At 38.5% G+C, this 101,606-nt stretch overlaps 9 protein-coding genes across 15 annotated transcripts; 5 read left to right on the top strand and 4 right to left on the bottom strand.

Moving 5' to 3' along the window:
* Positions 1-916: 916 nt before the first annotated feature.
* Positions 917-21,615, bottom strand: scara3 (scavenger receptor class A, member 3). 3 transcript variants are annotated; one of them, XM_088403148.1, is made up of 13 exons: positions 21,478-21,615; positions 16,488-16,653; positions 8,771-8,806; positions 8,619-8,663; positions 7,722-7,841; positions 6,438-6,518; positions 6,252-6,361; positions 5,931-6,175; positions 4,700-4,919; positions 4,437-4,525; positions 3,649-3,841; positions 3,394-3,571; positions 917-3,319 (listed from the first exon to the last, which is right to left on the bottom strand). In XM_088403148.1, exons 2-13 carry the CDS (start codon positions 16,492-16,494, stop codon positions 2,847-2,849), a joined length of 1,797 nt encoding a protein of 598 aa, XP_088259274.1. In that variant the 5' UTR covers positions 16,495-16,653; positions 21,478-21,615; the 3' UTR covers positions 917-2,846. The 3 variants fall into 3 exon arrangements, with proteins under 3 accessions (XP_088259274.1, XP_088259275.1, XP_088259277.1); XM_088403149.1 differs by having other exon boundaries at positions 16,488-16,650; XM_088403151.1 differs by lacking the exons at positions 8,771-8,806; positions 16,488-16,653; positions 21,478-21,615 and having other exon boundaries at positions 7,722-7,894; positions 8,619-8,648.
* On the top strand, positions 21,519-30,294 carry clu (clusterin). Of its 2 annotated transcripts, XM_088403152.1 has the most exons (10): positions 21,519-21,676; positions 25,489-25,652; positions 25,746-25,894; positions 25,999-26,169; positions 26,592-26,762; positions 27,283-27,493; positions 27,619-27,759; positions 28,363-28,589; positions 29,078-29,265; positions 29,809-30,294. In XM_088403152.1, exons 2-10 carry the CDS (start codon positions 25,538-25,540, stop codon positions 29,819-29,821), a joined length of 1,386 nt encoding a protein of 461 aa, XP_088259278.1. In that variant the 5' UTR covers positions 21,519-21,676; positions 25,489-25,537; the 3' UTR covers positions 29,822-30,294. The 2 variants fall into 2 exon arrangements, with proteins under 2 accessions (XP_088259278.1, XP_088259279.1); XM_088403153.1 differs by lacking the exon at positions 29,809-30,294 and having other exon boundaries at positions 29,078-29,269.
* A 179-nt stretch (positions 30,295-30,473) lies between these two features.
* On the bottom strand, positions 30,474-43,445 carry reps1 (RALBP1 associated Eps domain containing 1). 3 transcript variants are annotated; one of them, XM_088403935.1, is made up of 19 exons: positions 42,616-43,445; positions 40,652-40,775; positions 39,989-40,218; positions 39,712-39,874; positions 39,287-39,417; positions 39,050-39,221; positions 38,904-38,967; positions 38,551-38,705; positions 38,042-38,163; positions 36,662-36,742; positions 36,022-36,109; positions 35,638-35,739; positions 35,063-35,123; positions 34,662-34,860; positions 34,395-34,589; positions 33,734-33,823; positions 33,402-33,556; positions 33,202-33,307; positions 30,474-32,429 (listed from the first exon to the last, which is right to left on the bottom strand). In XM_088403935.1, exons 1-19 carry the CDS (start codon positions 42,766-42,768, stop codon positions 32,361-32,363), a joined length of 2,460 nt encoding a protein of 819 aa, XP_088260061.1. In that variant the 5' UTR covers positions 42,769-43,445; the 3' UTR covers positions 30,474-32,360. The 3 variants fall into 3 exon arrangements, with proteins under 3 accessions (XP_088260061.1, XP_088260060.1, XP_088260062.1); XM_088403934.1 differs by having other exon boundaries at positions 39,712-39,877; positions 42,616-43,444; XM_088403936.1 differs by lacking the exon at positions 36,662-36,742 and having other exon boundaries at positions 39,712-39,877.
* Positions 43,446-43,925: 480 nt separating this feature from the next.
* Positions 43,926-46,799, top strand: abracl (ABRA C-terminal like). Its single transcript, XM_088404146.1, has 3 exons — positions 43,926-44,125; positions 44,701-44,766; positions 44,898-46,799. The coding sequence occupies exons 2-3, from the start codon at positions 44,706-44,708 to the stop codon at positions 45,080-45,082; spliced, it is 246 nt and encodes an 81-aa protein (XP_088260272.1). The 5' UTR covers positions 43,926-44,125; positions 44,701-44,705; the 3' UTR covers positions 45,083-46,799.
* An 833-nt stretch (positions 46,800-47,632) lies between these two features.
* Positions 47,633-53,505, top strand: heca (HECA ribonucleoprotein granule regulator). Of its 2 annotated transcripts, none has more exons than XM_088404150.1 (5): positions 47,633-48,045; positions 48,961-49,957; positions 50,510-50,676; positions 52,135-52,289; positions 53,053-53,505. In XM_088404150.1, exons 1-5 carry the CDS (start codon positions 47,898-47,900, stop codon positions 53,215-53,217), a joined length of 1,632 nt encoding a protein of 543 aa, XP_088260276.1. In that variant the 5' UTR covers positions 47,633-47,897; the 3' UTR covers positions 53,218-53,505. The 2 variants fall into 2 exon arrangements, with proteins under 2 accessions (XP_088260276.1, XP_088260274.1); XM_088404148.1 differs by having other exon boundaries at positions 47,633-48,117.
* A 48-nt stretch (positions 53,506-53,553) lies between these two features.
* On the bottom strand, positions 53,554-55,741 carry mtif3 (mitochondrial translational initiation factor 3). The gene is made up of 4 exons (XM_088404151.1): positions 55,680-55,741; positions 54,763-55,222; positions 54,462-54,613; positions 53,554-54,372 (listed from the first exon to the last, which is right to left on the bottom strand). Exons 2-4 carry the CDS (start codon positions 55,217-55,219, stop codon positions 54,127-54,129), a joined length of 855 nt encoding a protein of 284 aa, XP_088260277.1. The 5' UTR covers positions 55,220-55,222; positions 55,680-55,741; the 3' UTR covers positions 53,554-54,126.
* A 279-nt stretch (positions 55,742-56,020) lies between these two features.
* knstrn (kinetochore localized astrin (SPAG5) binding protein) lies at positions 56,021-57,869 on the bottom strand. Its single transcript, XM_088403728.1, has 9 exons — positions 57,809-57,869; positions 57,446-57,479; positions 57,222-57,351; positions 57,112-57,141; positions 56,926-57,025; positions 56,707-56,821; positions 56,570-56,631; positions 56,402-56,476; positions 56,021-56,285 (listed from the first exon to the last, which is right to left on the bottom strand). Exons 2-9 carry the CDS (start codon positions 57,462-57,464, stop codon positions 56,157-56,159), a joined length of 660 nt encoding a protein of 219 aa, XP_088259854.1. The 5' UTR covers positions 57,465-57,479; positions 57,809-57,869; the 3' UTR covers positions 56,021-56,156.
* Positions 57,870-58,124: 255 nt separating this feature from the next.
* knl1 (kinetochore scaffold 1) lies at positions 58,125-70,096 on the top strand. The gene is given in 32 exon segments (XM_088403434.1): positions 58,125-58,252; positions 59,611-59,652; positions 59,740-59,779; positions 60,024-60,083; positions 60,157-60,239; positions 60,319-60,383; positions 60,476-60,491; positions 60,572-60,615; positions 60,706-60,758; positions 60,866-61,574; positions 61,682-61,697; positions 61,851-61,891; positions 61,988-62,031; positions 62,365-62,902; positions 62,979-63,016; positions 63,187-65,571; positions 65,653-65,785; positions 65,853-65,908; positions 66,005-66,103; positions 66,170-66,285; positions 66,383-66,473; positions 66,772-66,888; positions 66,973-67,057; positions 67,333-67,392; positions 67,479-67,518; positions 67,632-67,736; positions 67,839-67,930; positions 68,366-68,431; positions 68,564-68,673; positions 68,775-68,896; positions 68,979-69,104; positions 69,352-70,096. Coding segments are annotated over 31 exon segments (5,676 nt in total). The 5' UTR covers positions 58,125-58,252; positions 59,611-59,623; the 3' UTR covers positions 69,449-70,096.
* A 6,834-nt stretch (positions 70,097-76,930) lies between these two features.
* On the top strand, positions 76,931-96,180 carry nudt14 (nudix (nucleoside diphosphate linked moiety X)-type motif 14). Its single transcript, XM_088404029.1, has 5 exons — positions 76,931-77,070; positions 84,735-84,778; positions 88,372-88,436; positions 88,906-89,206; positions 91,668-96,180. The coding sequence occupies exons 1-5, from the start codon at positions 76,990-76,992 to the stop codon at positions 91,915-91,917; spliced, it is 741 nt and encodes a 246-aa protein (XP_088260155.1). The 5' UTR covers positions 76,931-76,989; the 3' UTR covers positions 91,918-96,180.
* The last annotated feature ends 5,426 nt before the right edge of the window (positions 96,181-101,606 follow it).

The raw sequence follows: 101,606 nt of genomic DNA, 5'->3' as shown, positions 1-101,606 counted from the left end.
GGGAAAAAAGATCATGCAAACAAGGATGCGGCAAAGCCTCAGAGCAGGTGATTTTAGGCAACCTATTTTTTAAATCGACAACCCAACTTGGTCAACTTATTCTCCCAGTCTCAAACTTGACAAAATAAAAGTACATAAAGTTTTGCAAAGGAGTAACTATAAAAGAATTTAGCAATAAATTGCTACACATTCCAATTAATTTCCTCTTAATTTGAAAAGAAAACTGGACTGTTCCCGTCACAGCATTAGGACAACCACACAAAAATCAGACCTTGACTTTGATCAAAACACAATATTAATGAGTGCGAGGAGTTCAGGGAGTAGGATTATCGGACTTTAACCTCTTGCAACATGATAATGCTCAAATGTAGCCGCCAATATTAGAAGATTGGAGGGAAAATGAAAACAAGAAGAGATTCCTGCCAACGTAAACACTCGGGAGGTTTCCCTCTCCATCCCTCCCATATTTCTTAAGTGAACCTCAATTTGATTGTGGCTGCCTGACAGTCTGAAATATGAACTGTTGCACATTACGCTAAGTGATTCAAAAGCTACAAAATCCCTGCAGTGGTTTGGGACAATTGGGGGAAAGTATAAAATATGATGAAAAAAAGAAAATTGCTATAATTTGTCGACGCAGATATCAGCATGAGATTTAGAGAATAATAAACGCCTGCCATATAGTCCATCTTAAATGTTGCTGTAGTCTACAATACACTGCATTATGTAATGTGTGCATTTTTTGGCAGGGGTGCAGCGCAATTCTCGACAATGTCTTTAAGTCAGTGGCCGAAAACCTCAAAAATGCGAGAGGAGGTCGGAACATGTGTTTTGTGTTAATAATAAAGCCGCTCCCTTTCCTTCAGAGGGCAACAATAACAATGTTCGCCAAGTTGGATACAAGCAAGACCACCGATTAAATGTCTATTTTTATTGGTCAACGCAAACCAGTTGCATTTCATGTCAACATTCCCCTTTATGAAAAATAGTAGGATTCTTTATTTGTATTTTTATTTTGGGGGTATAAAAGATTTTGATATCACAGCAGAAGTACAAACTTGGGAATACACAATGCACTTTTTTGTCCACAGTTGACAAAGCCTTCAGACCTTCCCGTTAAAAAACAAAACAAAAAAAAAAAAACAATGGCGTACTCTTCTACAGCGTTTGTGGTGAGAGGTTAGCTGATTCGCCTTTAGCATAAAAGCCAAAAGCAAGAATGTTGGCTCACATTACTTTGTACAAGGTAAAAAAATGTGGCAAGTCATTGTGGCATTTACTCTTGTTTTTCACTATCACTTAAAATTAAACATAAAAATGACCACCCCAAAAAAATGCCCAACATTAAAACTCCAGTATTCTAAACTGCTTTTTGCCATTGGAGCCTTCAAAATAATGATCCAATTTGATTTCTATTTTCCTCAATCATCTGTTGCAAAAACAGCAGACGCAAAGTTCATCTTCAGAGTACCTGCTCCGAAAAGCCAAAAAATGGCAAATTTGTCAGCTTCCTTTGATAGAACCTTTAAAGTGCCATCGTTTAAAGAAAAGTGTCAGCATATCGATAAGAGACGTTAACCTAGACTCATTTTTTTGACTGTGGGGATGCGGTAATAAAGTATTTTTATTATTGATATATCCTAAAGAAAATTCTAATGAATTATCACGTAGTCCGATAAAAATAAAAAATTGAGTTTTTTGCTTGGTTGTTCATTTTGAGCACAAAATTCCAAATAATACATTTCCATTTATATTTTACACTATATTAAACCAATTATAAATGGAAAAGTAGAAATTTAAACTATTGCACCATACTACTGTGCTCCGCCCCCTCCAAATCTCTCCTTCCAAATTTTGGTCCACAAGACAAATTTGCCAGCTGGGACAGCATTTGAGTCTGCATGATTTGTTTAAAAAGTGATCAGTAGGAACAGGAACTGTCAGGATGGCAGCATCGAAGTGCGCAGAGTCTATCGCGCCATCGCTCGAGTGCTGCTAGCTAGCGGCTAATGTATGCTCGGCAATGCTAAAACGGTGCGTGAGAAACTGGTAAACACTAGAAACAGGAATCTATGTCAATGTTAGTGAGATTAAGTTGTTTGTAAGCACCCTGAATTATCAATTTAACATGAAAGCAAAAATAGAAAGACTAGTCAAACTAACGCCGTGACACACTGCCAGGAACAACTTCAAAATAAAAGCATTCAAACGAAGGTTGTTTTTTTTTTAAGCTGGCCATTTTTCACCGTTTTCATGCAATATTCACAAATATACAGGTATCCCGGGCAAGAAAAAATGCCAATTATTTTTTAAACTGAGGTACTCAAATTACTCGGGAATCGTTTCACAATGAATTCTCCGTCTTCGTGGCATCAACAATTTTTAAATACATTCACGTTCAGTAACATTTGATTATCGCGTTTACTTGTGTGTTGTACCCTGAAAATAAAAATCATACCTGTAACAACCTATATAACAGAATAAAGCAATTTGTTCGATGAAGTTCAGTCAGTAGATACTTCTTTCTACCATTGCGGGGACTATTCATCCTCATCATCTTCAAGGTTCCTGTTTCGACTCATTCACTGCCATTGACGAGTATATTCGTCGGATACGTTTTTCAAAGGGGATGGGTGGGAAGCATTTGACTCTAAATTTCAACCCTGGACACAACTTTACTGGTGTCCATCCATTGATGTCCCAGTTTTGATGTGATATCTTCACAGGTTTGTGAGTTCACTATTGATAATGTCCAAATGCTCCAAAATGGCTGGCAGTAATATCAGGTGTTTTTGATTTGGTTGGTCCTCTTGGCTCTACTGAGTCCAAGTCCAAATCCAAGCATCTTACAGTCTTTTGGCTCCAGTGGAACGTTGGCTTCTCCGCTGATGGGAATGTTGAACTCCAGGAGGCCCAGGGGTTCCTGGTGGTCCAGGGGGCCCAATTGGTCCTGGTTTCCCTTTGGGCCCCGGTGGTCCAATTATACCCGGCAGTCCTGTTTGGCCCTGGATCCCAGATGGACCTCTTGGTCCTGGGACCCCAGTTTTACCAATTGGACCCATATCACCTTTCTGGCCCTTTTCACCACGCGGTCCTGGTTGACCAAGTCCCCCCTTGGGTCCTGTGTTACCTATGGCCCCTCTACTACCACTAGGGCCAGATTGACCAGGTGGACCTCTAGGCCCAGACGAGCCCTTTTCACCTTGCGATCCACGGCTTCCTATTGGGCCTCGATCACCTTTCCCACCGGTCAGTCCGAGAGGTCCTTTTGACCCAATCTCTCCACGGTTACCTTTGGGACCAGGTGGTCCTGGAGCACCTATTGGTGGACGGATGAATACATGAAGGTGTAGCAGATAAAAAACATTTTTCATGCGTAGCTCAAGCTCCTACCTCTTAATATGGTGAAATTCTTGATAAGTTGCGTATGGTGGGTGTCCACCAACTTCATCTCCTCCATCACCATGGACAGGTTCCTGACATCCACGTCCAATCGCACGTTTAACAACATGTTCTCCTGCCTCAGCGTGTCCGCGGAATTAAGAAGCAACAACACACTGCTGTTTAAGTTCTGCAAAGGGTAAAGAAAAAAAATGTTATTTGTCTAGACCATCAGAAAACATTTTGGTGGTTTTGTGTGGGCACAACCTGCATATCTTCCATTTGTCTGCTCAGGCGGCCCTGGCAGGTGGAGCTCTCGATGTTGATGTACTTGTACATGCTCTGGACATGACTGACGGTGGCATTGATGCTGGACGAAATGGTTTCTATCTCCATCTCGATGGAATTCAGACGCCCGTCCAAGGCAGAGAAACGTTCTCCGGTCCGGTTTTCATAGTACCTAATGATAATTAGGAGGTGAGGCTTCTACTGCACTGCTGCAAAATATTAAAGCATCATGGTAGCATTTTGGGATGCAAAATGTTTTGTTTTGGGTTTTTTTTTTTTACGTGGGGTTGGATTTACAACAAGACACATATCAAAATGAATCCATGATTTTGGACAAGATTCACAATCAGGGGAAATCGGCCATCTCGGCTTAAAAGGATGGTGAATATTTACATGTAGATATGCTTCATATGTTATTATTATATGACATGTGAGACTTTTTTTCAGCCAAGTGCCCTCCAACCAGCACAAAGCATTTTTGGATGAAAAAAAATAAAAAAATGAAACAGGGTGCTGTGCCTTCTGGATGTCTGATTTATTAAACTTTGGAACTATGTTTTTTAATGCTATCTATAGATGGAATTTATTCAGTAACTCCATAAGATACATCTTGTACAATTTGTTCGATTTATTATTGCATTATTGTTTTTATTTATGGCTTGTCTACCTGAAGATTGGTTGACTATGACAATGGGTATCTGTATACCCATAACTATAATTGGTCCCTCCCATGCTAAATGGGGATTTAACCGTAGTACCAAACATACTTGGAATGGTAGTGCAGGTCGTGCATGTTTTCCTCGTGTTCGTCCATAAAAGTTGTGACATTATCAAGTTGCACCTGCAGGTTCATTACCTGGAAAAAAACAATGCAAAATCTTAGACATTCCCATTACATTTCTATATTTGTCAAAAAGACTCAGTACCTGAGTCCTTCTGCAGCTATTTTTAATTATGTACCACAAAATGGCAGGAAATTAAATAAAGACAGAGGATCTTATTTCTAATTATTAGATTCAGGAACAATCACCTGCTGACTGAGCTCGTAGTACATCTCTGACGAAATGGAGATCCTTTGGTGGTCCGCGATGATGCTGTTTTGTAGGGACCGTAAAAGTTGGGTGTTGCTGCTGGAATTGGATTTAATCTTGCCCAGAACCTGACTGTAGTTCTGCCAGTCGTTTGTCAACTTCTGGAGGACCAGAGTCTCCTCATCGGACTTTTTCTGCAGGGCATCAATCCACAAAGTACTAGAAAGGATAGACAACATAGACAAATGATTTCCTGCAATGGCGACAGCTCAGATATAAGCAGGAAATGCATCTTGATTTTGTACACAGTGAAAGAATCAAAAGAACATATGGATGACAAACTCCATCAATGGTAGCTTTAGTCTAGAAATGCTGTTATGGTTGATTGAGGTTTGGCTCCAAACCAAATTATTTCCATATGTGGGTCTTCAAAAGTGAGCCCGTGCTGACTCATAGGCTACCAAATGGCAAAATGCACCTCAAAAAGTACACACAATGGGTCTTAGGTTTGACATACCGATTTGTTCATCAGATTTTGGAACACCATAAATGATTAAAAAAAAAGTCATAACTACAGTAAATATTTGCATGGTATATTTTTCTTTTCAAATGAAGAGCAAATTAATTGGAACACAAAGCAAGTCGTGTTTATTCTTAATTACAATATGTCACTAATGGTGTGCCGTCAGGGCCTTCAGAAAATTCTCTGCAGGCTCAAACACTACAAGAAGCACAGACGTATATTTTTAACTTACATGAAATTATTTTCATTTGACATTTGTCTCAATTTCATGGCTTATGTTTTGGCATCAAAGTTTGATTTATCGTGCATTAGACCACGATTGACTGCTTTGCGGTATTTTGTTCTACCCACAGGTCGTCTCACATCAAAACCCAAGCATTCAAAGGCGACACTAGGGAGCTGAAATTTCACCCACATATTGACAACATGTCACGACCAATTAATCGTCACACTACCATCCCTTGAATAAAATACTGTGAGAATGATATGGAAGAGATTGACCCCAAAATGGTCAAAATACTGCAAAAGGGGTAAAAATTCACTTTCAAGGTGTATTGGCTAATTTTCAAGAAAAACTGGACTTTATGAGGCAAGGTCAACCAACACTGTTGCTGGCTGACATATATACATAAACCAAAGACTCGTAACCTGTAAACATGAGCAAGATCTTGGACCAGTTTCAGTAGGTCGGGCAGGATTTTACTCACCTAAGCGCCACCGTGGTGTTGATTTGCTGAGCAGTAGCTTTGACGTCATACTGATCGTCCGTCAGAGTTTTCATCCTCTCTTCCGTTTCCTCCAGCACGCCCTTCCAGCCCTCCACTTGATCTTGGTAGCCCACCAGCAACTGATTGAGAAACTTGATGGACATGACGTGGTTCTGCATATCTGTGCTTAGCTGTTTGCTGGTGGCGGTTAACTTAGTTTGGGTCTGAGAGGTTTGATCCAGAACCTGAGCGGAAAGCAACCGTGAAGCCTTTTAGATGATTATGAATTTGGATTCGATTTACAAAGTGGTCCTAACATACCTGCTCCTGCCCCAGTAACATTTTTTGGATGTCCTCAAACTCCTGCTTGAGCCGACTTATCTCCTCACTGTAAAGGGTCACATCCAGACAGCCTGAGCAGTTACTGATCTCTGAAATATCAACATATAGAAGGTGAGAAGGTCTGGAAAACAAGTGCGTATGATGGACACATTGGAGATACATTACCATCTAGGACTTTTTGAGCACTGCTGATCTTCTTTTCATGCACTAATTCTTCTTCAGAAAGATAGTCAACCTTCCTAAACACTGGAGAAAAGAATGCAATATTAAAATATAACAGGGATGTCATGAACAAGATCATGTGATCGGAATGCGAACCAGACCACCGCGTTTTCAGCTGATCAAAATCGGGGCTAAAACGATTGGAGTTTGGAATATTTAGTTTTATTATTTTAGATGTTTTTTTTTCCATTTTTAGAACCTTCAAATCTGCATCATAGCCGCAAACAATTGAAGTAAACAAACCCGATGGGAGAACATTGAAAGCAGGGGTGTTCAAACTTTTTCCCCTGAGTGCAGCATGGAGAAAAACAAAAAAAATGTGAGGGCCATTCATATGTTTTTTTGTTTTTGTTTTTTTTTTAACTCAAACTTATGGACTATTGTAAAACGTAAGCATTCTAATAAGCAAGTTTAGTGGGGCAAAAAGATTTGCTATGGCTCACTACATTAGCATCTTTTTTGCAATCGTCTTGGCGCTTCGCATTTATGCGGTAGGCTAAACTTCATGAATGTCAATGGCTGAATTAAGAAGCGAGACGCCATTTTTTGAGATCTCAAGTAGCAGTCGTAAATGTCAACTTGCAAAGAATGATTTACCATTCTCCAACGCAGCCAAATAACTGATGAGAGAAGGTTTACGCAGCTGCTCAATTCCTCAACCCCCCCCCCCCACGAACGTCCCCAAAGAGCGCGATCATGTGTTTGGTGAACGGTGCGTATTTTCAAACATTTTCCGCATCATAACCGCTTACTCGGGGGAGTAATGCACCTCGGCGCAGTCAAATAAACGTATCCACATGTGTCGCGCGCACCACCTGCTACGACAGATTGCCGACTCAGCAACCGTACGGGTTTTTCAACGAAAAGATATCACACAAACTGCTGTATTGTATTTGTGGCCTAACGGTACAACTAGTTTTGCGTCAGATGATGTATTTGGATTTTCTGTCAGCACCGAGCTATTCTTTCCGCTCTGAGATGTGACCGATAATAAATTCTTCAGATTTACCGCGCTCTGAGCTAATAAATGGCAACGCTGATGTGTAAAACATCTGTTGGCACGCCGCGGCTGTCAGGTAAAAACACGGCGCACATTTGTTTGATCTGTGGGAGTTTAAGAAGCTCTCACAAGCCGTCGCGTTAAATCGCTTTCATCTGCGCTCAATGGATGCATCATTTCGGATCATAAGATTATTGCGGTGAATGAAATAATAAATCATAACTCACCAAGTGATGCTAGCACTACGACAGTGATGATCAGGAATGCAACTAATGCGTAAAGGATTTTGACAGCCAGTTGGAGGGATTGGCTCTGCTGGCACCTCACGCAACCTCCTCTCGTGCGACCTGGATATGTCATCATGGATCATGCAAGAATTTCAGGGCTTTGCTTGCTTCATCTAATGAAGAAAAAACTGTCTAAAAACATCTGGGGCAAAAATAATCCACTTGAGCCCTCCAAAAAACGGGTTATTCAGTTTTGACCCAAATTTAGAGAGTATTACAAATTGGGTAAAAAAAATATATAAAAGCACAAAATTGGATTTAACTGCTAAGGTTGACTCATTCACTGCCATTGACGACAAAAGACGTCAAACATCCATTTTCACAGTTGTAGCAGTGAATGAGGTAATTATTTGCCCTGTCATGATATGTTGCTAGCATAAACTAAAAGAAAAAAAGCATAATTTGCAGAAATCTGCCGTGTCATGGAGGAATATCTAACTCATTCACTGCTATTGACGACTATAGACGTCAAAGATAATGTTCACAGGGCAGGCAGTGAATGAGTTCATTATATGACCCACAATTGATTTCAAAGAGCAGCACAGTTTGGATTAAAAAAAAAACAGCTGTATGTATTAGTTTTACATGATGATCATAAAGTAGGAATGAGATAATTTAGTTCAAACTAGGGATGCAATTTTTTAGTATTCGGATCTTTTTTAGAGAATTTGATTCCAATATATTTTAGGGAGATGGAAAAAAAAAAAAAAAAAAAAAAAAAAAAATATATATATATATATATATATATATATATATATATATATATATATATATATATATATATATATATATAATTTTCTCAAACTGTTTGAATGCACGTGTGTGTATGGCCTTCACCTCTGAATGGTGGTATATCTTCTTCTTCGCCATTGAGCTCCTCTTCTGCAAAACGTGATTAAAAAACAACATATGATTTTGCTCATTAATCACAGCTGAGCAGTCTCAAATGGACAGTATGCGGCAATAAATGACAAAAAGGAAAAGATTACCTTTAAAAAGCTGGTTCTCATATCCTCCGTAACTGTCTGTCAAGGAAAGAAAGACATAAAAAAGAGGTAAGAAACCCACAAAATCTTCTCATTTCTCCTGCTCCACATGAAGACCCCTAAGGGTGCTCGAGCACCTGCCCATTTGTCCTGGATAAAAAACCCATTTGTTTATATTTCTTCATCAATATTTAAAAATAATCCAAAATATTCTTTCTGTCATCAATACCCGACTCAATATGTTTTGCTGGGTAAATGGATAATTAGGATCACCGTGTAAATTATTTGAGAAATAGATGCTGTTTTTGGGCTCAATTTATTGCATTAGCGTCATACCTTCAACAGCAACATGGCTGTACAGAACATGCAACGATTTTTTTTTTTTTTATGCTGACTCACAACCTCATGCCGATGTAAACAAGAATGAGCTCCACCACAGGATCAAATGAACCACACAGTGGTCGTAAAAAATCTTGGTACCCGAACGTCCTGTTTTAATAACAGCATGGAACAGCACACACTAATATAACTCACAGACTGGTGCATGTGGACATGATGTCAGGTAATGAAACCGCACAGACCTGCAAGGAAACCTTAAGAACTTTCCAGAAGACCGGCAGGCTGCTGAGAAACGTGTTATTCTGCTAAATTATGATTATGTAATGATTAAAGTCACATTACAAGCTAGAAGCCAAAGCAGACACTTTTTCATGGAAAATTATTAATATTACACCAAAAATACTTGACGGGGCGCTATGAGTGAAGAAAACTAATTTAGATGCAGCTCAACTATGTATTTATATTTTATGGTTTTTCTGTTTATAAGAGCTAAACACAATTAATAATGATAGCATTGATGCTAGTGCTAACACAATATGAGAAATGTGCTGGTTGGTCCATCAGTATTATCGAGCACTTAAATCTGGTCAACCTGAATATTTTTTTTACAATATGTTGGATGGAGCCCAACACTTTTGTCACTTTTGTTATAATTCAAGATTTATAGAATAAAAAAAAAAGATTTTAATGTCTCCACTTCACGTTCTGTATTGAAGACCGGAGATTATCAAGATGATTCTTTGCACATTGATAAATAGCCAATCAAATCATTTTGAATCAAAATCCAATTCTAAATCAGAATCGTAGAAGCAAAAATCTGAATCGAATCGTGAGACAAAAATTCTCACCCCTTCAAATCATGTACAAATTCCGATCAGTAAATCTAACTTCTGACGTAGGTTTTACACTATGACCTTCATTCACTGTGAGAACGTTTACTTGTGGCCGCAGTGGAAAGTGCGGTTATTGTAGATCTGGGCAAGTACGACATGCTAGAAAAAGAGATCGTTCCAACCAAAAATTGTCATGATAAAAAACGATAACGATAATAACACCGAAAAAGAAGAGGATAACAGGAAACCCTTGAGAGGTAGCCCAAAACTATTACTGATTGGCGCTCATCAAAACTTTTAAATGTCGATCGTCAACGTCAAAACGTGAACCCGTTACTTGAGCGTTTTTGTTAGCCATTTTGGTTTGAACCAACGCCAGCATTTATTGATTGTGGTTTTTTGGACTTTCCCTGCAAATTGAAAGAATCAGCACATTGTTTATAATTTAAAGTGTATCCACCCTCAAATATTTGTCTGCTTTTCAAGCCCTCTCACCCGCCATCACACCAGCCCTTTCTTTTTTGCTCATGTTTTCATTTCTCCCCGCGGAAAAAAAAAATCCTCCCATCGGACCTGTTAGTGAGGAAGCGGACGGGTCCAACACACACAGAGCAATGCGAAGTCACACCTAAACAGCTAAGTCACGGCCAAGCCATGTGGAACCACTAAAAATATATTCAGCGCTTTTTGAACAGACGGCCATTTGCAGGGAATTGTCGTATCGATGACATAAGCGGATTCGATATGAACTGTCACCCCTCTATTTTTTTTAAATTATGGAACATGTAAGTCAAAAGTAATAAGTCCCATAAAGGATAGCTTAGAGAAGATATATATATTTTTTTTTTTGGACAAAATTCGTGTCATATTTCAGCATGGTGGGTAGGACTGTAGACCTAAACGCAAGGGGACAACAAGGAATGGATAGCAACGACAAAAACGATGACCCGACAAGAACTGAAAGGAAACAGGAAACTAAATGCGCTGAAAACTCACGAGACAACAAGGAACACCTGGGCAGGACACAATTGGAGCAGGGAACGGATTGGTTAACAGGGAAAGGTGGACGAAATCACTCTAAACAAGGCACTGACACAAAGGGGAAAAAAAACACAAATAACTCAGTACAACACAAAACAAACACATAAACCAAACACACAAAAACTAACAGAAACCCAAGACAGGAAAGGAACGAAAACCACTAACAACCTCCCAAAAACCAGGCAGTCAGGTGGCTGTTAGCAGCCAGTGTGCTAGTCGCAGCTAACAAGTTGATCGTGTTTCCTGAGATTGTTTTCAATAAAAGAAGCAAGCAGACTGAATCAGCATCCGAGTTCATCCTTGTTCATACACAAGATTAATACAGTAGCTTTCAAGAGGAAAGTGATTTTAAAGTAGAGCAGGTCAGCAGAGGGGGGCAACTTTTATTTCTTTTTTTTTTTTGCTAAACCAATATTCATCAGAGCCCCGCCACCATTCCATCGTCTATGGTCCATCATTTTTTCAAGCCATACAAATTGTAATCGTCGTTTGTCAGTCTGTGTATTTTTGCCCAACCTTCCGCCATCACGAGAAGGTGACATTTTTTTTTTTCTGGTTCTTCATTCGTCAGGCGCTGGTCTACTTCTGTCGGCACTCATACTAATTCTTTATTCCATTTTATCATTTACACTTAAAGTTAACACCATGTCTGTGGTTCTACGATTATGCTGCAAATGAAACACAACACAGTAATATAAATATAAAACACAAAAACAAGGGTTTTAATCCTAGGCTATAATGCAGGGGAGGAGAGCGCAATTAGCAATCATGTCCACTGGATGACATTGTCATGCTTTACATGACTCTAATGGAGGATGTCGGTTTTCATTTATAACTGCCTGCCCTACAACTATAGAAGACGGTTTCATTAACATTTGACTAAATTTGTCCAAATTTCATCAGTTACATACACTACAACTGAAACAAAATATTGCTGAGGTCGAATTTACAAAAAAACGTCTTTCGTTGATGACGTCATTTGTCGGCAAAACGGCGACAGACTGACGGACAGTCCGTCAGTGCTGACAAAGTGCCCACCTCTGGAGGTTAGAGACTGTGAGGCTGCCACAAGGTTTGAGCTAACGGCCCTCGCATGTTGACCAAGAATGAAGCCCATAGATGACCAAACAGGATAACTATGAGGTAAGATTCTCCTCAAACGCTCCCTTGCACGCTCAAAAGCGCCACGAGTAATGGCCTCGCCAATGCCCTCACTGCTTTTCCTAACCTACCCACCTGTGTGCCATCAATTTTGTCAACCTCATATATGTCACATTATGTAACAAATGCACTTCTGCGCAGAGCAGACGTTAGGTCCAGACCATGAGTGGAAACCTGGATGGAGCGCAAAACAAGTGCACAATTTAGCCTTGAAAAGGCTAACGTGTAAAGGCTGGAAAATGTCTCTTCCTCAATGTAATAAATTGAAACATTTCCTATTCTGACTCAATACAGATGCAGGATCCAGCATAAACCAGATGAACTCGATGAGAGTCAAACAGTGCAAGAAACAAACCTCATCAAAGCAAGAGGAGCTCACATCTCTGCTCTGAACAAGACCACTAAAGTGAAAATTATTCTCATCTCAACCATAAGGAGACCAAAAACGGCTATTTGAAATACGTGATGTACTGAATGGTTCTTGTTCTTAGTTTGGGATTAAGTATGAATTTAAAACGATACTTATTTTGTGTTTGGTTCAATTTATAAGGTGTAAAAACATAAAGAAAAACAGCCAGGTGACCCTGCAGTTTGCATGTTGTTCCCATGCCTGCAAAACATACATGGTATGTGTATTGGACACTCTAAATTGCAATTAGGAGTGATTGTGTGTGTGCGTGGTTGTTTTTCCTTGTGCATCCTGCAATTGGCGAGCAACCAATCCAGAGTGTCCCCACTTATTGTAAATAAACAGCTGGGATAGGCACCAGCATGCCAGCAACCCTAGTGAGGAGAAGCGGCTATGGGAAATGGATGGATGAAAATTCATGTAGTATAATTTTTTTATAAATAAATAAAATCACGATTTATTTTCCTGCTTGACAAGGGAAGAAAAATTGCTGCAAAAATAGCAAGGTAAACCTGCAATAGAAAAAGATATGATCATTATTATTATATGATTATTCTGGGGTTCTTTTCTCATCACTCCCGCCCATCGTCCACGCAGACCCTCTCCCACTCGGCGCCCCCTCCGTCCCCAGCCCCTGGAGGAATGTATGAGGCAGCATATTTTGCTCCGGCTGAACCGGGCTGGACTCAGCCCTCAGAAAGACTCTGGAAAACCACATCAACATAACTGCTGTAATCTTTGGCTGAGCAACACACTATAAATGCGCTTTGGAGTTCATTGTGGCTCCAGACCACTTTACCACCTTTCCCAGAATGCTCAGGGCCAAGGGAACAAGATGGGTGCCATTACTATTTATTGGCAATGTCAAATCCAAACACAATCTGAGTTCATGTGAAACGGGTTATAATCAGGCTGTGATTACCCGAAGCACCGGACCTCCGAAATAGCAGACCGAAGGAGAGGTCAATTACACTCAGGTATTCGGATGGTATATACTCCCGCCTAGATGTTTACGCTGGTCGAGCACGTATAAAAAATCCTAGAAGGGATGGGACAAACAGAGCGGTTGGGTTGTTATGGTTACGAGAATAACAGGAACTGGAAACAAACACCTGGGAGGTCAAGGTCAAAGGAAGTTGGGAAAAAGGTGAGGGTTTATTTGAGGATGTTCAAAGGCCAGCGCTTGATGCAAACCATCTGTGTCAATGGAAAGAAAGATTATATAGTGCTGTATATGTATTCAGACTCAAAAGTGCTTTGTCAGGTTTACTGGAGTTTACATTTTGAGTTTAAATAAACATTTGTTGCAGTTATGAAGTGTTTCAAACACAAAGTCTGACTCCAGAAGAGTGGTTGGGATGACTCTTTTTTTTTTTTTTTTTATGTTGTTGTTGCCAATCATCCCATCATTTTTAAAGCTAAGCCTTCACATTTTAGTTTTCTTCCAGCTCTAATCGCACGGATAAACATATTTTTGCGGTTTTCTCTAAAACTTGTGGGGTGAGGATAAAGTAGAAGCAGTCAGTAACATTTCCCTGCTCCTGTGGATGTCAAGCATCTTTGACTCCTGCAAAAGACACTTAAAAAAATCTAGGTTGGTGTATTAATTATTATTATTAGTAGTAGTAGTAGTAGTAGTAGTAGGAATATCAATAACATACTATTTTATTTTAGATTATGATATTATACCATATATAGGGTCATTTTGTTAAAAAAAACACACACACACACACACACACACACATTTGGGTTAAATAAATTACCCAGAAGATGTGTTTTTGGTCCCTTTTTTGATCCATGTTGGGTTATTATTATTAGTAGTAGTAGTATTGTTATTATTATTAGTTGTAGTAGTAGTAGTAGTAGTAGTAGTATTACTACTATATATATATACCTGCTATATATATATATATATATATATATATATATATATATATATATATATATATATATATATATATATATATATATGTATTTATATAGGTCATTTTGTTCAAAACAATCCCCAAATTTGGGTTGAAAAAATTACCCAGAATATGTGTTGGTCCCTTTTGGGTTTTGTTTTGTTTTTTTATATAGTGTAAGGTTCTCACCACAGTTTTGAGCTAATGTGTCATATACAAAATATATTTAGTATTTCTGAATACTAAATACATTTTTATCATTACAAAAACAGCTGCTGGGTTTTATTCTGCAATGCCTTAAATTGAGCTACATTACGTTCTTCTGCCTTTTTTTTTTTTTTGCTTTGGTAAACAGGCTTACATCATTTCAAGCTGCTGAGCCACATGCGGTATTCCCTCCCACTTCCTCATCCCAACTGTATCCTTCTAGTCTCTATCGGGCTTTCAGTCAAACCTTTGTGGCTCAGCACAAAGCCGGTGTGGGAAACATGTAATGCTCCTGCCCTCCTCTAAGCCCCCCCTTGGCAAACGTTGCCTTCATACCATGTTGCTTCAAACCTTATGTTCCCTTGCTCTCTTGAAGAGGAGGCAACATGTGTGGAAATTTGGCCAAGGGCGCACAACGCTTTTGTTGAAGTCATGGACATCTAATATGCATGCACATGCATGGAGATTTAAAAAGCTGACAGATTGTAGTTTCCCCACCCAAGATCAACAAGCTAGTGCTTTCTCAGGTTTGGAGATGTGAAGCATATGTGCTGCTTTTTACAGGTGCATGACCGCATGTTATAATGGCCGCCACCACGCTTGGATAGTCAGCAATTCATTTTCTCCACCGCTTTTCATTGGGCGCGCAATTGGTAACGTAACATTGCCAACGATAATAACAAATCTTTTACATTATTTCACAGCCAACCATCGATCAGCTTGATTAACTGTGGTTTGATTAGGCATTTCACATCAAAGGGAAAGCAATGGAAGAAAACACTAGGGAGCTGAAATTTCACCCAGATGGTTCAACATTGCACAACTACTTATCGCATTTTCAGAAGTGTGCCAGCCACTGTATTAGCTAAAATGCTACGAGAACAATGTGGGGAAAAAAATTGTCTAAAAATAGTCAATACTGCACAGCGTAAGAATAACTTAATTATGGGTCAACAAAGGACAGAGGCAATTTGACCTATATTTCAAGATTACCTCAAAAAGAGAATGTTCATCTTGGATTGGCTCCCAGCCAATGGCAGGACACTTATAATATGCGGCAGATTACTCGACAAATAACCAGTAATCAAGTGAATCAATAATTATTTAGGGTAATCAATTATTCGTTTAGAAAACAAGAATTATTCAAATGCTTAGAGTCTCAGCCACTACACTAGAAAAATTCTCAGAAAATTTTAGTCAGATAAAAATGCAAACTTACTATCATTGTATAGAATCAAAATAAGACATTTGTAAACATGCAAACTATAATATTATACATAAATATACAGAATGTATCATGTTATATTCTATATATATATATATATATATATATATATATATATATATATATATATATATATATATATATATATATATATATATATATATATATATATATGCCCCCTGGTGCCTAGTAAAAATATAACTGCAGATGTAGCGCATTGAATTATAAGGCACAGGGGCTCAAATCATGAGCAAAAAGTTGCAGCATGTCATCCGAAATGTTCGAATCAAGCCAATAAAAACATTCAATTTGAATAGCTAAACCACTTAAAATCAAATATATCCCAACTCAAGAACCTGTGATTTACAGGTCTCCCTCACCATTGTGAGGTCAAGGGTTCAATTCCACGCTCTGGCATTCCTGTTTGGAGCATGCACTTTTTCATGTTTGAGAAAATCCGAGTACCCCCAAAAAACTCATGCAAACACACAAAGAAGACGCAAATTCTATACTGCGGAGCTGTGTTTCAAACCCAGAACTTCACAACATTAGAAATGTGTTCAATTGAAAAAAAGAAGGTGCCCCTTCGGGTCACGTTTACCTTTCATGATTTGTCACTTGGTCGCGGTTGTAGTGAAGGTGATGCCGCCGCCTCCTCCGCCGGTTTCCACAGCACCACAGGTGAAGCCAAAGCAGTCAGCAGGATGACGCATCCACATTCATTTTCCCCAAAATAAGTAGAAGTCCAAAAGCTCCTCGGTGTTCTGCTGGAGTTTTTAAAAACGTGCGAAAAAGTTAATTCATTGGCATTTTAAAATAGGCAAAACCTATTAGATGAGTTCTCATCCCTGTCCCATCCAGAGCCTGAGGAAACTAAAGTCTCTGCAGAATGAGTCCATGGGCAACTTTCGGAGGGGAGGAAGCAAGGGAGAAGAAAAAATGAGAGGGTGAGAGAGGGAAACAAAGAAACTGGAAAAATGAGGGAGGGTCTGGAAGTGGGATGAAAAAAAAAGAGAAGGCAAGGCGAGGGGTAAAAAAGGGGAGGGGCCACGTGTTTTGTGGCCGAGTTAATGACTAACAAATGTTTGGACATGACAGGAATGAGCACCTTGAATACATGAGGCTTTGGAAAGTACGACCAGAAAATACCATGAAGGGAACACCTGCACATACCAAAATCATCATTCCAATCTACCGCTATTCTCGTTTTACAGTGCCGTCCCAAAAACCGACCCACACCGTAACAATACCAAACCCATATTTTTTGTTATGATGCTGTAAGACGTTTTGTTTCTAATTTAATGTCCCAAAAATGATATTTCTGTTTTTGAGGATAGGATTTGTTAGTTAGCACAGTTTATGATCCCGGGTCAAATTGACCCAGGATGTTATTAACTATTCCAGTGAAACAAAAGCAACATACGGGTAGAAGTGTTGCCTTTGTTACTTTGTGAATGAGTTTCCAAACAAAAGTTGAGTTTTTGACACTTTTCGATAACTGCACATGTCCTCGGGTCAAATTGACCCAGGATATTATTACTGTTCCAGAGAAACAAATTTAACATATGACTCTAAATTAAGTGTTATCTTTGTGATGTACTTTGTGAGTGGGTTTCCACTCAAAAGTTTAGTTTTTTTTACATTTTCCAATACATGCACATGCCCTCGGGTCAAATTGACCCAGGATATAATTCATGTTCCAGAAAAATAAAAGTATCATACTTGTATAAATGAAGTGTTGCCTTCGTTATTTTGTGAGTGGGTTTCAAAAATTTGAGTTTTTGACACTTCATACACCTCCGGGTCATATTGACCCAGAGACATTACTGCTGTTTTTGAGGAATTAGCATAAATCACTGCTTAAAACAGCTAGAGATAGGCGAAAGAATTACTGAAAAAAATAGAAATAAAATGTACAACATTCACAACATGCAATTTTATCTAATATTTTAGATTGAATCTTGCAACCGTACATACAGCCTTGTTCAAACACATTTTTTTTTAATCGTGCAATATATTTTTACTTACCTTTTCAATCACACTACTTTTTTAAGTAGCAACAGCGCAATTACACTTTGCATTCAATTCTTTTTTTGGAATAAAACCACTGCATTGTTTGTCATGAATACTTGTTGGGTTTTATTGTGGTAATACTGTGGCGGTAATTGATGTAAACAAACAAAAATAAAAATACTGTACTTGTTTAGGTGTCCAGGTATCCAGACAAAACCACCAAAATCAAAGAACGCTTCAGAAAGTGAGCTTGCAAAGTGTATCACGTATATCAAAACAAAGCTGCAGTTAAGATCAACTAAGGCAATAACAATTCAAGAGAGCACTTTAAAGAAGCAAAATATTTATACCCTGAAGGACATTTTTTGCAGTTATTGCAGCCAATAGTTTTTCAGTCTAACGTCCTTTTAGGGTGACGTCTACATCCCCGCGTTGCTTCGAGGGCCACATGCTCTATTATGCAAACCAGAAATGTATCCAATGACAAACATCTCTCAGCTGTCCTTTGATCATGAAGAATTATATCGTGCCTCGTTTCTAAACCGGCCCGCATTCCGGCGCAAACACGCTCACGCATGTCAACCGACACAAAGCTGCGGCTAAATTGATGCCAGAATCATCCAGATTTCCATCTGGGGCCAATCAGAGGTGACTCAGTCAATATCATCCACAGGGCCCATTAAGCCTGGTGATAATTGCGCCGTGTAGGAAAGGTGACTCATTAAGATGTTCTCTTTGCATATGTGTTGAAATGCATACCATCAGTTAAGCTAGTCCTCATCAACAACCATGGAGACTGTTTCAGTTCGGCGGTCGGCCAATCGGACTAACATCCATATTTGAGTCCCTTTCGAGCAGTGGTTTGAAAATGGGGGTACCCTTGGGAGTATGTGAATGTGTTTCCGCAGGTATTGGCAAATCTAATGTGACGTGACAGGACCAGTAGAGCTTTCTTTTCAAATTAAGAGCAAATTCATTGGAACATCAAGCAAGCGCTTACATTTTGTTATAATGATTCCCTTGCAAAACATTGTATGTTTTTGTTTGGTTCATTTTCATATGGATGCATATTGTCAGTGAATATTCATGATCTAGCTTTTCAAAGAGAAAATATTTTGTGCACCTCACTTGCCGGGGTGACTATAAATAAGATCATTATCTGAAAAAATATGAATATATACAGAAGATATAATACAGTATAAAATGTAACTTTTTGCAGGGTTCATACAAGTTACAGCTTATTTTGAATCTGAAAAAAATAGCTTAAAGTGCATCAATGTGTCTGACAAATATAAAATGTCAGTCAGATAGCTCATGTAACATTTGTTTTATTGCTGAATCATGCGTTGAAAAATTGCATCAAGGGCATACGACGTTTTGAAAATGACTCAATGAGTTGCTGTATGTTCCAATAAATTTGCTCTCAATTTGAAAAGAAAAATGTAGCGTTTCTGCCAAGGCATTTTAAAAATCTCGCAAAGTGTCTTCACGTACCCCATTTGAAATGTGCCGTTTTAGAATACTGACCAATGACTTATTGATGACTAAAAGGCATAACGTTTCTGATTGCACAAAACCACAGCCTCTGTGAACCATCTGTTCAACTTCACATACCAAAAAAAAAAAAAATGGAGCAAAACAACTTTAAGCAGAGGGTCACGCAACAGATTTTCAGTTTGGTCACACTGGATCTGTGGATGGTACGCCATCGACACCAACAAACGCAAAGGCCAGATGTGCTTAAGCTTCGACGCCACTTCTAACTCTCGCCAATAAAGGCACATATGCATGTGGTTGAAAGACTGCCGGCAGATATTAAAGTTGCCTTTTGTCTCAGGTCAGCAATGGAGACACGACACTCTTAGGAAAGAACATTGCGAGCACAGGGAAAGACAGTTTAAAAGCTGCAAATTGGCATACATCATGTTTACATGTACAAACATCTTAACAGTATCACAACTTCACGCTAACCACACCAATCGGATTATTTTCTACAATACTAGCAAGTACACAAATAATGTTTATCTTGTATATTTAGGTCATTTATGAATTACTTCAGTCAATTAACACCTGCTTGTTATATTGCGAACATTTTTACTCCATTAAAAAAAAGAAAAACTCTCATGACCTTGAGCATCTGTCCTTACAAAAATGGATCAAATATCGGCCTTGACTGCAAATGTTTGCTGTATATTTTAAGAATCAACATTTTAGGTATGTCGCGTATGTACTGTATGTAGTGAAGTTCACGAGCTGCGAGAGTTGAGAGTTGCTGCCACCTTGTGTTGAATACGCGAATAACACAAACCCTAAAAATATCTACTGTAGTCCACAAACGCGTTAGATTTGTATGTCTAAGTGCAAGTGTGTCGAGGCATTATTTCCTGCAACACTACACATTATTTCATTTTCTTCACAACTACCGAAGTGACTGGTAGCATGAATTGTTTGAAAAAAAAACGGATTTAAAAAATGTAAATAACGTAAATGTAAATAACGTCCACTTTCAACTGTTGTGTTAAAACCTGAGATGATTATTTGCGTTAACTTGAGCTGTTGAGATAAAAAGTGAAAATTCTTGCGTCTGTCTTTAGATGAACCCATTTCAATGCTTTGGCAAAAATATTTAAATACACTGGCTACTTTATTTGATTATAAGCCGTTTCTTTAATTTGGTGTGCAGACTGCTGCATCGCGTACGTCTTGATTTTTCTATACAAATCATCGGTCGACGATGATTCGGTTGTTTTCGTCGACAAACGATTGCGGCTTGTTGTTTTTCATGCAGCACGTTTTAGGAAACGAGCGGGTTAGATTATTAAATGTTGAGTCATCGTCGTCATCAACCGCACGAATCCAATGTTTGTGCAGTTTCTATCTTTAGCTGCCAGTAAATTACGACATTTCTGGAAAAGTCCTCAGATCTTGGACGTAAAGTACACAGACAAACAACAGGAAATTGTCTTCCGATTTTCAAAATAATGAGATATTTATCCGGCAACGAAAACGTTTTATAAACTTGTTCTCTGTCATTTAGTTTAGTAATTAATTTACATAACGACATTTTACATACGTACGTCCCTCCATTTTTTTAATATGTACTAAATGTCAAGATTCCTTTCATTGCTTATTTCTGACATTAATTCAGGTTATTTTTCTAAATATCTTAGTTAAAATGTATCTATTGACTATTTTAATCATTTATATTACTGAACTATTGTTTTGGCTTAGTGTTACTTATTTTTAACTGATTTACTTTAATAGAAACATAATAGATCTGAAGTCTCCAAGCTAACAGCCGGGGGGGAATTTGCAGCCCGTGTGATATATTGTAAATGCATTTTGACATGCCATATGATAATAATAATAATAATAATAATAATAATAATAATAGAAACGTTTAATGGCAGTGTTAAAGTAGCACTTAAAAAAATCTCTATAGACGATGTGTAATTGCTTGCTTGAAAGTTTTTTTTAACGATCTTTAGTAAGTTAAGGTGAAAACAAAACAAAACAAAACAAAAAAAACGAAACATGTAGTCCTTTTCTGTACAATGACATCCCCATGTACTACCTACCGTGAATATACTTTGATTTTGAAGGAAATTGCCGGAAACGTCTTTCACTATCACGGTTAGCAGTACAATAGCAGCCCGATGAGTCACGTGTCAGCATGTCCCGCTTTTCTGCTGCTGCTGCTGTATAAATAAGAGCAGCAATGATGCAGAATCGGCTCCAGACGTCCTGAACCCTGAGGACACACTCACACACACACAGGTGAGTTACAGGTGCCTTTATTTTGCACAGCCTGCAGCAGAACAACTACAGAAGTAAACATTTTATCGATTTGCACGTGAATATGAGCGCAGCATCAAAATTGTTATTTTCAACTCCCACTAGTTGCGGTAATTCGTAGTTGCCGCATTTGTTAAACGTGGGTGTTTCATAAAGGTTAGGATTTGTATTCTTTTAAAATGCTGATAGATGTACAATATGCAGAATTGTAGAACGCATGGTGGAACAGATGGCTTGTTTGTTTTGCTTACTCATGGGCGTGACCTCCATCTCGGGATCAGAACAAGTGGATTAAAGTTGTTGGAATTTTACTGAAATACTAGATTTTCGGTATTGCTATAGAGTATGGGCCGATCCAAGAGTTAAGACATATAAACCGTACTTTTTATTAATAAAGTATGTGTGTAATGTGTTTAAAAGATATTTGAATTGATGATAGATAAACTGATGGATAGTGAGACGATTGGGCAAATGGGTGTTTAATTTAAGAACATGACGCACCAAGTGCAAGTCCTTTGGGTGCATAAAGCTGCAGGGGTGTAAAAAGTAGGACATCGTGCACTATTTCATTTGCAAGGCGAATTCAAAGAACAAGAAGAGGTGATTTTTTTTTTTCTATTTGGAAAAAAAAGAATGACAAGTTTAAAAAAACAGCTTTGGAAAACCTCCAAATAATAAATAATAATCAATCATAATAACGTGATATTAAATACACTGCAAACCAAAATACCACAATGTAGTCAAAACCCAATCTCCCCCATATCGGAATGGATCGAACCCAACTATTTTTGCCACTTAGTATCGTCTGTCAATCACTTGAAAACTTACGGTAATTTAAAATTAAGCTAATTGTATCTTTTTGAGAGAAAAATACGTTCTATGATCCCCAAGATTAGCACTTTATGTTGATAATATTTTTCTGTGCACAAATCTTTATTTATTATTATTATTTTTTTTAACAGTCAAGAGAGCTCATCATAAAAACAGAGTTCCAATTTTAATAATGTTTGTGCCGGTTAGCGGAATACCTGGCTGAAAATATGTACTGTATGATTTATGAGAACCACTTGATGAAGCTTATAACATTACAATATCTCCATATTTACATGTTTTTTTATGAAAGACTCACCAAAGAATAACCCAGCAAATATAGTTTGGGGCTATATGATGAAACCAGAGCATATGAAGAAAAAGGAAAACAACGATTTCAAATGATATTTTAGGCTGATGGAAAAGTGTTGTTTTTTTGGTGTGCTGCCAATTTTGGCGCATTTTACAAAGCTGAGCCAACTTTAAGGCCTTTATCTGGATTTACGCATTGCATTCTTTGAGTTGTATAACCACCGTCACTGTAAGCAGACTTTTTTTTTAAATCAAATGGCTCAGCGTCGGAACTGTGATTCATCCCTTTTTTTTGCCTTTGTCAACTGTCTCTGTTTAACTCTCCCACACTTTGGCCCCTCACTGCCCTTTTAGGGTCACCCCGCCTGGATGATTTTTACCTCATTAGCACTGCCTAAAGGGTAGCAGTCCTTCCTTGCAGTAATGAAGCATGTGGTTTAATTGTGAATAGGAGACAAACCGCATTGTCCAGCTCCTGTGCCAACACAGAAATGGAAATTAGTCTTTCTGATGTCCAGAACCTGCCAAGGGTGCACAAACTTTGTGAAATGCTAAAACATTGACAGTAGGGCTGGGGATAAAAAGTCAACCAATTCGGGTAAGTCTAGACTAAAAATATTAATCTCGAAGGTTTGCTGGAATTGTGATATCATTTTCTACAAGGACTGTTCTTGCAGCCGTATGCAGTTTTTCACTGAGGGTGTTTTTAAATGTGAGAAATCTTAAAAAAAAAAAAAAGTAATTCGTTTCCGAGAAAAGTATAAACTGTGTGGTAAAAATAATAGAAAAAAAATGTAAAAATTGAATGAAAAACTACTGCAAAGGGGAAACATACATTGTAATTAAAAAACACGAATAAAAAAACATGATGAATAAAAAAACACTTATAACAAACAAAAACTGTAAGAGCAAAAACCTTACGATCAACAAAAAGTATTTAATAAAAAACACATACTGTGAAGGAAATAAATATATATAATAAATGGAAAAACATGTACTTAAAAAAAAAAAAATCAACCACTACTCTGATTTCATTAACTGCGGGTATTTTTTGGAACGTAACTGCTGTAAAAAAATGAGCAAACACTATCACAAGTTTGGGATCATTTCTACTTGAAAAGAAAAAAGACAAAAACAAGAGAATATTCAATTATTGCCAAGTCCAAAAAAAAGTATCACATATGCAAAGACCATCTCGACATACGACACTGTTTTTTTTTTTCCGCCTAGTGGCCAAACGGCCGATGCTATATGTGTGCTAACATACATCCAACATTATTTTACACAGTCTATTTATATTTTAATGTGATTACCTTGCTGCACACAAGGACAGTTTATCAAACGAACTGTCACTCAAACCCCACACACCCTAGTTTTCAAATAAATCCAATGGTGGACAAAAGAGACCGTGTCCACTTCAGGATGTCTCTCTGGTGTGAAAAGCCACTTGAGTATGTGTGTGTTTGGAGAAAAATGAGAATAAAGGGTCAGCAGAGCAGACCAGTTGGACGTCAGCAAAAACGGGTAAATAGAGAAGGAGCTTGCCGTTCATGTTATGCAACGTTCAGCGGAAAGTCGCACTTGATGAAAGTCGCACAAAACAAATGATCCAAGGTCAGCGTGTGTGTGTGTGTGTGTGTGTGTGTGTGTGTGTGTGTGTGTGGGCGGGCACATGATGTCCTGGTGATACGGTTACATTCATTCACACCACACACACTCTTTGTGATGAATGTGCAATACATCTCTGCAGGGGTCACCAGCTTTGGAAGACGATAACAGAAACCATCAGATTTATTTTCAAATTCAAGATTTTATCCATTTTTGTAAAGCTTTTCCTAACAAACGCATATTGTTAATTTAGTTACTTTTTAAGTTATAAGCTTTTAATTTAAAAGCCCTTCAGCTGAGATCGACTTCAAAATAAGCCTTTTTTTTTTAATAATATATGAACACGAACACCTTGGTGTGCTTTTATTTTGAAGTCGTTCCAGGCAGCGTAACAGTTTGACGAGGATGCGCTGAGATTGAAATTCATCAGTGGCTGGAGCGACGTCATAGCATAAATTAGCCGCTAGCTAGTAGGAATGACTCTGCAGGCTTTCATGCTGACAGCATGACAGTTGCTGTTCATACTGATCACTTTTTAACAAACCTTGCTTACTCAAATCAGAATTTTTTTAACACTTGATATTCGATTACAATTTTCTGTGTTATCCAAACACCAAAAATAAATATCATTCATCAGTTGACAGGGGCGCGTCCTTGAATGGAAAAAAATTGTGGGATTTCTCTGCCAAATTCATAATCCACAAATGAGATATTAATCATAGTGCTTTTTTTTAACTAGTGGGGGCGCATAGAAATCATTAATACATTTTTCACTTTCCTTTCATTTTAAAGCCACGTGAGGCAAATTCAGTTTGTGAGTCGAAAACATCCTTATCAAAGATATGTGTTTGCATAACAGGCCTTGGGATTTTGGGCTTACTCTCAAGGGCAGAATGCAGGACAGTATGTGCCTCCCCTTGAATACCTCATTACTGGAATAATATGAATAATATCAGACAGGAAATAAATACAATGAAGGTAATTAAAAGTAGTTTCTTAATCTGTCTACTGTCTACAATGCAACGATTTGACCCCCCCCCCCCCCCCCTTTTTTTTTTTAACAGCACGAGCATTTCTCATTATCACCTGCTGGCCCTTTAAGAGTCAGAGAGGATGTTAATGATGATGATGATGAAGATGAAGAAGGGGTCCAAGTTGGTGGCTGTGGTGGCTTTTTTTTTGGCCTCCACCAACTGCATGCTCCCTCCTACCAGTGAAAATCTCAAACGTAAGATCTCTCGGCCACATGTAAAATTTTGTGTACTTTTTGCATACATAAATCCAATGCATACACTCAAATGCTATTTTTTTTTTTCTGCAGAGATTTCACTCGAAGGCGAAAAGTACCTGAATGTGCAGATTGAGAACGCCATCAACGGAGTCAAGGAGATGAAGGACATGATGCAGAAATCGTCAGAAGACCACAAGAAGGTTTTGGATGAGCTGGAGAAGACCAAACAGAAAAAAGAGGTACAGACAATCCTGTTACCCCGTTCTGTTCCATTGACGGCTTTTTTTTTTTTTTTTAACTGAGCTGGCAGTGAAGGAGTTATTCAATATTTGGGTTGTTTCAGGAGGCCATATTAGCAGCTCAGGAGATGGAGACCAAGCTGCAGGAGCAAGAGGAGGTCTGTAATGAGACAATGAAGGCCCTATGGGAGGAATGTAAGCCATGTCTGAAAAAAACCTGCGTCAAGTACTATTCCCGCACATGCAGCAGTGGGTCCGGGATGGTGGGCCGCCAGGTGAGACCTTACAGTAAGGGTGTCAAACTCATTTTAGTATTGAATGAACATATTCAATAATCTTTTTTTCCATTTGTTCATAAAACACAGTTTGCATAGAACGTATAAGAAGCTGAGTTAAACATGAATAAAATAAATAAACATAATGAAACAACCATTGGAAGGAAAATGCCTCTGTAAAAATATGTGGCTGTAGAACTACTGTTCAAGGAGTACAGTGAAGTGCAAACAAAATTGAACTGAATAAAATGATGCTGTAGTATTTCATTTTGGAAATACAGAATATCTGGCAATGGTCCAGATGTCCGCCTTACCCGAGAGATATGTTTGACATCGCTGCTTTTCAGTATTATTGTCCAAATAAGTGTTTCTCACAGGATTAATCATCAGAATGTGTCATGACTGTCTCACCTTCATTTTAGTTGGAGGGCCTGCTGAACCGAACTTCTCCCTTTTCTATTTGGATCAACGGGGAGCGGATCGACACCCTGGAACAGGAAGGACAACGGCAGAACAAAGAGTTCAGGGAGTTGGAAGACAAATACTCCGAAATGGCTGACGGAGTGGACGGCATATTTTCAGACAGTATGAAGGTATCATTGTTTACATTTAGATTAATTACAAATAAATAACCAACTATGGATTATTATGGAGTTAAATACAGTAGATAAAAATACAAAAACATTTGCATTTCCTAACCTTACTAATAATTATGTATTATTGATATATATATATATATATATATATATATATATATATATATATATATTTTTTTTTTTTTTTTTTTAATTATTTTAAGCAGATTCGTCCATCCCTCATTTGTTTTTCAAATTTTTGGTTTAGCTTGATGGGAAAAAAGGTAGAGAAATTGTGGAGGAAAACAAAACTCCCTTGCATATAAATAACCCTTGTGCAATATTTTGACCATTTTGGGGTCATTTTCTTCCACATCACTCTTGCAGTACTTTAATCAAGGGACGGCACATTCCTGGTAGTGTGATAACGATGTCATCGTGCCATGTTGAACTTTTGATATGTCAAAATGTGGGTGAAATTTCAGCTACCTAGTAGATGTAAAAGGTCTGATGTAAAGATCAATGTTTTTTTTTCTAGGTGGCTGATCACGTGCACTACAGCCCGCCCGTTTTCGCCATTCCCAATTTCTTCCCGTCTCGCTGGCGTCGAAGCATTCACTCGCTATTCCACGAGCCTTTCCCCAGTTTCCAAGGTCTGTTCTCCAACATGATGGGCATCGGCAGGAGGAACCCCTTTGACTCTTTTGGTTCAATGATGGACTTTGACACGGACGCTCCAACTAATGAGGGTGCGCACAAAAAACGTCGATAAGTTCAAAAGATGAACGGAAACTCAATTTTTTTGATGGCGATTGTTTTATATGTGTATAAGCACCGACTGAAAACGTCGCTCCGGTTTTGCACATACTCACAGACGGCAGCGTGAACGAGGACGTGGTCATCACCAAACCTTACGGGGACGGCAGCATGACGTGCAGGGAGATCCGCCGCAACTCGGCCGGCTGCCTCAAGTTCCGCGATGAGTGTCAGAAGTGCAAAGAGATTGAACATGTCGGTAAGTCCGATCTCGATGACTATTAAGCTTGATGAAAAATGTGCAAATCTGTAAAAACACAGTGGAATATTAGACCAAAGTATTGAATACATTTTACATACAATAGTGCATTGTTTTCTGCAATATGTATATTGGTAGACATGGATATTTTCTGTTGGAGTTGTTTGTGAGGAGACAACATGTCTCCTGAAGCTGTAAGAAGAAAGCAGGCACAGCGACCTGACCACAGGGCGGAACGGTATGGGGTCGGTTGTTATGTTGCTGGGAAAGTAGTTAGCAGTGATGCATGGACTGATGGTGTAAGGATGTGCACTCACATCCCCCAATATCACAAGCTGATTTTCAGGTTGCATCCATATGGTTTTTTAACTAGAGCCAATCCTAATTAATTACTTTTCTTCTGTCCATTCTCCTCGTGAGTAAAAAGAGTTCAAGACTCTTGTCTTCCTTCCTTGTGTTTTGCTTATTAAATGTTCTGGGTTAACTGAACCTGACATACATATCATTGGCGTTTTACATGTAATACATAGTAGTAGTTTAAAAAAAATCATCAATCTTTTGCCGAGTTCTAAACTGATTACAGTTTGTCCATTTCCTTTACAGATTGTTCTGGAAAGAAACCCCTGGAAGGTCCCCTGAAGGAGGAACTGGAGAGGGCCCTGGCCATAGCCGAGCGCTTCACCCAGCACTACAACGCTCTCCTGAAGCGCTTCGAGGAGCACATGTTCAACACATCCACCGTCATGGACCTTTTCAACAGGCAGTTTGGATGGGTGTCTTCTCTGGCCAACAACACCAACTCCAAGGATGATTTCTTCAAAGTAGAGACGGTGCATACACACTTTGCACTATGTTAAAGTTCATAGTGCTTGACCCCTGCCAAGCTGCCCATTAATGCTGAAAATCTGCATAATTATTGACACCAATTAAAATGTATTGGGGGGAAACAAATGCTATTTTATTCATTAAATACTCTACTGTTAAATAATCAGCCGATTAATTGGAATGTCAAGCTCTCGAATTGTCATGCTAAGCTGTCTTCCTAGTTTCTATCCAAGTCTAGTTTCTGTGTCTAGTTTCCGAGTCTAGTTCCAGAGCCTAGATTCCGAGTTTACTTTTCTGGTTGGGTGTGTTCAGTCTAGTTTCCAAGTCTGGCTTTTAGATTCTAAATTCCAAGTCTAGTTCCAGAGCCTAGTTTCTGATTGTAAGTTCCCAGTCTGATTTGTTGAGTCTAGTTTCCAAGCACACTTTAAATCCATATCGGCCTATAATATAGTTGAGATTTACTATAGTTTTTTGTTTTTTTTTGTTATTACAGGTGGTCACCAGGGATCCAGTGCAGAGGCCCGGTGAGGATGCCGAGCAGCCGGACACCAAGGTCTCCGTCAAACTCTTCAAATCGCCGCCCATGGATTTAAATGTGCCAGGTGACATTCCCTGGAATGACCCCAAGTTCCCTGAGGTTGTGGCCCAAGAGGCATTGGACCACTACAAGGATATCACTGTGTGAGTGGCCTGCATTTGCTGTCAAAGCCTTCCTATTAATACTAAAAGTGTTAGTTAAATTTCTCTGTTAACTCAGTTCTATTTAAGGAAATCTGCCAAAAAAAAAAAGAAACATTTGGGCACTTTGCAGTCAGATTTGGTACTTTTGTTCAACAGTTGTATTTTACATGCAAATATATTTAAACAAAAAAAATGATTTAAAAAAGAGTTAAGTTCTAAAGTTATCAATTTGTACATATTTAACTTAATTGATTGTTAGATGATAAGTACCATACTAATTGATTACTTAGGTAATAAGTACAATTATTTTAAGTACTTACGTATTTAAGTGATTGATTAATTGACCCTATTAGACCCTCCTTTAGCCACATAAAATATTTTAAGAAAAACGAATGTCCTGTTCCATGTCAGATATAAACCCAGATTCAAGGATATGTGACAAAACCAAAACAACACATGTAACAGTTAATTTGAGGATAAAACACACCAAATAGTTTTTCTGTTCAAAAATCTGAATGAAGAGACATCTTTTTGTTTTTCCAGGGTTGCCAAATAGAGAATTTGTGCGAACACCTGAAACACACTGCAGCGACTCACTGATTCCTCTACGACTCCACTCAAGTCCTGCTTCAGCAAAGTGACAGTTTAACCCTTGTAAGGTGTATTTAGATCTCCTTGTCCTGCTGGAAGAGAACATAGTCAGTAGATGATAGTCTCTAGAAAGGTTCTTTGTTTGCATGGGCGAGCTGTCAACAACCTTAAATCTGCCTGACTTTCAAGAGTTAATCTTAGTTTGTTCTCAGTACCTCGCAATACCTGCAGATTGATTCTTTACAGCAAATTGGTAAAATACACTTGTCCAAGATTTCAGAGACATTGAGGCTAAGGTTGTTGTGCAGTTATTGTGCTGAGTTTGATGGTTATGGAACCATTAAACCTTGTGGATTGCACCCACGGGTAGTCCCTTAAAGCAAAATGTTAGCAATATTAAAGCAGTGCATAGAGAAAAATAAAACCTTCTCAAATCAATGTTTCTGTCTCTGTTCTCTTTGTTTAGTTTCGACTGTTGAAAAACTGCAAATTTCCCCAACAGCTCGTACAGCAAATGAATACGGTTGGTTTGACCGGATGCATGGTGTCATTTTAACTATGACATGTAACCATCTGTGTGACAAAGAGGCCACGCAGTCAAGAGAGCTGAGACCACATTTTAAAATATTGTGCCATTTTTATTTTTGTGTAAAAATCACACAGCTGCTAGTCGACTCTGCAGAGATACAGTACATCCATGCAGTTTAAACATCTAGGTTCCCACAGCCAAAGAAGAGAAGGAATTAAATAGAATATTATTCGCTGTTAGTCAGCAATTAATGCAAATGTACATACACATGTCGAAAAATGATGTGTCATACACAATGTACAACACAGAGCTGAGAGCAAATAGCATTCAAAATCCCACCAAAGATTTCGCTTCTGTCCAGATTGCCATTTGGGACGACTATTTGTCTGGCAAGCGCTGATCCGTCCCCTGATGGGTTGTTTTTTTTTTTTAAATGATATTCGTTCCAGGTGTGGCAACACTTTCACACATACAGACAACGTACGGACCCAGAAAAAAAAAAAAAAACATAAAAAAAACACCCACACACAAACAAAAAGGCGAGCCTTGATGCAACAAAGTGATCAGTCAGTCACCATGGAAACCTAAACTCCAGGCAGGGGGAGTTAAGAGTAAGGCCTTAGTCACAGCAAAAATAAAACATAAGATCCCATCAAAGAGGAGGCTATTAGGGGATGGCACCGACCTTACTTTTATCCAGGCGACCCCATGAGCGGTTTGGGTGACCTTTTCCTTCTTGTGTTACTTCTGACAAACTAGCAGTTTAGAAAAAAAAAAAAATAACAACAAAGGAGGCCATGAAAGAGGAGGAGGAGGTTTTAAGTTCAAAGTGCAGTTGGATCATTCAGATGGTGGCAACTGGTCTCTAGTCTTGCTAATAATATTTTTTAATACAGATTTAGGCTGAAAGTGCAAAACACTGATGCGGAATTGCTTCCCTCTTGGAGCAGTTACAGTAGATTGTGTTCTGGAACGTCCTAGATACAAAGTCACAGTTGCTACTTATTAGACGCTCAAACAGCTGTGGAAATGTATCGCCCGAACTTGCATAGTGCCGACGTTAGCCGGCCATTGATTGGAAATATCAACTTTGGACCTGCGCCGAAAAGGAAATGATGGGAAAAGTCGTCATCCCCGAGTCCTTCATACATGCCACCTCTTGTCGCTGGAATTCACTTCAATGCTGCCTTTACGTAAAAGGAGACTGGAATATTGAGCTGCGATCAAAAGGGGCTTGAGTGAGAGAGAGAGAGAGAGAGAGAGAGAAAAAAAATGTTGATCCCAAAATGATGAAAAATATACCAAATAGGTGAGACAGCAGTGATAGTTCAGTCATTTGGCATAAATTGGAACCCATTCAAACAAACGCGCACAAACTCTCCTTTCCCAGATGCCACGCCAAACAAGTCAAAGAAATGTAGCTTTTCAATGACTCCTTAATGGCAGCTAACATTTGTGAGGTTCAACTGATTGTGATCGTAGTCGGTTTGAAAATATTGAATACCTCTTTTCAATATTTTGTCTTTACGCGAGTTTGGTGCAGAACTCCCTTGAAAGATTTGGCTAAAGAACTCGTGAAACTGTAGATTGATGTGTTGACAACACTGCTACACAAAAACACACATCCCAATCGCGCGCACATTCATTCGCCAGCAGTTATCTTGTCAGACAGAACTTGTAGCTGCAGGCAAATGTCCAACACTGCTTCCCCACTAAGCTGTCGGCCATGGATTCATCTCTCTTTAGAGATAATTGAAAAGTGCCACATCAATGAATATGTCTCTCTATGTGGCCCTCGTGGTCACGCTGTCCCGCCTTGCTCCGCTGTACACTTGATAACCAAGTGCGGACTTAAACGAGGTGCACGCTGCAGATGGGAGGGAGGAAGAGGTAAGTAAGGGGCGGGGGGGGGCCGGCATCCCACCGAGGGCGTGGCCGTGCTTTGGAGAAACTACAACTACCCCGATGGTGTTGGTTAAAGATGGGAAAAAGGTCTGAGCTGCTCCAGTTGCACTTCCAAAGATATCCTCTCTTCAAGCAGGTCCTGGGAGAAATGACAGGGTAACACAGACTTGAATTTGACTTCAAACGAGAACAATTCATGGCGTTTCATGGTATCGCCAGAAATTTTATTCTTATGGTAACGCAGAAATAATATGTCAATTACTTAGTAATTGATTGCTTAAGTACTTTAGTACTTAGATTGCTGTAGTGCCTAAAATAATTTGAATACTTAAATCATTTAGTACAAGCTATTTTCAGACCCACAATTAGCCAAATATTTGAAAAAATATATCTGCTACTGAATGTATGTAGTCTATTGCTTTAGTTTTTCAGAGCCTATACAATTGCTACAGTACTTAAATGCACAAAGTAATATATTTATTAGTATTTACTTAAGGACTTACCTTAGTATTTAATTACCTAAGGTAATCAATTACTTTAGTACTAGCCATTTTAAAATATTTTTTTAGATAAACTCTTGAAGAACTGAGTCAATACTATGTATCTGCTATCTAACAGGAGCACATTTAATTGTTCAACCTGTCGCAATACATCGCTGCAACAGGCAATGACGATCCATTTATTTGCAGAAAAATAGTAATTATCGAACCAATTAAATAAAATCATACAATCTCCCACAGCACACACACACAACCCCTTGTTAAATTAATGCGCTGTGGCAGTGTGGATTGGAATCATAGGCTTAGTTTGGGTGTCATGTGCTATTTAGTTCTATTCATATTCTACATTAAATTATGAAATTAATTCACTAAATACAAAACTGTGTGTTCTTGTATGTGTGTGAGATATACCTTCAGTTGTTGTTGCAGTTCACTATTTAGTCTTGCCAACACCGTGTTTGTTTCCTTGTTTCTTCTGATTGATGCTTGTATTGCCTTTTTGTCCTTACCTACTGACCTGTCAACGAATCACACAGAAAAATGCATTCTTGATATAACTGGTGACCAAGATACAGCTTACCACTAATGTACTACAGGAAAACTTTTCAAACCTAGGGATTGAGGGCTGAGGAGCCAAGGCAGCAGCTATGATGTTCGATTTTTGTGGGCCGTGCTGCTCGTCCTCAGGCCGAAGCTCATCCTCAGATTTCAACCTGCGACGAATAGGCTTAGGAGGAGGAGCTAAAGGGCCAGATGAACCCTTAGTCTGGAAGGACAAAGGCAAAAAAAAAAAAAAAAAGGAAAAGATGAGGTTTTGTCTTTGGCAATAAACCATAAGTGTAGTTTTGTATAATTTAACATTGCTTCTTTGTGTAATTACTGTAAAATGCAGTATAATTATGCTGGATGTAAGATGTCATAAGAAAAGATGGTGGTGAATTACAGAGTTAACAGTGGTGGTAGATCTTTCATCAGCCTGGCCGTCACTCTTGACTGTTCTCAAGGGGCCGGCTCCTTCTGTTGACTTGTCGCCCTGCGGTAACACACACATAAAAATGTTCTGGTCACACAAAATAAACAGATTATGGACAAATGACTTTTTAATTGGATGTATAAACGTTTTCTGTAGTACCTGCCCAACCAAGTATGAAGTCAAGCAATCAGCATAATTCTGAAAATGTGTTCTGTGAGCATATCAGTGGTAGTTTATAGGTTTTATGTGTTAAGAATTTGACTCATCATGCCAGTCACACATTGATATTGCCATACTTGACCTGTGGTGAGCAAATATGGGGGAATACATACAAAACAGTGTAAGCTGTGTTTAAATGTGTTGTATGTATACATTTTCTTCACAAACTGACCTATGTATCCACTATATGTGACATTTTGGTGCACTGCTTCAATAAAGTTTGGGAAACACTAATCACAGTACATGTTAAAACTGTTTTAATTTGTGATTAAAATACCCAATGTTGTCTTAACACTTCCTTATCTCATTCACTGCCATTGTCGGCAATAGACTTCAAAAAACAATTTTTACTAGACAGCTTTAAAAGACAAGCAGTAAATGAGTTACATCAGTTGAACAAGCGCATACACACCTGTCCAGGATCACTGTGCTTGTCGACCTCTGGCAAGCTGGATGGTTGCTCAGATGCAGCAAAGGCCTGAAAATGACTGAAGTCTGCAAAATTTGGTTGCTGTGGGATCTGCTGAGGCGACGTAGCGGTGAGCGCACCCCCCGCTCCTGCCGCGCCCTCGGCCTCGGTGCGTTGTCCCGCGTGCGGTACTGATGACTTTGGAGAGGAGATAAGCAAAGAGTGAGTGTGCTTCTGGATAAGCCCAAATGTTGCTTTTTTCCGTCTAACCTGTGTAGGAAGGGGTCGAGGCGGTACTGCGGGAGGGAAAGCTATGGTAGCGGGTTGCTGCTGTCCCGTGGCTGAGGTGGCCGCAAAGTTGCGATTCATGTCCAACGATGAAGAGCGGGAGTGTGATGCGTGAGGGCGAGGTGGAGGAGGTGGGGGAGCCACCACTTTTAAAGCTTCTGGAGATGCACCCGACTGGGACCTGGACACAGACGAAAATATTTACTTTTATGACCTTGCTAGTGCAAAGGCATATTGTAGATAAGTGAAATACACTACCCATTTTCCATATAGAGCTGTTATTAAAAAGACCCACTAGATTTTTTTTCTGAACTTTGTATACAATTTTGATTGGTTCAGTTCAAAGTGTAGATAAGACCACACTTTGAAGTATAATCCATCACCTTTGTCTTGCAACTGGCTCCTGGTCAGAGGTGAAGGAGTCAGAACTGCTGTAACCATCACCTGCATGAAAGGAAAATTTAAAAAAGAAAAAAAAAACATGGTCACCAATACTAACAACATAAATGTGACATTTTGGGCTGCCAAAGTTGCCTGTTCTATTATTTATTTATTTTTTCTTTGATTAGGAAACACTAAACCTCAGTGGAAGAAGATTAGGACCAGTAAAGTGGAGAAACTAAAAGTTGGCATTGTCTCACTTATCTCTTCCAGACTTTATTATTCTCACTTTGCAGTTAGAATTCAGAGACTGAAGCCATAATACTCAGTTTGTTCCTAGGATTCAATAAATAGAATAAAGTGAGAATTATGAGAATAAAGTCAGAAATCTGAAGATAAATGTGACCAGCAACCTTTTTTATCCTCCACTGGTCCTCATTATCTTCCATAACTTGCAATCCTAACAGAAGGGAGACAGTTGTATCCCATTTCAACATGCCACACATTTGATTGTTTTGTGTTCAATTTCAAGATTCTATCATACAATGTCAAAGTGTCCCACCGGCTATATACTGACCTGTGGCATTTGCCGGTACAAACTTCATGGTGGCGGGTAGTTTGACTTCTTCAGACACTTCTGGTGGTTTGGCCAGTAGTGGACTAGTAGGATGGTTGTGATCTAAACAGGTGGAATTATGGGGTGGAGGCAAACAAATTAAGTTTAATTAAGGTTACTTCAATTCAATTGAGATATCTTCTGAGGTCATTGGTTACACGCTTCTCATTGCAAACTCATTTTAAAACACAACCTCCACGGATCTATGTCTATCTGAACTGACTCAATGTGCTATCAAGACTGGACAAAGATAATAACAATGTCGCATCTTCCCATTAGTTAAATTGATACTGCGATTTATCTTGTACAATTGTAAAGCAGCAGGCACTCTCAAAATACTCTCACCGCTGCCAGTCCTCTTCAGCTCCATCTCCTGCATGTGGATCTTACTGGGGGTCATCCGGATGGGAACGGGGTGGACAATGGCTGTGTCCTATAAAGCAGACAAAAGTGGGGCAAATTTATTATAGAAGAGCTTTGCTTGTTACGTTCTCATCATTCCATCAGTTAAGGAGAGACTATGTTTTTGTGTCTTTGTTATTGGGTTTATGCAACACTTGTAAGGCACCTTATGCAAATCTAGATTTTTATACTGAAAAAAAAATCATTCAATTATGAATGATGGTGTCCAGTTCTTGCAGATCTAAAAATCTGTGCTCAACATTTTTTAACCTGACTTCAAACATCAAAGTTGAACAAAAATGGATAGTTTTTTTCTCACCAGATTATCCGATCTTTTTTATGTCTCTCAGACAAAAAACTCTCAGTAAAAAGTATGCAAATAATAATCTCTAAGGCATGTCAAAAGAGCTGAGGAAGAGACCCAATAAAAGCTAATATAAAAACGCAGATAGATTTGAAAGAAAATCATGCCCAAATAGTGAAAGAGAGAAGAACAAACAGAATTGGTAATTCAGATCATTTCAGAATGGGTTAATGTCTGTCCATTAATGGTGAAATCATGCATGCTAAGTGATCGACTTACAGGGTCAGCTGGTGCAATGTTAGAGTCAAATTGGGTCAGAGTTTGTGAGCTGGAGGAGCGCTCGCTAAATGTCTCCCATTGCTGCAAGGAGACAGACGGACAGTGAGAAGATGAAAAACAAGTCAGCAAGACAGCCAGTGCAGTGACATCACACGTTCATATCATCAGTCTGAGGCACTGGTGGGTCATCATCAGCCATCCAGAGATGAAGTGAGATCATCAGCAGGCAAAGCGACTACATTATCTGGTGACATCACTGAATTTGGGGTCTCACAAAAGTAAAATTGGTGATATTTGACATTCAGTCTCAATTAAAATTGTTAAAGCAAACCTTAGCAAGCTAGACAAATGTGACAAACTCTGGCTAAAAGGTCCACATAAAGCCAAATAAAGTTTTATATTGACGACAAAAACAGATCAGGCAGTCAAAAACAGTGATATTGAAATTTCTCCTAAAACACTTCTGAAGGTGTCTATTTTCATTTTCCAGCAGCCAAAAAATTTGACATTGTTGTTTAAGTATATGAAAATAAGGAATAAACAAATATTGTATATCAACAAATGCATGTTTTTAGTCTTACTTGTAGCTAGCGCATCTCAAGGAACCTACCTGGACTTTCTCACCGCTAATGTTTAATGATTTACAAAACTGCAAATACCAACTAACAAAAGTTGAAAACAAACCATAATGTGACGCTCCAGCATAAAAAAAATCAAACGGAAGATTGACGTACATGCTGCTGTGACGACAATGTTGTCGTCAAGGAATCCGATGAATGTTAGTAATCAATCCAATCAAGCATCCATTAATCAAACCGCTTATCCGATTATATAGATAATAGTCAATTTAAGGATGCGCAGGAACACATGCACACACACAATAGCAATAATGAAATAAGCAAACTTTTGCAACTAATATCACAGGAGACGAAACGTAAACTTAATGAGATCATTTAAGCTGTTTTGGTGTTGAGACCCAAAATCACAATTTTTGCCTTTTTATCTGTTAAGAGATCAACCTTTCTCAGCTTTTAAAAGATTAAAATCTCAACTGATTTCCTACCATGCTATTGGAACTTACTTTTGAGAGGTCGATACTTTTTTCCCGTTATCAGTTGCCACAGCTCTTATACGCCAAAATTCTAAACGGATTTATCTCAAACATAAAGATTTCAACCTTGAAACATTCAAACACATTTAGCTGTCACATCAAATGTTGAGGTTAATTTAAAGGAGATTAATTGTAGAATTAGAATAAATGAATTATCCCAAATGTCATTCTTTTACCCATGAGGATCCTTTTGCCAGAGCCAGTCACAAATTAAAAAATGTAATGTACTTGTGAGAGTAATAATGTGTGTTATGTGAGTGTGCGGAAACCTCATTGCTCTGGTTCATCTCTGGCCAAGCCTGGTTGAGCGAGGGCATGGAGGGCGATTTATTGGGTGTCACTTCAGCAGGGGAGGCCGAGAACCCGACATCAGCTGCTGGCTCTGGGACTTCTGCGAATCATAAACATATATATACAAAAAATATATATATTTTTTTTTTTTAATTGAACAAACGTCAGGATTCCATCACTTGAGTTAAATAAAAGAGAAAAAACATATTTAGAACTATACAACGAGCATTTGTGTTTTTCTATTAATTTACCCGTTTTTCATGACTTGTCATAACTAAGATCACAGGCGAAGCCTTCACATCAGTCTGTTCTGACATTTGCATTTGAAACAATTTTGATGTTGACTGCATATAAAATGTGAATACAACTGAATTGATAGCACACTTATACGTTAATGCACAGCACAAAGTAAATGTCCTTGATATACTGAGGTTCAGCATCAGGAGATGAAATTAGAGAACAGATAAAATGGTGTGAAGCTTCCAACCTGCTGAGTCATCCAGGTCAATCAGCTTTGGCATTAAGCTCTCAGGCAGCTTCTCGGGGAGGTCGTAGCCATTCTTCCTGGCTACCACCAAGTGAAATGCAGCACAGAATTCATCCAAGGTTAGTGCACCATCTTTGTCGAAGTCTGAAAGCTCCCTAAAGACACACACCAATGCCATGTGGTAAATATTTTCTTCTAGTGAAGAAAAAAAGTAAATCTAAATTGTGCCATTCCACATGATTAAGTTTGCCCGATGGACATAAAAATCCATCTGTCATCGAAGCTACCATTACTCAGTCAGGAATAAAGAGAATATTTGATGGCCTACTAATAGTGAAAAGCTGCTGACTCACCAAATATGTGACAACTCTAAAATGGGCAATTTTGACTTGGTGAAGAACTCTTTTGCAGCTGAACCTGTGAAGTACAGAAAGAGACGGGAAATGGCTCAGTCAGCACCATTTTTACTTAAAGTTTTGTATGTTTTCTTTTTTGATACCTGGGATGAAACCAGTAAGGTCTGGTTGAATGGTTTTGAACTGGTTGATATAATACTGTCTCTGTTCATCCGTAATCTTCCAGGGATCGTCATAGCCGCTGGACTGTCGTTGAATTTCATTGGTCGACGCTGTTGCTGCTGAGGCCATCGTTGTTCGTGTCGTTGTGCTTTCCTAAAGAAGGGATCATGTGACATGGATTTGTTACTCAAATTAGACTTATAATAATGTTTTCTTACCTGTACGGATGAGGGGTGCGCGCCGGGGACTGTGCTTGCTGGCGGCGTGTCAGCTGTGAAACTGACCCAACTTTCCTGACCTGGAAGAGGGGGCGAGTGTGATGACCACAATCCATCACCAGCCATAGAAGCTGAAAAACAGAAAGAGATCATCAAAATTGTAAAAAAAATACATCGTCAACAATAAAGCGAGCCCCGAGCGGCCGTTAGTAGAATACAGTGGTTTGCTAAATTGTGTTACTGTGACTACTTTTCAAAACTTTGTATTTTGTTATTGGTGACAAAATGTTCTCTTTGAATGGCTGGAAATAAAAGGTACTTGGGTGAAATGATTCACAAATGGCAAATAATTGAAAGAAGGATGAGAACCACTGCCATACATTAAATAGTTTTTCTCATAAACGAAGTAATCATGTTTAAATTACCAGTTTGTTGTTCCCGGAACTGCGTCCACACGACTCCGGTCGGCGCCACCACCGGTTGTCTGTCTGTGTTTCCGCCACTGAGCTGCCGTTTGTGTTTCCTCCAAGAAGGTGGGGAGGTGGGTGGGGACTGATGAGGGGAGACCACAGGCGAAGTTGGTTCTGCCTGCTGAGAGACAGAAGCCATTTTAAAACAAGACATTTTCATGAAAAAAAAAAAAAAAATATATATATATATATATATATATTTTTTTTTTTTTTGACTGCCAAATCTACACACCTGTGTTTCTATGCTAGGCGCTGTGGACTGAACTGCCTCGTGGACAGGATGGGCACTAGCTGAGGAGGGGACTTTCTTGTTTTGGTGACCCCTGCCTGGTGGTCTTGGTATTAACGCGGTGGCAGAGGCGGGGTACAACCCTTGACTGTCCGGGTCCTGGTAAAGCGCCACATGTCTCGCCTCCGCTTCATTCTTCCCCACCACAAATCTGGGCAGTGGCAGGTCCTTGACTGCAAACACAGTAATTAATTTTGAATAATGTCCAACAATGGAGCATTAAGATGGTTTTACCATGGGAAAGTATAGTGTCTAGGTTTCCTTATTACGTTTTTGAAATGATTCCTGGATAGTCATGTCGCAACATTTCCAGCCAAGTGCTGGCTTATTTTTTCCATCCAGCTTTTTACATCAGACACATGCTGGTCATTTAGGGCTAATGACTGCTTCAACTGCCTGTCTGAATAATGTTATTCCCTTTTGGAGAGGAATACACATACAGTGGTGCCTTCACTTCAAAGTAGCTCAACTCAGCTTATTTTTTCCATCTAAAGTTGCAAAGAGCACTAAAATACAGTGAAATTCACAGCAATCAACGAACAGATAGTAGAGAACTAAAAGATTTGACTTTAAGTACTGCTTTAGAGCTCAGTTCCAAGGACTCACCTGAGTTGAGGCTTTCCACTCGAAGAGGCAGACCCGACTGGGCGATGGCAATGAGCTTTAGGGCGATGTAGAACTGGCTTCGCCCAAAATGACCCAGCCGAGTGGCTCCACACAACTCTGTGATCTGGACATATGCAAACAAGATGAGAGAACAGCACCGAACATAATTGATGCAACATCATAAATTACCAGACACACAGAAAACAAGTGAGCACAGATGAGATGTTTTGTTTCATCAACTAAACTTAAAGTACAAATTGCAGACACTAAATACCCAAGTAAAGATCTCTCACATTAGGTACACTGCACAATACAATTATGATCCAAACTGCGACAAAAACAGTGGACCTCACAAAGAGTCAATCGAGTGCACATCCAAACTCAAATAATCTGGCCAACAAATAGAATTTCATAAAAAAAAGACTCCCCAAATGTTCGACCTTCCACAGTTTACTTTTTCTTGTGTGTACAAGCACTACAAGTCATTTGACTCAGTCTGGTCAAACAACACTGGCTCTGTCTCTCACAAGCCAGCAGTGTTCGGTGTACATTTGAAAGAAAAGGACTACAATGCTGCTTCCTTTTTTTTCCCACCACACATCTCCCCTCTTTGACCCTAAAAAGGATGCTGAGTCACCGCCAAGGGGTGGGAAGTCATGAGAATTAACTGCTTTAACACACACGCATGTGTGATGTGACCACCATTTAAGGGGGAAGAGATATTTTTAATTGACGCAATGTGTAATTAGCAACTGGTAATGATGATGCCACATGTTGCCTGTTTTATTGAGCGGGGGGGGGGGGGGGGGGGGGGGGGGGTTGTAGTGGCAGCAGTTGCCTGGAGAAAAAAAATCTTTCACAGGGGAAGTAAAATTAAAGATAATAAACTGACAAGGGCACTGACTACTAGCAATCATTTGTGGAAAAAACTATTAATCGATTCAAATTTGAAAGTAGCTTTTTGCCTGACAGTGGCAATATGTAGTTATGTAATATTATAATATAAATCATTTACAACTTGTGATTACTTAAATATTGATGAATAAATGTCACAAGACGTTGTTAGCTGTGACACGAAAGCAGGGGACTGTACAAGGTTTAGTCAACATAGTAATTCCATAGGTTTCCAAGGTACACATTTGAGTTTATATATGCTTAGATTGTTTTGTTGGCATTCCTCAAATGCACCTAGTGCATTGTCAAAAGTAGAATAGAAATAAATTATTTTGCATTTCTCTCGCATAACAACACGGCAGTATTCTGTAACCTCTATCTCCAATCGCTATCGTTAAGTGACATTAATAACTTCAAAATTGGATTTTGCAGTTTGCTGTCACCTGAAAATAGCATTGTGTTCAGGTAACGAGACGACCAATACCGGCTCATTTGTTTACTGGGTTTGGTCATGTGACGTTCACAAGTTGAGCTGAGATTGGTCATTACCTGAGCTTTGAGCACGTGATGTGATTTGCACTCACAACAAATGGAAAGACGTGTTTTTTTAAGTTAATGATACTTACAACATAATTTTAATTATAGAGAAAAAATGGTTTACTGCTGAAAATGGAATAAACTATTGTTTTCCCTTACTATGAAACGTTTGTTTGTGGAAAAGGGAGTACAGGAAAGAGGGGGGAAAGTTTTGATACAATTGGAGAACAAAAACAGGAGTACTAATAAGTTCGTGTAAGTACATGATATGCATTTGTGCCACTCCGTTACAAAGTGAAAATGTGCACCATGGCGCATGTTTTGGAGCTCGGCTGAGCAGAGAAGCTAACGTTAGCAAGAAGAAGGTGTGTCTCGTACAGCGCAGTGCTGCTAACTCTGACGGCTAACCTTAGCTTTCCCTGACAGCTCAAGCGCTCAAGTTTACCGATCATGCAAAATAGTGCTTTGCGTGCACGTTTACGAGTGGAGAGAACAAGTATTAAAACACGCGGACTTTTACATTAATATCTTACCTGTATGACAACTTCGCTGGGGAGCTGGGCCGCCCGGAAAAGGTCAAGAACTCTCCCGTAGGAAGCCACTTTTTTAGTGTTGTCCGTGTCGCAGTAAACGAACAAATCCGAGTAATATTTCTGCTCGACATCACTCAGCGTTAGACTTTCCATCGTACAGCAAATGCCACTTTAAAAGCAGTCTAACGGGCTGTCGACTAGCCCCCGAGCCAGCAGCTGGGGCAGGATCCGAAAATGGGCGATACTTCAGGATCGCAACTTAGCTAGCTTTGGAGCTAGCGTTAAAGATTAGCACTAATTATGTTCTCAAGTCGCAATGACAAACTGGCAACCCGCGACGCTCCTCTTTCTATTGTCGCTAAAAAAAATAGTTGTCGCTCACGATATACGATCACCATTTAACGAGGAGCGGCGAATGCTTTAATACAGTTATTCACTTAGTTAACTTGTTGGGCCAGCCAAGCAAGGGAGCCAACAGCTGGCTAGCGGCTACGTTCAATCTAACTCAGCGGCACTAGTAACGGCGAGCTAAGCAGCCGAGTCGATTCAAAGTATCTCACGTCAAAAGACGCCGTCTTTCGTCCGCTACAAGGAAGGGGTTCGTGCGTTTAGTTTCGTCAAGAGTTCTAATCCTCAACGGGCCCGCTCGAAATAAAGTTTCGGGTTCTTTGGGTTCCTTCCTCCAGTGACCATAGCCGCCATTCCTACTAGCGCTGTCAATTCACTCTGTTGAATCAGCACTTCCGGTTTAGTCATTTGAAAATAAAACGGGCACTTAAAGAATGAAAGTCATATTAATCGTGTTCAGCCATTTTCAGCAGTAATGTTAATATTTGGTCGTTGCTTGATTTGATAGCTAAATTATTTTCAATTTATAACGAATACATTACTTGCTTCGTCTGACACATGTGCTGAAGGCTGTGGAAGTTTCTAATCACAGCTCACCTGTTTTGTGGGTTTGATCATGTGATTTTCGTAACCTGAGCCAATGGTTGATTGATACCTGAGCACATGTGATGTCATTTTTAGTCGACAACAAGGGTGAAAAGGGAGAAAACTTTTACAGGTCTTCATTGAAGACAATAACATTTAGCTATGAAATGAACTACAGTATAGACAAATAATTTACTTTTTACTACTGAGAGGAGCTACATACGTTTAGTATTCTTTTTATGTCTCACACAGCAAATTTTTTGAACGCATCACGAGGTGTGACGCTTTAGTCAGATGAGTTTGAAGACTTCAGGAAATTATGCAATCTATGGCATGGCAGATTCATGGCTGTTTAAACAAAAAAAAATCTCGAACAAAATGTACCTTTTGAAAAATTAAAGCAATATAATTACTGTATAATCCAGTAAACTAATAATTGATTTTTATATCAGTGTGAATTTTTAATCAGGCGTCTATTCTGTTGTTCAAAGTAAAACAAAAAATTACGACGTCCTCAAACGTAGCGTTGTACGTACCGGTACCGCATTGTGAATAGGCGACAGTCCCACAAATACGGGTAAGAAAATTAAAAGTTGTTATTTAAATATCACATGAAATCTTATGATATATTAGTTCACTTGTTTAAAATCTATTTGGGCACTGCACATTTCATCCGTTATGACAATCTGAACTGCATCCTCCGAGTTTTGGTCGATTTACACGGTTACTACAACCAATCCTTCAGCCTTCAAATCAAAGATCGCCTCTTTGCAGTCCTAAACATTTTCTAGTTTTGGCTCATCAACATTTACATTGTAAGGAGACGTGACGAATAAATAGATTCGACAATCTTTGATAAATGCTAGCCGGCAGCGCCGATCATCCACTTCCGCATTAACTGCTATCCGCCCTCTTCGTGTTGTAGCTTGTTGGCGTGCTGCCGCTTTGATTATTGTGTTTGAATGCATCGTATGCACATTACATGAGCATTCCTTTGATAGCGACAAAAAACGAATTCAACGTTTAGTTTGCTTTTTGTTGAATTGAACAAAGTAAAACACAAAGACACATGCTGAAAAGTGTGTGCGGTTTTCTATTGAAGAATCCCATCAACATATTTCTCTTATGTTTATTTAATACCCTTTTTTGCAGGAACAATGAACGTCTCTCATGAAGTAAATTTACTGGTGGGGGAGATTGAACGACTTGGCAGCAAAAGTGAGTTCATGTTCCTATTGTGCATTGTTGCATTATGGATGTTGTTGTCTTTTATCTTACCAGTCCATTTTGAAGTTAGTTCATTCATCAATTTGTGATTTGAATCCATAAACTCTCTAAATTTATCCCAGATGCCGATGGTCAAACAAGTGTAAAGTTTGGCGTGCTTTTCAACGACGACCGCTGTGCCAACATCTTTGAGGCTTTGGTGGGCACCCTGAGGGCTGCTAAGAGGAAGAAAATTATCTCGTTTGATGGCGAGTTGCTTCTGCAGGGCGTCCATGATGACGTTGACATTATCCTGCTCCAAAAATGAGATTGCTGTAGCCCATAGCAACTGCAGGTGGAAGTGTTTTTGGTGTCCTTTCCAAGTACTGAGCTTCTGCTGTATCAATGAGCATTTTTTTTTCTTTGTTAGATTTTAGTTATCTTCCAGGATGTGCAACTCTCAAGAACATAGTGCAAACACTGATCTGTGTACCTAACAAAACAAGTGTTGGGGAACCTTTTTTTTCCAGGGATATTTATCAACTACGAAAGACATATGTTTTGAAGACCTATGATTCCTCGACAAAGCACACTGACTTGATAGAAAGTTCATAGAATCTCACGTGTAGTTATGTAGTTATTTGGAAATTTTAGCTGAACTTTAATCATAAAAGTAACATAGCCTAAGATGTTGAAAAGGTAGAATGGAACGATAGTGTTTAACATATCTGACTATTAGAAAAGCTTTTTGGTTAACCACTGTCTAAACAGCTGACTTTATTTCCCGCTGATGTTTGTTAGTAGATGTTTTTTTTTTTTTTCCAACAATGCTCAGGGTAAATTCCATCACTATACAGCAATGTGTATTTTGAAGACGTCACCAAGCCCATGGTGTGACACTTAACGTGAAGTTGCAGGCAAATTCATGCTGTGAGCTGACCCTAAATAATATTTCACTTTAAATGCATTTCATTTGACACAACTTTATTGTATGTCGGTGATTTGAGCAAAGTGTTTTTGACAAATCATCCCTAGTGAACACTTTTTTTTTTTAAAGGTGTGCAAGGGTAGATTAAACAATTAAATATTTAGATAAATCACACAAAATTTAGCTATGGTATGTTGGCTAACAACAATGCATTACATTAGTCCATTTTGCTACCTCTCAACTTTTATATTCATACATGATTAATTCAAGACAAGAAATTTCTCAACACAAGTGCATTTCTGAAAGACATTTATACCTTTTTGTATTCTTTTCCATGTGGATCGCATCCCATCTGTTTGTACAGAATCTTTTCTTGCCAAGCAAACTCCCCAAATATTGTCCATATAATGGACCAAGTGTTTACATTGGACATGTGTTTGTAGTGCAATTGTTTAATAACTACAGGGTGCCAAAAAAAAAAAAAAATACCAGTTTGTACTTTTTCTCAGGACCAAATCAACTCGACCAAATATTCTTGGTCAATGAATGAACTAGTAATAGTTTTGATTGTCTATTTACCACTGTTAGTTGTGTATTGTAGGTCCAATGACACTTTCAGATCAGGCACAGACATATCAAAATTCTTATTATATATAATCAACTGCACGGTTTTGACCATGCTAATTGTGTGCTAAATCAATTATTGTTGGCCATGCACTGTGCATTTGTAATTATTATGGGAGATGCAAACAGTGAGGTGCCTGGTCTGCAATTTAACAAGTACTGCTGTCATATCAACCAGGTGTTTTTTTTTCTTTTTTTAACAATATGCCTTGTAATCAATTATCGCTTCGATAATAACATTGGGAACAAAACGATCAGCTTGGTAATTGAGATTCTATTAGGTCTGGAAACACTGGTCAACTCAAATGTAAATGGCATGTGAACATACCTAGAAGAGACAAGAGCACTTGCCAGAGGAGTACCATTACCTCAAGTTGTTTGTATGATCTGTGTCTGTGAAATAATTCACAGCTCATGTAAGGCCTGTTAGCGCTCGTGTCTTTTGTAATGACAACCCATGCCACATTCCAATAAAAAGCCATTTTCCACTTGACACTGCTTTGCCAAAGGTTTTGTTTAAAGATGTTTGGGGTTCCAATTTTGAATCTGACCTTTTTCTAAATGTCACATGAGTTCCCCTCATGTTCTGCCTTACTTTCGCATTCAGAAATCTCAACATGTCTGACAGGTTGATTGAATCTTTAATACGTTATGATTAGTGTTTTCTGTGAACACCCAAAATGCCTCCACTTATTTTACAAGAGAAAAAACATAACATTGATTTATTTGATCACCTATATGTGCGTGTATATATAGAGAGAGAGCGAAAGAGAGAGAGATGGATTGGCTTTAAAAACGTGTTTAATTTCCAGTCATTTATTAAAACACAGTGGCATAGCAGAATACATTTTTTTAATGATTTGGTTGCTGGTTTGATGAATGATATCACAAAATCTGCCATAAATGATGAACATTGTTATCTAAAGTCTTAATGATTCAACACAATAATAGTCTGGTTTTATACAGGAATAAAGAAATTTGATTTGGTACAGAACTAAAATGTGAGAATATTTCCAGGCAAATGTACGTCTGTTAGTTGTAAATGAATGGTCCTTACCAAAAATAATCGATCACTAATTGGGTAATTGATTAGTAGTCGATTGTGTGCACCTCTTAACCCTTTGTTTTCACCCTTATAATAATGTTCTTGGTTTGTTAATCATGATCAATGCATTTTCAAAGACGGATATTGTACTGAGGTTCGGGTACATGGGTTCGGAGCGTTTCAAAATAAATTAGTATTCAGGATTCCTAGGATACATGAACGCAACAAATGCCGTCGGCCAATGCCGGGGGTCCAGTGACGTCACGAGTGGAAGAAGACGATAGAGCAGGAATGAAAACAAGAGAGGGGCACGCCTTCTCTCTGAAAGGTTATTGCAGCTTAATAAGTGCTGCTGTCAGAGCTGCAAGAGAAACTAAATAACACCCAACTACTCCTACTCCGACAACACGTCTGTGATTCACTACATATCGAGAGTACCCCTGCAAAAATGGAGTCCACTGAAATCCCAGACTACGTTAACACTAGCCGTTGATGAAAGCGATCGAACACAACACTTGACTCACGAATCGCGTGAGAGAAAAAAAAATGCCCAACCAGAAGAACAACAAGGGGAAGAAGAGCAAACGCACCAACAGTAGCGGAGATGAACAAGAAAATGGAGCCTGTGCGGCCGCAACAGGAGGCGCGGCCGCGGTTGCTGCTGCAGCTGCACCCGGGAGCGAGCGTTCGAGTGGTAAGAGAGGAAAAGGGACGCGAGCGTACATGAACAAGTTTGGTGATGCTACCTTCCTGCGCTGCTTGTGCGGTTAGGTGACATACTTGATCTCGTGTGACATGCCTGCGCAGCGATGTTGCAAACGGCCGTGCTAAGTGTCTTTTTAATGATTTGCACGTAGATCGTCTGCAAAAGTAGGCTCGATGATAATTGGGGGCCTTGTGTGATTTTTAGATCCTTCGTATTTTGTCTGACCCAGAAACTTGTTTACATCGATTTTATTTGATTATATTAGGGGTTCCCTTATCCAATGAACGGGTCGATGCATTTTGTTTTTGTTGCATGCATATTAGATGTAATGCTACTAGTACATGTAGATTTCATGTGTCAATTCAACCCATGTGCGGTGTTTTGTCCAATCTAATAATTTTTACACAATAGGCATTTCACAGCTAAAGGAAAGCATTAAAAAATATATATATACTAGGGAGCTGAAACTTCACCCGCGTGGGGATAACATGTCAAATTTCTACATGGCACAATCACTTATGACATTACCAGTGTGCCATCTCTTGGCTAAAATATTTCGAGAATGATGTGGAAGAAAATGACCCTAAAATGGTCAATACTGCACAGGGCTTAACCTTAGTATAAGACTCATTCAAATCATCTCAAATGTACTGTTAAAATTGGCATCATATGTAGGAAAATGCAGCATCTGCCTGAATCTAATGGTTTAACTGAAAAATAGCAAGTACAATGCATAAGGCCTGGACTGATAAAAAAAAACAAAAAAACCTCATAGTCCAACAAATGAAAAATCCAATTTGATCGTAATGGTAAATGGAATGCATTTTATTTACTGCAATATTTTGAAAAAGGGAATACATGTCACTGTACATATATGATCTCCCCATGTCTTTAATTATTCAGAGGTCCAGTGCGCGACCCCTCTGGGCTGCAGCTTGGGTCGGCCCATTGATTTGGAGAAGGACGACTACCAGAGGATCCAGTGCAACAATGAGCTCTGCCCTTACGGAAACTGGATGCATCTTCAGTGCTTCTATGAGTGGGAGAGCTCCATTTTGGTACAGTTTAACTGCATCGGCCGTGCACGCTCCTGGAATGAGAAGCAGTGCCGGCAGAACATGTGGACCAAGAAAGGATACGACCTGGCTTTTAGGTTCTGCTCCTGCCGCTGCGGCCAGGGTCATCTGAAAAAAGACACTGACTGGTATCAGGTGAAGCGTATGCAGGATGAGCGAAAGAAGAAGCCATCTGAGAGGAGCGCTGGGAGGGTGGGGTCCTGCGGAGGGGCTTCTGGGTCTGGGGACAGTGTGTTTGAGGACGCCAGGAAAAGCAAGCCGGCTGGAGGAGTCGGGAAAACAGCGCACAGGACTTCGAGTCAGGAGCTACCGAGAAGACAATCGGTGGACCGCCAGAACTCGGTGGAGAGAGGAGCAGCAGGTGTCTTTCCTTTAGGGCCTCCTTTGAAGTCTCCCTGCGATTCCCCGGGACAGTCTCCCCCGAGCGGGTTCTCCTTTTCGCCAACTTCGGTCCTCGGTCCGAGCGGAGTTGGGTCAGGATTTCGGGCTTCCCGGCAATTAGGCGAATTCCTCAAATCCGCAGTGCACATGGACGCGCAGCGGAAGCATCTTTTAGTCGGGGGAGCCCTCGGCCGAGCCTCAGGTTGCGTCCCTCACCTGGACCCCGCAGCTGTTCTACCGCTGCCGATGGCCTTCACCCTCCCGCTTCATCACCGACTGGCCTCGGGCAGCTTAGGGGACGGCGCCCTTCCTCAGCCTGTTCAGTTCCTGAGGAGGCTGGATCTCTCAGAGCTGCTTACTCACATCCCTCGCCATAAACTCAACACCTACCACGTTCGAATGGAGGACGACGCCCACGCGGGCCAAGGAGAAGAACTGCGCAGGTAAGCCGGTCCTTCAAGACACTTTAGCTTGATTATCTAAAGTTTAATAGATCGGACACTGATGGCATTTTTTAAGTCTTTTTTTTGTTTGTTTTTCAACCAAAAACTTTTCGGGTATTTGGCTTAAAAGATATTTCACGGGGGGTACATCTCTGAGAAAAGGTTGAGAACCACTGTACTAAAGCACCTATCCATCTGAAGAGCAAACCTTGGAAAGTATTTTTTTTTTTTTTTTAGATCTTAAGGGTGCGTTCAAGGTCGGCAACTTGCCAAAATGTCGCCGGAGTTTTGTTCTGTTCATTCCAATATTCCAAATCAAATAAAGGCCATACATATATTAAAACAGATTCCTCAATCATACATTTTTTTCCAATCATCATCATTTTACCCCAAAAACATGATCTGAAAATATCACAATCAGACATCCCATATTTTTCAGCCAATGAAATGACTGTGAAGAAGCAATGACAGCCAGTAACCAGTAAACACACATTTTGCTTCCTCCGTTCATCAAAGTTTAGAATCCTTGTGAAATGTTGCGTTTCCTTCTAGGTTCATCCTGTCCACACTCAGCGCAAGCCAAAGGAATGTTGTCAATTGTGCGCTATGCCATCGGGCGCTGCCAGTGTTCGAACAGTTCCCGCTGGTGGACGGGACAATGTTCCTCAGCCCATCACGCCACGACGAGATTGACTATGACGTTCCTTGCCACCTGCAAGGTAAGCAGGGAAATGGGTTTCCTCCGAATCACAATGTTCCATTTGCATCCTGCACAAAATTATTCCTTTTCCTATTTATAGATTTAATTTTTTACATTTTAATCTTGTCATGCACCTTGTCAATAATTTTGTGCACCAAATTTCATGAATTTGCAACACTTTCGCAACACTTTCGCCTGCTCAAGGTTCTTTGATGTACTGTACTAGCACTTATTCGAATATGGATGGGGCCTTATATGTGTAGCAACGAAAGGAAATGGTTTGTCCCCATTTCTAGAGAGAAATGGTTGAATTTATCCCCGCTGGATTGAAATTTCATTTGATACCATGGCTGCTATTGACACAATAGAAGGGTGCAGCCTGCATATGTACAGTATTTGTTATGTTAGCATTGTTGTTATGACGCTGTTACGTGTTGTGTTAGCATCACTGTCATAACCTTGTTTTAGGACACATTTTTTTATGTGCTTATGTGATATTACACAGGGTTAACCCCCAAATTACCTACAGTATTTTATTGGTAATAATTAGCATTAGCCTCTGTGCTAACTTAACTATTTAGAGTTACAATTTGAAATGACTGTTCGTGTCAAAACGCGTTTATGAAACAGATTTCGACTTATTTTGTGTTCGGGATGTATATTCATTTTTTTATGTTGCTTCCTTGTCCTTAGCCGAAAACTAGTTAGATGTTGAATATTTATGAGGCATCTCAAGCTGAGCTGCTAAGTCAATTATTAATGAAGGAAATGCTAATATAATGTGCAACATAAATAGTCAGAAATGTACTGCATGTTTTCTTTTGAGTTGTCTGCTAAGGATCCAAAATCTAATTTCGCCACAGCAAATCAGAAAACCTTAGCAAATATGCTACATACAGTCCATAGTTAGTCATCACTTTAAAACTAGGGGCCCCAGATTTCCGTTATTAAACACTGGTATTACTTTAGTTCCAGTACAAGTCAATGCACTCACCATTATCCAACCTTTTTTCCTCCGTTATGCTCCGTGTTGTGCCATTATTGTAAAACTTGTATTCCCTATAGCCCCTACAACTTGAATTTACGTGCGCCTGTTTTAATTTTAGCTTATTAATTAAATGTTTCCACATACACACTGCAATGTGTTTGCATTTGTGGGTGGTCATTTGCTGCATCTGCAGTATATAGTTGATGTATGCATTATATTTAAAATCAACTGGCGCAAGGATCAAATGATTCGTTACCAGGGTAAAAAAAACAAAAACAAAAAAAAAAACGGGACATCCTGACGCGACCTAGGTAAAACCAGGACAAAACAATGGGGCTAGCGAAATCCATCGAGACTCAGGACACATTGCTGAAAATCGGGACCGTCCCAGATAAATAAAAAGTAAAACCTGAATGACACTTTCTAGGGAGCTTCTTTTTCCACGATGCTTTTATTTGGCAACTAATCATCTTTCTTCATTTCTAACAGGCAGGTTAATGCACCTCTATGCCATATGTGTGGATTGTCTCGAAGGTGTCCACAAGATCGTATGTATCAAGTGCAAGTCTCGCTGGGATGGGAGCTGGCATCAGTTGGGCACCATGTATACCTACGACATCCTGGCTGCTTCTCCTTGTTGTCAGGTAGGATTACACAGAATTAAAAACATATCTTCTATTTGCCGTCGTCTGAAAATGACATCGCCTGTTCTCAAGGCTCAGGAAACAACCAATCACAGCTCACCTATCAGTCATGTGTTGTCATTTTCAGTCGACAAAAATGTTTTTAAAAGTATGAATTGTTCCTGAAAAATAATTGAGTTATTATATTATCTCATTCAGTGCCAAAGACTTAATTTTATGTTTTTAAGAGTCTAGACATTCAATCCGTAGAGCTTGTTTTGATTTTTTTCTTATATTTTCAAGTGTTAGTATTTAAAAATGGCTTGTACTGAAAGAGTATATTATAAACAAAATAGGAACTCTTTACTTCTAAAAAGAGCTAAATAATTGATCTACCGCTTTTAAAGCCACAATTAAGTAGTTACCACCTATTGTAAATATTTCTTGTAAAAAGCACATCCAGAATTCTGCCAAATCTTAATGTAACTAATTGGATGTAGGCCTAATTATACAAATTAAAAATGTCTTCACATTCTCCCATCGGTGGTTATTGTCTTCTTTTCTTGGACTAATCGGTGGATAAAAAAGTAGCAGAACGAATAAATATTCAATTGGTGTCATAAATTGAGATTAAATAATAAAATGATAGGGGGAATAAAATATTGCTGAATATTAATTTTATTGGTTTAAGTGTCCAACCAAATGGAAGCAGAATACCGTATTGTATATACAGTGTTTTTTTTTGTTTGTCCAAAAACGTACATTTCCTTCTGTGTGCCACCAGGCTCGTTTGAACTGTAAACACTGCGGGAAGCCGGTGGTGGACGTTCGGGTCGGTATGCAGTATTTCTCCGAGTACAGCAACGTGCAGCAGTGCCCTCACTGCGGTAACCTGGACTATCACTTTGTTAAACCCTTCTCCTCCTACAAAGTACTCGAGGCTTATTGACAAATGTTGTTCATGCACGCTAGTTAATGCTGCGTTTATTTTCTTATATTTTCCGTTTGGTAAAGTTTATATTTTCGAGTATGAGGCGTCAGAACAAGGTCCAGATTAGTTGTATGTCTTAGATTTCCATTTGTTCAGTTTTGAACTTTTTAAAATGTACAGAGCACGACGAAAAAGGTGTTGGATCAAATGTAAACATGTTTATTTGTGACAAGTGAATGTATCTGTAAGCCAAATTAGATTTTTATTTTTACCATGAAATTCCGAAATAAATGCAAGATACACGTTGGTGTGGTTGTTTTCCTGTTATGCACTGAATACAGTTCACAAATCATTTTCACTGAAGTTTTATTAGGCACAGGCACTTGTAATTTAAGTTTATTATTGCTGGATGGATGAAAAAACATGTATGCTTCATCAATGGATATTTTTAAACTTGTTTTATTAGCACTTGGTGGATATTTTAACAGAAAATGTAAAATGATGAAGTGGCAGTGGCTACGTCAGTGTTGATATCTGATATCGGCCCAATATCAAACCCCCCCAAAAAACAGTATACGATTACTTCTGTCCACATCTAAAATGGGGGTTATTTATCAGAGTCCTTGTTCTTTCTTGAATAGTATAGTATCAGATTGATGTTGGTATTTGACAGTATGTTTGGCTGACACATCGTAAAATAAAATAAAAAGTTGTATAGGGACACATACAAAAATGGTTGACATTCATTCTTACAAATGTGTTGATGCAGAGATGTTCCAGGACATTTAGCAATGACCTTTATTATACAGTACCAAGTCCAACAAGCAGTTTCTGATTATCTTCGAAACACTTCAAGATTCAGTTATAATTCAATCCTTTCATGGCCTATTTTTCTGCCACAACATCCACGTATCTCAAAAAATGTATTTATTTCTCATTGATCATTATCGAAGAGTCCTCTTTAGTGTCCTGGACTAACGTTTGATCCCGGGCGGCCTGTGAGCCAGCATTCTGCGACGATAAAGTCCGATCTTTGTCTCTTTTGGACATTTCCTTAGCTGAAGGTGGTCGAAGTATGCACATGGCCGCTTGACCCTCACGTATGATTTTTGGTTTGGAGACAAATCCCACCATCACCTCTATTTGTTGCACCATCTCCTCCAGGGTTTGATCCTGTGTGAAAATAAGATTTGCCATTTGAGACATAAAGACATAATGATACATTTGGAACTAGTGCTAAATATGAAGTGTATCTTCCTCACTAGGTCTTTAGTGGAATCGTTCCGTGGCGAGCGCAATGTAATTCTAACATGATGCTTCTTCTCCAACCAGTTTTCCACCTGCTTCAGTTTGGTGGTCAGGTCATTAGGAGCAATACCCGATGAAAAGGTCAACTCTTTTACCTGCACAAGAGCTATATAGAATATATGACCAAAAACAGCTGTTACTCTGCATTTCATAAATATGCAAATTATTTTTGATGTCTTACAGCTCTCTTCACAAGTACAGTATACTAATTTAGGGATTATAATCAAAAGAATTTGGAACCTACTTTGTACACACCTGCTTTTGCTTTCTGTTTCTCTGCCATTTTCATCTGTTCTTCATGAATTTGTTTGCCACTCATAAGACGATAAACTGGCGGCTCCTGTCGTTCATTGAGTAGCACCAGTTTGAGTCCTTTCTCTTCCATTATTCTGAGCACATCTGCACGGTGGAGGACACCTAAGTTGTCCCCTGCCTCGCTGATGACTTGGATCTGTCGCTGTGGGATTTTCCGGCCAACGCTCGTGATCGTGGTACGAGCCCGAGGATCCTGCTTTTTTTTCTTCGCTGCAGGAGTTGGATTCAAATCATCCGCTTCTGTGCAGAAGGGAGACCATCTCCAGTGGTTAGAAACGATGCAACTTCTTTTACTCCTTTGGAGATTCCTGAATTGTGGCATCCAGGAGCCAGGACTGGCTGCATACACCATTTGGACTGCATGACAAAGTACTTGCCTCACACAGCCTGCAGCCATAATCTGAAAACAGAGCATACATGCGTGATGGTGAGAAAGTCACTAACGTGAACATATTTGAAACAGACTGCATGATTTTGTAGAATTATTTGCGCCACGCCGTTTGAGTGTCACTTTTCATTAAAAAAATAAATAAAAAAATAGTACGTAACGACTAAACAAAAAATGTCTTCGATTTGGGCACGTTTCAATGTTTTTTTCTTCTTCTTTTATTACTCTAGCAATTATTTGCGGCGCTTCTCAAAACGTAAATAGTTCCTGTGGGCAAACAATTAAGCGTCCGACCGTATGTTTACTTATATCTTTACTATCAGAACATTACTTCATTTTATGACTTTCCCACCAATCTCACCAGAGAGGGGCGCTTTGGCCATTGAGGAAAAAACTGCAGTATTGTTTTAGTTAATGCATTTACTAAATATTATAAACATATAGTTTGTTTCTGCAGTATTTGACTTACCAATGTTGCATATTTACGCTTCCAAAATCTGAAAGGTGACTGCTGTTGAGTTCTTCCGCAAAGTCGACTTCTTCGTTCAGTAGAGGTGAATAACGTAAAGGTAGAATACTGCCATCTAGCGGTCATTATTTTCCACGTCAGCTGACGAAAATGAGGTAGCCAAAAATGGAAAACTAGCATATTAATACTAGAAAATAAACAAGATCGATGACTATAAGAAAATGTATTAGCATAAATAAGTGTTAAAAAAGAGCATAATTATTGTGTTAACATTGTTTAAAAAGAAGGGGCCCATTCACATCTGGTGCATGTAAAACATTGTTTGAAAACAGAAACAGAGAAACCTGATAATTATTTATTAGATGAATAATAACATTTAAATGCATGATGCACTCACATATACATGAATAACAAGAACAATTTAAGCTAAATTAGTCACTCAAACTCTGCACATTTAAAAGAGGCTCTTGAACACATTTACAGTAAGAGAGCTTCTGCCTCCATTAGATGATTTTCCAAATCAGCAGCTTCCAGGGCAAAAGTCTGTCTCTCTTGAATCATTCGTTCCCGCGATTCAGATAAGTTTGCCATTTTTTTCTGGATTTCCTAAAGGTATTTAAAAAAATCATGGTCACAACATTTTGTATTATAATTTATGATCAGGTATCACATTTACAAACTAACTACAAAATTATAAAAACTCATATTGAAAATAACATCACCTGCAGATGAGCATGTTGCTGATTTGTGATCTGTCCAAAAACTTTTAACTCCTTCAGCAATTCTGTGGAGACGCTCTGGAATAGGACACACATGGTGTAATAATTGTGTGTGTTTGGTTTAGAATGCATGTGTATTCACTTTCTACTAAATACTGCACAAGTGTGTACCATAACTTCTTTTCGTTGTTCTTCATTTTGCAGTGCAGCTTCTCCAATTACTGTTCCTGAAACTAAATAGCAATCCGAATTAATTTTATAAAAATTGAAAAATTGAGACAATATAAAATTCTTTAAAGTACACTCACTTGGATCTATTTTTGCAGCCACTAGGATTGTCTGACAGTCCTTGAGGTGTTTCTGTACCTTGGCATTTTCATTTTCAAGGTTACTGCACCGCTGCTCCAAGTGGGAAACTTTTTGCTGTGTTTAAAAACAAATAAACAACTGGGTATAAACACTTCTGCCAAAGCGGCATCAAGTATGGTGTCCATCGGAGGAGGTGGTGTTTTTTTTTTTTCCCAAACCTGCGTTTCCAAAATATTTTTCTGCAGTTCCTCATTGGTAGCAGCCAGATTTTGATTTTGTTCCTTTAGTTCTGCCAGCATGTCGTATCTTGTTGAAACCCTAATGCAAACAGTATTGATTTTCATTAATAAATTTAAATCCCCACTGTATGCCAGTAAATAATAACTATATGTACTGCAACTTACCCTTTGTAAACTTTAGGCCCAACATTTTCCCTACAGAAAAAGAACAGGAGTGTTTAAAGCGGCAGATAAATGCTTATCCATTTGCAGGAACGCTGTTTATGAGTTTTTACCGTGATGTGTTTTCTTTTTGTTTGAGGCCACCATCTTTTTGTTGATACTTAGCTGAAGTAAAGCCGGTTGCTGTGTCCTTCATTTCGTTTTTATGGGCTGATTTCTTTGATTCTGTATGGTGCTGTACTCCTTAAAAAGAAAAATGACCCCAGAATTATTTAGTATACGTTGTTTGAATCATTTACTTATATATACAAATGAAAAAGCGAAAAAGTGTGTTCACCTCTGGGAAGTTTTGACATCGTCAAAGGCAGTGACTGCAAAAAAGATTGGTTTAGATTTTAGTGTGGTAGGGGTCATTCTAGTAACCGTTTATACGAGGGGTGTCCAAAGTCGGCCCTCGAGGACCGACTTTGGACACCCCTGGTTTATACAGTACATTACACATGGAGTATCTATCTAATTAACGAAAATCTTTCGAATTAATCAATGTTGTCTTTTGGGAGGAAATATACGATGCATACGCGTAGGAAGCGGGATGAACAAATATCGTATTTAATGCAACATTGTGATGTAGAAAACATTGCGAATAAAGTGTTGCATGGGTTTTGTATTTTCAAAAACACATTATTTAAACATATCCTACCTTACAGAACGTTGCATGAAACTCTTCGTTCACCCGCACAAAAATTTTTAAAAGAGCGGAAGTTGGCATATTTATATCCGCTTTTTGCGTCATTACCGGTGTCAGTTCAAGACTCTGACAGTACCATATGTATATATCTTTTTTTTTTTATTTCATACTTTTATCATCATTAAATAATTTTGTAGGTTTACATAACTGACAAAAAAAAATCAAAGAATGGTTGAATAATAATTTATAAAACCGTTGCAAGTTGACTGCGCGTGCGCGAACGACGAGGAGGCGGTAAAATTAAAGCTCAGACGGTAACTTAGCGTCCAGTTGACGTTAGCTCAAGTGCTACAATTCTGTTCACTTTTCCGCGTTATACCTGACGCTATGGATATAATAATTTGTTAACGTGAAGTTATATTTACCAACAAAGTTTTCACAAGTAGCCACCACAAGGTATGTCTGCATTTCAAATATTTCCACGCTTTTATTTTTGTAATGACCAGCTATAATGCTAGTAGTCAAATCCAAGTGCGCCTATTTAATGGCAAAACTGTCACGGGGCGCTTTAGTTTAGTCCTGGTCTTCGAGGGACAATTTTTTGGATGTTTTAGATCAGGGGTTGTCCAAAGTCGGTAATCGAAGGCCGCCTTCCTAACTTAAGTAAAGTTGGCAAGATATTGGCAGATTCGGAATTTCGCGATCAATACCTCTCAGCCAAAACGTTGTCTAAACACCAAAGAGGCCTTTATGCCTCCATCATAACACGGACTACCAGATACAATTTCAAAAATATGGATAAATATTAAAAACAAAAAAGCCGCCGTTCGAGCGAGACGGATAATGTTGATCGCTTCGCCAGGCGGCAACAGAGCGAATGTGCAGGGACAGTCAACAAAGTGCAATGCCCTGAAAAGAAAAAAAATGTATCAACTCGACTGTTAAGTATAGAAACTCCAAAATAACTACACATATCTGTCAAAGCCCCATCATGCAAAAGCTGCTGGTTTAATAATGATTAACATTGCATATTTTTGATGTATTTTTAAAGATTATTTATCAATAATTTATCAATAGCTCATATGCTGGTTGGGTAAGAGACTCCAAAATGGCAACAAAAATAAATCACAAGCTCCATACCATGCTACAACCTCTGTTTTTTTAATAAATAGTTTTCCCAATTTTAATGATTTAATAAATAGTTATTGAACAATATTTACTTATACATTGATCAATAGTTTAAATGCTGATTGGCTTGGATACCCCCCAAAAATTGCTACAAGCATCATCATCCCCCATTCATGCGACAAAATGTGTGCCCCCCCCAAAAAAAAAATCACTTTGCCTAATAATGATTATTATATGCTCATTGATCCATAATTACAAATATTGATCAATAACTCTGAGGTTGATTGAGTTAGAGACCTCAATATAACCCCCATGCTACAACCACTGGTTCTCTCATAAATCCCTTTGCCAAATTTTAAGGATTTTTTTATGCTTATTGATCAACATTTACCAATATATCGACCAATAGCTCTGGGGTTGGTTGAGTTAGAGATCCACAAATCCCCACACATATCTGTAACATCCTTCCCTTCATCCTATAACCTCTGTTTCTCTCACAAATCCCTTTGTAATCATCATCTGTAATAATCCCTTTGTAATTTTCTAATAAACCCCTATGATTATTTTTAAGGATTTTTTTATGATTATTGATCAATAATTTCCAATATTTTGATCAATAGCTACCTCAAAATCACCACACATTTCGGTCACATTCCTCCCTTCATGCTTTGCTACTCTTTTTATAGTGTTTAGTTGAAGATGGAGCCCACGGTTTCTGGCACGAATGAGTGAGTCAAAAAGATTTTCCTTTTGGCAGGATGTTCTAATTACACCCTGTGATTAGGTTTCGTGATTTGACTTGTTTTATTTTACAGTGAAAACAGTGGATTGCCCTCCAGGAGACGCCTTTCTTCTGTGAGTAATTCAATTCAACTTAATGTTCAGGGGAGATTCAGTTGCCTTTGTCTGATGTTATGATCACAGCATGCATGACGTCCCCACGTGCTGAAAGCTAAGCTAGAAAGTAAAAGGCAAATGTAGCATCCTTTGATGAGGCCATTACTATTCCTAGCCTCCGGTAAAGCCAACGAATAAAAGATTATCACAAACTACAGTATGTGCGCTGTGTGTATGTTCAATAATTGTTTTAATCGTTTAGATTCTTAAAGACCCAAGGAAATCAGTAAGGTTCCCTGATCCAGAACAGCAGGAAAACAAGGTGAATGGATTTTGTTGGTTTAAAATTCATGTAAAAATATGACTACATTTTTCTTTTTACTCATTTCATTCAGGTCGAATGTGCCGGAGGAACTGATAAAAGAAATTCCAGAAGAGTTAGCTTCGCCCCAGCTAATGATGTCCTTCTCTTTCCCAAGTAAAATATTAAACACACTTTTTTTTTTTGTCAAATCAATTAAGACAATATACCTTAATACTTTATTACTTTTCTCCAGGGATGTGAAAAACACCTCCCCGATCCGAACTCCATCCCTAGAGTTAATGTCTACAAGTATGTAAAGTCTTGTAAATATATTGGGTCTTTCTGATTGACTGTGTTACTGCATGTTGAGCTTTTTTGTAATTGTTATTACATTTTTTTCCCCTCAGCAGTACCAGCACAAAATAGGTAAAGTGAATATTTCAAATGGACTTATTTTCTCAAAAATAAAACGATCATATGTATCATTTTCATTTTCTCTGTTGTAGTGTGCGTGTTTCAGTTGGTGAAGATGGGGTTCCACAAGTAATTGGTACATATTTTTTTTTTTCAAATTCTCTTCAGTTGCTGTTTGCTGTTGTGTTCATTATAAATATAGTATGTGTATCCAAAATCAATCTAGGAATGAAACCACTGATAAGTGCACCTCCATATGCCTCCAGTTTAAAAGAAAATGTGAGATTTTCTTTATTACTCCATTTAATTGCTACTTACACTAATTTTCCTCATAGATGTTTTACAAATCTTTGGGGTGTCTTCATTTCCATTTTACTTCTCTTTAGGTCAACTTTCAACTTGAGGAAGGCTTTGGAGAGAAAACCTTGATCTATAGTGACAATGACTGCTTCATGGAGATGACCCAGAGTCATACTGTCAACATTGCCGATAATGAAGACTATCTTGCAGATGCTGCCCTGAAAAATAGAAGCACTTTGCTTCCTTGTGGAGAGAACACAATCTTTTTCTCAGCCGATGGCAAAACCATGGATATGAGCCTCAGCCATGACGAGAATGTTGCGAAAGAGTCAAAAATGCCATGCGCTGGCAGAGTCACAGATCTCAATTTTATGTCATCAGTAATGAGTTGTGACCCCTCCTCCAACAGCTTCCACGAAAGTCTTTCAAAATCACAAAGATCAAAAGCAAGACTTTCCGAAACCGCGTTGGAAATGAACATTACCCAGATTAAAACCCAGAAGGTAGATGTGGATAAGGAAAATCAAGCTCCAACCTTGATTTATTCTGAAATAGAAAAATCATCCCATAAGAACAGGGATATTGGACTCTCAGAAAATACTGATCATTGCAAGACTGATGTGACCGTTACAAGCCACATTGCAGGATTAACCGATGATGCGAATGATCCTTTTCAGTGTCTTTTTCCCTCGCGAGAAATGTATTCCCAGTCTGATACTGCATCCCAAGCAAAAGATGAATCAAAGACCCTGCAGAAACAGTCCAAAATGGAATTGGGATCATCCAATCCAAAAGGTACTTATATTTCCAATTGATTTACTCATCATAACTTTATTTCAATTTAAGCATCTTTGGTTAAATGCCCCCCCCCCCCCCCCCCTTTTTTTTTTCCTTCACAAAAGCTGCTTTTGTAAACAGGTATGTTTGATTACACTCTTACACCAGTCAGGCATTTTTACTTCATTATATTTCAAGGAACTACCTGACAGAACTTTTGTAATTGTTCTGAAACAGATCTTATTGTATATAAAATTGTTGTTAAGAGCAAATATTCTGTTTTATCCCCATAAGGTTGGAGGATGATGCTGAAGAAGCGACTCTTCGGATGAATGGTATGTTGTTTTTTATTTAGCCATAAAAGATGCATTGTGTATAATAATTTTACCGTTTTAATGCTGTTTGTATCAACTGATGCTTTACTTTTTTAGATACGATGTCTTTGAAGAGTAATATTTTTCATGCATGGCAAAGGGTAAGTTTTAAAATTCTGCTTCCCTAATTATTTATAATTTGTTGCCTTTATTGTTGTTATTTTTTTATATCTATTGAAAATAAAGATAATGGACAAGGCAGTCAAAACTGTTTTTTTTTAAGCCAGCTTCATCTTTTAGAAAATGTTCAAAGTATGTAAATATTTACTTTAGAAATTTTTTTCCTTCCACAAACCACAAATCTGACATCTTACTGGGATTTAGATCATTTGATTTTTACATTACTAAACACTTAAATTTCATGATGCTTTCAGGTTAATTGAAAATATAACACGGATTGCAGATTATGTGATGGCATTTTTTTTTCTTTTCAGGACATTTTAAAAGAAAAACCCACAGAGGAAACTATACGGTTCACGGCAGGTGACGCCTGTATGGACATGACGCAAAGTTATACTTCTAAAATCACAGCATTGATGTCACCTACCCCAGTTCCAAAGATGAACAGTTTTCTCTGTGGAGGAACAGCAAGCCATTTTGCATCATCCATGGAAATGAAACACAGGGAGACTACTGGCCAACCTGTTTCATCTGAAGTAACATTGAGCCCCAAATTTGAAAAATTCCTTGCAAACATTTTCAAACCACAAGGCCCAAAATTAAATCCCGGACAAGCTGGAATGACTAAAATTAATCCTCTGGTTAGGGAAAATGAACAGCCCTTCAACGAAGATCCAATCTGTGCCAGAAATGAGCTGTGCGCGAATATGACAGGATTTCAAACGGGCAATATCACAAAGATTGATGAGCCTCTTCAGCACCACTTACCTGTGCATAAGATACATCCTCATGGTGCACAAACCCCATTTCATCCTCTGTTCTCTGATAAACAGAGGTCATCTTACAATGCAGGTACACTCATTCTAATATTACAATCATTTCTAATGATATGTCTGAAATGCATATCAATTTTTTTCTGTGCTTTTAGGGAGAGAAACCATGTTGAAGCAGTCTTTGAAACATCAGGTAAGTTTCTCTATTATTATTGTGCTATAAAAGTGATATCTGATTAATAATGTCTTAAACAACTATGCCCCAGGAAATTATCCATGTTGACTATTTTTTTTTTTAATTGCAATTTATGTATTGTTCATCTACAGCAGGGGTGTCAAACTCATTCCCTGTTTTTTTCACAGATTATTTCTGACTCTGAAGAGGACTGCACGGAGCAAGCAGTGACATTTACAGCTGACAACTTGGATGTGACTCAAAGTCGCCCTGGAAACACAATGCAGTCACACAAAATTCTAGTCACTGTACCTACCAGCACCGAAAGATCAGTAAAGGATGCTGACATGGATGTGACCCAAGGTCTTACCGGAAACATTGATACGCCATTTGAACCAGACGCATGGAAAATTATACCTGCTGGGCGAGAGAATACTATTAGATTTTCAGCAAGCGATGCAGCCATGGATATGACTCAAAACGTCACCACAATAATTGATACAGAGTACAAACCAGGAGTACCCAAAAATGTCCACTCCTTCCCTACTGGAGAAGAAAAAACAATCAGGTTTTCAGGAAATGACGGCGTTATGGATATGACACAAACCCGCACCTCAATCATCGATACTCAGTTCAAACAAAGAGTATGCAAGAATATCCCCTCTGTACCTACTGGAGGACAAAAAACAATCAGGTTTTCTGTAAATGACGGAGCAATGGATGTGACTCAAAACGTCACCACAATAATTGATACAGTGTACAAACCAGGAGTACCCAAGAATGTCCTCTCCTTCCCTACTGGAGAAGAAAAAACAATCAGGTTTTCCGGAAATGACGGCGTTATGGATATGACACAAACCCGCACCTCAATCATCGATACTCAGTTCAAACAAAGCGTATGCAAGAATATCCCCTCTATACCTACTGGAGGACAAGAAACAATCAGGTTTTCTGTAAATGACGGAGCAATGGATGTGACGCAAAGCCTCACCACAATGATTGATACGCCCTTTGACCAAAGAGCAAACAAAAATGTCCATTCTGTATCTGCTAGAGGAGAAAAAACTATCAGGTTTTCAGCAAATGACGCACTGATGGATCTTACTCAAAGCCTCACCACAATGATTGATACTCCCATTAACTCAAGCACACACGAAAATGGCCACTTTGCACCTGCTTGGGGAGAAAAAACAATCAGGTTTTCAGCAAATGATGCAGCAATTGATATCACGCAAAGTCTTACCGCAATGATCGATACTCCTTTGGAACGAAACGCACTCAAAAATGTCCACTCTGTACCTGCTGGAGGAGAGGAAACGATGAGGTTTACCGCAAATGACGCAGTGATGGATCGGACGCAAGGCCTCGTCACTACAATTGATACTCCTTTTGACCCAAGAGCATATAAAAATGTACACTCTCTACCTGATGGAGGAGAAAAAAAGTTTTCAGGAAATGATGCCACAATGGATATCACAGGAAATCTGACCACAAAGATTGATACTCAGTTCGAATCAAGAATACACAAAAATGCTCCTGCTGAAGGAGAAAAAACAATTTGGTTTTCAGCAAATGCTGCAGCAATGGATATGACAGGAAACCTGGCCGCAAAGATTGATACACATTTGGAATCAGGAGCACCCAACAATGAGCTTCCTGAGGGAGACAAAACCTTGAAGCTCTCAGCAAATGATGCTGCAATGGATTTGACGCAAAGTCTCTCCACAATGATCGATACACCCTTCAAACCAGGCCCATGCAAAAATGTTCCCTTTTTACCCGATGGAGGAGAAAAAACTGTCAGGTTTTCAGCAAATGACGAAGCAACGGATGTGACACAAAGTCCCACTGCACACATTGAAAAGCATTTTGAATCAGCTGCTCAACAGCATGTTAACGTCATACCGTCTCGACGATTGAGTGTTGCTGATCTTCAATCAAAACTGAGGCGCTTGAGCTGTGCGATGAACGCAGAACCTGAGATTAATGCTTCAGAGAGCTGCACTGTAGCTTTGCCTTATTTGGACCCTGATGTAGACAAAAGCACAAAAAATGAAGACAAACCCGAATTTGTGGCGGATGTTAAAATGGGTTTAGGAAACACAGGGGATGAGGTTCCACAAAACTGTCCGCAAGAGTCCATAATTGAGGGAACTCCTTTCAAATTTAAGACAACAGAGCTGATGTCCAGACTGTCAACGGGATGCTTTAAGCCAAAACTCCCTCAAAGAAAAATCGTTGATAAATCAAAGAAGGCGGCAACCGAAAATGTTACCGATATACTAAACAAGTGGAATAATGATGATGTGACTTACATTCACGATGAAGAGCTTGGTAGCTGCGAAGATTTATCTGAAACACTGGACACCAAAAGTCCTCCGAAAAGCTCAGAAAACATGATCCCTTTTGAAGAATTCCACTTAGAGGAAACCCTACTGGAAAATGTTTTCGAACAAAACAGTCCAGTTATTGTCCGGGGAATTAAAAGATGCTTTCCATCAGGTGAAAACAATACAGGGGATGAAAAGAAAATGAAGGAATTCAGTGTGATGGTCCCTGAGAACGTTGCAACAGTGGGTCCTTTTCTAAAACTAGGCATTTTGCTTGCTAATTTATCAGATAATAAAATATCCCCATGTTTGATTTCTTACCAGGAAATACCGGATCATGTTCTGGAATATGACCATGTCAAGATCACTGCAGTTCCTAGCATGTCAAACCAGACTATGGAGTCTTCCAGCAGTGCTCACTCAAACAACAGCCAATGTGATGCTACTTTTAACTCGAGTAAGACCTGGTGCATAAATGTTCTTTTTTTTTTTTCTTTTAATTATATCTGTGTTTGTTTTGTTAGTTTCAGCTTGCAAACAGAGCATGTTGGAATTCCATCTTGGAGATGATGATGTACAGGTTTGTTTTTGTTTTTTTCTAAGATCCAAAATTCGGATTTCATGACTTGTACCTCCCCCTCAAAATCTCAGGGATTATATTTCATTTATTTTACAGAAATTAAAGGATGGCAGTATCACACTTCAAGAGTTCTTTCGACTCTTCAACATAGACTTTGTGATTCATGAACCCCGGAAAAGCATCCTTTCTGACAGAGTAAGTTTATACAGTCACAATAAACAAACTAACATGCAGTAATGTGGATTTTATTGTTGTGCTCAGCTTTCATCTGCCACTGGTTGCTCAGCAAGGACTGCATTAAGAAACCGACATATTCATCTTCCGATGCAAATGGTCTATGAAGCCGATTTTAAGATCCTCTCCGAAAAGGTGGAAAAGTAAGAGGTTTTTGTTGGCTATGGTCGTAAACGCGACTAAAATAAAGTACAATATCTTAAAGGCTTTACAAGACATACTGCGCTTTTGTCTTCTCAGGTTGAACTGCAGAACACAGGACTTAAACAAACCTCTCAAGGTCGTCAATAAACGTTTGTGGGAAGATCTGAAAACGTTTTCGAATGAGGAGGTATCGCGTTCTTTTTTTCTGTCATGCTTCTCCAAAAGTTTAAAAAAAAAAACATGCCTTTTGCCCACTGTTCACCCCAACTTCTTGCATCAAACATTCATAGCCATTATGAAACAAGTTTTTAATATTTTTTACTGTCTCTCAAATAAAGACACACGAAACACTATGACTAAACAACAACAAGTAAAACTGTTCATTCCAGAAAGACACCTGACACATGTTGAGATAGAATATTTTATTTACATGATAGATAATAATAAGGTAGAATAAGATCACTGCTTTTGTTTTCAATCAACAGATCATAACTTTTGGCATGAAACTTAAAGAAAGAAACAATTTCTTCAGAAAGATGAGCAAAATCCGCGCTCATGAAATGAAGGAGGTCCTGTACTCAAACCTGTTGCAGACTCTTACGGTAACTAGACATTTCAACATCAATACATAATTTTACTGTCAAGACTGAATAAATATCTTGTGACAAATTTGATTTTCTTTTCAGGACGAGCAACAAAAATTAACCAGTGCAGTTGAATGTCATGAGATGATCAACAATCTGGATGATTGTATTGCTGATTTGGAAGCAGGTACTGCATTCTTTGGAAAAAAAATATTCACATTTATATTTAATGTGTTCAATTTAGCTAGTTGTTTGTATTTGTTTTGTGTTATTTACTGTGGTGTTCCCTATTGCAAGGGTCAAATCATCTTATCCTCAGCTAGCTTGTCTTTAGGAGCAACTTGATTGTCGCTGACACCATTTTTTTTTTTTTTTACTCTTGCGCTATAGAATCTAAGTACTAGTTGTAGCAGAGGGTTATAGATTGCTGTTGCATATCCTTACATTGCCCCCCCCGTACAGAATTAGCAGCAATTGAAGGAGGAACTGAAAACATGCCAAGTCTAGCATCACTCGAAGAAGGTAAGCTAGCACACTGTTAACATTTAATTTACTGTATACATATGAAACACAGTTGAAAATGAAAATAATTGGGATTTCTTCAACAGAATTGAAGAATCTTAATGATGCTTTGGATGACAAAAATCGGTAAACTGATCATCTGTTCAATGCCTTTCGAAACAAACATGCAGTGTTATGTCAGTTGGTATTTGAATTTATTTCAAGTACGGTGTCTACATTATTTTCACCCCTTTCCACAGACAATTGCATGAAACAGAGGTGCAGAAAAATCAGGCTTCTAAAAAGTTGAGCAATCTGAAAGCCGAGACAGAAAATCTTCAGAGCACCATCCGCGTACTCGATATGTCAGTTTCTTTTTTCATGACTTCCTACACTATGTATATACTGCTTAATTTTGTCCTCAGACCCGCCACAGATATATTTTTTTTTGTAAATGTTTTTCTCAGGCTCCATGAATGGCGATTTAGGGAAAAGACAGAAAACTACACTTTGTACACTTTCCTCTATGGCACATTGCATTTGCAGGTGGTGCATGCAGGTATGTATATGTGTGTGTGTGTGTATATATATATATATATATATATATATATATATATATATATATATATATATGTATATATATGTATATATATATATATATGTATGTGTATATGTGTATGTGTGTGTGTATATATATATATATGTGTATATATATATATATATATATATATATATATATATATATATATATATATATATATATATATATATATAATATTTTTTTTTCACTTTTCAGGAGAAGTCATGATTTTATGGCTGCTGATGGACTAACCCAAATTTTGAGAACAATGTTTACAAATAAAAGTTCAAATATTATTTAACCATTCACATTCGCATCGATGGATAATTTAGACTAAAGTCTACAGAGAACCAAAGATGCATTATTTTGGAATGTGGGTGGAGAGACATTAAATGTGCCGTCTTTGTTTTGTAGGAAATAGCACCGATAAGGAACCTGAGCGTAAAACGTCACAGATCAATTTCCAATTTCGCCTTGATGGTAAGGAAAACCAGTTTTTGGTGATGGATGAAAACGCGTTTCCATTTGCGGTCTCATCCACCCGGTGCCTTTGCTTCAAGTCATGCTAGATCACATTTTCTTCTTTCATTGACGTTTGATTTTTGTATCTAGATGAAAAGTCGCCGAATCACATATGCTTGGTTCACAAGCTGCTCTCTCAGTACCTCGGGCGTGAAACAGCCTGGGTGGAGAAGTACCCAACAAGTAGTTCCATTCCAAAGGTCTGAATGGATGGATCACAGTCCCATATTGGTTTTCCGATGAACGTGGGTGTGGATGCCGTGGCATGTTACCATTGTTTTATTCGTCCTATTATGTGCAGCTGCTCCATGAAGTGTCCTTGGTGGTGGCTGCCTGCCGTCTCTTGGGGGAGGAGTTACGGCTGCTGAAAATGTGGGGAGGTTTACGGCTCGATATCGTCGACATTTGCTGTGAGGACACTCTGTAAGTTTATCACAGTCTTTCACTTTTATGCAGGTGTCTTCATTATTGCACGTTTCATTCAAATAATGTTGTCTTGTTCTAGGGTAAATATTGTCTTCAGCAGTGTTAGGAGGCGTTCAAAGTTTGAGGTCACCTTGTCAGTCAGCATGACCAGACAGCACTATGTTCTACAAGTGCATGGCTTCAAAAACATCTTTGGGGACACAACGTAAGTGTGATCAAAATTATATCAGGGGTGTCCAAACAATGTATCAGGGCTATTTATGGCACGCTAGTCATTTTTTGGCACGTAGTAAAACAATTGATGTTGGTGAGTAATGAACTTAAACGTCAAAGTAGACCTTGCATCCTTTTCATTTCTATTTGTGGTCCTTAAAAGACAAATTTTGGGCACCCCTGAGCAAAAGATAAAATTTCACTATCTACGTTCTCATTGACATTGTTTATGTGTACAGGAGCGAGCACATTGAGCAGATTGTGGAATCATTCACTCCAGCCAAGAAGCTCTTGACAAAGATTGTCAAAAAGATTCATTCTGAGCGACTTTGTTGAAGTCAAGCTTGACGCTTGAAGAATTGATGTAAATATTTCTTCAGGCCAAAAGGTGGCTTGCTTAACCATCAACTTGAAATGCACTATTAGGGGAGACCATTTCGTTGCCTCTTCTGCCCTTGACCCACCTATCACCTGCAACCACATCAAGCAGGTTTTTAGGAGGCAGTTCAGTATGTCTCAAAGCACCATCAGGTTATAATAATGCTTACGATTAGGATGGTTGACTGTTTTTCTTTTTTATTGAGAAATATTTCTATTGGTTCTTTATGATATAATGATGAAAAGTAATCATCCTATTCCTTTTTATTGGCAACAACGTCACCAGTGTAATGGGTCCTGAGTTTGGTCACGTGATGTAAACATTTTACGCCTAAAGCTATATTGACGTCCCGTTCAGTCGACAGCAGAGGGCAGTGCTAGATCATCATCCTTGAATGACTGAAAACTAGTGCTTTTCTTCTATAGCGATTTTAGGCTAGTGGTTGCACATAGTACATATAGATAAGGGCTTACTTGACCCTAACTTTTAAATTTTCAGTGATTGGCTTAGTATATCCGTACATATTAATAATCAAATACTCAAACTCTGGCTCGTTTGTATGGGCAATCACTTTGTGGACTATATAGCGTCAATTATGCGTGGTCAACAGCACCTATTAAGAAGGATATACTGTACTTGCAATTATTACAATAAAGAAGTTGTATGTTACATGTACAATATGTTCTATCTGGCTCAGACAACATAACTATCAACTTTTACAGAACTGTTTGCCCGCACAAAAACACCCTGAATATGTTTTCACACCACATCATAAATATGAATCATACGGTTTTCCTTCCCAGGTAACAGCTTTATCCTGATTTAGAGGTGTCTGAAAGGGCCTACAACGTCAATAGCGGGTACTAATTCTATTAGGTGGAACATTTGTCTTCAGGCAACCTGTTTAAATCTTTTTATTCTCACACCTAAAAGCACTTTTTCACTGTAGTAATCTCGTCAGTCTCAACCGACATCAACAATTACAAGGGAAACGGAGCTGAAATTAGTTTGGGAAGATTGAAAGCCAATACAAGGTTGGATGTGTTGCTGGGACCCAGGCATCAACATAGAACTGAAAAAAAAATGCGTTTTGCTGCGGTGAGTGTTGATTTCACGCATACCTTGCAGTGGGCTATTTACAATGCCCCTTGTTTTGTCTTTAAACTGATGATGATTTTGTTTTGTTGCTTGCGTGTTAAATTTACAAAATGTTTTGCCATGTTGGTTTGTTTACTTTTATTCCAATTTACATACTTTTTCCTTATCTAAATCCTATAGACCATTGGTTCTCAGATGGGGTTACATGTACCCCAGGGGTACTTCGGGGGTATAAGCATAGTTGAATATTTTGTAATGTACCTTGAAACAAATATAATACTACATTTGTTGGTGGCGGAAACTGTACATTTTTCAAATTAAGAGCAAATTAACTGGAACAAAAAAGCAACTTGAGTACTTTTATTATTTGTAAATCACAACATGCCCCCATAAATATACTGTATACTTACCATTTTTATCATTGCTAAATTAATGGTGACTCCTTTTACACAACGTCATACGCCTTTATTTTCTAAAATTTTATTTGGTTGTGTATTGTCATCAGTGGCGCAATTTTCCATCAGACGATACTTGGCTGATAAACATTTGATAGTGGTTACATCTTGAAAAAAAGCAACTTGAGTACTTTTATTATTTGTAAATCACAACATGCCCCCATAAATATACTGTATACTTACCATTTTTATCATTGCTAAATTAATGGTGACTCCTTTTACACAACGTCATACGCCTTTATTTTCTAAAATTTTATTTGGTTGTGTATTGTCATCAGTGGCGCAATTTTCCATCAGACGATACTTGGCTGATAAACATTTGATAGTGGTTACATCTTTGAGGTTACTATGGACATCGGCGAGATTGGATCGCTGAAGGGAGCTTCTATCATTTATTATGTTAGTTGAGCGGAGATATTTGGGATATCAATGAGAATCAAGTAAGTTCAGCATTACTTCGAAATACAACTGCAAGTTGACATTTTCATCAAAAACGAGATCCACTGTGTTATAAGTGATAATGTGCCCATTCCGGTTATTCCCTGCTGGGCCAGGCATCTTTATATGCTTAGTGTGCATTTATACAGTACATTGCTATTTGTCCAAATTGACTCCAAATAGCAACGCGGCGTTCTCATGTCCTGCATGATCAGAGAAGCTACCCCCTACCAACGCACTGCTGCGCGCCTCCCGGACAGCTGAAGTTATCTTGTTATATGGCATTAGGGGGCCGACTTAATTGGTCCTTGCAGGCAGGTAATTAGTTCTGGTGGCATGTGCTCCCAGAGGGATATGAATGGAAGGAATACAGCCTGATTCCCCTTAACCCTCTCTTCCCCTCCCACTTAATGCATTCACACGCACACACATACGGAAGTTAGCACATTCTCTGGTCATTCTTCGGAAAAGACAATGGGGCGGCCTTGTTAAAAAAGGCTCGTGCTCAGCAGGGGAAAAGTGGAGCCACAGCAGCTGCCGCTTTTGGCCTCACTGGGGACCTTTTGACAATCGCTCAACAGTATTGTAACTTTAGTTATGACAAACTGCAAAATTAACGACGTTTTCTAAGGGGGAATTCATCAAATTTATCTTACAGGCACATAGATGCATCTTGAATATACAGTGGGCCCCCGTGTTACGAACATAATCCGTTCAGCGGCTATGCTGGTAACTCTAATTGCTCGTATGACGGGCAATCCAAACCTATGTTAATTAGTGAATGCGCGCAAAAACCTTAGGTAAAAACAGCACAACTTTATACACATATTAAAAATTAGTAACATAATCTACTGTACAGTTAAATAACATAAATATACAAAGGAAAAATGACATTTACCTTTGGGGGCGACGTGACTTGAGCTGGGTGGAGGCGGAGGGGAGCAGAGACCAAACCGCAGAATTTATTTATTTATTTTCTTCAACGAGAACTTTTCTCAAACGAGAACATATCATCGGCGATTTCCTTCTCTTTAATCCATAAAAGAAGAAGCCTCTTAATTTTGTTGTTGACCGAGGTCCGTCCCCTGGCAAGGAAAGTCTTGCCCTTAGAAGATTGCCGAGTGGTTACGGCCATACTCACTAGCAAGGTTAACTATGCGTGCGCCTCCTTCGTATTTTTTTATTATCTCCTGCTTGGTTTCTATTGTCATCATCCTCTTACTTCTTCCTTTACCGCCACTTGCAATTTTAGAAGCCATGTCTAACAGATAAAAGTTTGCAAAGTCTTCACAACACACCGACCAGCTCGTGCCATCAAGCTAGATGAGAGCGTTCGGCCAATAGCATATCGGCATTTCTGTGATTGACGTGACGCCGGCCAATAGCACTTCGGCATCTCTGTGACTGCCTTAATCGACCAATAGCATATCTGCATTTCCGTGACATGCGAGAAAAGTTGTTTTTGTTGATGCAGCAAAGCGAAAAAAATAGTGCGGACACACTGACCGGCGTGTTGGATGGTTTGTAAGACGAAAGGTTTGTGCGTAAGAGGGGGACAAAAAAACACCACGGTCCACGTTGTATGATGAAAAATACGTAAGACAGGGGGTTCGTTAATTGGGGGCCCACTATACTTTGTTATAACAACAAAGCTTGATCACTTTGATGAACGTCACTGTCAGTTTTTATTCCTACCATCCATCATGTTTTCTTTCTCCACCATCAAATGTGCATTTGACACACGCCTTTTTATTTATTGATTTTTTTTGCCCGGTAAGTGCCTTGAAGGATCCGGCAACCAAGGCGAGCGGTGGCTAAACACCCAACTTGCAGCCTGCTAACAGGGGCACCACAGCCACCTTGGCTAAGTGCATTCCCTGAGGCTCCAACCCAAATCCCTGCTTGACCCTTACTGATAAACTCTGCTATGGATAGCCCAGTGGAGAGATTTCCTTTAAAATAAGGAGCAGTCCAAAGTTTCCACAGTTACAAATGTCGCCCCGTTTACGTCTCATCTTATATTTTCTGATTGTCTTCCCACGACCTTTCAAACTGCATGGAAACCGTATCCCGAATAGGGCATTATTTGTAGTCTGAGAAGACCGGTTGCGATACCTTTTGTACACAAACGGGTGTCAAACCCGTTTTATCTCGCGAGCCACATAGAGCACCGGTGTCAAACTCAAGGCCCGGGGGCCAGATCCGGCCTGCCGCATTATTTTATGTGGCCCGTGAAAGTTGCCTCCTTTTCTTTACTTCCTTCCTTCACTGCTCGCTCCTTTTTTTCTTCCTTCCTCCCACACTTCCTTCCTTCCTACCTAGTTCTTTGTTCCTTTTTTTCCCTTCATTCCTTCCCTTTTTCTCTCCATCCTTCACTGTTTCCTTCCCTTCATCCTTCCTCACTTCCCTTATTCAGTTGTTTTCCCTTGGTTCCCTTCCTTTCTTCCACCTTCCTTCTCCTTCCTTCACATTTTTCCTCCTTTCCATTCCTTCCTCTTTCTCTCCTTCCTTCCTTCTTTCCTCTTTTTCTCTCCGTCCTTCGCATCCCTTTTCTTTTTCTCTCATTTTCTTTCCTTTCTTCCTTCACTGATTAAACCCGTTTGCAGGCTGGAAGTAAACATGAAAGTGAAATTTGGTGAAAAGATCTCAACACGACCTCCCTTCTTATCGTACCCAGCCGCTTGGCCAAATCAGGCAGTTTAATTTGGATTTTCCCATACGTGGGTCCTATGTTTGATAGCGACTAGCATGTAAACAGCTTGTGACTGTTGTTGGTAAAATGAGTGACGGTCATGTGCAAACATTGAAACAGGATTTATGTACACATACATTTCTACTCACATGCATGCATTGTTTTTCATGATGTTTACTGTACAATTTTGATTATCATCACTCACATGTGAGGTGTGCGGTGCTTTTAACTCCGTTGACTATATATGGTCCTCGCCCATTAAAGCGGTAATATGATTTATTTTCACCATTTTTAAAGCTTTCAAAAGACCGTAAGACACAAGACTTTCAAAGAAGACGTTGAAAGAGTAGACAGACAGAAGAGAAGGTTTGACGACATGAGAAGGCTCCAGGTTTTGCGTGGTCTTAAACCCCATGCGGCCTGGTCTCTGTCAGGTTCTTGCAAGCAGTAATTGCTCATGACTTCCAGGGCCTGGCACCCACATGTTCTTGGAAGGATGGGATTAACACGTTATGGGTGCCCCAGCAGTAGCTGATAAGATTTTTGGAATCCTTTGTTTTTGAGGGCGACGTTCCAGTGAGGCCCGGAAGAAGGATAGAAGTTGATAAAGGTGGCCTTTTATTATTTAAAAAAAAAAAAAAAAATCTGTCTTGACACTTCAGTAAAGTTATATACTTAATACTTATTATGTCACCGACCAAACCAACAACCAAATCATAAGAAAATTGTTTTCTTCAATCCTAATTTGATAAAATGACTTTTTTTTGTCAGTTAGAAATTTAAACCTTTTTTAAAAACCTGATTAATAAATCGAAATTGTAACCAACAGATTATTTTTTTTAAACAGTCTTGACATTCAATCACAGATTTCGAATTTCTTAAAAAAAAGAAGTGTTTGGCTAAATTCAAGTCATATTTTATTTATAAAGAACATTGAAAATGACCATTGTACAAAGTGTTGTACAGTAAAATAATATTGCAAATACAATCATAAAACAAGCAAACAAACAATAATTGATTACTTCAATTCTTTAGGTTTTTGACTAAAGGAGGATCTAAAAATGTCTGGAACCAAATTTAGGCAACTAAATATTAAAGTAATTATTTACGTAAAATTCTAAAGTACCTTAAAGTTAGTACACAATCACCTAAAGTCATTGATTCATTTATGACTTAACTACCAGAGGTAATTGATTACTTTAGCAGTTCATTCATTAAGTACCAGCCATTTTTTAGAAACTCCTTTGGTCAAATACTTTAAAAACAAAAAATGGGGAGACAGATGTTTAAAACACCGTCTACAGTCAAGTAGCCACGTCATTGATGAAGACAAATACTATGAGTTTCTTGGCATTGTAAAGTGGCCTGACTGGATGGAGGAGTGGAGTGATGGAGAGCCTATACATCTGAAGCCATGTTCATTTGTCAAAGTTTCCACTTCGCCGTTCAATCACATCACCGCTATAGGGTTTATTTATGTCGCTTTTCCAAGTGTGCCACCGCAGTGTGAGTTTCGCACAATACCTTCACTCAACAGGACCTCCCTTCTTATCGTGCCCAGCAGCTTGGCCGGATCAGGCAGTATAATTTGGACTTGCCCAGAGGAGAGACGACGTGTTCCTCTTACGGGTGCACTCATTGTTTCGCCTTGGCCTATATTTATTTTGATGTAAATCAGCTCACAAATGTGTTACGTCCTGCCCTTGTGTGGTGGGAGGTTCATTTGACGAAGGAAGTTCGTTCAATTGAGATTGGGTGTCTACAGATGCCGTTCCATTCTACTGCTTTTATTAATACGCCGGGCTGACATCATCTTAACCCACCCGTCGTTTTCAAGGTCGGGGTCAGAAAAGGGCTTCCATGACCTCTTGGATAAAACACATAACAGATATATTTAAATGCAGTATATAATTATTTCAAGTTACGGGATGGGAGTAAATCTCATAAATCATATAAGTCGAGATAAAAGTCCTAACGTTATTTTTTTTCAAAGAATATGTAATGTTGGCTCCAAGAATTAATGACAAGCAAATTGTCTTAAAACTATCAATGTCCAGAAAATGTCTCATTTAAAATAAACATGCACACAAGTTGTTACTTGTAGTTATTTTAGCATCTATCTTTCTTATTTCACAATATTTATCTGTTTTCAAAGGGAAAAAGTGATCGTTTTATCAGTTTTAACAGATTTGACACTTGCTTTGGACATCAGTTCAGCGTGTGAAGATCACATGACCAAAAGGTGTGTCGTGATTGGTCGTTACTGAGTCTTGCGGACAGGTGATGTCATTTTCATACAACAGCTAGAGGAAAAAGTGTATTAATTGTACTTGAAAATAATTCGTCAGATAAATGTTAACTTTTTACAGCGAAAAATGTCAAAATAAGTAAAGCTATTGGAACGTTTAAAAGCTTGCTAGAAGTTAACTTTTTTCATCTCAGTGCAAGCACTGAAATGACTAATTCTTTGGCCAAAGTTATTGTATATATATATATATATATATATATATATATATATATATATATATATATATATATATATATATATATATATATATATATATATATATATATATATATATATATATATATATATATATATTTAAATATACTGTATATAGTTCGTTTTAAATGACTTCAGTACACGCGTCCAATCGAATTATTAACACTTTTATATCTAATGTCGCTTCTCAAATCTTTCGCGTCGGATGACAGATGCGCGTGAGCGTGTATGTTGCCCTCTCCAGGCTTCCGTAGGATTCCTTCACTGTCAGTGTGTTTGCGGTGAAGAAGCAGCATCGCCGCGCACCAAACTATGGAAGAGATCAACAACATTGAAGTGGTTCCTTGCACAGACTCCGACTACCTGAAGCCCTTCAGGGTGCACTACAGCCAGGTAAGCTGTCAAGATGCGGCTGGATGCTGCTTGTTTGCCCAACCCCCACTCTCTCCATTCACTTTGGGAAGCTAGCACAGCTTGAATACTGCGTTGACCTTAAACACAACCATTGACAGCAACTATTAATAGTCACGTGCTACTATATGGACTAAGACATTTGTCTATTGTGTCATTTATATTACAATAGATCCGAGATCGATATTGCTTTTTGTTTTGAATCATTGCAGCTAATGTACAGCTAGCCTAGCATGCTAACGTTAGCCTGCTACAGATGTTACAGCTGCTGGTTTGTAGTAGGCTTGTTTAAAAAAAAAAAAAAAGATTGTTTGATGACGAGTGTCTATAAATAGCAACCAAGCTGAGACTTGCTGATTGCAAAAGCATCAGAAAAGTCAAGAGTCATTTGATTTGTTTCTCTGTGTTTCACAGCTCCATTTTATTATTCCCAATTAGTGTATTTTACATTAACGTTAGTTGACCAGGATCGATCGTGGTGGACCTCTGGGGTTGTTCTTCTCTTCCACTCTAACGACACAAAAAATAATAATAAAGGCGGTGGAAATAGACAGAAAGGTAGCACACTTGTTTTTTCCTGATAAAAACAGACTAAAATGAAATAAACTATTTTAGTGGCAATATTTGACCAGTGAACATTTGTGTCAATTTTTTTTTTATCCTTTCCCCACTAACACTTTTTATACTTAATTTTTCAGGGTCTCCCAACCCAATATCGATATCATATAGTGGTCTGATATCAACCAAATAAACAGCATCGGATTATAATCGTTTACATCTAAAATTTTCGATATTTGCACTCATGTACATAATTTTGCTCTTGCTCTTCTATCCAGCACTTCTGGATCTTGCAGATTTGAATTTTGAATACAGTATTGCATTTTTTCATACATATTGCCGTGACTATTGTTTTTTGTTTGATTAGTTTCACTTGATCGAGGCTCTTCTCTTAACATTCCATACCCACCAAAAACCATTGATGTTGGATCTCACTTTCTTTTCAGAATGATTCCGGTATCTAATCTTGTTTAGTCCCTGATACTGATACCAAGTAGCGATACCACTAATTCGTATGACACACAAAATTCCCCTAAAAAACACTGGCATAATTTTTAGTAGAGCCTATATCGTGTTTTCCCTCATCACTAGAAGCAGCACTTTTGTATTTGTGCCCTCAAGCTGGGTTACCATGATACTTAGGTTTCTTTTCACCATTTGGGGGTTCACACCTGTGACGGGAGGGTTAAGCTTATCAAGAGAACGGTGGAACGGCAGATGGGCAACAGAAGAAATGATGATGGTGACTACCTCTCTGTTCTCCCCTCTCTTTTATCCCGGCCAGCTAGATCAGGATGGCCTGTTGAGTGATCTCCACAAAGGCTTTTTGAAAAAAAAAAATCATGCTGCATAACACCTCTGCAATCTTTAATATTGACTAATAGTTTGAGTGTAATAAGTGGTTCTCTTCGTCATTATTGTTAGTCGATGTTTGGTTTCATCTCTATTCAAGTAGGTGATTGTCCCTGTTGACTCTGGGAAAGGACACACTCACCATTGTTGCCTCATGTGAGCTTTGAATCACAAATTGCTACTTCATCCAGGCTAATTACCTTCATTTATTCATGATAATGATTTGAATTATTCATCCTTGGTAGCTTGCAGCTTGTGGCCTCTTAGTGAGCGAACGCATTACGTTCTTAAACACACATTGTTTCACTTGAATTGTTATTGATCATATTCAGCCTAAACAGCGCAGGTAAAGTTCATCGACTGGGATCTCTTTGGATACGATATAGTCTAAATTCATGGTGCGATCGACCGTTATTTTAAAAATCTATTAAGCTGTCGTTTAATAGATGAATCTGATTTTTAAAAATATCCGTCCCTTTATTTAACAGGACATCGTTTCAAATTGGAGAAAAATATTTGATGTCAAAAAAATCATCAAAAATGTTGATTGTTTTCCAAAGTGAAATAAGATGTTAACATAAATAAATAAATAAATATATATATTTTTTCATATTTATACTTATCTATATTTATACTTATTTATATTTATAGATTTGAGAATATTTTAGCCAATTTTTTTGCCAATTTCATTCTGACTGATCATAGTTGGTGTCTTTTTTTTTTCCAAAACGCTAAAGAATAAATCTTAATTAAAATAAGTCATTTGATTTTACTTTGGCGAAGCGTTCACCAAACCAGTGACTTAAAGAATAAACAACAAATATTGGTAAATAAACTCGAAAGGAGAAAAAAATGTTTTGTAAGACATATTTGAGACTAATTGCTAGAATAATCGATTAAAAATATTCAATAGTGACAGCCCATTAACTTTTTATTAATATTGTGTTAACTTAATAGCCAGAAATGGTAGCAGATATATTTTTTTAATAAAAGTCCATGCTGTTTTTATTTTTTTTTTACCCCATCTAGTTCATCCTGTGATGGTTCTGTCAATACTGTGAATGCTTATCACAGACTGCCTGTCACAAGTTACACCACGTGGTCCTTTTGTTCTTTTATCTTTTGCTGATCATGAGTGGGGGAGCTGTAAAGTGTCTAAAAAGAGCCCAACAGAAGTTATCCCCCCTACAAAAAAAACGGGAGAGCATATGTTAGGAATCAAAGCGTGCTGTTGAATTGGAGGACGATTTTTTTTTTTTTTTTTTTTCACTTTTCTGCAGCAGCTGCTAGCTTTGTAGTGTTGAGTGGGGTGAACACAGTAGGTGTATGCGCTGGTCATCGCACGTTAAGCACCTAAAAGATCAAGACTGTACACCCCTCTTCACAATGGCCATTCAAACAGGAGCCTGTCATGTTTGATGCCCAAAGCCAGAGGGACCACATTAATTTCAAGGTCCTCGCGAAGCCTCCTCTGGCTTCTCTGATCCCCCGTTACCCGTCTCCCGCTCTCCGCGTCGGCTAATCACTGTGTCGTAATCCACGTCGAACATGATTCTTCGGCTCTCCTGGGCCATTTGCACCTGCCCCTGCCCCAGCCCTTCCTCTCAGCAAGAGGGCCTAGTAATGAGGCGAACTCCACCATCTGGGAAGTGGTGACAGGATTCTAGAAAGAGAATGCTTGCGTTAGTCTGTTGCTTTTGAGTACCATTGTTTTGGTATTCCAATTGTGCTCAAATCGATCTACTGGTATGGTTCTGCTAAATGAAAAGAGTTGATGGCGTCGCGCCGAAAAAATGGTTGCACCAAATGCGGCACCAAATATTTTCAGTGCAATTTTGGCTCGGTTATTGATAGGGCTGCATCTAACTATTATTACAGTTTTCAAAAATGTTTATTTCCTTTCCCTTTATTCGAAATAAGTTGACAGTGCAGCAAAAAACAACGTACTGTAGTTTTTGGACTATAAAATGCACCAAGAAGAATTTAAGAAACATTTTTTTTTTTCATGGGTGGCTCAGTGAACAGCACATCCGCCTCACAGTTAAAGGATTTCAAATCCATTTTTTTCCAAACTGCCTCGTTACAGCAACATCTTGCCTTCAACATAGACTGAACATGCCTGCATGTTTAGAAATAAGAGCAGAAAGAACATATTTTCAACATACTCTAACATACTTGGGTTGTCGGAATACTGCACCAACACAACAGTGACACACCTGATTACATTTACTAGTGGAGTGCCACCTGGTGGCAAATAAAATCAAAGTTCAAACTCAAAATCAATACTTCCAACAACGTCTTCTCCTGTCTTCCTTTCTTTGATGGGAGGTTGCCCCCTAGTGGCTTGGGAAAGAATGCAGCAAATGACAAACCCAATTTCACTGAAATTGGACAAAGACGTGCAAGAGGGACTGAAAATATACGATCTGAAAGCTAAATCTATTTTATCCCATGCATAATAAAACAACAGGACCTACTTGAACTTGGTTTCCGCTTACTGTAATCAAATTATGTCATTGGATTGCGTTTTCACATACTCACTTTTTATGCACATTAAGTTTTCCTAAAAAATGTCCGGCACGTTAAATCTCAGATTTTACTGTAGATGATTGAAGACAAAGAAAGACTTTGTGGCTGGCAGGTTAAGAAATGTAGGTGTTTCTGTGTGGGTGGCAAACTTGCAGGACTCAACAGGCTTCACAAATCTTTGCTTGTTTTGCAAGCAAGTGGGGTGCGGCTAGCTTGGCCTCAATAGGGAATTATCGCATGTAAGACAATTGTTAGTACATTAGTAGATTTGGACTGATAAAAAAGCTAAAATATAAACGTCAAGCTAAGCTCACAAATGGCACCCATCAAACTTGTTCATTCCCAAGGCCTATTAAAACAAAGCAATTATCGTCTTATTTGATTATAAACAAGAACATAGGAGTGAGACGCTTATGCCGATCGAAGATGATCGAGCATAATGTACTGTATTCCGTTCAGCCATTTTTTTTTTTGTCAGTCAATTCAAAACAAGACCATCCTGCTTTTGTAGAATAGGCACTTTAATAGTTTGCGTAACATTGACCGCTGTTGAAATGCATGAGGAAGTATCAAACGCTGTTTTATTCATGATCACTTTTAAAATCAGAATCGAATTCATCAAATTAATTTGCTCTTAATCGGAAAAGAAAAATGTACTACTGCTGTCCCAGCATTGCTAAAATGTCATGCATTTTCTGCAGTGCTTTCACGTACATTTGAGAAGCGCCTTAGGTACTGAATTGATTGATTTTCTGACTTGATTAAAACGCTCCGCGTCTGACGATGCAAACTGTCGATTTGGCGTCGTACCAGTTTTAAACCGTGGCGTGCTCATTATGAGCAGTCATGTTCAGATGAATCGCTTTGACGAAACCGTGTCTTACGATCGCAACTTTTGCCGCAAACGGAGCGAAGCGCCCGCCGTCGTTTCGCGAGACCCACTGCTTGTGACTACTGCTTAGGCTGCAAAACTGCCCCGCCAATTTCTGATCCCCGTCGAGCTCGGCTGGCTTGCCTTAACCGCGGTTATAATCCAATGTGCTAAAATAAGCCACCAGTATGTCTCATGTCAGCCTCCGCGCCGTCTGAGAACCGTCCGCCAGCATTCCAAACACGAGCGGATAAAAATCAGATGTTTTGATCGCATACCGAAAGTGAAATTACGTGAATAATCCCTCTACTTTCGAATGATCATTTCTTTGAACCTCGCGTACGTTGTATGGCTTTAACTTGAAAACGCGCTCGCTCAATCAGGATGCCAGGCGAATTCCTTGACACGTTTAGGTGATGAGAAACACGTGGGACAATGTTAGACACTTCCCACACACTGAACACTTGCTCTTTTTTTTCCGCCGCTCTTTAATTGCACATCTGATGGTTTGTAATGCTGCACATCCTGTTGATGTGACAACATAACCGCAGGGCACATAAACAGCTATTTCCAACCTCCGCCATCGAAGCTGAATGACAATGGGACGTGTTTGAACATTTAGTCATCAGGATTCCCTCCCAGAAACTTAATCCTGCTTGTAGACGCCCATCTTTTTCTTTTGGGGGACAATGCTTTAAAGTCATTGACTTATTCTGTTAGACAAAAGGTGTAAACTATCAGTCGGCGATGACCTTAGACGTTAGTGGCTATTTGTCACCCTCAAGACTTTGGCCTATATCGCCGACTTATTACATTTGAATAATCTCCGACGAAAGATAATGGTCAGCGTTCGGGTCGCTAGGAAGGCTGGATTTGATGGAGCTCCATTTGAACCTGTCAACTTCAAATTTTAGACAATGTCTTCTTTCAGTTCCGGCACAAAAGTACCTTTCACCAATATACAACACAGCTTACTGTATCAAGCTTTTATAATTTTTTAAAATGTGTTCCTTCATTGTCTTATTGAAATAAGACTCCTATTCATTTTTAAAGGTCGGAGGGCAATAATCGAAACGGTTTTCCTGAGAGACACTTTACAAAGCAGAACTCTCTTTAAGTACCGTATTTGCCGCACTATGAGGCGCACCTAAAAGCCTTAATTTTTTTTTAATAAACTGATGGTGCGCCTTATAATCAGGTGCGCCTTATATATGGATGAATATTGAGATTGGGATTCTTGATGGGGAATGAAGTGATAAAGTAAGCTTTACCTGTTTCTTTTGTGCGTTTACAGTTTAAAAAGGTTGCTCATATTGAGTTATTGCGCTATTGAGACTTTAGAGTTATTATTTGAGTTATTATTGTTATTACTTTGAGTATTACTATATTGTGATTGAAAAAGTTTTAGAATACGTCATTAATTGAGGGTCCGCCTTATAATCCGGTGCCCCTTATATATGGAAAAAGTTTTAAAATTTCATTGATTGAGGGTGCGCCTTATAATGCGTTGCGCTTTATAGTGCGGAAAATTCGGTAATCAGAAAATGGCTACACAGAAGTTTAATCACCAAATAGAATTCTGAATTTATCATCGGAGAATTGCGAAAAACCTTAAAGTCACTTGCAGATGATACTTCGACGATATCCCATGAGTAAACTTGAGTTTGAAGCTGCCCATTAGCTACCGTAATATGAGGCCAATAAATTCCTGTTCTTCTTCAGCTTCCTCTTCTCGACAAACAGACTAGGCGCATTTTTAGCTTGACTGCCCCCTTCTGGTTAAAATATGAACACCTAAAACTGAGCCAAGGATTACTTTAAGTGACAGGTTGTATTCTCAGATAATATAGCCGTCGTGATTTTTGGGATCTTCTTTAATGTTTTTTTTTTTTGTTTGTGTGTGAAACCTCACTAAGTACTAAATCTTAACCACTTATCCCCACAAGCTTTGTGGTGTTTTTAGGCTCACAAATAGCATCAGCCACTTGGCCACTCAGGGGTACACTAAAACAAGCAATACACCCTGCATGTATGTCTTTTTTTTTTCTTTGAGTATTTCTGCGGTATGTCTTTTCCACGTTGCAATACTTGAGCATTATTTTTGTCATTCTGTTTTGGACCGATAATGATCGCAAACTCGTGATATTCACCTGCCCCTTTGCTTTCATTGCAACAGCGCATACATCTGCAAAACATGTTTCCAGCCAAGTCGAAGCGGATATATTTATTCAACCTGCTTTTAAATTTGATTTACCTGGCTTGGTCAACATTTTCTGGGGCATTTTGAGTCTGTCACCGCTTTCAATGTCTTTGTTGTCATTGAGCTAGTTCCTTTTTGGGATTCGAGCTGGACATCGCTAATTTCAGACGGCCCCTGTGTATCACAATATTGCCCTTCGGATTCCAAAATGTCTGCCATTTGGTGTAGCGCTTTGAAATAATGCAGTGGGTCAGTGTCACTAGAAATGATGTGGACGTATTACAAAACCTATTAACAATGAGAATACGACTTTTTTAAAGACCCTATGAAATTGCTAGATCCTGACCTTTAAAGACATTTGATGTAAGAGGCTACAAGTAGCCAAGAGCCGAGATGCAAGTCAGACTTGTGTAGTTTCACAATTGTGCGTCAGTTTCAAAGAATCTGATTGCTTTAGCAGTATCCAAATTGAATAAATCAAACATGATTTGACATCCTGACTTCAAAGGCTCATGCATCAAAGGGACCATTGTAGGCGCACGTAACCTTCCCCAACCTGAGCGTTTAAACATTTAGATAGTCTTACTTTTATTGCATTTACTCACGTTGCCTGTTTCTGTCTGATTTTTTTCACAGAATGGCACAAAAAAATCCTGGGACTTCATGCGAACACATGACAGGTAAAATCACTCTTGTCTTAGCACGTGTACTGTTTGCTGTCACAAAATTGTCTAAAACAGTAGCTCAACCTTTTTAAATCTTCCATACCACCAAGTGAAATATTTTTTCAGCCGATTACAACATAAGCATTGCAAAGCAATTTTGGATTGGGAGGTTCAAACAAACTTGAATAGAGTTTTTGTATTGGTAGCTGTAGGAATATTTTATAAAGCAACTCCAGAATATGGCTCATGTAACAATCTTTTTTTTATTTTTGGCTTCTGCTGGAAAAATGTGTCACGAATGGCAATACATAAAACATTTTGCAGACACTATTAACACAATTTAATGATAAGTTGCTTCATGTTCCAATTAATGTGCTCTTAGTTTGAAAATTGGCGACATTTACAGTATGTGCGGGAGACAAAACGTGACGCAAGACAGCCAATCGGTTTCGGTAAGGTAAAAACAGGAAACAGAAATATAGCAAATTAAAAGCAGACATTTATAACTGAACATTAAAAACCAAAGCGCTTGAAGAATTTTTGAATTAGGATGGACTCAATTTAAACTAATTTCATAGAGTACTCAATAAATCTAAAAATATTTGTTTTTGAAAGGCTTGTTTGAGGATTTGGACAATTTTTTTTAAAGTTTTTTTCTGTGTTTGTGTGTGGCATGGGGGTCTTGTTAGTGGTTAGAAACGTATAAGCTACACAAGGTGCAAAAATGTCACACTTTTTGTGTCAACACCTTGGTTACCACTCTGTTTTCCCTTCCTGGGGTACACTAATGCTGAAGGTTCCGTCTCGGGTCATTTAAGCCTCCTTTCCTCTACTAGTGACCCCGAACAGAGGTCCATGTGAAAAATAGTACCGCCGAGACAAGGGTAACCTCAAAGCTGTATTTCCAAGATGAAATAGCCAACTTGTCTCAAGGTGTAAACTCTGCCAAAATATGATTTCCCATTTTGACATGTAATGAATAGGCCAAATTTTGTTATGCATTTCTGTTTAAGTGGGCATAGCAGTTTCCCCCCGACAGTTATGTCTACACTCGAGATTTGTAGTCAAATAGTGGGAATAAGTATGTTCTCGGTCTTTGAACAATACTACAGACTATACTAAGATTTTATCTTATCAGTATTATGGTACATAATATGTTGATTCCTTGTTTGGCTTGGTTTAGGGATGGACTGATTATTGTCTAGGCTGATTATCAAATTAAAAAAATGAAAATCAGCATTATGTAAATCTGAAAAGTTGTTCAATAAGAGAAGAGTTTGTATGTTAATCCAAAAACTGTAAAATCATCAGTCGTTGTATTTCAATTTTTAAAAATCATAGAAATTGTGACCTCATGACCTTTAGCTTGGACAGTGACCCTTGTCCAATCTAGTAGGGAAAGATTTATTCACTCATTCCTTTTGGGAATCTTTCCGGGCCATGTGCAACTGCATAACTTTAGCAGCGAACACAAATGTGAGAAGAGCACGAAAGTGAGATGTGATCACAAATGGTTGCTCAAAACTTGCATGTAATACATCACTTGTTATTAGTCAAAGATGACAATGTAGAATCAACTCGCTTGAAACTTTCCTCACTTATGTCACAGTTAATTACTCAAATACAAACTCCCAGCGAATTTTGCCTGGAGTCAAACTCTCTAGCTTATTCTTTGAGACCATTTCAGAGAAAAAGAAAAACACCCACCTTATTTACCATGACTGCTATGACCACAGAATGTTCTGAGGGATGCTATGATAAACATGCAGCCGTGCCACAAAAACATGTGTGCGCTTGGTGGGTAGACTCCCATTGTGTTGTTATTTTGACACCTTCGTGTTAGCGGTGGCACACTGGTGCTTTCCAAGAACATTTTTTTTAAAAAAGCCCATAACAAATCCACCGTGCATATAGTAACCACAACTTGTTGACTAACATTGTGCCAGTAGTGGAATCAACTCTAAATGCAGTACAGTAGCTGTTTTGGTACTTTACACCATCGCAAGTATCCTGTACTTGTCTCATTCATATCCGACTGTCTTGTTTAAAGCCCCCTTGAGAAGGTAGCACATTTAACGATGCATGGAGAGTCCCAAGCGTCTTGGTATAACCGTTCGAGCATTTTGTCTTCGGGAAGCTCCAGAAGAGCTGTAATGGTGTGGAACACTTCTAAAAGACCCCGAGCTGCCTCAAGGGAAAGCTTCCACGCCTCAGGCCGGCATGTCCCACTTTTTTACCTCAATCTGGTGCTGCATAATTGTACCTATACCCCAGCTCGGTTAGCTTGCGTTCCAGCTGGGAGTGTTTGCGATTGTTTTAATTGCCTGAATGTTTGTGACACCATATGTGATGGTGGTTAAAAAAAAAAAAAGGTGAATCCCACTATTTAGCAAGACCGGATTGAAATACAATTGTTGTGATGATCTACCCTGATTAGACTTCTTTTGAAATCCTTTGCAAGGCAACAAATGCTGTTTTTTCATAATATTTTTTTCATATTTTGCATCTGCCTGAAAATGTTGTACAGTGACATTGACTACCCTTAAATTTGCATTTAAATAAAAGTGATTATTATTATTGATAATTGGTTAATCATTTAGAGACCAGACTTGTCCAAATTCTTGAATTGTTTAGTTTTCTATCAAAGCAGGCCAATTGTCACTGCAAAATCAAAATAAGGTGTTTACTTAGCAAAAGTAGTTGCTTCCAAGCAAGTTGTGTAAGGCCCTTTCATCATGGGAAGGGCAGGGAATCATTTCCTCTTGCATTGGACACATCCGCTTTCCCAACAAAGGATTGCAGTCTACCCTGGCAGTGGCCGTCTGTCACATCCACATGCAGCCATGAATTTGCAAAATCTGGGGGGGGGGCAATGGCTTGGCAACTTACACTGATTCAGTGTAACCTTTTGAAGACCTCACGAAAACACTAGATAATTTAATCATTTAGTCTTAACATTTTTAAAATTGTCCATTTCCAAGAATGCTCATATGACATGTATAATTTAAATGGGATGTCAAAATGTTACTTACAAAAATATGTTTTGTCATCTGTTTTCTGAGTTCGGTCGTGACCGCTAAGAGCTGTGATTGGTTGTTACCTGACACCTAGTACCAAGTTTCAACTGTCGAGTGCTGTTTTCTTCTGTCAATGACCAATTTATTGAGAAAAAAAGAGATTAAAACATCATCCATCCGGTTCATCGCAGACTTGCTCATGGTGTGCATGGTGTTCTCAAGTTTATTTTGGCAAAGCGCTTTGCTATAGGTTGCTAAATTACCATCATGATTGCTATCGTTAGCCGTGGCTCCTTTGGGTACTTTGCATTTATGTGCTAGGCTAAACTGGAGCTACGTCAGTGGTAAGAAAGCTCATTCTTCCAACGATTGCCTAGCATCTATCTTTAGCAAAGTTAACGCTAAAGCATTTAAAGTTAAATTTACTATTTCACTTCCATTGTCATGTCTTCCAAATTTCCAATTTCCAAACAACTCGAGCTGAAGAAAAAAAAAACACTTTCAAAAACATTCTACATTGCTTCCTATGATTGAGACTTAAAGGGACTTCTCTTGAAAACTTGACGTGATTCTTTCCCCATTTCTCCTCAGTGTATCTGTGCTGATATTCAACACCAGCTCCCACTGTTTTGTTCTTGTCAAGCAGTTCCGTCCAGGTATGTTTTATCTCCCCACCAGCTTTGAAGCACACAAGACGTTTTGTAAAAGTACCCTCGGGTGTGGCATATTCATTTTCTATCTTTCACAATGTGAGATTTCAATTGTTATCCACTTTCGCTTATGGTGTCATACTTTTACAAATCCTGTTTATTCATGTGGATTGGAGCCACAATGCCTAAATACACCACAAGAGGCCCACCTCCCTTTTTTTACACAATGCTGCAGACTGTTTCACATTGCACTGTTTCAAATGCGAGGAAGTCTGGGTATTGATATGTTTTCCGCTCATATTCCAGAGAATAATAATAATGTACCCTTAAACTGAATCTTGATCTGGCATTTGTTTTCAATTTAGGTGCTTTGTACTGTATGTCTAAATTGTGTTGGCAAGTGTAACGTTTAAATTGATTAATTTGATGACTGTGGCATCATAACGTGTAGTGAAAGATCGTTCCGATCTTCCAGCTGTATACATGTGCGAGTGGGAAAGGACCAAGACGCAGCCATGTCAGGCCCCTGAAAAGTCAGAGGAAGGGGCCACCGAAGCGGTCGCCTCAGGCTCGGAGAGTCAGGAAAGCCAGGCGGACACGGAGGGGGGGAGCTCATCCGCGTGGCCTCCAGCCGCCACGGGCATCACGTACGAGCTGTGCGCCGGGCTGGTGGACAAACCCGACCTCTCCTTGGAAGAGATCGCCAGACAGGAAGTGCTGGAGGAGTGCGGCTATGACGTGCCGGCTTCGAAACTCAAGCGTATCACCTCCTACAGGTGAGTGAACCAAGGTCTGAAACGGGTTTTCGAGAAATTCGAGTTTTAATAGTCTGCATGACGGTAAAACATGTCATAAACGCGGTGAGAGTTTCAGGGTATACTTTAGTTTAACAAATAATACAAACACGAATTCTGTGGTACGCTTTTATTTTGAAGTTGTTTTTGACAGCTCGACTCATATTTGTACCGCAACTGTTGCTCCCAACTTGCGTTACAAATGACACAGCGCCGTTCAGTCGGCAATTCGGGGCGCTAACAAACCGGCAGCTGTCGAGCTTTATGCTGTAGTTGCATCTAGCATAAATTAGCTGGATAGCAGCGCTCGAGTGCTCCGTCAAGGCTGGCGTGATTGACGTAAATGACTGTCACACTTTGATGCTGACGACCTGACGCAGTTGCCGTTCCTACTGATCACATCAAGTATGCTGACTCAAATGTGCCGGCAAATTCGTCTCATCAATCAAAATCTATAGCTTTGATGAGGAGGAATGCTGCCACACAGTTTAAATTTAAGTAAAAAAAGAAGTTATAAAAAAATGTATAAATGTTGATCATTCATAATCAATTGTAAATGTGTTCTTTTTATGCAGGATATCTATTTGAATACTAAAAATAATCAAAAGCCGCCGCCCCAGATTGTATGGCAATTTGTTATGCAAAACCTTTAAGTAACACGCATTCTATTTTTACACACACATTCTATACTACCATTTATCTGTGCATGATTTTATCATTGTCCGAGTGTATAACAATATTCAAAATAATGAGGCTCATTGTTAAATTGTGCCACAATGAAAATCTGCAAAAAAATCACTAAATAAAGACATACAGCGTTTTGCACGTCACCATCACACAATTTAGCAATGAACTTGCTTTTAATTGCTTAACACTTGCCGAAACCCTTTTAAAATCTCACGTACCTCCTAATGTACCCCATTTGAGACTCCACCTCCACAGAATAAAGCAAATTTTGATAAATAAAACATACCGTAGCTTATTGTGCACCAACGATGACGGATGAAAAGAAAATATTGTGGAAAGGAGCATCACGTGAGCCACATCCACGTTATTATTCGAAAGCTGCGGCCCAGACCACAACAGCGGAAAAGCTGCAGGAGAAAACAATCCCACATTCAGCAACCGCACCTGCACAGCCGTGACTGACGGCTCTCATAACTCTTCTTTTGATTTGTCTCGGGCGCCTCCGCCAGCTTTGTTGGTGTAGTCTATGCTCGATATTACGTGTGGGCCTCTTCCATTTAATAGATGGGTATCACCTTAACCCTCATGACCCTTATGGGGGCGCTTTTGACGGAAGTGCGCTGTGCGGTGGTGAAGCCGAATGCTCAGGTCGCAGCTTGCTGCGATGCACCGCCATGATTTAGTGTGCTGGGTAGCTAGCCTTTGTGGCGCTTTCTAAATATTGAAAGAGTGAAATGACATATCTCACATTAGACAGGATGTTATTTGGGGTTGCAACTGTTACACGATATCTGATGCATCAGATAACTACGTTGATCTAGTCTGTACTTTTAACAATACAATACAATACTTTTTTTGCAGGTTCCAACATGCTTCTAGGCCAATTATTTACATAATGTTCAGATTTTGTGATTCTTGTGAACATGTACATTTCACCATTTGAAAAGAAAGACAAAGCAAGAAATAATAAATAACGAAAGCCTTTGGTTTCTCACTTTTTTTCACAAATGTTCCCGCTGTCACATTTATTCAGCCAAGTACTCCTTGCACCTACATTAGCAGTGTTGTTTTCAGGCAAATGTATACCCATGTAAAACGTAAGAAGTTTATTCATGTTCCAATTGATTTGCTCTCAATTTCCTATCACAGCATTAAAATAATTATATTAGATACGCTGATACCTGCAGAAACACTGTCAAAATCTGACATATATTTACATAATTGCTTTCACGTACCGCCCTTTGAGAACAGCTGCTATCAACGAAAATATATTATTTCTTCATGTAACTATAATCTGCAGACTCAAAATTTCAATAAATATTTTAATTTCTTGCTTTTATACAATATAAACAGAATAGCAGGATGCATCACATTGTTTTATATAGTAACCTCCTAACAATTAAGAATATTTAGATTGATTTTTTCCACGTGTGCAGATAATGCAATGCATCATTATTTTATATCAAAGACTATACCAAGTGCGATATCAAACAATGCTTTACATTTAAAGTGTTATTATAATACCGCACTTTTTGCAATTGAAGCGATCCCTTCATATTGCAAAAGACAATAATGACATCCCATTAGAGTTGCAAATAGCAATTATTTTAAGAGTCTCTTAATCTGTCATTTTGTTGAGTAATCAATCAAATTTGATTTGTCAAAGATACGATTAGACATTATTATTTCCATAATACGTCAATAAATAAGCAAACGTATTTATTCACTCTCTTATCCTGCCCTGTTCTGTCTCCAGGTCCGGCGTGGGAGTCACGGGATCCAAGCAGACCATGTTTTATGCGGAGGTATCTGACGACAATTGCGTTAGCGCAGGCGGAGGTGAGCCGCGGGAGGGCGAGCTCATTGAGGTGGTCAAAGTACCCTTACACGAAGCCATGACCTTTGCCTACAACGAGCGCATTCCCAAAACCATGGGCGTCATATTTAGCTTCATATGGTTCCATAACAATATGTCTCCTAAGTACAAGATCTCCACAAATGTGTAACCTCCATTAATATCAAACACTGGCCCGGCACAGCTCCTCGCCTCGTCATGCCATCACATTTTTTTTTTTTTTTTCTTGCCGACACGGGTTGACGTCAATGTCTATTTATACGTTTCGCCCCCTCGAACTTTTATGTGGCGTCCATGTTTCCTCGAAGCAGACTGCCTCAGCAGGCTTTCTTGCACTTTTCTTTCAATGTATGACACCCATTATCAAAAATTGCTGCATATCCCCGATTTTATATCTGCCTGTCCTCGAGCGAATGAATGCTCAGCTGTTTTCGAGAGGCGTCTTAGCCCGCGTATACGTACCCGTCATGCTCGTTCAGTTTCTGCTGAGCAACCTTGCGGGAGTCCACCTTTATTGGAAAGCAAAATGTGCCCTTGAAACCCATTGTTACTCGAGTCAAAAACATTCCTTTATGCTGTGAACCAGTAATGCAAAAATGATGCTCGTCATGGTAATTGTTGCACCACATTGTTAACAAAGCCTCAAATAACTTCCTCCATTTTTTGGCATAATGTCTCAAACTAATAGCCCTGCACCCATTTTGGCTTTTAGCATATTGTTGCGTAGCACAGTTTGCTTTAAGGAGGCCCATTATGGAAAATTGACATACCTGTACTTGTATACAAGCCCATAAAATGTGAAATTATGCAAGCGAATAACTTATTTTTGTCTGCTCCCTATTGCCTGCCTCTGCTGTACTTTCATTGGTACACTTCACAGACTGTGTTGTTTTTTTTATACTTGGGTATTGTAATATGTAGTAGCCATGGTATTCAATCTGTTGGGAACATATTTCAATTGTGGAAAAATATTTGTCATTTGCCACCTTTAAACGCAGATATCTGCTTTGTTTGAGTACCTAATACAATCAAAGTTACTTTGAATGACATATCCTTGTTTGACAGAGGCTGCTTTCATTTAATATTCTGTACAAATTTATGCTGAAGAACATTGACTAAGTTAGTCGGCTGAAATCGTTTTTGTCTTTCCGTCGACTAAAATTCTACTCTAACACAAACGCGTAATTATGAGGAAAACTGTCAAACTTAACACTGGTTAAACCTTGAGACATGTTGGATGTTCATTCCGTTTCTTTTCAAAGAATCAGACATAAATCAGAACGAAAATGTGGCCGAATTATCTCACAGGATATAGTACATATTACATGTATTATGTGTATATCACCCATGTCTATCATAAATGAGTCATTATTGCTACCAAAAAAAAAAAACAAACCCTTCTCTGAAACCTATGTTTGTTTTAGGGAATGTGAGGAATTGTTTTTCAATGAAAAAAAAATTGTGAGCCACAAGGTAGATTTCAGAATATTGAATAAAAGGTTAAGTTACTAAAAAAAAAAAAAAAAAATGCACCTTTTTCAGAATTATTGATGATCTGGAATCCTTGTTGAATTCCCTTTTCAACAATATCTCATTTGTGAGCACTGATCTTGTAGTTCCTGATATATGAAGATTTAAAGTAGGGCAGTCACTTATTTTTTTTACCCAAAATGCCAAATTTCAGCTCGCGTTGCATCATCACTATCATCAATTACACAGTTTTATCAAATTCAAAATCGGCTTGGTGAAAATCTTTGCGGTGATTTGGCATTGAATGACTCAGCTGGTCAATCTTTGTTTTAGCTAACGTTGAAATAATTTGTCAACTGTTTAATTTGAAAAAAAAAAATCAATTTGGCATATGCACACAAACAATATCACTCTTAGAGAACAGTTTTCTAAAAACTCAGGTCCAAATTTGAAAATGCTTAATCCTATTCAGGGAACATTTTCGTGACAATGACCAGCACTGAACGTCATATTTCAAACTTTCTTGCAGAAAAATCTCAAATCTTCTAAATATCTGTGAAAAAGGGCTGTTTCTGCTTTGTCCTTTTTGACGTGGTGAATTTCTCACTACTTTATAGAGTTTTGGTCGTACAGATCTAGATATCCTCATAACTACCTTATTGCAATCAGACAATAAACATTTGACTGCTGAGATGATTGTAAATTGGGAAAACTGTCAAATATAGAAGATATGTTTGGAATATAGAAGATATGTTTGGAAATTTTATATACACAATGGATACCCTGTAGGTATAAAAATGAGAATTAAAAAAAAAAAGAACATAACTGTGACAGATCTTTTTTAGCGCAAAAGAACTGATGACAATCAACCTTTAACGTACAAGGTTCAAATTCAAACACCAGTAATCGAACATTTCTCATCAGCAATAGTGTTGTTTCAGGTGTCCTTGTGCAATTTGGCGTCAAACTGCACCTTTTAACCTGCGCGAACTATGCCAATATTTTCGATACTCCTAGCCATACCTTGCAGGGTTGAAGAGTTAGCTTTAGTTTAATGACAACCGAGGGATTCAAGCAATCGCATTGTTTTTGTTAAAAAAAAAATAAAAATAAAATCTATCTTATTTTCCGCACTATAAGGCGCACCGGATTATAAGGCGCACCTTCAATTAATGACATATTTTAAAACTTTTTCAATCACAATATAGTAATACTCAAAGTAATAACAATAATAACTCAAATAATAACTCTCAATAGCATAATAACTCAATGTCAATATGAGCAACCTTGTTCAACTGTAAACACACAAAAGAAACAGGTAAATCTTACTTTATCACTTCATTCCCCATCTACCAATCCCAATCTCAATATTCATCCATATATAAGGCGCACCTGATTATAAGGCGCACCATCAGCTTTTTAAAAAAAATTAAGGCTTTTAGGTGTGCCTTATAGTGCGGAAAATACGGTACTTGGTAAATATTATCGTAGCACATGGTTGCTATACAATTTTTCAATTATTTTTTTTAACTAACTTTAGTAGCTGACCATTTGACATGTTTTTTTTCACTCAGTTAAACCCATTCAGCTTGAAAAACTGAATTTTGCAAAAAGCAGTGATGTGGCGATGAGTTAACTGACAAAAATGTTGAATCCAACACTAAAATGTTCGACTAAACCACGTAATTTCATCAAGGCAGCTAGCGAAATGCTAAACAGTGTAGACGAACATCAGCATTGATTTTATGGTAAATAGAAACTTTTCTTTAACCGATTTTGACAAGAAAAACTCAAGTTTTACACACAGTTTCTAAAAGAACAGCACTTATCATCATCAGCAGAGCAAAAACTTCATTGCATCGATTTTACATTGCTTTTGATGAGATGCCTAATGAAAAAAAAAATGGACTGCGCGCCAACCGAAACGGGTTTACGTCTGTCAATCCCGGTCATTCGCAATCATGGTATTTTTACAAGGCTTCACGTCATACGTCTTCAACAAGCCATTTTTCACGGTCCCAAGTGACTTTTCCCTCTGAAAGCCATATGTTTCTTTTTCTCTTAAAAAAAATCAAATAACTGAAGTAGATGGTCGTGGAATTCATTGTTGCGTATGGTGTTGAGGACCATGAGCTCAGTCTTCTACCTCCATCACTCAGGCGTGCAACGTAACTTTTTTGTGCCTGACATATCCAACTCAACAGAAATTTCCAAAACCGCCGCGTCGAATTACGCCAGATTTTCCTGTTTGATGTCGCTCATGGCGATGCTGTAGTTTTACTGACGTTTTTTTTTTTTTATTATGTTTCCAAGTCGCTGCAGTGTTTTTTTTTTTCCCTTAATTAAGGTGCTAAGTGTAGTGTTCTCAAAGTGAGACAGGTGGCGTACTGTTTAATAGGAGGTGATACGTGGTAATTGCATTTCATTGGGTAACTCAGCAGCAACTGATAATGAATTTTGTCTCATGTTTTCATAAACAGCACAGCTACTGTATATTTCTTTCTTTTTAGCAGACTCGTAGCTGGATTTACACATGCAAAAGTGGTGGTGATCCGCTATAAAACGTTGCAGAGTGCAAAGCTCATATTATTACCAGAAATAGAAAATATATTTTTTAATCACAAGGTCAACATTAAAAAATGTGTTTTTTTTCTGATGTATCAAATTGAGCTCTTTTTTTTTTTTTAATGAAGTATTTTCTCAGACATGCATCCATGTTTTACACTTTATTAAGCGTGTTTGATCTTTGTGGTGTTTTTTTTTTCTGTAATGGTCTAAATATGTTCAATTAATGACCTAAATGTTAATATATTATACTTCTAAACCATGATTCTTGGTACCAAGAAATTGTGCATATTTAAATATGATACTTTGCATGTGCACTAACTGTGATGGATTCAACTGCATTAAGTTTAAATAAAAAGGGTTAGATGCCTCCTAATAATTTGGGGAAATTGTCCTTTCTTTATTCTATACACTGCCCCCCCCCCAAAAAAAAAACATATATATATATATATATATATATATATATATATATATATATATATATATATATATATATATATATTAGTGTGTGTGTTGTTTGTTTTTTTGTATATAATTGGTTTAATAAAATATTAAATATTAAATGTTTCACATCCACAGCAATTCCCGTTTAACTGCTTGGCCATTTATAACGTCTTGCACACATCAGTGCATGCTGGTCAAGGCAAACTAGATGTGGATCACAAAATGACATGGCACATTTATGCAAAGAATCCCTCCATGCAGACATGTGAATGTAAATTCTGAAGACTTATCTTGACAGGCATCCTTTTCTTGGAAATGTGTATGAAGATTCTTTCACAATTTAGCCTGTTGTCTTATGATGTTATCATTAGCATGAAGACAAAATATGACTCTTGGGAAACAAATTTCTAAAGAGTGCTTATCAGAGGTGTACTTTCACCCAATGGTGTCCAAAGTGCAGACTGGGGGCCATTTGTGGCCACATTTTAGCGGACTGCGGCATATACTAAAAAATTCTTTTTTTTTTTTTCCCCTTAACTGCATTTTCTTGATTTTGTAGTTGCCTGCTTGATTGATTGATTTTTACTATGTTTAATGCACTGTTTCCCAAAGAGCATTCCTTCTTTACAAATGCGTCGCTTCTTTTACTCTGAGCAATGCATGTTGCTTGGAAACAGGATGGCAGGTCAAGTTTATACTCCCACTTGATGATCAGACATTTTTTTTTGTATATCTTTGTTATTGTGCTTGGAGTTTGCAGTGGTTTATATAGCCACTCTAATGCATCATATTGAAAGCTGGTTCTTTTAGGTCACTGGTTCTCAACCTTTTTTTCAAAAAAGTAGCTCCTGTGAAATACCTTTATTAGCCAAGTATCCCTTAACCACTGCAAATATTTTTGGGGTTTAAAAAAAAAACATGCCATCAGTGTCTGATTTATTAAAATGTAGACCCTTTCATACTTTGCATTTGTATTGGTCCACAACAAAATAATCAACTTAAAGTGTCTTTTTTCGGATAATAGAAGAAATCTGTTGTCAAAAAGGATTACCTTAATTATTTATCATTTTTGTCCCACAAAAAAAAATCAACGCAAGTGTCAGACATAATTATAAATAAGTATTTGTCCACAGAAAAATATAAAACATAAAGCATCCTGCTTTTTGTGTACAGTAGAGATCTGTTCACATCGATTAATCATTAAATATATTATGAATAAATATTTGTCCACAAGAAAATAACATAAAGTTCTGTTCTCAAAAAGAAATAATTATAAACAAATATTAGTCCACGGAAAAATATGAAACATTTTGTGTACAAATGAATACTGACGGCGTCAATCAAAACTAATTGTTTTCCTATAGCTTTTATATTGGATCTTGTATTGCAGGCGTACCGAAAGAAGTGGCTTAAGGTAATGTGTGTTTTCTTTATGACAGAAGTGGCTTAAGGTAATGTGTGTTTTCTTTATGACTAGCATTAAAACCGAAAGAGAAAGAAATTTCTGTGAGAGGTTGAAAAATTCCTGTGTCACTCCTGATTGAGTGTTCAGATTACGACATTCCGCAATTAGTCATTCTTACCCAAACATGGATGCAGCTGCTATTCACGCTTATGTAAAGTTACATTCTACAGCGCTTGATATTGGTCCTTTCAACCGGCCCCGTCACTTCCAAAGCCCAACGGTGCCATGGAATGCTGCACAGTGCACATCTTTGTAACATGAGCAACCAACCCGGAACATCTTATACAACAATATTTCTCCACGCCGTCTTTGTCTGTGTTTGACCTCACAGTAATCCCAGAGGTAAAAACAGATCTTTGACTTCCATAGTGGCAGTGAATGAGTGTAACCAACCTGCATAATTTTCTGGCTAATTATTAGTCTGTTTCACCCTGCATAAACTAACAATTCTTCAACTTCTTGAAGGGCTTTCTGCATGGATGAACGATTCCATTGCGTGCCTGCTGCTTTCATGTTGTAACAGGACACATGGGATGGCCTCTGCTCCCTCGAGACCATCTGAATGTGTGGTAGCGCAGCAGATGGATTACCTTGTCAATGTGACCCATTCACAGGTGGGAATTAGGACCTGCCCATTGACAGGAAGATGAGATCCACCTCCACAGGTAAAAGCTAACACAATTCCTCCACACTCCCCATCTGTTTGCTAATGACACCTTGTATGGGGCAAAGGGATGTTTTTCAATCTTTTGTTGGACATCGCAAACATATAATCTTCCTAGAAAACTGGTCTAGTGGATCGTTTTAGGGATGGTCACTAGATTGCAATCAGAAGATTGCAATATATATGTATATATATATATATATATATATATATATATATATCACAGGTGTCAAAGTCAAGGCCCGGGGGCCAGATCCGGCCCGCCACCTCACTTTTTGTGGCCCTTGAAATGCTGATTTCACTTCAGGTTACTGACTAAAATACCAAAATTGCAAGTTGTCTTTAACTTTTAAAAATTTGGGGGAAGGAAAACAAACATTTTCTTACTCTCCAAATCTCTTTTGAACAGTTTTTGCCGGCTTCTGATATCAAATCTTGGTAAATGTATGATCAACACACTTAAAATGTATTTGAATTCACAATCATTCCGGCCCTTTGACAGAAACTATCACTATAATGCGGCCCAAAATAAAAATGTGTTTGACACCACTGATATATATATATATATATATATATATATAATATATATATATATATATATATATATATATATATATATATAGGGTCAGTCTTTATTGACCCACAATTGGATTATTTTTAACTTTTCAAGTGTTTTTTTTTTTTCTTTTATATGACTGTTATAAGGAATGCACCGCATTTAGAATTTGGAGAAAAACATTTTATAGCACACAATTGAAGATCCATCCATCCACCCGTCTAAAACTGGTAAAATTGAGTCTAATAGAGCCCAAATATGGGTCATAAAGAGAGTAAGTGCAAATTAGATCAATTTGACCCCATTTTTTTGTGCAAAAGATAGTTGGGTCAAATTGACCCAAATCGGTCAGACCTCTTTTGGTCTACATTTGTGTTATTTTTAAATCGATAGTTTTTAGAGTGCACAGTTGTATCATCCGAAAAATGGAAGTAAATAAATATTGTAAGATTGCGTCGAAGATGAATTTCAAAATTGCATTTGTTTATTCTTTGGCCAAACCTGGCAAGAAGGGAATCATACGTTTGGGTCAAAAACGTTTTGGGGTTATTCATTTAAACCAAAATATTGATTTTTTTTTTTTTTCCACAAAACAAAAGACTGGGTGATTCTGTTAAAAAAAGTTGTTTATGGGTCATTTATTTCAACTAACTTTAATGGTTGGATAAAGATGTGTTGGACTCTTTTTGACCCATTTTTGGGTCATTTTTGACCCAACTGCTTTTAGAGTGTAGGAAAAATAAATCTTAATGGAGGAGTTTTCCCAAAGAACTATTAGAGCCACACTTGTATTGTTTCTGTACAATATTATTATTGCAATATTTTGACTTTACATCCATACAGCTTACTCTGTTTGGGGCTGCGGAAAACTGGAGCCCATCCCAGCTGACTTTGGGCGACACCCTGGCGTGGGAACTAAGTCCGCACTGCCTGAACGGAATTCAGGCAATAGAAACTGTTACACTATCAGTGACTCATGACGTTAATATAAATATATCCCTTTTTTTTTTAACCATTTGTTCTTTTAATGGCACGGTGGGGGTAGTGGTTTGCCCGTCTGCCTCGTTGCTGAGCTAAGTATGTTCAAATCTTGGCTCAAGCCTTTCTGTGTTGAGTTTGCATATTCTCCACGTGCTTGCATATTTCAGCTGCTTCACATTCCAAAAACATGCGTGTTTGGTTAATTATAGACTGTATGGATGGTTGTTTGTTTATATGTGGCCTGCGACTGACTACTGACGACCAGTCCAGGGTTGGCCCCGCCTCCAGCGCCAAGTCAGATAAGATAGGCCCCAGGTCGCCCATGATCCAAATGCAGACAAAATCGTTAGGTGGGTAGAATATCCTCCTGAGACCCACACTTTTCATTTTGTCCACTGTAGTGGACATTTGTTTTGAGTTTCTATCGTTTGGCTCACTGGAGCTACATTACTAAGTCCTAGTGTGCTTAATAGAGGACATCTGGTCTTTCGTGTCTTCTGTTTGAGACAAAATGGACACAAAATTGAGACGAATAAATAGGCTGGTCCTCAGAAAGATAGTAATAGTTTGTGTGGTTCTAACGGTCCTATAGCTATAGCTATGATGGATACTTCTCCATGATTTATGAGCATAGTTATATAAATTATGTTTCACATTAAAAAGCACTGGTGCACTCAAACGGGACCTTGAGGACAAATGTTTGTGAGATAAAACACTGTGAATACAATAAATGAAAGGTGGTAATTGTGGAGGAAATTGGAATTATCTAGTCGGTACTCAACCTCTCGAATTTTATTACCCAACAGTTTGAAGAGGAACATCTGTGAGTTTCGAGGTAACATTTTTAGCTTTGAATATACAAAATTTTCTCACAAGAGATCTCTTCTGTAGTCTACGTTTTCATTTATCCACACCTAAAAGTAGAAACACTGTTCTTCTCTCTTGCAGCGGGGTCATGACCTAATGGATTAGCATCATGCTTTGAGGAAGAGCAGCGGGTGAGGGACTGGTCCTGTCATAGATAAGAACCAAGGTGAATACTGACAATCTGTTTCTGCTTACACAACTACCAAAGACTTGACTTTGAGGTTTTGCTCCGTTTTCTGCAAGCGAGGGAGTTGTGCTAAGCATCTGATGTGGATTATCGGTATATTTAGAGGCTATATCTGAAGGGATGGATGGTATGGGCTAAGGACTGCCCATTTGCAGGACGCCACATGTGGCGTGAGACCGTCTTATCATGTCCTGCTAGTAACAGCAGTTAACTCATTTTTACACTCTATAAGGGTCCTGCATGTTAAAAAGTCCAAATCATTGCCTTGTTCTCCTGAGATCAGCCTAATTAATTTGTGGATACTTATTTAGACATTTAGGGGGTATTTCGGGGTGTTAAAGGGCTCATTCCAATTTACGAGGAAATTCAGGATACGTCACCAAACGCGTCACATTGAGACTAGTTCAGAACCATTAACCCCTGGGTGTCTGGGGAATTTTCATTAGCCTGGTTTTATCATCACCCAACTTGGGCTGACTTTGAAAGGGTCGTAACATTGTAAAATGTAAATGTATATTCACTTTCAACCTCTCAAAATGTTCAGTGGCATCAGCCCTATCCACACATACATTATTTTTTTTATTATGACTCTTGAAGACTTGCATTATGGGATTGCAGGCTAAGCCAATCATTGAAGTCAT

Source organism: Hippichthys cyanospilos, chromosome 20 (genome assembly GCF_059441005.1).
Source record: "Hippichthys cyanospilos isolate Australia breed blue-spotted pipefish chromosome 20, RoL_Hcya_1.0, whole genome shotgun sequence".
NCBI lineage: Eukaryota > Metazoa > Chordata > Actinopteri > Syngnathiformes > Syngnathidae > Hippichthys > Hippichthys cyanospilos.
The sequence above is the reverse complement of the archived record's forward strand: the minus strand, read 5'-3'. Positions and strand labels throughout refer to the sequence as shown.

Bases quoted from the DNA above. Each gene is read 5' to 3' on its own strand.
- scara3 (XM_088403148.1), bottom strand. The intron at 6,519-7,721 runs GTGAGTTATGAT...TCTTTTCTCCAG, and splicing joins CGTAGTGCTAGCATCACTTG to TGTTTAGGAAGGTTGACTAT. The intron at 3,842-4,436 runs GTATGTTTGGTA...AATTATCATTAG, and splicing joins GACCTGCACTACCATTCCAA to GTACTATGAAAACCGGACCG.
- reps1 (XM_088403934.1), bottom strand. From the start codon at position 42,768: ATGGAAAGTCTAACGCTGAGTGATGTCGAGCAGAAATATTACTCGGAT. The intron at 39,222-39,286 runs GTAAGAAAACAT...TCCCTTCTTTAG, and splicing joins CGCACCCCTCATCCGTACAG to GAAAGCACAACGACACGAAC. The intron at 33,557-33,733 runs GTAATTCACCAC...TTGTCCTTCCAG, and splicing joins CTACCACCACTGTTAACTCT to ACTAAGGGTTCATCTGGCCC.
- mtif3 (XM_088404151.1), bottom strand. From the start codon at position 55,219: ATGGCTGCAGGCTGTGTGAGGCAAGTACTTTGTCATGCAGTCCAAATG. The intron at 54,614-54,762 runs GTGTGTACAAAG...TATTCTATATAG, and splicing joins GAAACAGAAAGCAAAAGCAG to CTCTTGTGCAGGTAAAAGAG. The intron at 54,373-54,461 runs GTGAGGAAGATA...ATTTTCACACAG, and splicing joins ACGATTCCACTAAAGACCTA to GATCAAACCCTGGAGGAGAT.
- nudt14 (XM_088404029.1), top strand. From the start codon at position 76,990: ATGGAAGAGATCAACAACATTGAAGTGGTTCCTTGCACAGACTCCGAC. The intron at 84,779-88,371 runs GTAAAATCACTC...ATTTCTCCTCAG, and splicing joins TTCATGCGAACACATGACAG to TGTATCTGTGCTGATATTCA. The intron at 89,207-91,667 runs GTGAGTGAACCA...TTCTGTCTCCAG, and splicing joins AAGCGTATCACCTCCTACAG to GTCCGGCGTGGGAGTCACGG.
- heca (XM_088404148.1), top strand. From the start codon at position 47,898: ATGCCCAACCAGAAGAACAACAAGGGGAAGAAGAGCAAACGCACCAAC. The intron at 50,677-52,134 runs GTAAGCAGGGAA...CATTTCTAACAG, and splicing joins CGTTCCTTGCCACCTGCAAG to GCAGGTTAATGCACCTCTAT. The intron at 52,290-53,052 runs GTAGGATTACAC...GTGTGCCACCAG, and splicing joins CTGCTTCTCCTTGTTGTCAG to GCTCGTTTGAACTGTAAACA.
- abracl (XM_088404146.1), top strand. From the start codon at position 44,706: ATGAACGTCTCTCATGAAGTAAATTTACTGGTGGGGGAGATTGAACGA. The intron at 44,767-44,897 runs GTGAGTTCATGT...AATTTATCCCAG, and splicing joins TGAACGACTTGGCAGCAAAA to ATGCCGATGGTCAAACAAGT.
- knstrn (XM_088403728.1), bottom strand. The intron at 57,026-57,111 runs GTAAGTTGCAGT...TGTTTGCATTAG, and splicing joins GGGCCTAAAGTTTACAAAGG to GGTTTCAACAAGATACGACA. The intron at 56,822-56,925 runs GTTTGGGAAAAA...TTTTAAACACAG, and splicing joins AAAATATTTTGGAAACGCAG to CAAAAAGTTTCCCACTTGGA.
- clu (XM_088403152.1), top strand. From the start codon at position 25,538: ATGTTAATGATGATGATGATGAAGATGAAGAAGGGGTCCAAGTTGGTG. The intron at 25,653-25,745 runs GTAAGATCTCTC...TTTTTTCTGCAG, and splicing joins TACCAGTGAAAATCTCAAAC to AGATTTCACTCGAAGGCGAA. The intron at 27,494-27,618 runs GTGCGCACAAAA...ACATACTCACAG, and splicing joins GGACGCTCCAACTAATGAGG to ACGGCAGCGTGAACGAGGAC.